Source organism: Diplotaxodon limnothrissa, linkage group LG6 (assembly GCF_057381915.1).
Source record: "Diplotaxodon limnothrissa isolate DT_005_m linkage group LG6, D_limnothrissa_male_GT1.1, whole genome shotgun sequence".
Classification (NCBI taxonomy): Eukaryota; Metazoa; Chordata; class Actinopteri; order Cichliformes; family Cichlidae; genus Diplotaxodon; species Diplotaxodon limnothrissa.
Window position 1 is genome coordinate 6,262,577 of NC_140601.1, and position 141,022 is coordinate 6,403,598.

Below are 141,022 nucleotides of genomic sequence, written 5' to 3' on the forward strand. Positions count from 1 at the left end.
TCAAGTTCTTTGTCCACACCCTGAAATAGTCCTTGGCCAGACAGAGAAAGAATGACACACTCACACACACCTCAGCAATGCAGCGGTGCTTGCATCATGTACAGACCTGTCCTCTCTGCTCGTGTGTGTTGGACAACAGACGCTAGAAACATGACAGGGTTCTTTCTCGCTGCATCTGAGCTGCGGCAGGAATGTCAGGAAGTGTCGGCCATGTTCAGATGCTCTGATCTGACGGTATGTAGTGCCCGGAGTTACATTTCTTTCTCTCTGCCACTTCACCATGCACAACAGCAGCAGTCCTGGTCTGTGTCATAGACCTGCAGTGTGAAAGCAGTCAAATATGTAACAGACTGATATCCCTGCTTGAGATCGGCTGAAGCACTTTCTGATGTCTTTTTAAACTACACTGCTGGCACAGAGAGGATTCCCTGCTGACCTTGCAGCAATAACAACAAAACTAGTTTAATTACTTAAAATTGCACAAATGTCAAACATTTGTTTATGTGCAGAAAAGCCTTCGGTCAGCATAGCAACTGAATTAGTGAGTACTGAGTCTGTGCACCAAGTCTACTCAAGTAACATTTTGACTGCTCAAAAGAATCAGTCACTTACCCATTAATTATATTTTATTGGCATTTCCAAAAGTAATTATGGACTTGCATGGTCGCCATGACATCAACCATTTGTCATGATTTACTCTTTTTAAGCCTTGTGTTATTTGCTTGTTTTATTTGTATGGGTGTATTACACAGACACACACACCTGGCTGTACTGTAGTTTCCTGAATGGACCGTATTGCATAGAGACACAATGTCAGTGCAGCTTCCTTTTCTTTTGTAATTCGGGAAATTAAACAATCGGGGTTTGATCATCCTTATCACCTTTAAAAAAGAACCCAACACCAATCATTAGGGTGTAAGAGCATTTGTGTGCCTATCCATCCACCCCGACCTCCTCCACAGGATTTACTGCCTTTTAACTTGTTCTGTTGCCTCAGCTGGTCCAAACTGTTTGCAGGTAAACAGCAAATTTAAACGTTTCTGTGAAGACATATAAAACATCAATGTTTTTTTTAAGGTATATTGTAAGAAATTTTAGAAAAAAACACCTTAAATTCAAATAATTTTAAAGCAAGCCAAGAAATATTTAGTCATTCCTGCAGAAACCTTTAAGAAACAATGGACCCATTGTATCGGGATAATATCTTGCTTCCAGTGAATGAGGATGTTTTTGGTTCTGTGCATCTTTTCAGTGAGGCTGTGTATATTTCCCCCCATGCATTGTTTGTCTGCTTAGACTGCCTGCAATCATGCATTCACGGCAGATGCAGTGCAAAGCACAGCAATTACAGCAAAATTGCTGAAACAACTTTTTTTGTGTGTATTTAATTAATTAATTAAAGGAAAACCATCCACCTATAAGTCAGAATCCCCAGCTTCCTGTCTGACACTGCGCAGCCGGAGACTGTCCTTCAGCTGCTTGAGGCCTCCACCCTGCTGTAGTGTCCTTGACCAAAATACCGAACCCCTCACAGTTCCTACACCCTGCTGCTGCCGACTCTCTGAGCGAGTAAATACCAAACAACATTATATATGAACTCACCTCTATCAGGGAATCCTACAGCGCAAAATGAAATGAGTCAGACACTCTCGGGGATTCCTTCTGATCATTTCTTTACTGAGTCTGCAGAAAAAAAAAAAGAAATCACTGAGAAAAACACAGCGACACTTAAGTGCTCTCCTGGACAGAGCTTAAGTACCTGAGAGCTCAGCTGTCGCAGGATGTGGGAAACCGCAAGTCTCCCACAGGACCAACCAGACACCCACAGCCAGCAGGTGTTTTGAAGCAGGAAGGCTGTAGTGTTGATGGTAGTCGCTATGTTTGCTCTGCTGCTCTTGAGATCAAGAACGGAATTTTATTTCTTCCTCCACGTTGAGTTTCACACACTTTATGAGGTGCAAGGTCACGACCATCAAAACTGCAAGCAGCACATGTTTTCTTCATTTTTTTCAATTTGCTTTTGTTCAATTTTCATTGAGAAATTTTACAAAGGCATCAAAGTATTAATAGCTTTAATAAATGTTTTATTTTTATTCAACGTTCATGCTGCAGTGTGAGTTTCGTTATTATTAAGACGTGTATAAATAATATGATCATTCATAATTCTGATATGTTTAAGCTGCATTTGGAATTTTTGCCAGTTTGTTGTATCTTAATGTGGCCTTGCACCAGTTTCTGTACCTTTGTTGTGGGTAACAGTGATGGAAATAGGTAACTTTTCTTTTTTTCCCCAGAAATTTTAATTAAAAAAGGTTATTGTCTTTGTACAGAATTATACATAAAGCACATTGCATTTTGGTTAAAAAAAAAATCGGTCTGTCATGTGAAGCTGTTTTAACTCCTTTGACAAGACTGTAGCCTTGGAGCCAGCATTTAAAAGAATCATGTTTGCTATGTTTTAGGGTTTTGACTACCATTTAGTATATGAATGGTAATGATTAATATCATAAAGAACAGGGGCTTACCTCTTAAAATAATTTTACAAAAGTGCTCATTTTTCCTCTTCCTCTGATCCTTTTCCAAAGCTTCTGAAAAATTAAGACCTGTCATTGGCTCTCTTCCTCACGATTACACTCACTGTGAATGAAATCTGACTAACAATGATTTAATTAAACAACAATAATGCCTTCTAATATGAGGCATCACAGCTAAAGAGTACACTAGGCAAATATGCAATAAATGCATGAATTATTCAGACTTCACGTTGGCTCTCCAACAAATACAACCTAACTAAGGGATTGATGTTATTTGAATACTCCCCATGAGCATCATTATTTGTTGAGTAAACATGCGGCTAATTAACCTGTTTGAAAAGGCTCAAAATATAACAGCATATATGATTATAGCCTTTTGCTACGAGATGCACAAATGGTTTAATTTCATAGTGATAGTGGCAAATTAGGGTTAATTACAGTATGTGTCATAGAAAGGTGACTCAGAGTGTATTTTGTGCACATTATGAATTTGAAATGATGAATTTGTTTATGCACACACAAGTCATGCGAGCCGTACTGAAGCAGGGGAAGAAGAGGAGAACCCTGGATGAAGGAGATTCACTGATATAATTAAAGTGCAGACGGGGTGATTTCCACTTGTGGTTTCAGATTAGGCTGTTTGTGGTGAATCCAGCTTCCCTTCCCAAGTTGTACCAAGCTTTGGATATACTAATTATTCCACACAGGCATTTATCTGTGTTACTTTAGTCTTTAATCCCGGATTCACCCTCTTCTGTCAGAGGAGATTTGAATGGAGAATCCACATTAGATATACAGAAACAAACCGAGCTCCACATTCTACTTACCGACTTATTCTCATAAGCAGCAAAGCAGCTACAAAATCTGGGCCTTCTCTCGGCTGTTTTGGGACATGAAACCATAAACACCAGTGATTTGTGGCATGCTCCAGAATGTCTGTTATTATTTGGTGTCCTGGAGCCATTTAGCTTGACACTCATGTATGATTTCATAATTGAGCTATGTGCGTGCTTCCTTTTCTCATCGTGATGAATGTAAGCCTACAATGTGCTGACAGTATGAAAGTATTTAGACATTCATTTGATTATGAGGTAACACTATCTAAAGCTAACACAGCCTAACACAGCATTCATGCAACGATCCCAGCCATCACAAAGGTCAAACTGTCTGATTTTTGGAGGATGTAGTTTGCGGTAACTTGGACTTTATTGCATTCACCCATTAATATGAATTGGGCGCATGAAATAATATGCCTCTGAGCATATATGGAGCGTGTTTATTTAACACAAGAAATGGCTTTGAGCTAAATTTGGTACAACTTATCAGTGGCAACAACCTTTTAATACTTTTAACAATAAAAACACACAAATCAGAAAGCAAGGAATGGCTTATGGTGGCACCAAATGATTTGCATAGTACTCTTTTTTAAGCTGTGCTGCCAGTGTTACTGGTGTGGAGCCAGTTCTGCTTTAGTGTCTTCATTAGAGAGACTAGAGTTTTCAGGCCCCTCTTCGGTGGAACCAGTTTCCAGTTTGGATTTGGGAGACAGACATTATCTCTACTTTTAAGATTAGTCTTAAAACTTTCCTTTTTGCTAAAGCATATAGTTAGGGCTGGACCAGGTGACCCTGAATCCTCCCTTAGTTATGCTTCAATAGGCATAGGCTGCTGGGGGATTCCCAGGAAAGGGAAAAGACTCCCAGTTTTTCCTTTTCAGTCACCTTTCTCACTCACTGTGTATTAACAGACCTCTCTGCATTGAATCATACCTGTTATTAATCTCTGTCTCTCTTCCACAGCATGTCTTTATCCTGTCTTCCTTCTCTCACTCCAACTGGTCACAGCAGATGGCCCCGCCCCTCCCTGAGCCTGGTTGTTCCTGTTAAAAGGGAGTTTTTCCTTCCCACTGTCACCAAGTGCTTGCTCATAGGGGGTCATCTGATTGTTGGGCTTTTCTCTGTATGTATTGTTGTAGGGTCTACCTTACAATAGAGAGCGCCTTGAGGCGACTGTTGTTGTGATTTGGCGCTGTATAAATAAAACTGAATTGAATTGAATCACATCGCTGCAAACGAGGCATGAGTGGACCATTTTAGAACAAAAGAATTCTTCTGGTGTTGATTTACAGAGCCGTAAGCTCCTTCTGTGACCAGTATCTTCAGAGTATAAAACCAGTTATTGGTGTTAATAATAATGTGTTAAACACGTGTTTCCCTCCCGTGTCGGACTCTGTCTACGTGGAAACTTTTTTGCGCACATTGAAAAAACAAAAAAGAGAAAAGAATTATATCATGTCAGTATAAGGCCGTACTTGTATATCCATTGCACCAGCATCTTTCCAGTGTTAACATGTTTCTCCGGATTGGTCAGACATAAATCACTCTCTCTCCTCAGCTTCTCAAACAGGTGGCGCCCTGCAACATCAGCCCTGGACAAACACCGTCTGCTCCGGTTTTAAACCTTCTTAGAGCTGTCTATTCACTGCCTCAATGGTATGAATGAAACCAGAAGTTTGTGGTGCATCCCCCCGCCGCCGCCCCCCAACCAGAACTGAAAGGTCAGTGAGGGGTCACCGTTGTCACCAGTGCAGAGATGGGAAACTATTATTGGAGCTATTGTGGAGTGACTATAATTCATGTGAGAGGAAGTTGTCTTGTTGTGTATAAGTGTACATCTGCATGTTCTAATGACTGCACGTTTACACAAATCTATCTTTAGACCCCACGAGGTTTATGATTCATCATCCTGCAGTGGCACTTTAAAAAGTTCCATGTATCCTCACTGCTGAACGCTGAAATACACAGAATAATGAGCTGAGACACCCAGTGATGATAGATAACTGACATTTCCTTTTCAGGCTATTTTACAAACCTGCTTAATAACATTAGGGGCTTTGGCTCTTTATTATTTAAAGAGATAAATGAGCATTTGACTCAAACACTGTGATGAATATTCATATAGAAAATGTAAAGATTTCCCATGACCGTCTTCATAAGTGTGCACATGTCCTAGCGCTCTGATGTGGCCTTGTGACCTTCCAGGAAGTAAACAGTATTTCAGTGGGATGAATTCAGGCTGTTGCGTTCTGTCCGTGTGGCGTCGCCATCAAAATGACAATCTGTTATTGGGATAGACGGCGTGGCTCCTCCATCACACGCCAACGCTGTAAATAAAATGTTTCCAGAGTCAAGCTTTTGGACCTGAGCGCCGGGGTTTTGGTAAAGAAATGCTTTTCCCAATATTGTTTAGGAACACTGAGCTACGCATTAAAATGCGTAAAGGAATTCTGGGCCATAAACACAAAAACACAAACATAGCGGACATATCAGCGAGCGCTGCACAGAGGATATTCACGATTCCTGTGGTAAGCTGACACCAGCAGGGCATTTTCAAGAAAATACTAGATATCAGATAAAGTCTTCCTCTTTCATCCTCACAACTTGTTTTTCAAGTTTGAAGATTTCCGTTGATCTCACCAAGTCTAACAGCATCACAGATCATACACGGTTCTTCAGTTTCTTACAGCACGTCATTCATATTCACATTCACGGTGTTCATACACTTTTATATTCTCAAATATTCAATCACATTTGATCCTTTTAAAATGAAAAAAAAAAGCAAAAAGAACTGGACAAGTTATGTTAAAGTAGACTAAAAATACAACCAATCCAAAAACTTGCCACTAAATTTTAAAACCAGAAAAACACAGAAACAAAAAAGCTTGCACTGTGACAAATTCACATTCAAAATGACCAAAATGTGATATGTCATCCAAAGAATCAGCTCATGCAAAAAAGGAGACTGAAGATCTTGAAACAAGACCTGAAAGAAAAGACACAAAACTCGATTTGACACATTTGCATTTTGTTTTTTAATCTTGGTGCTTTTTGTAATTTATTTAGTGGCTAAATTTCATCACATTTTATTTTTGTTGTTTCTTTCTTTTCCCATTAGAAAGTATAATAATATATTTTTATTTCTAAAGACTTGTTGAATTGTATTTTTGAAGTGTTGGAGTGGAGGAGAAGAGGACCTATAACACTAACATGAGAAGTAAGATGGTTTTCCTAAGCTGTGCTAATAAAGATAACGACTAGTGGAAATAATGTAATAGTTCATGTCTATAAACATCCTCATTTTCATACTTTTTTTGCTGCAGAATCCTGCTGCACTACAAAGAGGTGGAGATGACTGGTGCTTTTACTGAAGTTTAAAAGCACACACACACACACACACACACACACACACACACACACACACACACACACACACACACTTTATCCATTTCCCATCAGCTGCTATGCAAGGCCTTGCCTCTAAGAAAGTGGCCCTGAAGACCCCAAAATAGGAGCTGACTGTTCCCAGACTTCAGCCATCTTGCAGCTCAGTAACCTTGACAGCAGCCGGCCGGCAAAGCAACAATGAGGCCGTCAGTCAGCCGAGGCCCGACACCGACCGCCGGACAGTTCAGGGATACGCGCCTGCATCTGCATACCAGGACTTTATGTTCAGCGAACAACTGGCATTTTGTTTGGTCGCACACACACAGATAAGATGACTGAACCGTCAGCACTTTGCTGTTGATGTAAAGCTAAAACCACTGAAACCTGCTGCCAGAAAAAGTCTGAGTAAGAGGAGTCTTAACCATGAAGCCAAATGAGGAACTGATGTGGTGAAGCTGTTAAACTCGCAATGTCTTTTTCCTCATTTGTTCCATTCGGTGATGTTTGAGTCTGTAAACATGATAGCTGGATTTTTTTTTTCCTGATAAAACTTTGTAGGGGTGTAGAGTGCAGTCATTGGAGTAATTATCCATTAAAATCTGGCTGACATCCAAGGTCAGCTTCATGATTTATTGGTCAGAAACGGACAAAAAGTTTTATAACTTAAAAACTGCGGTACTTACAAGTGTGGTGTGTATATTATCAACATATAAAAGTACTGTATAAAAATGCAGAATATAAATGTTAAATTATGTCAGAGGTCACATCTGACCTCTGACCTCTCCTTCAACATCAACAGACTGATCTAAAGGTCAAAGTGATAATAATGGTATACAGAGATATTGAAACTGTGTTTCTTATTGCTATTCTTTGTACTGACATTATATAGGGATAAAGGCAATGATTCTAAATATCACATAATTGTAGTATGACTTTGTTACATGCATTACAGAAACAGGTTCTAAATGTTTAAATACAAAACAATTTGAACAAATGATCCAAAAACCTTCATATTTCTTACAAAACATTTAAACAGATTGTTTTTTTAATGGATACTACACATGTGGCCTTTGCACTTAGTTTAACTGCACTACAAATTGATTAAAGTATGTTTAAAAATAAGAAAACAAAATGACTACAGAGGAAAAAATACAACGCTATTGCGTTAAAATTAATAAAGTGGGAGTGCACTGCCTTGACAGAGGTTTGGAGCACTTCTTGTTAAATTACTGTATTTTTCCATTTGTTTGTAACTTTAAAGTTGCAGTGCTAGAAAAATGGAGACGTAGAGAGAGACTCAGGGAAAAAGCAGCAGGTCATCATTTTAGGAAATGAGAATAGGAGAAGGTTCCTCTCTGATAAAAACTAAAAAGAAAGGAAAAACCTACAAAGAAGACATTTCTCTGACCAAAGTGTCCTTGCCTGACTGAAGTTTCAAGCTGTCAGCCAATCACTGAACAAGACCCCCCACCCCCTTTAAAAAAAAAACTTAAGCAGGATCACCCCCTCCTCCATCCACCCAAAAACCCATCTCTGTCTTGTCTCCTCTTCACTATCAGCCTGAAGCCTGATGACAGGACCGGCCTCTAGTCAAACAAACAGCAGACATGCTCCAAGTAAAGGCCGTCAGTCAACAGTCTCCTCCCACTTTGACCCCTGACTTTGTCCACCACCTCCAACACCACCTTCTCCTCCTTCTTCTCCTTGCAGACCCAGGTCCTGTTTGTTGATGTGTACACAGACACGGATCACTTCCTGTCAGAGATCAGCCAGACTCAACACAGACACGAAAGCAGGGAGTGAGTACTGGCCTTGGTGTTCTTGTACTCAGACATACAGTACACACACACACACACACACACACACACACACACACACAGTGTAAATTACTGTGTTGACAAGTTGTTGTGCGCACAAGTTTGACAGAGGAGGAAATGAGACCTATAGTTCACCGACAAACCACACTCCATTAACAGTCAATGGCAAACCACAGACACACAGAAACAGTACAGGAGGTGACGACCAAAGACGCTTCCAGCAACACACGAGGCCCCCGGAGAGGCTGACAGGGTATCCTCAGAAACAGGAGCGGCAATGTTTCCTACACGTGTCAGAAAGGTGCTGTTTGTTGTGCACCTTCAGCAGGACTTGTTGTAGAATTTTCGACACGTTGCTGATGCTTCTGGTTTGTGCTCTTAGTGCAGTGAAGAAATGAAAAAGCTTGCATGAAATTAAGACTGAGAGAAAAGGGATGTGTAATAAAGAGTCTCAGCTGGACAAAGTGAAACTTCTGATTATAACTTGAGTTAAACTAAGGTAAAAGTGAGCTCACATGGGTTTATTTCTGTTTACTGAACTGAACTAAAGTAAACTTAACTGCAAATATGAAGTCGAGTGAATCATTACCTTTTAATTTAATGCAGTGCACTCGATTGCAAACATTTGTTTTTGTCTCATAAAGAAATATTATAACAACATTAAATTAGCTTTATATATTATTTTTATATATTTTACATATTATTAGGTTTATTATGGCAACTTTTTTGAAACTCTGTTAACATAAGTCACAGAAAAGTGCTGCGCAGTACTCATGAGCTTGAACTTTGATTGATGTTTTTTCTGCAAAGCAGACAAAGTGGACCGAGGGTTCTTATAGCTCTTGCACTAAAGCAATAAACAAAAACAAAAAAATGCCAGTTGCAGATTCACTTGTTACAGTTTTTTACAGACGCTAGGACACATTTCTCAATACTTAGGTCACGTTTGCAAAACTCCTCACACAGTGAGCACAACAGAAGTCTATGTGGGCTAAACTGAGGACCAGTTATCATTGTTTTGGCACAAAATGCATTCAATGACTACATCTCTCAAATTTCATGAATTATCTTCTCACTCAGACACAACAACTGCCAAAAATCTTTGTACGGACAGGACATTTTGCATGTGCTTACATACTGTTTTCAAAACTGTTAAACTTATGGCCAAAACAATAACACAATGCAAAACTTGAAAAGACAGCAAAATCCAACAGCAATATTTTATTGAAACATATTTTAAATCTAAAAATGCAGTTTAACCAGCCACAGCTTATTCTCATTGTAGATGAACATCTGCACAGGTGTTACTCCTCCAATTTTTCAACTCCTTCAATTCTGGCAGCCAGAAGATTCTTTCCTAGGTGTGTTGCCCTAGATGACATAAGATGTGATGTGGATGAGAACCTGTGGCCAAATGGAGAAGACCGAGTAGATTAGCATTACTATTGTATGTGTATCAGTGGATGGTGTGTATACAAATTCTTGTATTTTGGGATTACTTAGTGCAAAAAAATAAAAATACATAAACAAATATTAACGAATTCTGCATGATGTCTGATTCATTCCAGTAACATATATTGAAATTATAAACAGAGATGTGTCCTTGTTTTACACAAGAAAACACTGTGTAATGCTACATGTTGTTAGTGTTTTTTAGGTCATTGTTTTGTGGGTGACAAAGTGTGTTTGTCAGCTGTCAACCTTTGCTAGTGTTCTGGAAGAATGAGGTTATTTGAGACCTGAATGAAGTGTTTTGGTAGTTGTAGTGCATTTTGAATGTGAAATGAACTGCTTTGCCAAGCTGACGGTCAGTTAGGAGGATTGTGTGAAGAGTTTTGCAAAAGTGACCTAAGTATTGAGAAATGTGTCCTAGCGTCTGTAAAAAACTGTAAATATCAGTAGGCTCATCTTCAGAGTGATTTCTTTAACAATGCATGGAAAGTCCTGGAAACTCCAGGCAAGGGCTATAGCAAAGGGTGGATTTTGTCTTTAAAACCAGGCCAGCTATTTGCTTTGCTCCCTGTTGCTTCTGATGGCCTTCAAGTACCCGCGGCACAATCTGGCAAACGACATGAGGGAAAGACGACAGAGTGCTAGCAAACACAGTGTGCTCTGAATCCTTTGTGCATCGTTACCTATGGATTCTGCTCACGTAAAGTTCATTAGTTAATCATATACCCACATGTGTAAATGCTTTCCTGTGCATTGTGTGTGTGTGTGTGTGTGTGTGTGTGTGTGTGTGTGTGTGTGTGTGTGTGTGTGTGTGTGTGTGTGTGTGCGTCTTTGTGTCAGAGTTGGGTTGAGTGTGTGTTTCCGAACATGAGCAGGCAGAACTTAACACTAAGCAGCTGTCAGAGAAGCGCTGGCTATCGTCTTCCCCGGGGGGTCGACCTATCAGCTTCTCCCACTGATGGCTCTCCTCTCTCAGCCTCGCCTGGGCTGGCCCGGGGGTGGTGTAGGTGTGTGTGTGTGCAAGTCCTGCTTCTGCTGGGGCCTCAGCAAATCTGATAATTACTAACCTGACAATGATCTACCTCCCACCCACTGTCTCCCTTCTCCCAGACCTCCCTGATGAACAACTCTAAAAAAGTTGTACAGTGGTTGAACACATGAAAGGTTACATTAGAAATCTCTTTAACATTATCACACACACACACACACACACACACACACACACACACACACACACACACACACACACACACACACACACACACACACACAGAGAGAGAGAGAGAGAGAGAGAGAGAGAGAGAAAGAGAGTGGAGGGATTTTCCCCATTCCCCACATGAAACACACATGAATGAGAACATCTGAGGCTGATGGTGTGTGTTGGAGAGCTACAGCCTGACAGTGACTGTACAGGTGCTTTGCCCAGGCTGTTAAATACACACACAGCACAGTCCAGTGCTGTTATGTTGGCCTTGATACGATTTACAGTTTTTTACAGCCGCTAGGACACATTTCCCAATACTTAGGTCACTTTTGCAAAACTCTTCACACAATCCTCCTAACTGACCGTCAGCTTGGCAAAGCAGTTCATTTCACATTCAAAATGCACTACAACTACCAAAACACTTCATTCAGGTCTCAAATAACCTCATTCTTCCAGAACACTAGCAAAGGTTGACAGCTGACAAACACACTTTGTCACCCACAAAACAATGACCTAAAAAACACTAACAACATGTAGCATTACACAGTGTTTTCTTGTGTAAAACAAGGACACATCTCTGTTTATAATTTCAATATATGTTACTGGAATGAATCAGACATCATGCAGAATTTGTTAATATTTGTTTATGTATTTTTATTTTTTTGCACTAAGTAATCCCAAAATACAAGAATTTGTATACACACCATCCACTGATACACATACAATAGTAATGCTAATCTACTCGGTCTTCTCCATTTGGCCACAGGTTCTCATCCACATCACATCTTATGTCATCTAGGGCAACACACCTAGGAAAGAATCTTCTGGCTGCCAGAATTGAAGGAGTTGAAAAATTGAAGGAGTAACACCTGTGTAGATGTTCATCTACAATGAGAATAAGCTGTGGCTGGTTAAACTGCATTTTTAGATTTAAAATATGTTTCAATAAAATATTGCTGTTGGATTTTGCTGTCTTTTCAAGTTTTGCATTGTGTTATTGTTTTGGCCATAAGTTTAACAGTTTTGACAACAGTATGTAAGCACATGCAAAATGTCCTGTCCGTACAAAGATTTTTGGCAGTTGTTGTGTCTGAGTGAGAAGATAATTCATGAAATTTGAGAGATGTAGTCATTGAATGCATTTTGTGCCAAAACAATGATAACTGGTCCTCAGTTTAGCCCACATAGACTTCTGTTGTGCTCACTGTGTGAGGAGTTTTGCAAACGTGACCTAAGTATTGAGAAATGTGTCCTAGCGTCTGTAAAAAACTGTAACAGGTACTGAGTGAGAAAATCCAAATGTAGCAGCTTTTCTGGCTGGGAAAATCACATAATCTAACAGGTCTCGTTTGGCTGAATTTTATTATTACCTTTTCCTGGTTAGTATGGATCTAGGTTTTAAGCTGTTTGCAGTTTTAGAATGTAGTTTTAAAACATGATTTATCATCATCACATATCCACTGTAACAAATATCCGAGCTCCCACCAAAGTAGCTATAAAAACTGCTATTCACACATACACAGTATTTCCAAAAGTATTCAGTCAGCATCCCAAATCATTCAGGTGTTCCAATCACTTCCATGGCGACAGGTGTATAAAATAAAGCGCCAAGGTCAGCAAGCATTTATGAAAGAATTAGTTGAACTCAGGAGATCAGAGAATTCCGGCGTCTTACTGTGATGCCAGCTGTGCAACCATTCCAAACATGAAATTTCCCCGCTACTAAATATTCCACAGTCAGCTGTTAGTGGTATTATAATAAAGTGGAAGCAATTGGGAATGACAGAAACTCAACCGTGAAGTGGTAGGCCACAGAAAATCACAGTGTAGGGTCAGCGGATGCAGAGCAGTGTGCAGAGCCAATAGCTACAGAGCTCCAAACTTCATGTAGCCTTCAGATAATCTTACATGTGTACAATGAGAATTCACAGGATGAGTTTCGATGGCCAAGCAGTATCCACGCCTTATATCACCAAGCACGATACATAGTGTCGGATGCAGTGATGTAAAGCATGCTGTAACTGGACTCCAGAACACACTGGACACAGGAAGCCTGCTCTCTGACAAATATCTGGCAATCTGATGGATGAGTCTGGGTTTGGTGGTTGCCAGGAGAATGGTACTGGTCTGACTGCACTGTGCCAAGTGTAAAGTTTGGTGCAGCAGGAATTATGGTGTGAGGTTGTTACTCAGGAGTTGGGCTCCAGATACACTGGAAGGAACGTTTAAGGCTTCAACATACCAAAACCATTTTGGATGATTTCAGGCTCTCAGCTTTTTGGGAACAGTTTGGAGATGGCCCCTTTTTGTTCCAACATGGTGGGGAACCGGTGCACCAAGCAAGGTCCATAAAGACATGGATGAACGAGTTTGGTGTGGAAGAATTTGATTAGCCTACACAGAGTCCAGACCTCAACCTGACAGAATTCAGACTGTGAGCCAGGTCTTCCTGTCCACCAGCGTCTGACCTCACATATGTGATCCAAAATTCCCATAAACGCTCCAACACTAACCCTAAACCTCGTGCAAAGCTTTCCCAGAAAAGCTGAAGCTGTGGGCTCATCATATTACAGTTTTTTCTGAATGCTTAAACCCTAACTGTGATTCCTGTAGCACAATCTCTAAAACTATTCAGACTTATAGCAAAACCACTCACTGAGTTTGCAAAACTAAAAGCACAAAAACTGCTTTGCACTCAGTTTGCAATTTTGTAACACACACTTTGCAAAACTGTAGGCACAATTCACTGCACAACACTCAATTACCAAATTTCCAACACACTCCTAGCAAAAGCATACACATGTATGGCTATCATTAACACTAATTTGCCAACTGTCTGGCACACTTTCACATGTGAAAACTTCTTTAGATAATTAGTTCACTTTGCAATCAGCCTAAGCACTATAATACAGGTAAGCTGTGTGTGCGGAGTACAATGGAGGGAGCAGAAAGAGTGAGAAGTAGAGGAGGCCGAGGAAGAGGACGTGGAGGTGAAGAAGTAGGATGAAGAGGACGACAAGGACAAGGAGGAGCAAGAGGAAGACGAGGAGGGGGGAGAGGAAGATGAGGAGGGGGGAGAGGAAGGGTAGGAAGAGTAAGAAATAGAATTGCTGATGACATCAGAGCTACAATAGTGGACCATGTAATCAACCGTGGAATGACCCTGAGGGTAGCTGGCCAACGGGTCCAGCCTAACTCGAGCCGCTACACTGTAGCAAGTACCATAAGGACATCTTGAAATGAGAATCGGTTAGTACAGTCACTTCGCACAAAGATTTGTAGCACTGCCATATGCCAATGAGAAACACACCAATACCATTGATGTAAAAATACTGAAATTGTTACTTTACAGAATTGCTAGATGACCAGATGCTGGGGGCAGAGGAAGCATGTTCACTGCAGACCAAGTAACCCATAGAGTCATTATGGTGATTGCAAATAATCCTATACTTGGAAATAAACACTTGTGTTTGTTTTGATGTGTTTGAATAAACACCAGTACTTGAAGTTTGGATCCCTCTATGCTTATGGATCTATGACAGAAGTATGAGCTCAAACTGACATAGCCTACCTTGTGCACAGAGAAAGCAAAGGCCAGATGTGTTTTGTATTCATACCATCAGTGTGCAGTTGGCGCATTGTGTGCTTAGTAGATGATGGCTTGTGTGTACTGTTTGATACGGAAACACCATTTTTACGAAGGTGTGAAGAGTTAATCTAGCTGTGTTTGCTTTTACAAGAGAACTACAATGTTTTGATTATTGGGTGACAGGTTTTCTTATTTGTGTGAAGAGTTTTGCAAAATTAGCCAATAGTTACAAAAAATGTGCTTAAGCAATCAGAAAAAACTGTAATGTGTGTGTGTGTGTGTGTGTGTGTGTGTGTGTGTGTGTGTGTGTGTGTCCAAGCTACCTTGATAAGTGAGTTCTTGTGAGTTTTTCTTTTGTCTTTCCCAGGATGTCCTTGTAAATATAATGATAATGTTCAGTGCAGCTGCCATGTTGTTCTCCTAATGCATGTTTATGGATGCGAGTGCTCTGCCCACAATTAAAATCAGTTCAATGTTAAATCAATGATTTAAAATGATTTAAAAGTGATTTTTCTTGTCATTTCTGAGACACCAGGCCTCCACCCTCTAACTGTTTCTTTCCTCTCATGTAAAAGTAGTACTTGATAGTTAGAGAAATTTGTATTCATTGTTTAATTGATGATAGATAGAAGGATCGCGCAGTTTGACTTAGTTCCAGTAAAGACGATCAAGCTGATCTTACAGAGGGTTTTTTTGCCATTTCAACCCTTATTCAGAGTTGATTGTTTATTTTCATGACATATCTGAAATATATAGTTTTCATTTTCATGACCACAATTCACTAAGCATAAAAAAACTACTCTAGTACTGCTTGGCATTCCCCTTCCCATCAGATTCAATAGTAATTACTTGACGCTCAACTTTCCACACAGGGTCCTCATCGGGTGAAAATGACTAATAAATAAAAATTGCAAGCAAACAACAAAGACCAAATGCTGAGTTGTGAGGGTGTTAGCATGCTGCTAATGTTTCTGTAGCCTGTTTGATTTCAGTGGAATTTAAAATGCTAAACTTTTGCACTTTTTCTTTTACTGAAATAGCATTTTTTATTTTTATTTTGCTGACCAGTTGTTGAAGATTGAAAGGGAAAGATACATCAAAGTTGTAAATTATAAATAGCTATGGGTTGTTAATCAATGTGCAAAATGGTTTTAAATTGACTCTAACAACCAAGTGTGTGTGTACATTTAGCTATTGTGAACCTGCTTCACATTCTGACTTGTCAAATTAAGGTTTCATCCAGTGGGTTGTCCCCTCTGCCTCTCAGTAAGACATCTTACTCTTTCTTTTTTTCCTTCCTTTTTAAACCTACCTAAAAAGCCTCTGTGGGCCCTGCAGCCAAGCAGGAAAGCAGGAGCTGAGGCCACAAAACGTCCATCATGTCGACAAATTGACTCAGTCAGCTTCATCCAGGAGCATTAGCCCCTCGGCCCTTTGAAATTTTACCCCGTTGATGGTTCAGTGGAGTGCTTTATGGAGAAGCAGAGAGAAAAAGAAAAAAATGGAGGAGAGGAGGAGGCCTCATCATGTCTGGTAATGACAGGACGAGAGAGGAGCAGCAGTGTCTGTGTGTGTGTGCATGTGTGTGCAAACATGTGATGTGACCCGATGTCCATCTAAAAGAAAAAGAAAAAAAAAAAGAAAAATCGATTTTAAGTTTTTGACCTGAAAAAGAGAGTTTGTTTCTTAGTTTAGATTTTGCTAAAACTTTAAATTAGAGTTCAATTCTTATCATTATTTGTGTGTGTGTGTGTGTGTGTGTGTGTGTGTGTGTGTGTGTGTGTGTGTGTGTGTGTGTGTGTAAATTCATCAGCAAGTCACACACTTGACTGACACAAAAACATGCTACTTTAGCTGCAGGAGGCCTGCAAGTGGAGGCTATACAGGAGTGAAACCGAGGCTATTCATCAGACACTTCAGACCTAACAGGAGAGACTGAGAGAAGAAACACGAGAGAGTGAAGGGAAGAGGTAGGAAGAAGAGAAAAGAAAAACACACCTGGATGTTTACAAAAAGTTTATGAGGAGAGGCCGTGTCTCTGTGTGTAATGATCTATGCTTTAAGTGTGTTGTGATGGACACTTACTACGCAAGTCGGAAGTAAAAATTTTGAAGTGAGACTTGAACATTTTCAATGCATGATTTTTTTTTAACCTAATACTTTTTATTATAATTTACAAGCAGATGTTACACTTTTTAATGACAGCTAAAGTAACTTGAGACTTCCTATACCTGAAGACACATCAGTGTATGATATTTGAAACAGTGATATAGATTAAACTACACAACAGTATATAAAGGTGGTAAAAGTTGCTCCCACTAGACCATCTCTATCACTCTATAAGAGACTAACAATTATGTTATCAGTTAATTAAAAAGGATATGAATTCATCATTCTAATTATTTATCTAAACAAATTTAAAGAGTGAAAAATAAATTCAAACACTTATCAGTTAAGTTATTCTATATTGATAAGAGTGTAACAAAAACTTAAAAATATTCTGTATATTTTTGCAGGACTACTTGTACTGCTAAATAGTCCAGTACAAACTCCATAAAAGTGAGATGGACAAATTATTTATTTACTTTAAGAAAACTGCCAAAAAGATACTTAATGCTCTATGACGTAAGACAAGTAAAGTGGAAAAATAAATGCAATAAAGGATTTTATTTGCTACCATTAATTAAAATCCTAACTGTTGTAATTTGACAGATTTTACATTTTAATTTGTACTCATTTACTCTTGACAAATGACTGGAGGTTCCCTTAATAATCAAAAAAAGCTACAGACTCAAAAAAGGGGTAAAAAAAGAAGAAGAAGGAAACATGCTTTGGCCAAACCATTCCAGTGTTGTGTGTTGGTATAGTTTTTACTGCTGTGAAATCACAGGTCCAAACTGATGTTTTAGCCCAAGTTTAACTTAAACTACAACAACAATGAGACGCCACTAACTCTGCATATTTCTCTGCAGAGCAACACTGACCCCTTGTGGTAGATTGCAGATCCTACATCAACGCACTATCAGACTTCAATTTCGAAGATGGTTTGATAAGAAAGTCTGATTATCTGAAGCACTTACTCTTATCACGAATTGTTTATGAAAAACATACATGAGTTTATATAGGTTGGATGTAACTACGGAAGAAGAATAGTTATAATATTCTCAATAATGTCATTCACGACAGCTAAAAATGTGCATATAAGGCACACAGCATTGACCCTAAAGATAAGCTAAGTTCATTCTGGTGGTCTGAATTAATGCAGCAAGACTGCACAGCGTCCAGTTGTCGGCAACTATGCGTATGAATTATGTCACATCATTTATCTATTTATAGATTACTTTTAAAATGGGACAAATCCCTGTGGCACGAATATGTCCAGTGAGATGGTCTTATTTAGACTACAAAGACTATAGACTTATTATCACTCGTCACAGGTTTATTATCTTCTTTCTTATGGTATAATTGTAGTTTTTGCTACAAGATATTTCTCCGCTCTCATTGGCTACTTGACAGGCTGCGTCAGTTTTCTGCCCCTTCCTATTGGTAGCTGATCTGATGCCTATTTCTTGCGTCCTGGTCCAGTTTGAGTGAAGGTGAACCTGTGAACCCGGTTAGTCTCTAGAAACACCCATTCCTCATTTGCTCCTCTTGCACAACACCGGGATCATCGTCTATTTCATCCCGAGCCATGTCCCTGTTTAGCGACGTCCCCCAGGCCCCCCCGGTAGCCGTGTTCAAACTGACCGCTGACTTCAGAGAGGACACCCATCCACAGAAGGTGAATCTGGGCGTCGGAGGTAAGAGATGCTAGATGTCAGCTAATGCTAAAGCTAGGTTGGCTTGCTCTCTCTTGTAGTGGCACTGTAAAGCATAAACACATCGCATCAGCTGTGTTTCCTGTCTTTTTGTAGCTTACATTGTTTGGTACATTCGGGCTATGGCGGTGATATCATGTTCGCACACGTAAGCAGCGTTTGATATATGACCTTCGCTGCAAGCTGTTAGCGGCAAAGCTAGCATTAGCTTCTTCTCATGTTGACAAGTAAATTGCTCGGATTTTTTCATTGTTAGTGCAAATGTTACACCTCTCACTGAAAGAATTGACAATTCCAGGAAGTAGGGCTTCATGTCGTACCACAAAACACTTCTCATTTAAAGACTTTAAAATCATGATGTTAAAACGCATAGCATGGCTGTGACTTGTTTTACTTGTCCATCTGTCCTTGAACTCATCAATCTCCACTTACACACTGACATCCTGTCAAAGCAGGAACTTACAGGCTGAAGTTTTCTTACGTAGTACCATCAAAGTAGTTTACTGTTTTTTAATATGTAATCTTACGAGTCGTGTTTGTTGCGACGTTGTCAATCATTATGTGATACATAATTGGTAAGTCCTTGAAACTGTCATTAGTTTGCTTGGTTGGTTAGGAAAGTTTTGTAAGAAAATGTGTTCAGTTTTTAGAATGAATGCTAAAGCCGTGTGTCATTTGGAAGGTTTTGTGCTAGTTTGGTTTGTGTCCCTTACTTAACGTGCACTGTAGAATATCTCTTTAATGTTATTTTATCCTCATTCTGACTATTTATGCTAAACTGTAATAAACCAGCAGGAAATCTTTAGTCATCTGTAATAGGTTAACAGGTTGACACTTGTATCCCAACAGTTTCAACATTAACCCCAATGTGCCAGATGTGTCATCTCGTATGAGCCTAGTCTATCCTCCTCCTAGCCCAATGCTTCTGGCTAAAGTGAACTAATACTTAGTTACTTCAGGTCAGCCAGAATAAGGCAAACCTCTGATGTAGCTGCTGTTAAATCTATTAACATATTCTGCCTTTAGGATGTAATGTAGAGCTAGCAGTTTGTCACCTTTTCATGTGCACAACCTGCATGTACACTTTATGGCAAGAGTCAGAATGCAAAATATGAATAAAAGCTAATGGGCAGAATATGCTTTAACGATCAAAGTGGTCCCTACAGGATTATTAAGATTCACTTTCTCTGATGATTCATCGTGGACTGAGACAGTAGTTGCACTTTTTCCGGTCGTTGCCAAAACAAACCTGAGCGCATAAAACCAGTTTGGCCTGGAGAAACCATTCCAGTAGTTTTATATTAACTCTATAATTTAGTGTCTCTCTCTGTGTGAAAATGGATCAGTTAATAATAATGGATTGGATTTATATAGCGCTTTTCAAGGCACCCAAAGCGCTTTACAATGCCACTATTCATTCACTCTCACATTCACACACTGGTGGAGGCAAGCTACGGTTGTAGCTACAGCTGCCCTGGGGCAGACTGACAGAAGCGAGGCTGCCATATCGCGCCATCGGCCCCTCTGGCCAACACCAGAAGGCGGTAGGGTACAGTGTCTTGCCCAAGGACACAACGACCAGGATCGAACCCTAATATGTTAAATTATGTTGAAAGCGAGTCCACAAAAGCAACAGGAAGAGTTTTCTGGGTTCCAGATTTCTCCAGGCCTGTTTGCCACTTGATCTGCGTCTCAGGTAAAGTGATGTCAGATTGGGCTCTATTCAGATTTTGTACTGGCCACACACAGAATTATTTTGCATACCCCAAAGCCACCATAAGCATGTTTGACCTTTTAAGTGTGCTCGCCTTTGGACCCTGAGTGACTGTGTACCGCCGCTGCCAAACCCTGATATGTGATCCTGCTCTGCTCATGCTCCAGACCAGTATGAGGGAGCACAAGTTCCTAAGGAGTCAGATATGTGCTACACACGTTTGCCGGTGACCTTCAAAGTTTATATGGCATCATATGAAGTTAAATGGCAGTTTATTCTTTCCTGTGCGCATTTTCTTCTATTCACTTTACTATTTGCAGACTGCAGTGCTGTGTTATTACCATTTTTATCTTTGAAGTATTATCTAGAATTTTGTAATACTCGGTGATATGGCGCTATACACAGTGACACAAGCAGCAGAAACAAAGTGTTTGTATTTAGTTATGTAGTATATCAGCTGTAAATATCTATCAACGTCATACTAAGCATAAAAAAGCTTTTTTGTGAAGTGCAGGCACGAGTAATAGTCTACACAACCTGTCCCTAAGAAGCAATACCTGTGCCTTCTGGATTAACATTTGCTTTGCTTTGTGTCCCCTCCAGCTTACCGTACTGATGACTGCCAGCCCTGGGTGCTGCCGGTGGTGAAAAAGGTGGAGCGGCTCATCGTGGAGGACGAGAGCCTGAACCACGAGTACCTGCCCATCCTCGGTCTGCCAGAGTTCCGCTCCGCTGCCTCAAAGGTCGCCCTGGGAGACGATAGCCCTGCCATCAAGGAGAACAGGGTGGGACATGCACATTGACACATGGAGGTTTTTGATCAGTTGGAGCAAATGTAATAAATGTTGTTTATTTTTGCAGTGAAATAAAAAGGAAATAAAAGCACATTTTACATTGATTAAAAGTTCTTTCAATTTTAATCTGTACCTCAGCTTTCCATTGATTAATGGACATAACTGGATGAGTATCAGCTGATCAGGTTTGCCTGCGTCTTTAATCTCTTTTAAACATCCTTAGAAACCCTAATTTAAAGCTCCATGTTTTTATTTCTCAGACTCCAGTAGTGGTGGTGTATTAGTTCTGAATACACTGAACCCCTCAGTTTATCGTCTTTCACACCCAAGCACCTTTATTTCCCCTCCTTTTAAGGCAGATTTCTTCTGATTGGCTGCCCCTTGCAAAGTTTGAACAGTAGGTGGGTGGAGCTGTTGTGCTTACGACCATAGCTGTGTGAAGGAGATGGCCTCTCATCTACATGAGGTCAAGGAAGAGTTGAACAAGCAATCTGAAGCCTGAGATTTTGACTCACAGGGAATTCTTGTGCGCACACGTCCCTGCAACCTCATTATTTAAAACTTAATTTATATTAAATATGAGCATTTACCACTGCAACAGTTTAGGTAGAACAGGGAAAAAAGTGAAAAACAAGACAATAAGGGCAGGAAAACCTGTGAAGGCAAGGTCTGTGTTGGGGGAAAACTCTGTAAAAAACCCAGGAGAAATAAAGACACAATGAGACAAAGTTACTTTCTTTATCAAACGTGTACACGGGTGAGCTGCTAAGAACAACTCACACCATGCACAGTGGCTTGGTAATTTTTATAGGCACAGAGCACAGAGACAGTGAGAACAGGATAACAAATAATAAACAGATAAAATAAAACAACTCCATATATGGTGCTAGTCTCGTCAGCAGAGAGCTAGGGAAGATAAAACAATCTAAAACAATATGTCCCAGAAACAAGATGTGTTTGCTGGGAAAGTCTAAAAAGATAATTCTAAACTAATCTAACCATAGGCAAAGGGCAGACAAAAGGCATCTTTGTACATTTAAAAGAAGGTAAAGAAACATAGAAACATTTTTCCTGTAACATTCCCTCCTGTTTTAACTTATTTTAAATGTATACAACAATTGTCTGTGAAGGTTATTTATTAAGTATCTTAAGCAATTTTTTAATTTTCAAAATGTCAGCATAGCAGAAATGGAAGTCATTTGGTCTAAAGAATAAAACAAAAGAAAATAATAAAAAGAAAAACATAGTAAATGAAAATCATAGTAAATGAAATAACAAGTGGAATAAACAAAAAAATAATAAAACTAAAACTACAAAAAATAAAGGATAAAAACCTTATATTTTAAAACGAAAACTACAAAAAATAAAAGGATGAAAACTAAAATGAAAACTTTGTATTTAAAAATGATGAAAACCTTATATTTAAAATGATGAAAACCTTATATTTAAAACTTTATATGTAAAATGATGAAAACTTCATATTTAAAATGAAAACTTCAAAAAATAAAAGGATGAAAACCTTATATTGTACCTGCATAAACTACTAATGTGTTAATCAGTGCATGATCACTTGAAAAAGGCAGAAGTCATTTTTAATCACCACGTCATTCATTAGCAGTTATTACAAGTTCTCCTCTAACAGAATTGCAACGGGATGCTGTTCTTCTTGAGGCACGGCAACATAAGCAGTCATTGTAGTTGTTATCATCTTTGAAATCATTACTCTTAGACATGGCGGTGTAGCTGCTCCAGATGTGTGGTCAGTGACATATTTTTGCAGAATGGACAAATTCTGCAAAGCTTCATAAATGTCTCCTCCAGCTTTGTATCCATCAGGGATAAAAGTGCAATATGTCTCCCCGATCAGCTTGCAAACTCCTCCTTGTGATGCTGTTAGCAGGTCTAGTGTCAGTGTGTTCTTCAGCACCATCGTTCTGATGGCCTGCTGTTCTCCTGCTAAGGCGGTTCCCAGGGTCTTAGTCAAGTTGATGTGTCGTAGCAGAGCATATCGGTTGATTTCCACATGATCCCGCACCTCGGCAACTCCAATGCCGGGGATCAAGCTCTGTAAGAATTTCACTCCTCCTCAGATGCGAAACTCTGGTTCCTTTACTGCTTGGTGCCGTCCGTGCACATCCTGTCTGGTACTGAGTCTTTGTTTGTAGTATCATTCGGTAGCTGTAGTTGGAGCGACAGTTGAGGCTCATCAGTGTCGTGTTACTGGCACAGGTTTCGTTGAGTGAACAGTCCATACACTTCCTCTCGTTCCTCGGTGGGCAGAAAGTGTATATGTATTTGCATAGCAGTCAGTTTTATTATTCCAGTAAGCTGTAGTGTTCATAAACTGCCACCAGAAATTAGTGGCATAGCCATGGGGAAACTTGGTGTACTTTCCTTTGTCATACAGTGTCTGCCTTTTCTTCATATAGCGTGACTTATTGTCCCTCACGGAAGCAAAGATGAGGAGCCCGGCCATGGTCAGGGCCGCTGCAGTTGTTAAGAGCCACCACCTCATGACGACGGGACACACCCTCCTGTCGCGAGTAGACCCCCCGGCCAGGAAAGCTGACCCCTCCACCGGGCGAGATCACAACAAGTGGGCAAGCCTGCCGTCAGCTGTGTTTAGATGGCTTCACTGACTCGCCTGCAGTGACTCTGATGGATCCAGGATGGCCGTTCCGCTATTTTGCAAGCTCCAGTTTTTCCTTTGGAGCACTTTGATCAGAACCCAGTCACCGGGCTGTGATCTGCAAGACACTTGATAGACATCATTACATTCTTCGTCATTTACAATCATCTCTTTATTTTCCTACAACTTAGACATACATTTTGCTACTGAAATTGTATCTGCCTTTTTCACTGGGTAGATTTCTGGCCACTTTGAGAATACATCTATAACCACTAGGGTGTATTTTTACCCTTGGCATTCATTTAGCTCAATAAGGTCCATATGGATTGTGTGGTCTCAGGTTTCCCTGAGCATTATATTTTTGACACGTCATGCACGTTCTGACAAATTGTTTTGCTGAGGTTTCAAAATTTACAGTGTAGAATTTACAGTGTAGAAATGAGAGTTGACAATACTGGTCAGTCCCCCCGTTGACAAATGCGTACAGCCATGAGTCACTAATGCCGCCATTTTGTGGAGGAATTTTGGCAACACTGGCTTGCCATAACACATCATTAAATCGTTTGTCAGAACTGCACCGTGTTTTAGCCATTTTGCCTGCTCTGCTGTGCTTGCTGCTTTTTGTTCACTTTGCAACACATCCAGTGGAATCTGATGTGTGTTTACTGCCATCAATGTCATGTTTGTCTTTTGTGCCGCCTGTTTTGCTGCTCTGTCAGCAAAATTGTTGCCTGTAGTAATAAAAGAGTCAGTAGGCTTTGTAAGAGGTTGGCATGCTGAACCGGTTTTCCAGTTGGTGTAATCATTCCTCTGTTATGCCAAATTTTTTGCAAAATGATGCACAGCAGAGAAAACATACTGGCTGTCTGTATGTATATTTATTAGTTTGTCTTTGTGTATTTCACTTTCGCGTATCACAGCTATCAGCTCAGCGCTCTGTGCAGAACATGAAGAAGAAAGGGGTTTTGCTTCTATTATTTTACCATCTGTGGTTACTGCGTAACCTACAATCTCGTGTGAAGTGACCTTCCTCTCCACGGTTCTAGCAGGCGTTGTCTCTATGTTATCTGCTGTTTCTGCGTGGCTGTCTGCAGCCTTGGTGTTTGTGACTTTGCTCGCCTCTCTGTTCCTGATAGCCACCTGCGAATTAGTGTTTTAGTCTGTTGTCAACACGTCAGCCTTATTTCTAAGTTACAGAATGCTTCTTCTCCTTTTTTTTTTTTTTTTTGGTTTGGGAGAATAGATGCAACTCTACATTTTCACTTAAGGCATTTTTAGATAATTTCTAGTTCTTCAAACAATTCATGGATCTCACACATTTCAAACTTTCAAGTTAGGGTTGTTTCCCATTTATACAAATATATATATATTTAACTTTGCATTGCTCACAGCTCATAGCTCACAGCTCTAAACCTAGGCATTTTTCAAACATATGCCTAATCACTATGTGTCACTGTGATTCTCAAGTATTGTCACAAGTTCGTTTAAATTCGTTTCCAAAACCAACAAAATAATCAAACAAAAACATAAACGTGTCAGGACACAAAAGAAAAAAGAAAAATGCTGCCACCCGAACAAGGCAGAAGTCTGCATATGTTGGCTTGTAATAGCATGCAGCTTGTAACATGGTAGACTAATGTGCCTGTGTTAATTCAGCTCCATATTATTGTGTGAAGTTGCACTGGGTTGGGAGTGGTTTTGTGTGTGTCACATTTTTGGTGAGCCAATGGCTGGAATGGGGTTGGACTAATTAGAGGCAGGTGTACTTGATTGCACTGATACACTGGTCTACATATAGCCCACACTACAAACACTGCTGTGTTGTTTTGTCTCTCTGTGCAGTCCAGGGCCTATTATATGCCACAGCCTAAAGGCAGCAGAGTTCCAGAGGCTTGAGTGACCACTGACTATATGCTTGCAGGGTGGTGGGTCTCCAAGGACAACTTCTAACCCTGTTAAAGGCAACATGTGGAGTGCAACTTGGCTGTGTGGCATAGCTGGCTCTGGCCTTGGGACTGTGTGTTTTTATACAATTCTTAAGTGGGACACTGGACTGTTTTATCTTTTATCTCTTGATATATTTTTCGTCAATAAATTATCTTTTAGAATTTTATTGACTGTCATCTTTTTGCCCACGACTGAGACGGTTGGTCAGACCTAGAGTCTTTCTTTGGGTGTGTTACAGCAGCTTCTGCTCTAAAAGAAACAAATAAATAAAAAGAAAAGAAAATGTGTAACATGCTCATCAGCTTAGCAGTGTCTACATATTTAATCAGCTTCTCAATCCTGTAGTTTTAGCTGTTGTCTACAGGGTTTTGCTTATTGGTTGTTATTATAGGTGTGCTCTATATCTCAGCAATGTGTCATTCTAGGATGATAAGTTTCAAGCTGGTCAAGTGCCTCTATGCACTTCATTAGTTTAGTTATTCTCTGTATTGTCTTCATCTCACATGTCATTACACTGAGTTTCAGCAAACCTTAAGCTTGATGCAGACTACTGCTTAACAATTATCCACCTTACATCATAACCGATTAAGGTGCCTCTTCATATTAATATTATGTCATTGTTAATATTATCCTCTTTGTCTTATATAACAGCAATATCATATTATAATATTTTATTAGTGTGTAACACTATACTACTACTGAGCCAATTTGTTAGTTAGGATCATCTTATTCAGCAAACAGATAATTTAGAATTCATCCAATCTGTGGTCACATTTGTTCTCTCTGTTGCATGGCGGACCAGGCAGTTCTATTATAATATATTATTTATATTTTATTTTGTATCCATCAAGGGCTTCAGATGACCTGCAGAATCATCCTTTTCCCAAGGTGGAGACAGTTACCTTTTCACACACTGTCCTTGGCTGAACAGTGACACAGCCTTAATATACTTTATTTATGTTATTAAAATATTTTCGTGTGAATTATTTGCTTTATATTCATTTTATACATTGTGGGCATGGTCATCATGCCAACTGTGTTTCATTGATAATATCACTTTACAGGTTGTTATCCTTGCTATTATTAATTTCAAATACTCTAAAGATAATTTCTACTGTAATTTTCCCTTCATCTTTATTTCGTACTTTTTATATTTATATCTACTCAGTGGGGTCTGTTTTCAACCCTTTTAAACTACTACAAAACTACTGTGATCTCTAGTTTTCACTTAATAAGGGATTATTATGTTCTTCCTGATATGGGTGTTGCTGCAGATGCGGCTGCAGGAGTGAGTGATGGTTTACTAAAGAGATTGTGGGGACTGCACAGTGTCTCGTCTTCTGGTTTTACTAAACTGGCAGTTGAGTTCTGTTCTTCTGACTGTTTATATTTTGTTTTCTTAAATCTCTCAGTTTACAGACACTGTTTTTGTCCGGCGTCTGGACTTTTCTTTTCTCACCACTGCTCGTCAGCAGGCGTGAGTTTTAATTTCACTTGCTTGATTACCCATCTTATTTATGTATTTACTTATTTTTGTTTAAGTAATATATACACAATACAGCTGCTATCACCTTCGCTGGTATTAGAGACGAGAGTGGTTGCTCACACGCCCTTCTACTTTCGGACTATTTCCAAAAGCGGTGTGAACTTTACGAGACGGAACTCGACCGTTCTCTCAACTCACCAGCACGTCAGTGAACAGCAGTAAAAGAAAAACACAGTAGGAGCAGCTCAGTCTCTTATTGGACCGTGAAAATTCAGCTTGCTCCGTTAATTAAAACAATACACACACACACATTCACATTCACACCTATTCGCGCGATCGGAACCCTTATCATAAGGGGAGCTGCCAGTCTTTCTGTAGACGAGCTACTTATTCCCTAGACCCTGTCTAGACCCAGCTGGGGGAGCTACCCAGAGCTCCAAACCTAACCCACAGAAGTGGGGAGCTTCCAGTCGACGAGCTCCAAGCTACCAGCCGACGAGCTACTTTAAACCCACAGAGGTGGGGAGCTTCCAGTCGCGACGAGCTACTTTCGCTATTTTAAATTCCCTGAATTTAAAATACGCTTTTACGCAAGATTGTGTCAGTGTGTCTGTATCTACCTGGTCGGTGTCGCCGGGTCTGGTCCACCTCGATCGGGCCCCACCACCGTGGGTCGCTTTCTAGAACGTTGGCCAAGACTCGAATTTAACGCCCTTGGTCTTTGACCACACACCTAGTGGGTGGGCTGTCGACAGACGAACAACGTGGACTGGTCACGGAGATGGGACACGATGGAGGCGATCCGGCTGTCGAAGGACCAAGAAATGTTGGGGGAAAACTCTGTAAAGAACCCAGGAGAAATAAAGACACAATGAGACAAAGTTACTTTCTTTATCAAACGTGTACACGGGTGAGCTGCTAAGAACAACTCACACCATGCACAGTGGCTTGGTAATTTTTATAGGCACAGAGCACAGAGACAGTGAGAACAGGATAACAAATAATAAACAGATAAAATAAAACAACTCCATATATGGTGCTAGTCTCGTCAGCAGAGAGCTAGGGAAGATAAAACAATCTAAAACAATATGTCCCAGAAACAAGATGTGTTTGCTGGGAAAGTCTAAAAAGATAATTCTAAACTAATCTAACCATAGGCAAAGGGCAGACAAAAGGCATCTTTGTACATTTAAAAGAAGGTAAAGAAACATAGAAACATTTTTCCTGTAACAGTCTGAAAGACCAACAAGTCTTGGTGTATTAAGTTGGTGCATATTAACAGCAGTGTTCAGAAGCAGGCATGACCCGCAGCCTTATCACAAAATTCTCTGGCCGAACTGTGAAAAGCAACATGTATTTAATATCATACGTATATTTCTCTGATTGCGTTTCCCACTGCCCGCTTCCTGTCACAGGTTGGAGGAGTCCAGGCTCTGGGTGGGACAGGTGCACTGAGGATTGGGGCAGAGTTCCTGCGGCGGTGGTACAACGGCGTCAACAACGCAGCCACGCCCGTCTACGTCTCGGCACCCACCTGGGGTTAGTGAAAAGTTTTAGGATGCAGGAAATTGTAGTTGAGAAAGTTTGACTGTTTTTCGATAATGAAGTGAACGTCTCAGTGGGTATCAGAGCAGATTTAAGTGGTAAATACCTGCTGAACGTTTCTTCTTCCAGAGAACCACAACGGTGTATTTGCTGATGCTGGCTTCAAAGATATCCGCCCCTACCACTACTGGGATGCTGCCCAGAGGGGCCTGGACCTCACTGGGTTCCTGGATGATTTAGAGGTGAGGATGGAACGATGACTCCTGTTTAGTTACAAGAACCCAACAGACAGTGATATGAAAACAAGAAGACTCTTTGGGAGCATTTTTATTCATTTATTTTGAATATTTTTACTCATTATTTGTCTTCTCTGAGCAGAAAGCTCCAGAGTACTCCATCTTTGTCCTCCATGCCTGCGCACACAACCCCACTGGCACCGACCCGACCCAGGAGGAATGGAAGCAGATTGCAGAAGTGATGAAGGTACAAAGACATTATTTTACCATCATCTGATGGCCTTGGTGGTGTCTAACTCACCATGAATATCTTCTTCTTTTGTAAAATTGCTTTAATGTGTAATTAAAAAAAGAAATGAACTGAATTTTAATGTATGTATTTTGTCTTTTCCTTCTCCAGAGGAGGAAGCTGTATGTGTTCTTTGACTCCGCCTACCAGGGCTTCGCCTCAGGCTCTCTGGAAAAAGACGCCTGGGCCATCCGCTTCTTTGTCTCCGAGGGCTTTGAGCTTTTTATAGCTCAGTCCTTCTCCAAAAACTTTGGCCTGTACAGTGAGTACTCATGGTCCACGTACATTCATGCATACAGTCTTGTGTGTTTTAGCCAAAAATAAGTTTATACTGTTTATACCTCTACTTACCCTCGATTAGTTTTATGTGAAGCCATATTTTGTCTGTCTCTACTTACAGATGAGAGAGTGGGGAACCTGACTGTGGTTTCCAAGGACAACGAGAACCTAACCCGCGTTCTGTCCCAGATGGAGAAGATTGTCAGGACGACCTGGTCCAACCCACCTTCTCAGGGAGCACGCATTGTCAGCAAGACCCTCAACAGCCCTGAGCTGTTTGAAGAATGGTACGCTCCATCAGTCAGCGCTTTAATATTAGCATACTAGCTCCTGCTAACCCTTCATCTTTTACCTGATTATTCAATTAATATTAATAACTTACCTTCCTCGTCGGTGCATGCACATGGATGCTTGTTACCAAATGTGCATGCTAGCATGGTTTTGAAATTTTGGAAACACTTGGCCTTTCTCTCATGTGCTATTACTTTTAGAGGTTCATAGTCTTTGTCAGCTGACTTTTACTCTCATTTCCTGTCTTATGTCCTTTTTTAAATATCCCCACTTGTCTCCATCCCGCCTCCCCACTTTAGGAAGGGTAATGTGAAGACCATGGCAGACAGAGTTCTGTTGATGAGGGATCAGCTGAAGGCCAAGCTGCAAGCTCTGGGCACCCCGGGGACCTGGGACCACATCACTCAGCAGATTGGCATGTTCAGCTTCACCGGCCTAACTCGTGAGTGAAAACACACATACACGCACTAATGTAGAAGCACATCCTGCTTTTAACATACTGGGATTATCAGAGATAAGTGTCACAGTGGTGGAGGGACCTGCAAGATACCCAACACATGCTTAAAGGAGACGTATTAAACTTGATATTTCTGTTCTTGGACTCTGCTCTTCACAGTTAAAGTATCTTTATATGTCTTATACTTGGCTTCTGTGCAGCCCCTCAGTTCATATTCTGTTTGAAACAAGCGGTCTTGGCTTACTTTATCTTCACATCATTTATGAAGTTCACTCACTCTGTTGCAATTTGTGCTACAGCCAAACAGGTGGAGTACATGATCAAAGAGAAGCACGTGTACCTGATGGCTAGCGGCCGCATCAACATGTGCGGCCTGACCAGCAAGAATATCGACTACGTCGCTCAGTCCATCCACGAGGCCGTCACCAAAGTCCAGTAAAGGCCATTTGTGCTCGTCCACTTCCTGCCTCCTGTACGCCACAGGACGTTTCATCGAGTCTGTGCCCCTCTCTTTGCTTATCCTCTCCTCCTATTGGTCAAACTGCGTCCTCACAATTTGCAGTTGAACCAACGGGAGGAAGGATGTGTTTTTGTTCTCACATGACGGCGTCATTTTATGGGAGGTACAGTGGTTTTTGGAAGAGCCAGGTATGATCGAACACGCAGACGTGACAACCCCATCATATGTTTGAATTGTTGCCGCAAGCTTCTGTGCAGTCCAAATCATTCCACTCAAACTGGACACCAGAATGTGGACTGGGAAGATTTGCGATGAAATTATGCTTCCTACACAACAGTAGTACTGAACAAACTGCAGCACAGGAAAAGTCGTGTAAATAGATGTAATTACTGTTAGTCCTGCCATTTCATTTATAAGCACTGAGACCACAACAAATCACTTTCCTGTTTTTAGCCATTAGAATATAAAAGCTGGTACTGTAATCTTGATTTTATTTTGTTGTGTTAAAGTTCAACGGTCATCATCATCTATTCCTCTGTGGGGCAACCTGCATATGGCCAATAAAGCATTCATTCATTCATTCATTCATTCAAAGGTAAAGCACATGCCTGATGCTGTGTTGCCTTGCTTTAGACATACGGCAGAAGATCATTTGTTTAGCCACTAAGTCAACAAAATCGCCTTCTGTGCCATCATTGAACAAAAGTCACCTTTTTCCTCTCTCTGTTACTTTGTTTCCACCCTGCAGTGCCCTTATGTTGTTACACAAAGCCGCTGTAAGAAGCCACTGATCACACCTCAGAACCTGTTCTATGCCGCAATCACATGTTAACTGGTGTTTGTAATGGCGTTCACACTAAATTAAATTATGAACTCTGTGTATGTGTTTTGTTTTTTCCCATATCTATCATCTTGTGAGACAGTGGATTTAAAATATCTTCATATTTAAAGGCAAAAACAGACATCCAGATATGATATAATCAGCAGTTTAACACCGTACATTGTGTAGAAAGTGTGGAGATGTTGGCGGTAGTGATGTGCGATACCAAGGGTGGTGTCAACGATATTGATCTGATACCGATACAAAAACTTAATGTTTCATTGTATTTCATAATACAATATATAATTGCATTATGTAATTGTAACTGTAATAATAATATAGCTTCATAATAATAATAATAATAATAATAATGCACCAACGACACTTGTCAATAAGATCATGTTGGTTGGTTTGGTCTTGTGGGAAATGTTTAAAGCAAGAAAAATAAACCATAATATATCATCACCAGATTTGTCTTTAATATAAAATAAACACATCAGACTGTTAAAATTCAGTATTTTGTGGAACTGTGTATTTTTGTATATTCTGATACAAAAAACATCACATAGTTGCTTTTCTATTTTACAAGTACTAAACTCTCATATTTCCAAGGAAATGCTGTCTGTACATGTCTGCAGCTCGGCTCCTTCTGTTAGAAAGTACAGTGAAAACAGCTGAAAACAAATTTGCACTCATCAGCTGACATTACCTTGTCTCATAGCAGAAATAGTGAATATACAGAACTGATCTCAGACATGTTATGAGCGCATCCTGATCTCCGAAGCTCAAATAGATGTACAGCAGGAAGCATGAACCGACCTAACAAATCAACAACGTCCTGCAGCAGAATCTGTTATTGTCTGGATTTGACCTCAAAGGATGCTGCTGATTGGCTGAGGCTGGTGCCCCAATGCAGCAAAATGATTCAGCAGGTTTCATGTATTGTACTCAGGAGGGATGTTTCTCTCTGCCTGGCCTCCTGTTACATTAACCAATGAGCAGAGTTGAAAAGCACCCCTCCCACTAGTTCCTAAATATGTGTTTGTATTGCTGGGCGAGGCTGTTTGATGCTAATGCTTCTCACTAATTTGTTGACTGTCTTTCAAAATTCACTTTAAACAAATCAAGGTCTTTAATCCTCCCCTCCAACCAATTATGCAAGTAGAGTTTTTAAGTGCAGATGACGCAGCACGATAACATTTTACAAAGTAATGCAGCAAAGTGGCTTCAGTCAGGAAACAAAACTGTATCGGCGAGTCAAATTTTAGGCCTTTAAGTGCATTTTCCTTCTTTTCACATTTCTTCCTCCTCCTTCTGCTCCTCCTCCTGCTCCAGGTCTATGCTGCAGTGGCACAAATCTGATCCTGAACCTCAGTGACAGTGCCACACCCTCCCATCCCATCCCTGCTGTACCATGCAGACAAACAGAAAGCGCAGGTTCAGAGGCAGCTCTTCACAGATCACCAAAAACCTGAATGATTTGGGCCTTCAGACATTATTACGGAATCTTTTTCCTACACAATAAGAGTGGCAGGATATTATACTTCACAAAAGTGATCAAAAAAGCGACATGTCTCAACAATCAAAACCGAGAAGGAGCATGATTTCAAGCGATGATGTCATCCACAAACTGGCACTGGGAGTTTTCAGCACTGCTGTCGTATGAACTGTAGGTGGATACATGAAGGAAAAAGAAAAACAAACAGAGCCTTTTAAAGACCGCACCACCACCTCCGCTAACAACGTTTAAGGAGAGTTATATAATCATTACATCCTCTTTGGCTCTGTGGCTCAGCAGCCACAGTTTCTCATACACTCAGCACTGCCTGCAGCACATGTAGCAAATATCAGAGCAGAACAATATTTCAATGCTGGATTATTTCCAAAATAACACTTTCCTGATGTTCTGAGCCATGAGTTTAAAACATGGCATCCATGAAACCCGCATAACCCCCAACAATGAGACTTCTCTAACAAATAGATGACATCATGGTGGCCATTTTTTGGCCGTAGTGTCTACCAACTAAATGCTCACTAGCCCTTTGCTAACACCTCTGCATGGGATGTTTTATTGTTACCACAACAAAACGCTGATTTTAGCCGCTTAAAGCAAATTGCGCCAGACTCCAGGATTTAGGCCAAGCTAAGCTAATCGCTTTCAGCAAGACAGGGAATGACTTTGTGTTCGACATTCAACAGGAGATTTGTCTCCAGCCCACGTTTTACAGACACTTAAATGATTCTCAGACTCAGTGATGAATAAAATGAACAGGAGGTTTAGAGCTCCAATCGTAATACCCACATGCAGTTGAAAAATATATTATCATAACCATATATTTGTCTTCATCTACTGAATCGATTCACCGCATGGGTAGAAACACGTGGGCACATCGAAAGGTTTACATTATATTCGTACATGGCATTCATCCCTATGGATGTGAATTCACTGCTGTAATAGCCTACACCACACAAGCATCAGCAATGCTGGGCACTGATGTTTTCATTTCTTTCTTTCTTTCTTTCTGTTGGCACTTCTAGGCCTCCATACCATCAGGAATCGCTGTATGCTATTTCACTATTTCTCAGTGTGACCACATTTTGTGAGCAACTGGTGGAAAATGCGTGCATATTTCATATGCAGTATATAAAATGCAGGTGTTAACAAATAGAATGCAAATAGATAGTATTTCTGCACTGTAGGCTGAAACTCTAATTATTATTTAAAGGGTGCTAATCAGGCTGCCTCTAAAAGAACCTTTACTATAATTTCACTTGTGCATTTGGAGCAGTACGTACAAAACAGCAACATCTTTGGTGTCTTCCCTCTGTTTCCCGAGCAACATCAGTGTCTTTAGCTCCATTGAAGAAGTGGTCTTACGTGAGTAAAAAAAAACCCTATTTTTCTATAAATCTTTTACATTCACAGTCTTTTCTTTACACATGTGCATCCACACAAGAACCTGGAGATGAGAAGCCATGGCATAGAGCTGAAGCTTGTGTTCTTTGATACAGTGAATCAAAGAGCGAAGGGTTTGGTGCATGTTGCTAAAGCTGCACCCCCGCTTTTTGTTAGGATGGTGTCTTCCACCCACAGGTTCTGTGCATTCTTGGAAACTGGCCCACTTTACGGTCTCCAACAGTGCGGGCTTTTGGAGTGTGTTTTCAGATAAAACTCTGAGAGCTGTAATTCAGCAGCCACATTTGTCTTTACAAACAGCTTAAAGAACCATCACATGATGGAGTGTATTCTGGGCTGTTTCACACACACTCTGCTAGGTTTTCACCAGCGGCTGCTCTGAAATGTCCTCTGGTGTTTTTTCCCCTTCACGAGATTTTTTCCTCTTCTTGTGGCCTGAGGAAACAAAACACATTAACAGTTAAATGCAGAAGGACCGGTGTACCTGTCATACACCTACTAGAAACTACCATACTGTTGTTAGATTTAAATTTATAGACAGCATTTATTTTGGCTTCTAACTAAGGTCACATATTATTGCCAGTTACTAGCATTGTAAGGCTTTGGATCTTAATTTAATGTGTAATTTTTACTAGAAACACATTGAAATGTTTCTGTTTATCAATCGCCTGTCTATGTCCAGACTTTCTGATAAATCAACATGGCTGAGGCTTTTGTTGTTGTTGTTTAAAATAAAATTCTTTTCTTTTCTTTTGGGTTTTTAAAATTGTTTTTAGTTTCTCGTAAAAAGATAAAAACACATCATTGCGCTTGAGGATGAAGTATCATAAAGTAACAGGTTTCTATGAACCAAAAAGTAATTTTCTCAACAAAAAGAAGGAAACACTTTGATCTAAACAATCAGTGGAAACCAAAAGCATCAATTCTTTGCAAACTGGAATAAAAATCAGTCAAATTTGTTTTATACACCAGATGGAGATTGTAGTTTTCACTCATATTAAGCATACATATGTGGAGCATTACATTTAGTTCTATTTTACTCAATCAATCAATCTTTCAGTTTCACTCAGTTTCACTTTAAACGTCCTTTACAGGCTTCTGTAAGCATTTGTTAAGCTGTATCCACACAGGCAGCAATCTGCTCATGGTGTATTGCTTTGAATGGTGAGTTCCAGGCTCCAGTTACTTAGGTAACAATCTAATGTATTTACTGCCCTGTGTCATGTCAATTACCCGTATCCTGTGATCTCATTGGAAATCGCCTCAATCGGTTGCCTTGAAGTTGAGAAAGGTTTATCTCAGGACTGATTCACTTCTCATTAACAGTGATTTTTCACCTGTATTCACTTTAAATATTCACCTAAAGTTGTTGATTATCTTTGACTTTCTATTGTCTCAAATTTCTGCAACGCTTTTAATCCTGCGTGCACAAAGCTTTATTTCTTTGAGGTTTTCATTTCAGTTTGAAATGAAGAGAAGTAAACGATTTGCATAGAAATACCCAAATCAACAAAACTCAAATGTCATATGTCGTTGTTTGTGTATAGTTTTACTTTCATGAAGATTTGTTTTTCAAATTCAGCAGCAGCAGCAGCAGCCTCCTACACATCGATCTGACACAAAGCGCTGGAATCATCGTCCAGAAACAGCACGAGAATACAGAGCAGGCAAGTCCAAAACACTAATGTATGTTTAAGTGTGTGTGTGTGTGTGTGTGTGTGTGTGTGTGTGTGTGTGTGTGTGTGTGTGTGTGTGAGCGCGCGCGTGTGTGTGTGTGTTTGAGTTTGCATGTGAATCAAATCCAAGTAGGAAGTGAGTGAAATGAATAGAAAGGGTTGGTGAATAGGTGGCTTGTGTGTGACTGACTTAGTTTGAGCAGCAGTTTCTTGCCCAGTGTGTCCTCTGAACCACTCAGCGACAGGCTGCTGATGAAAGGGGATGTGTCCGTTTCTATGGGAACAGAGGCCATGTCTGAGAGGGAGAGACAGAGAGAAAGAGAGAGAGAGAGATTATGACCTGTCAGTGATAAATAGCTTTGGTCTCTGCTAGAGGACAGACTAAAGTCCTGTGTGACTCTGTGCTAAGTTTGAGAGCCATGTGCTAAAACTATCTGTTATATTATGTTTGTGTTTGGAGATTTCAAGCTTTTTTCAAGGATTCAAGCTGGTGGTAAACCTGCCTTACATGCATTAATGCAGAAAAAGATTTTCCGTGATGATGTGTAGTGTGACGAGTGTGTTCTTTTGGAATATTTTAGTGTTGTATAGGTTTCATGTCTGCTGTCACCGTTAAAGACATGGACGTGACTTCCTCTCTGTACCCGTGTCTATATTTTGTGTGGAAGCGTTTATTTTTTAACATAAACCGTTAGACTAACCAGGCTCACATCTGTCCTCTCTGATGTAGGGGATCTCATCCATCCTCAGAAACACCGAATCACTCGGACTCTTCTGGCCATCAGACTTGCTACCTGCAGCAGACACATCCACAGAAACATGTACATCAAAAAACACATGATGTAGTTTGTTTTACTGGATTTACTGGACATTTAAAAGATGTGAAATCTTTTACTGATTAGTGAATAAAACTGTTTTTAGCAGAAATAGCATGTTTTTCTTGGTTTTGGGTTTTGAAATGTTTGAATCCCATGTTAGACTCTGAGGAAATCACATTTTTAAAAAACTGGATAACTTTACAGAGTAGATAATTTAATATACCAAATGTTGAACAATAAACTATACAACATAATTGTTTAGTATAATAATTATGAATGAAAATAAAATAGCAACCACTCACTGAAACTCTAGATTAGATAGTAGGTGACAATGGCTCTAACCTTTCAGTTTCCTGGTACAAAGTCTCTCCAATTTCCTGTTTGCTATATGCTAGTAGAGTTGATAAAGGTCACCAGTTAGCAAGTGAGTGAATCCTACAGACTTTAGGATTCACTGATCCTAAAGCTTTTTGAAGTATTTGAAGTAGTTTCCAGGGAAATACTTCAGCCAAACTGAATATTTCCAGCAATGACAGCAGGTCTGCAGTGGGTTAACTTTGTCCTACATGTGGAACAATGTCCTGACCCTCCAATGGACTCCATTGACTAGAGTCCATTGGCGGCTCTATCACTACAGGTAGGTACCATCTACTCCTTGGGCAAGATACTAACACCATGTCTCTGATGCATCCATCGGACTATGAGTGTATGTGAAAGCACTTATGTAGAAAAGGCAGAGAAAAAGCACGTGTATGAATGGGTGAACGAGCCAAGATGTATAAAGTGCTTTGAGTGCTCAGGTAAAGTAGAAAAGCACTATATATTACCAATTCTAAAAAAAGCTTATGTTAACTATCCTAATATTGGTTTTAACATGACTTCTTAATGGCTCAGTCACACTAGAGGAAAAAAATCAGTGGCTGATGTTTGCATTGAATGTTTTCACATTTGGAGCAAATTTAAAGTAGATGCAGTCACAACTTCAGTGCCCAGAAGTTCAGCGTGCAACGCCACAAACTGCTGTGGTCTGAGCTGCACTGACAGCAATCGGCCTCAGGCAATTTGGCAAAGGTAGGCTAATTTATAAATGCAGACAGATTTCCAACAGGCTTCAATCTGTCTAAGTCAGCATGCACCAAGGCATCTGTTTGCAGTAGGACACTCAACTCAGTTGGTTGTGATGTGGTTATATTCCTGTAAACCGCTGCAGAGCACCTGTGTCATTTTGCAGTTAAATTGTTGTCTTGCAGCAACAGAATTTCTGTTGCTGACCTACCAGGTGGGTAGCCTCTGAACGTAAGTAGTTAGTTTAATGTTCAAGTCGTTTAATATGAATTTCTGTGATTGAAGAATGCAGCACATCGGTACTTTTCACCAATTTATCTCAGTTATACTATCACTATACTAGCTTGCATGTAACTGTCAACCCATTCAATCTCAAACTGATAGCAGACTGATGACGTCCTATTGTTGTTTTATTGCTGTCTCGATGCACTAAAATCACTTTGAAGATGGCAACTGACTGTGAGTGACTGCAGATCTGGTCCCAGCCTTCAAACTGACCATTTCAAAGGCAGAAAGTTCATTTTGGTCGAGCTGCAGTCTTCAACCAAGACTGTAGAGACTCTGTGTCAAAAGCATTTGTCGCGACATGTCAACATACATTAAATAATAAGTCAAAAGAAGCGTTTACTTGAATAATAATGACATTAAAAATTAGAAATGGAATAGTAAATGTGGTCAGTACATGTTTACCTTAATGTTTTACCTCATCTAACCAGAAATCCTTTAAACTTTGATTTGCCATCTAATGTTTAATTTTAATCCAAAAACCAGAAATTAATTACTTAAGGAAATTAATACTTACACAGCTCTCAGGGCCGACCCTACACTTAAACTTTTTCTCAAGTAGAAAAAACGAAGAAACCCACACAGCTCATGTCATTAATATTGTCTCTATCATTTCACTCTGTGGTTTTATCTCTCACTCACTCGTTTTTAAACATGCTGTTTTAGGGAGCTCAGGGTATTCAATTCCAGTCATACTGAATATTACACCCTTATCGATTTAGGAAAAAACTCATTTGCAGGAGTGGCATGGCTTTCTACCTCTGATGGCTCAAATAATCTCTTACTGACATCACTGTGACATGAAACCTGCTTCAAGTCATCCCTGTTGTCACGGTATGACTCCATGTCTCTGGAGTCGAGGATACTTACGGACAATGCGGTTCTTCTCATTCAGCAGGGAGGTGCTGTGCGGCACACTGGACTGCTGTCCCCGGGTTCGGGCTGAACTGGGCCGACTTGGCTCCCTGGGTGGGGGCATAAGGGTGGCAGTAGTGTGGTCTGGGGGCATCAGTGTGGTGGTGGTGGGCTCTGGTGCTGGAGGCCCGGGGGTCGGGGAGTTGCTTTCTGTCAGACGGGTGTCAGCATCAGGGGTCTGAGGGGAGCTGTCCATCCGGGTAGCTGTTACTGCATTCTGGTAGTGACTCCGGGTGATCTGATACATAGAAGCAGAGGATTATGGGTATTATTAAGAGTTGAACGTGAACCTATTCTTTTCTAAAAGTTTTTGTGTAATTCGATTTTATTACACCCTGTTATATCTAATAATTAATAGTGTAAAAATCTCTTATTTTTGTCCATTTTTGACTAAATGTTTTTTCCTTATTCAGTGTGATGTAACGCCCATCATATCAGACTTGTCTTTACTTGTCATGGTCAACTTTCTTTTTGTCTTTTGCTACAAGTGAGATGAAATCAAGGACAATGTTAATGAGGACGGTAACGTGTGCTGCTTAGTTCGAGAGATCTCATTAAATATTCATTGTCTCAAGATCATTTGTGTCATCGTTAACGATCCTCAGGCCTTTTGTGTTGCACCATTGTCACAGTATAGCTTTCTTTCAACACTGCGAGAAGTCGTCTGAGAAAACTGAATTTCATCACTAGTACCTCGTCCACTCAGACACCGATGCCCTCTAACCACTGCCAGGAAAGGCAATCATTAAGTTACTGTTTAAAAAAACTGAAGCTTTAAGGACAAGCTCGCTTTAGCACTCAGTGGTGATGTTAAATTTAGGAGTAAGTGATTTGGTTATACAATAATGTCAGTGAATGTTCTGCATCTGATATTTGATATCCAAACAAATATGGCTGTGAGTGCGTGTGTACACTGTAATAGCACTGTACTGCCAAGGTTGAAGGCGACTGGATGATTGTGATGATTGAGATATGTAAAGAACAAAAAGATGGAAATGAAGAGAATTCTCCCGTCATTAGTTACACTGTGACTGTGCATGGTCCTCTGAAGGACTGATCCTAATATTTTTCCTGAAACTTAGTTTCTTCATATTGATCAGAACTGAGTTTGTAGTTTACCATAACAGGGATTTTAATATATCTGAGTCTATCCCAGTAACATTTGTTGTATACTGTGGGGGTGGATTTAATTTTGGGTTTTTTTTTCAATTCAATTCAATTTTATTTATAAAGCGCCAAATCACAAAAACAGACGCCTCAAGGCGCTTTATATTGTAAGGTAGACCCTACAATAATAACACAAGATTGTGGGCAATCTTGTGTTACACTTTCCCCCGTCTGTCTTTTATCTGATTTCATTTTGTTCTGATAGCTGACGCCTAAGTGACCAGAGTTTTTTCAGTCCGAATTTCAGTCAGGGAAATATTTCTTCCAAGGATCTATGAGCAAAAGATTTTGGGAATGTCAGACTTCCTCCAAACATGCTCTTCATTAATACAGTTCTTCAGCAAACTCAGAGCAGTCACATAAGCCTAAGAACAAACCAGAAAACTAAATATTTGTTCCTTGACCAATGTGATGTAAGAGCCCATCATACCAGAATGTATTAATCTAATGTTATATTATGAATGAGATGGAACACAGATGCTGGCAGCACAGTTTTTATTTACTTATGTATTATGGTAGATCTACAATAAGCGTTCAGACATTTCAGTAATTCTGTAATTTTATAAAATAATCCCGTTATGAAGTTCAGTCTCTGGTTTGGTGCCGATAATGGTCCTTCAACGAAATCCCCAAATTAAATGAAGTAAGAAAATTCCAACATGTAGCCTCATATTTAGTCTCAGCAAAAAGTTAATAAATGTAATGAACTTTTTTCAGTCATGGTTATACCGTCTCCCTCTCCATTCAAGTCAGAGTACATGTGCATTGTAAAGCATGTCGTCTTTCCAAATGAAAAGAACGCTTTCAGACACCATGTGAGTTTCAGGTTTTACCTTGATGAGCTGAAGGTGAGTGAGCTGCCTTACAGAGTAGTCTGGCAGGTAGACATTCCCCCCTCCATTCAGCTGGCTCATACTTCCCCCATAGAGCATCGACTCAGAGCGGTCCAAACCGCTGCTACGAGAGGGCGATCTGTGGACTGCAAAGGAGGATATGATATCAAACATGTATCTTTTAACAAGGACAGAAAAATGGTAGAGGAGTGTCAGTCAAATCACGAAAGATCTCAGGGATGTCGCTGCAGCTGCATGGCAGTTAAAAGACTCAGAAGTGTTCACATTACGCCCTGTTATATCTAATATTTAATACTGTTAGACTCCTTACCACACAAATCTTACAATAATATTTAAATATTTAAATGCTGCCACTCAGAGCATTTAAATGCTACAACTGAAGATTTTTGAAGAGTTTCAGAGCATTTTCACAAATACACTATGTGTTTGCACAATTTCACTCAAGCAGTATATTATGCATGTTTAGGGAACTAGTGTTCATTCACTACACAGTGTTTGCTTCATGGTGGAGTCACTAAGGGACACATGCAAATGGCAGATCTCACATTTTACATTTAACCTAATATTTAAATACACCGCGTTCCAAATTATTATGCAAATTATATCTTTCTCTAATTTTTCTAAATAGTTGGTCAAGTGACAGTCAGCATAATTTTCGAGTCATCAACCATTAGAGTATAATTCAAATGTTACTCAACAAAACTGCCAATAAAAACAGTATGTTTTTCAAAAATAAAAAAGTTAAAATGCACTGTTCCAAATTATTACGCACACAGAGTTTCAAAACATTTTATAGGTTGTAGAGAAGTGAAAATGGTCATTTGTTGAATTTGCAGCATTAGTAGATCAATTTTACTGAAATCAAAAGCTATTTCAATCAAAAACATCAGGTCAAGTTACATATTAACATTGGAGCCCTTATTTGATAGCAGTTTTACAATTCTTGCATCCATGGAACTTGTGAATTTTCAGAAAGTTTCTACTTTGTCTTTGCAGGATGTCAGAATAGCCTCGCAGAGCTGCTGTTTGGATCTGAACTGCCTTCCACCCTCATATTTTTTTTTGCTTGAGGATGCTTCAAAGGTTCTCAGTAGGATTGAGGTCAGGGGAGGATGGAGGTCACACCATGAGTTTCTCTCCTTTTATGCCGATAGCAGCCAATGATGCCGAGGTATTCCTTGCAGGAGATGGTTCATTGTCTTGCATGAAGATGGTTTTGTTGCAGAAGGCACAGTTCTTCTCTTTTTACCATGGAAGGAAGTGGTCAGTCAGAAACTCCACATACTTTGCAGGGATCATTTTCACACCTTCAAGGACTCTAAAGAGGCCAACCAGCTCTCTCCCCGTGATTCCGGCTCAAAACATGACTCCACCACCTTCTTGCTGACGTTGCAGCCTTGTTGAGACATGGTGGCTGTCCACCAACCATCCACCACTGCATCCATCTGGACCATCCAGGGTTGCAATGCACTCATCAGGGAACATGACTATTTGAAAATTAGTCTTCTTGTAGTTCTGGGCCCACTGCAGGCATTTCTGCTTGTCAGAATTGGTTAGGGGTGGCCGAATAGAAAGTTTATGCACAACTGCGAGTCTCTGGAGGATCCTACACCTTGATGTTCGCAGGGCTCCAGAGGCACCAGCACCGTTTGCTGCTTTGCTTTGGCCTTTTAGCAGCTGCTCACTTAATCTCATGTATTTGTCTGGCAGAAACCTTCATCATTGTGCCTTTATCTGCACGAACCTGTGTGTGCTGTGAGTCAGCCATACATCTCTTAAAATTATGGTGATCACACTTAAGTTTTCGTGAAATATCAAAGGTTTTCATTACATGTCCAAGGCATTCAACTATTGCACACGTTTCAGCAGCAGAGAGATCATTTTTCCTTCCTATATTGCTTGAAAATGATGGTCTGCTTAATAATGTGGAACATCCTTCTTTAGTAGTTTTTCCTTTAATTGGGCTCACCTGGCAAACTAATGATCACAGGTGTCCGAGACTGATTTCAGTCATCCAAAGAGCCCTGAGACACAATTCCATCCATGGGTTTAATTGAAAAACAACTTATTTAATCTTTATGACACAATTTGCATAATAATTTGGAACACGGTGTATGTTTTTATTCAATTACAATGAAACAAAAATCTGTGCCTTTAACTTTATGTGCCTAACAAGCATATATAACTGCACAACTGAAAGCATTCTATCATAATCTTTAATGAATAAACTGTGAATTATCACTATACTCTTCAAAGCAGACAAATACAATAAAATACAAATTTTCTTATTATCAGTCTTCTTGTTGCTTTAAAAAAACATTCATCAGCAAACTACTTAAAAACATGCCGAGATTTTTAGAGTTTCAACTAGAACTAAATCTTTCAAATTTGCTTTGATTTTAAAATCCTCTCACTGATCAAGGAAAGGTTTGATATCTGGCGACTCATTTGTTTATATCTGATAGAAAGTGCGTTACAGTCTAGGGTGGAGGTTTTACATCTTCTGTATACTCTTTTTTGGTGTGTCATGATGAATTTGCAGTATTTATATTTATAAATGGTGAAGCTGTTTCAGAGTATGTGGAGTTCTGGCTTCATGCTCGTTGGTTTATAAACTCATTTTTAGTTTTTCTGTGAATTTGTGTTGATTTTTGCTTCTATCATTTTGACAGCAGATACTAAAGGTTAATAATCAGGCCACACACAGTGCTTAACAAGTTTATTAAATCACCTGTGATACAAAAAACAAACCAAACAAGACAAATGTTTTAGAAACTTAAAAATGAAAAATGATTAAATTGATTTGACTGAATTCATATTTTATACCCACGATTTTATGTTATTATGAGGGTAAGTAAGTCCAATTTGGCATGATAATAAAAAAGTGCTTTACTATTTTATTTCTGCTTTTTCTAAAATAGTAAGTTTAATAGACAATAACTATGTTTTAGCATTAAAGAGCGTGGGCATACTAGCGTATTAACCATTATAGAAACATAAAAAAACGATGTTGCAAATTAACAATAATGTTAATCTAAGACTGCTGTGGTATAAACCTTACATTCGGTGGTGGTCTAATATATTTGTAAGTTCAATGATGTTTGGGAAAGTCTTTTGTACCTGCTGGCATGATGGCCGGGACCCCGAAATAAGAGAACGCTCCATTCTCGAACTTCAGTGCCTCCTTACCAAACTCTACTTCAACTTGACCCTGCAAAATAATATTGGAGAAATATAACGTGATCTGACTGACTGGCACACAGGATATCATAGCCATAGCTAATTACTGCCATGGCGGAAGGTCAAATTCTTACAGGTACCTGTAGCACTAGGATGAAATAGTCCACTGGTTTGTTGCGCTGGAACAGGAAATGCTGAGAGGCTCGTTTGTTCTTCTCATCAAACTTGAGTTCTTGAACCACACTGGGGTGTTTGATGAGCCTCAATAAGATCTTCTCTGAGATGTGTGTTGGTTTGAAGGGCTCCACTTCTGAAAAAAAGCAAAAAGATACAGGATTGGGTGAAGACAAACGCTGCAAATATTCTTGTTACAGTTGCTAAAACACTGATGTTCTTGTTGCATATTATGCAGAAATGTAAGCGCTCTGACAGACAGAGAGGCGATTTGATTGGCTGCTACCTGTGGAGAGGAAACGATGTGTTGCCAGGAGAAGCTGGGGGGAAATCTTCACTTTCATCTCATTTTCTGACAGTTTGAAGATGGAGAAGTCCTGCTGCTTTCGCTCATGATGAGAAACACGACGCTTTGTGCGATTATCAGCTTAGACACATAAAAACAGCCTGATTAACTCTTACATTTCCATGTATTTTGACCACGTACGTACATTTGAGCTTATGCACGTGTGTTTGCACACATACTGTAGAGATCTGTCTCATCCAAGATCTCTGACTTGATGATTTCCTCAATGACATCCTCCAGGGTCACGATGCCCATCACCTCGTAGAAAGGGTCACCCTCACCCTCGTTGTTAACACGCTGCACGATGGCGAGGTGGGACTTCCCTGCATGCACAGTGAGTCTCGAATCAGTGTCACTTTTCACTCAAAGCCATTTGCAGTATGTATAAATACAAGGAAATCCATTCAGATTACCCAGCTGTAAATATAACCTTTTTTAATATTTAAAACAATATGCAATATGGTCCTGTTTAACTTTTACACAGCTTCACAAATATCACTAATGGAAAAGAAATTTCAACAGCAGCGTGCAAAGTCATTACCTTTGACTGAACTATTATTTAACAACCTTGTATGAAGATGAGTATCAGAGTGATAGTAGCTTCTATCCCGAGTGTTTCATTTTTTATATGGATGTTCTCCAGTAAGATCCATGACTGGTTGTCACAGTAAACTGTGTGGAGTGTGATGATTGTTAGTGGACCCACATGCAGAACACAGGTGGAATTTAACATATGCATTTAATGCTGGAGCAGTCAAAAAAAGCACAGTCTAAAAACAAAAAATAAAATCCAAGAGTTATGAGGAATTACTACACTGGGGTACACACAGCAATGTGGGACAACTCGACAAAGGCAAGGGGAGACTGAGACAATAAATACCAAAGGTACTGAGGCTTGAAAAAGCAGGTGGGAAACACAGCAGAAACAAATCATGAACAACAAGACAAGGGAAGTAGAACTCAATGTAAAGCACCGGTGACAAAAGACTACCAAAGTAAAAGAGGAAATACACAATCAGTTGACAACAGACTCAAACATATAAACTTTACACAGCAGGGCACAAGGGAAAGAAAATAACAATAGAATATAACAAAATAAACCTAAGGCAGAAAGTTCATGAAAATAACTAGAAAAAAAGGGAAACACAGAACTAGAAGTCAGTGAAGTCAAATGTGACAAACAAGAATACACAATAATGAACAAACAGAGAACCAACAGAACATTAAAGAGCACTTCCCCCTCAAGGGCAACAACTTACAACTTTGCTTTGTTTTTATTACATTTTCTTTTTATTGCAACATGCTGACGTCAGTCTTTTTAAAAAATTACGATACGATGATGTCACAAACAAACAAACACAACTTCGTAATATGGTCATCTCATTCACACTTCTCTGGCTCTAAGCACAGAAGCCTCGCCCACCTGCCGATTAACTCTGTAATGTTTACGAGGAACAGGCAATCAGAACAAAGTAAAGTCAGAAGGAGAGGGGAAGCTCCTAAAAACCCACAGTGAAGGGAATTATGGGCTGCACAAAGACTCAGTATAAGATAAACAAGGATTATTTTGAAGTATAAGTCATGCAAAGCTACCCTAGTACAGACCCTTAAAATTGAGGCAATCGATTGCTGGAAACAATTTTATAAAATGATGATTGAATTTGTTTAACTTGACTTACTAACAGTAGACCTTTTGATTCTTGAGATGTGAGACGTGGAATACAGTTATCCTGTAAAGTGTTGGTGTGTCAAATAAGATGATTAGATTTCATATTTAGCCTCTGGATTAGATTTAAGTAATGCTCCTTCCCTTTCCACTGCACAGTATGAGGCATAATGACTGAGTGGAGCTGTGCTGTCTGATGTTCAGTAAGTGGAGCGCCAGTGGGAGCTGAATGGAGTGGGTGTAACAGCAGATGGGATTTAATACAAAGGGCACTCTGGATGCAAAAACACAATCCATCATATGAAAGTCTGCATGCTCCTGCTGTGTTTACTTCCAGGTTGATGAGTGTGCGCTTTTGGAGGTAGCATCTTGTGGCGTTCCCAAAGATAAATGGCATAATTAATAATCCATGCACTGCTGGATGAAAATCTTGTTTGGGAGCATATTTTACAAAGGAGAAAAACAAAACAAAATGATGAAGTGCTTAGTCAGGCTGACAGGATTGTCTTTTGATCTTATTTTGTTTGAGATGTGTAGGAAACATAATGGAAGAGCGAGTTCACCGAGTAAAGAGTGAGCCCTTGTTTGTAGCCCCTCCTATTCTCAGCAGCCTGGCTTCAAATGAACTTCCTCGCTCTCTGCTCTTACACTCTTTGCCTGCCAAATACTACCTCGCACACACTGATGCACAAACACAGACTAACACAAATGCACACGATTCTGGATTCTGGCAGTGTTTCTTGTAGATAAATAGGTCAGGCGTACATCCAAAGTGGACTGAGAGAGGCTCATGTGCAGTGCGTTCTCTCACAGTATTCTGTTTTTTAAAGACGGCAACTATGTCTCAGTGTCTTTCCTTGCACAATTACATCTTTCATTTATTCAAAGCAAGTGTTTTGGAATTTAACATTTTTATTCTTGACTTTTAACAGCTATATTGTAAAGGCATCAATCATATCATTAAAAACGAGCAAAGTGTTATTTCAGGCCAGCCTCAAAACAAAGCTCAACTGCCATCCTGGTGAATAAAAAAAAGAACGAAAGAAAATGGCTGCCTTCATTTCACTTGGGGAGATGGCGTTGGGTTAGCTTCCTCCGTAAGGTCTCAGGGCAAACTAAAGTAGCTTTAACTGGTCTACATAAGTCAAAATATAGACATATAAAGCATCTTTATACCATATAAAGCATCATAAAAGATAAAACAATAATTTATTGACAATAGAACAGAAACACAGTTGACCTGCGATTATTGTGTTCTTCTTTTGTCTTTCCTTTTCTTCCTCCTATTATTATTGTTATTGTTATTATTATTATTAGTTGTTGGGTTTTAGTTGTAATAGTAGTGGTAGAAGTGTATGTGATAATTAAGTACATTTTAAACAAAACATTTTTTAAACATACTTTACTAATTTATTTATTATTTATTTATTTATTTATTTATTGTCTATAGCCTTGCAACTTTTTTTAGACAAACTAATCTTATCAAAAGTTTAGGATTCCTTTAAACCTTCAACTCCTGGAAACAATGTCTCCTTGCACCAGCTGTTTTAAACTATGTCTTCTTATGGCAGCTGACATGTCTGAACTGAGCTCATCCTACAGGTTTCATTCCTGTAAAGAGGGACTGACTACAGCAAAACCAAGACACAAGAAACGATGCATAGCATTCATAAGGTTCAATTCTTCAGATCTGAAGAAGCCTCATGGATGACAGGTGAAATGTCCTCATGTAACTTGCCTTTCTTCCCAAGCCACTTATGGGGAAGTTCAACATAAGGTCAAAATTACAAGTTTTACATCTGGCTCCTAGCGTTATTTATGTTAGATTTCCCCCGTTTGGAGATATTGGCTGTAGAGATGTCTGCCTAACAAAAAGGCACTCCCCTTGAGAGGATCAAATTGCCAAAAATATGCATTTATTAAACATCTAAGGCTCTTTCCTGAAACCATTACTCTGTTATTTTTTTTAAATCCACAAATGTGGCTGAACAGATTTATGTAGGCACTATTTTCTTTCTGTTTAACTACATTTTCAATCCAAAAAAACAAAACAGAAACCCTGTGCTGCTAGCTAATGTTACAGTTCAGCCATATCAATAACATGAGCCTCTCTTCACAGAAAGATGTACTCGTCTCTCTGCACAGTTTATGGTTGGAGCATTACAGCGCTGTGAATAAATATTTATCCTCTTCCTGATTTTGTAGCTGTTTTTGGATCTTTGTCACCATCAAATCTTTCAAATCACCAAAGAAATGTCCAGTTTTATTATGCTGTTTTTAAATATAGCTTACTTTAAAAAAACAAAGCAAAAAGCAGAGAAAGGAAAGAATTATATAGCTGGACCTTGCTATTGTGTTTCACATGATCGTCCTGCCACATAACTCAAGACCTCTTGAGCTTCAACTCACTAACTGATGTCCGGACATTTTCCATTAGGACAGCAGAATTCATGATTCCATCAATTACAGCAAGTCATCCAGCAACAAAGTCCCAGGCTACCTACCACCGCCATGCTTGACCTTTGGTATGAAGTTCTTTTTATGAAGCACTGAACTAGTTTTATAATCGATGTAACAGGATGTAAGCCTTTCACCAAGTTCTGCTTTTGTCTCGTCAGTCCATAAAATATTCTCCCAAAAGACTTGGAGGGCGTCAAGATGTTTTTTTAGCCAATCTAAGATGAGCCTCTGTTTTCTCTTGGTCGACAGTGGTTTTCTCTCCCACGGATGCCATTTTTGTTCACTCACGTTCTCACTGTTGAATCGTAAGCACTGATCTTAACTGAGGCGAGTGTTCTTTTGAGTTCTCTGAGTTCTCGATGTGCTCTTAGAGTAGTGTTGGTAGGCCAGCCACTGTTCCAGATTTTCTCCATTTATGCATAGTTCACTGTAGTCCCACAGCTTTAGAAACTTCTCTGTAACCCTTTCCAGATACAGTTGGCAATTACTTTTCACATAGGGCCAGGTAGCTTTGAATAACTTCTTCCCTTGATATATGAAATGATAATTTAAAAATGACATTTTGTATTTACTAAAATATTACAATTTGTTTGATGATCTGAAAACAGGCAAGTATGACAAATATGCAAAACTAAGAAATCATATAAAGAAAATAGTTCCTATTTGAAAATGCGTCATTCTAAAATGTCTCTTAAACAGATTATGGACTGAAATGTAAGAAGTGGACATGAGAAAGAACAGATGGCGGAGAGACAAACTAGAAATACAGCACACTGAATATTTTATACTCTCCCTCCTTGGAGACTGCATACTGAGGGGAACTGAGAGAAGGGAGAGGATTCAGAAAAAGAAAAAATAGTGTAAAGGGATGAAGAATTTACACTAGAAGGACAGCATAACTTGATGCCTGTCATTAGATAAAGCTGACCTAAACTAACATTCACTTCTTCTTTTTTTTCACTGCATGTCCATCAGTGAAAACTCATACTGTAGTGTTTTTGGTGGTAGTAATGAAATCTGACTTTCACTGACAAAACTCCTTTCCTAGTTTCAGTTCTCTGTTAAACCCACTTTGATCAAGCTTTCTGTTCAGGGCTCTTATTCAGCTTCCCACCTGTTTAAAGAACCCTATGCCTGGCAAACTAAAGGTCTCCTGTACTGGTGCTGCCGTTGTACACAACAGGAAATGTGTTACTTGGCTGCTTTCATTTGTGCCAGACACACTGCTTAGCATTCCGGCCAAAGAATCCCTGTGCAGTCTCACCAGACCAGCAGACTCTCTGCTGCAGCTCTGACCTGCCTTCAGATGCAGTCACATCAATGTTTTACTTACTTTCAATCAATTATCACCTCTGCTAACCAGCCCTCCTGTTACTCTGTTCTGCACTGCAGCTAATGTGCTGCAGTTCTGCACTGCAGCTAATGCGCTCTCTCTCATTAAACACTGGTTAACTATTTTCCCTGTTATAGTCAGAATTTAGGTCTGAAGTGTAATTTTAGCAATAATTACAATGTTTTAAATGCACTCGAAAGAAAAGGTTGGATGTAAACTGACCTTTCAGCCAGAGCTGAGGTTTAATGTCAACATCTTTTGCGACCAGGCTCTAGCTCCGCTCATATTCATCTTTGGTAACTTCAGTACTTCTACTACTCCTCACAACTGAAAACACAAAAGTAACCGTGAGTGTGTATCTAGAGCTTTACGAGGGATGGCATCTCCTGCTAAAACATTAGAATTACCCAATGATATAATGTATATACCTCTGAAAATGGTCACTGCAAGCATATTAGATACTTTAAGTATATTTTGGTACTAAAACTACTAAAACTGTGCCTTTTACTTCTTTTTTAAAAGAATACATAATACTCAAAAAAGCCAACATAAATCTGGCTCTTATGAAATCCTGCTCTACATATGATACCATCTGCATGACGACAAGGCGGCACATAAGCAAGAAAATTGTACAAAAGGTTTTCTACACCAGATTTCAACACTGTCCTTATTGCTTTGTGCTTATTGCTGAACAAATATGCCTGTGGCCTGCAGACTGCTCTGTTTAATCATCTAAATGCTATGCAAATAAATATGGTATGATCATGCTTTAAGGCTAAAGTGCAAAACTGTGTTTGCATAAAAGATAATCAGCCCTTTATTTGTAGTTATTCCTCAGAATTTCATTTCTTTAGTTTTATGTTCCTTTTTCTTGATGATTGAAAGAGCTCTGGCTCAAATCAGCCCACAAAGCCAGCAGGCATATGTCGAGCAACCACTGATGCATTATACAGTACTGTGCAAAAAGACTTGAGGCACTGCTTATTTCTTAGTATTTTGCTTCCAAGCAGTCAGACTTTCTTGTCATTTTTAAAGCGATAATTCTTCAGGCTTTCTAAAAGATCTTTTAAAGTTTTTATTTGGGATTTTTTCCACTCATTTCCAGTTCAGTCTTTGTACCTAACCGTTTTCAGAGGGATGTTTTTGTTTTTTCCAAGGATGAACCAGGGTGGTGTCTACACAGAACAAATCAATTAATAAAGAACCAGTTTTGAGTTGTACCTTTAGACACTTTGTTACTACCAACCTGCCACAAAAACACATCATTTTCATGTTTTAATGGGATCAATAAAAATGCCAAAAATAGCACAGTTTAACAGGCATAAAATAGTATATTTAAATCAACAAGTTGATTCCCAAAGAGTTATTAGCCAAACACGTCATATCTCATCTCCTCACATATTGTGCAGTGTGTCCTTAAAGAATCCGAGGAAACCTACAAAAGAAGAAGAAGGCCTAGAAATCTATCGACAGTTGATGAACAGTATATGAGAGTCATGTCTATAAGAATTTTTTTTTGGAAAGATTTAACAGGAGAGATCTAACAAATCACACGAGAACTGAAAATGAGCAGAAATCTGGTCTTCTGGAGTGATGAATCCAAATGTGAACCATCATCAATATGCAAGAAGGAAGACAGGAGAGAGGTGCAACAATGCGTGTCTACAGCCATCGGTAAAACATGTTTTGCAGTTGCTTTTCAGCCAGTGGTGTTTGCAATTCACAACTGATGGAATTATGAATAAAGACAAAGCACATGATGATTTTGACCCGCTGTGAAATACCATCTGGAAAGTGTCTGAATCCCAACAGCTTCGTATTTCAGCACAAAAATGATCCCAAACACACCGCCAATGCAGTATAAGCATGCCTGGATACTAAAACCTCAATATTATTGAAGCAGTTTGGGATCATTTTAACAGAGGACAGAGCAAAAGGCAGACCCTGAAGACTACTTAAAGAAATGAGAAGAACATCTGCCTAAGAGAGTTCAGGCTGTGTTAAAGAATAAAGGTGATCATTGACTATTGCTTTTATTACTATTATTTGTTCCCATTTCCTAGAAAGTTTTAAAGAAATGAAGGGTGCCTTAAGACTTTTACACGGTGCCATAGATCACCCTGCAGCTGTGTGTTTCCTGCAGCTCTCTTTGTGAGCACCAGCTACTGCAGGAGTCTCACTGAAATGAATAAAAGGGCCTGAGTTTTTCTGCTGCAGTGCCTACACAGAGACAAGGAGGCACAGGGAGACACACACACACACACACACACACACACACACACCAAGGACAGACCTTGTTTATAATCCTCTGACTGTGTAGATTATCTCATCCAGATCCCTTTGTTGCAGAGCGACACAAGAACTATATTTGTGTTCATCCTGCAGCTCTGATGGCATCTGGCTTCATACAGTACAAGCTACTACATAATCCAAATATATGCAGCTCATTTTAAATCCACACACAGGTCTTGCTTGTCTGTTACAGGATGTGTAAGACAAGACAAACTTTTTGTGCTTAAAGCTAAAGAGTCAAACAGCTTACATTTCTGGAAAATTCTACCATTACCAAGTTTATAAAATGTTTCCAAAAGCATTTCACTACAACACGCTTAAAAAGATGTTCAGAATAAATAGAAACCCCTCTGTGACATTTGGCAGTGAAAGCTTTTCGCTGTTTTGTGCCAAAACAGACAGAAATACAAACGTCTCCCGCAAACAGAGTCTGCCTGGGCCAAGGTGTCTTCTATTTATCTTCCTCTCCTCACCACAAACACAGCAGAAAAAAGTGCTGACTTTGCAGGGTCCCTGAGAATGCAGGAAGGCGGTGATAAGCAGCAAGGTCTGTGATTGGCCAATTCGAACCCCACCCATTTAAAACTAGAGTAAGATGGAACAGCCTGCTGCCTGCATGCAGGGTGGAAGACTGCTTCGAATCTGCAGGGGAAGCTGTGCACACTGCAAAAACACAAAAAGGGGGAAAAGAACAGCTCCTTTTCAGCTTCAGATTGCAACAGTGCATATTTGCATTCCATCTGGAGATGAAAGAGGGTTAAGCACTGCTGCTAAAAGATAGGTCAGCTGTCTCAGCTGCAACTTCCAGGGCCCATATCATTCTCGAATTTAAAGGTGGCAGAAAACAAATTATGTGTCAGTACACAAGTTGCCGTCTCAAGTTCATACATTAAATACTAGTTTATTAGAGGGTTTGATTTCCCTGTGTGAATGCCACAAGTGCTGCAGTGAGACATTGAGTCCTTCCTGCTCCCTTTCTCAACTGTAGCACTTCAAAGCGCTGGAAAACATCTGCAAAGCATCACAAGTATGATGAACTGCAGAAAAAACTTTCTTGTTAAAAACAGGACTCATGAGTGCAAAGATAAATCAAGTTCAAGTACACAACAGGAATGTTTCGGGGTTGTTGGGGTTTTTTTGTTGTTTGTTTGTTTTTTTGTTTGTTTGTTTGTTTGTTTGTTTGTTTGTTTTTGCCACCTCTCACCTGCTTTTCTCACCCAGGTTACTTACAGAGTCTGTTACAGCTTAAGTTATAAACTTGAAGCACCAGCAACCTGCTAACATGCCACACCCACTCCCTTCTAACACCCTTCTCACCTTTCTTGAACTCCTCCAGCATGGCGTCCAGTTTAGTGTCGTTAAAGACGCAGTGCAACGGGTGTTTGTAGAACTGGGTGATGGTCTTCAGGGGGGTGCAGTCGTCTGGGTCCACAAACGCCAGGTCCTTCACAAACAGAATGTCCACGATATTGGATCTCTCGTTCTCAAATACCGGAATCCTCGTGTATCCGCTCTGCATGATCTCGGACATGGTGTTGAAGTCCAGCACCGCGTCCGAGGCCAGCATGTAGCAGTCGGTCAGCGGAGTCAGGACGTCCTCAACAGTTTTGGTGCGCAGTTCTAGTGCTCCCTGTATGATGTTGAGCTCTTCTTTTACCAAGTCGTGGTACGGGTCGGTGACTCGCAACATTTCCAAGAGTTTCTCTCTGGTGTAGAAGTTGGAGATCTCCTGGTTTAAGATGAGGTCCAGCAGCTTGCTGATGGGGTATGAGATGGGGAAGGAGAGAACCATGAGCAGCCGTGTCACCCAGATGGTTTTGGATGCGATGGCCAGGCCGTGGCGCGATGCGACCGAGTGTGGAAGAATCTCCCCGATGAAGAAGATCCCGAAGGCGCAAATGACCGTGGAGAGCCAGGTCATGCCCAGGATCTGGCACATCCACACGGCGAGCGAGGCGTTGATGATCGCGTTCCCCAGCAGTAGAGTGCACAGGACGTAGTTACCATGCCGACGCACAGACTCGATTTTCCGCGCGTAGTTCTGTTCCGTGTCGGTGCCGCTGTTCTGGAGGACCTGTAGCTCCACTGGATCGAGCGCCAGGAGGCTCAAGTTCAGCCCGCTGAACAGAGCTGACAGCCCGAGCAGGAGGACGGAGACCAGCACTTGCAGCCAGAGCTCCGGCACTGCTGAGCGCTCCTTCACGGCCACCCAAAAATCTTTAGTCCGGTAGTGTTCCCATTTGGATCCGTCAAAGGCGCACATGGAATAATATTTAATCTTCTCCCCTCTCCGCAGGTCTTTGGCCAGCAGCTCCACCAGCACCGAGTTCTGACTGGAAGCAGACTTGAAAGAGCCCAAAACCTCGATGTCGGAGGTGCTGGCGTTCTTGTCCATGCACATGTTTCGCTTCGGGTGAACTTGCCCCTCTCTACCGGGAGTTGGCTCTTCGATGAAGGCGATCCAGGGCGCGGCATTGTTGGCACGAGCACGATTGAGCTTCTGCGAGGAGGTGGAATAGTAGACCCGAAGTATGAAGCGAGTCCCCTCGGTGGCTTTCAGCACCCCGTCCTCCACGGACAGCTCCGCCCCGGTCTCCTCTGGTCGAAAGCCGAGCAACCCGAGCGCCGGGGCTGGCAGCAGCGAGCAGGCGCAGAGGAGCAGAAGCAGCCGGCTCAGGGAGAGCGGAGCCCCGTAGCAGAGCAGGGAGACGGCTCGGTATCGCGCGGCCGCATTGGATGCAGCCATGATGCGGTGTGAGAAGCTCTCTCAGTCCACGGTCTCCGGGTCACGTGCCGCGCGGTTCCGGTCCATGTGGAAGAAGGAGGGACCACCAGCGCTCCGCTGACTGCGGTGCTGACAATGATGTTCGCCAGCACACACACACATACAGAGGGGCGGGGGGGAGGGCTCGCCACCTTGCCCTGACGCAACTTTCTAATAATAGCCTCGTGGATTTCACTGTGGAGTTTACATTACATATGTTGCGCTCAGCAAGTCCAAGCATCCTTTTCAACCTTCATCGAGGTTTAAATAATGACTTTATCCTCAGCAACATCACTGGGTATAAAACGAGCATCTCAGACAGGAAGAGTTTCTCAGAAGTCAAAATGGGTCGAGATTCACCAATAAGTAAAAGAACAACAAAAAAGAAGAAGGAAAAAACACATTAACAAATCGAGGAACAATTCAAAAACAATATTCATGTAAAAATGTGTAAAACTGCAAACACTTTGAATATCTCATATTACCAGAAGATTCAGAGAAATCTCAAGAGATCTCTGTGCAAAGGAAAAGACTGAAAATCAGTATTAATTGGCTGTGATCTCCAGGTCATAAGACAGCACTGCTTTAAAAATGGACATGGTTCTGTCATGGAAGTCAGGAAAATATCCAGAAATGACTCTCTGTGGACACAGTTCGTTGTGCTATTCACAAATGCCACCCAAAGCTCCAAGAAGCCAGAAACCCAGTGATTCCAAAAAGACTGAGCTAAATTGTAAAACTGTTCTGTGGTCTGACACATTGAAATTTAAAATTCCTTTTGTTTGGAAAACATGGATACTCTGCAAGCAGAGAGGGACCATCTCTGATACTATGGGAATGCATTCATGTCTGGAAATGACTGGAATTCACAGCATACACACCTGGAGATGAATGCTAAAAGACTTAAACAAGTTGTAGAGCAAGATTTTCTCCAATCCGGATGATGTCATTTGCAGGTGAGGCCTTACATATTTCAGCAAGACAATATTGAACCTTCTGTAATGAAATGAAAAATATAAAGAATACTCAGGACTGTTGAGCAAGCAGAAGCCCATATCATGCACCTTGACTCTGTGTTAGCTAGTTCCCTGATTCCTGAAATAATAACGATTACTCCCTAAACTGCTGCCTTAAAACAAGCCCATTGTCTGCACTATCACTATGTGCTTTTCAGTGAAAATAATGGGATCAAACAGCAAAACAGAACATCACAGCAAAAGAACAACAACACACCCAAGTTTCAGTGTTTAGTCTATTACAAAACAAACAACCTTTTTAGTTTGTTTGTTTTGGGTGAGCGTTAGAGTAATGATCAGCAGTGATGATGACAGACCTCACGGGCTAAAAGGTGCTAACAAAAGTTGGTTCAACAGCTTTCAGCGTGGGCCGATTTTGAAACACTGCTATTATTGCTTATTATTTTATTAATTGTAGTTTCTACATGGAAATAAAAACAACAATGGATGACAAAAAATACCAAAAGTAATCAGACTTTATCAGTCTGTCACATTACTGTGGGGGAATTAAGGCCCCTCGAGGTTTGGACTTTGACTCGTCCATTGCAACAGCTTTATTCGTTCCTTTTTTTGCCTGTTCTGTTGATTTGCTGCTGTGCTTGAGATCATTGTCCTGTTGTAGACTGGGCCTTAGCTTTTGGTGTCATGTTGAGCTGTGTGGCAGGCAGGGGTTGGATCCAAACACAGGACTCCAAGACAAAAACTTGACTGAAAGCAGCAGCTTTTTTTGGAAAAACAAACTAACAACGAAGTACACAAACATAAGAAGAAACAAACAAAAGAACAAACAGACGAAGACTGAAGACTTAAATACACAAGCAGGACAAGCAGGGGATGGGAAACAGGCGGGGACTAATTAGACATAACAAGACAGTGAGGATGCAAAACTGAATACCCTGAATACAGGACAAATGACTATCAAAATAAAACAGGAAACAAGAGACATGACAGGGAAACAGATGAAAGGACACGTGAGGTTGAAGGCAAACAGAAACACACTAAACATGATGAAAGAATGACTAAGAAGCTAACAGAAAACTAAATGATCAAACGAGAACACAAAAGTACAAGAAAATCAAACATAAACCACTCAGAGAGTATAACCCAACTTAGAATATAATCCCACCTGATAAAAACAGTCCATAACATAAACCCTGAGTCAGTTGGACAGATGGCCTCACATATGACTCTAGAATACTTTGACACAAGTTCATAGTCAACTCAGTGACTGCAAGGTCCCCACGTCCTGTGGCTTCAAAACAAGCCAAATCATCAACCTTCCTCCATTGTGCTTGACTGTAGATGTGTTGTGTGTTTGTGCCTTACAATGAAAAATCTCTATTTTAGTCTCAGTGGTCCAAAAGGACATTGTTCCACTAGTCTAGTGGTTTGTTCAAACCTAAACTGAGTGATTTTCTATTTAGAGAGACGAGACCTCTCTTTCAAACAAGCCAAACTAATTCAGTCTCTTTACCTGTAATGTCATGAACTTTAATATTAAACATGATAACTGAGAAATACAGAGTAAATAATGCAGCTATTTTGTTGTTGTTGTAATTTCTCTGACCACTGCATGGTCTGACACTGGGGCCAGTTTGCAGGCACATCCCATCCTGTTTTTAGTGTTTGAATAACCTCTCTCACTAGAATGATGGACTTCAAATTGGTTGGATGACCTTCTGAGATTGAATGGCGGCAACAACTGGTTGTCTAATCATTGCTAATGTCTTTCCTCCCAGACATCATGTTAACACATAGCTGAATGAACCTTCTGCACCTGGCTGATACTTATTGTCCTTCTTTCCATGGAAGCAGTAAGGGCAGACACAGATTTTCTCACACTGTGTCTGCATTTTGGCTTCATTTTTTTTTCTTTTTCATTTTAAAGGGGGTCTTTTTTGTCCACTCCAAGATTCACTCTGTAGTTTCAGTTAACTGGGAGCATCTAGACAGCATGTTTATACCATCTGGTATAAATCAAAGGTAATTAATGGAAAGAACCGCAGAGAATGTTATGATTTGGTCAATTTTGTAAATTGAACGTAATAAGTTGTTTTTTCCACAAGGTGGCAGAAGTGTAAAGGCTATCAGAATCTGGGGGTATTCGTCACATCCACCAGCACAGACAGTAACGTGTCGGATCTGCGTCGCTCAAAGCTGAATCAGATCACTTTGAGTGGCATCTCATATAAGCTTTGCTATAGCGATTAATATACAGTCCATAAAAATGCCCCAATGGTTCCTCTTGTTACTTTTTATTTGTCTGTTGTGTGACGTTTGCTGACTGGAAATGTTCAACAATAGAAGAGCGAATGTCAGGATCAGTCTTATTACAGTTTTGTATTTTCCGCTTCTCTTTATTATTTCATTTCGACTTTTTGTTTTTAATTCTGTTTAGTTTCAGTTAGTTTCCAGAGTGGATTTTCCTTTATGTTTTCACGTGTTTCATTTTCATTTTAGTTCGTTTTTTTTTATTACATACATCGGTGGCAATAATTGTGAAAATCAGTACAGGTATTACAATAAAAACAAATAACTTTCTGAAGGCAGCTGACTCACAGAGTCTCGTAGAAACTCAATAAGCACGTCCACCAAAGCGTATTGAGGCAAGTTCTAATTAAAATAAACCAAATATAACTGTATTTTGATTTTATTTTAGTTAGTTTTCCTTTCAATTGTTTTTAGGAGTTTTTTTTAAATGATTTTTTTTATTGTAATTAACTAACGTGTTTTTTTCCACTTCCAGTTTTAGTTTTGAATTTAGTTTTAGTGAACTATAATGACCTCTGTTGAGATGTGCTTATTTTTATGATTGCTTAATTAATACATCAAGCAGTGATTTTGGAGAGAGGAGAAACTGGATTTGAGTCTATTGTGCTTTTTTTTGTTCATTTATGGTTATTAAACGATTGTCAGTTTTAACCAGTTAATGTTTGACAAAAACATCTAAATCCCAGTTTCAGTAAAAGTATCAAATAAGCATCTTTCTGTAAGCATGTTTATGTTTCCCCTCTTATGCATCATACTAAAGGGATTACACAGGCCACAACTGTCAGCCTTCCACAAGAAATATTGAAATAAAAGTTTAAAAGACTATTATTTTTTTCTTTTTTTTTTTTAATTTACTTTAATTTATTTGTTTATTTATTTTCTTGGCCACAACATGATCGGTCGTAATTACCCTTTTGCGTTTATTTCAAAACTTGCTTGTGGTTGATGATCCCTTATTGATCCTGGGCTGAGCTGTGGATCAGTGGCTGTGTATTGAACTTCCGCGAGAGTCCATGTAAATCGTGTTACCGTTCTTTTAAAACTGATTCTAAAGTAGTTAATGGTTTCAGTCATGTGGACGTTGTTGTAAAATTATCACAAAACCGTTTTACGCAATTTAGGTGTCCCACTGTTGTGAGATAGAGGTGTTTAGGGTTGAGATTGGGGATTTAGAAATTACTTATTTGTGGTCAATATTTGAAGAAGCAGGTTAGTGATTAACTGTTCTCGGTTGCAGCAGCTGCACAGAGTCCCAGCACACCGCCAGCGAGCACCCCAGTCACTCTGTGTCCGAATTACAAATGCAGTGCGTCCGGGCTTGGAGAAGTCTGAACTACCTGTGCAGGGTAGCTCACCACAGAGCATGGAAACGAACCCAGAGCCACACAACAGCTGCCAGGCTGGACCTCAGCGGGATTTATCCGCCTATTGCCACCCCGTTCACCGCCAAGGAGGATGTAGACTATCAGAAACTGGAGGAAAACCTGCAGAAATACGCCAAGATCCCATTTAAAGGTCAGGCCCGAGGCACGCAAAAGTCAAAGTTATCAAAAACAGTTGTGTGAATAACAAAGAGGTCATTGATGCGCATAAGGTCGATTTTATTTACACAGCTCAGAACATTATGAAGCCATAGTTGAGCTTGGAGCGTAAAACACCAGCTGCATACTGTTTGCACTGCTGCATGCGCCGCAGTCTGACATCCATGGATAATGTCTGTATTTGCTTAGGGACGAGACACACAGGACAAAGTTCAGCACTGAGGCAAAAACGTAAAGGGCCTGATTTGGATTTGTCGCCCCCTGGTGCTCGTTACCTGCTCCTGAGTTTTACTTTCCGTCCACAGCAGGAAATATTTGCACTTCTGCTTCCACAACATGTTACTGTTGTTCACTAAATGATCGTTCTACATGATTATTCTTCATTGACCAGAACATTTATTTTATCAATAATTAAATGATAATTAATTATAATGAAATTGGCAAATAGCAAACCTACACATAATACTGATATTATGTTTTTTATATAATATTATATATATAATACTGATATTATGTTTTTTATATAATATTATATAATATATAATATAATACTGATATTATGTTTTTTATATAATATAATATATAATATAATACTGATATTATGTCTGACAGACAGAAGCCGAGAGCTTCTCTATCTGCCCTACATGTCAGTTATTACTTGGGCAATAAGACAAGAGGCTGCTCGCTCTAATGTTGGCACAGAGGAAAGAGAGGATACAACCCCAATTCCAGAAAAAAGTTGGATTAGTTTGTAAAATGTAAATAATAGCTGGATGATTTTCTTAATAAAATAAATAAACGTATATTTTATTCACATACAACACAGAAAACAAAGTGTTTAAACTGAGAAAATATACCAGTTTAAGAAAAATATGAACTCATCTTGAATTTGATGGCTGCAACACATCTAAAAAAAAGTGGGCACGTGGCCCTGTTTACCGCTGCGTAGCATCCACTCTGCTTTTAACTACCGTCTGTAGATGTCGGCCAGCTGAGGAGAGCAGCTGCTCAAATTTTGCAGGCGAATGTTGTCACATTCTTGGCTGATAGAAGATTCTGGCAGAACCACAATCTGGGGTCTTCTTTGTCATATTTTTCATTTCATGCCAAATGTTTTCAATCGGTGGAAAGTGTGGACTGCAGGCAGGGCACGTCAGCACCCAGCCGTGCTGTGGTGCTGCAGTATGCTGTTTAGCATTGTATTGCTGAAATATGCAAGGCCTTCTTCATGTGGATGGGAGCATGTGTTGCTCTAAAACCTGTACATGATGATGCAATGATCGGGGACCATTCTTAATTTCGTTGTTCTCATGACAATGACAATAAAGTTTCTGATTCTGATTCTGACATGCCTTTCAGCAGGGATGGCGTCTTTTCAGAAGTGCAAGCTGTGAATTCCATAAGCGCTGATGCATTCCCAAACCTTCAGAGATTCAGGCTTTTGAACTGAGCACAGATAATAAGCCTCATGGTCCCGCTCTTCTTTAGTGCAGAGGATGTGGCATCCGTGTTTTCCAAAAAGAATTTTGATTCGTGTGACCACCGAATACTTTGTTGTTTTAACCTTGCCTCAGTCCTTTTTAAATTAGCTCTGACTCAGAGAGAATACGGCTGTGTTTCTGGATCATGCTCACATGTGGGTTCTTCTTTGCATGATTGAGCTTTAATCTCCATTTGTGGATGGAACAGCAAACTGTGCACGCGTGATTTCTGGAAGTGTTCCTGGGCCCGTGCAGTGACTTCCATGACAGAATGTTTTTAATGAGGCCCCAGAGATCACGGGGTCGAGTATTCATTTTCAGTGTTGTCCCAGACATTTCTCAACATTCCCGAAGTGTTTTTATAATAATATGTTTGGAGATGACGAGGTACTCAAAATTGTCCCAGTTTTACATCAGGGAACATAATTCTGAAACTGTTTTATAGACACAGTTCTGTGTGGATTAGTGAACTTAGGAGAAAAGAGGAACTTTTCTGTTATTTAAAGGAATATTAACAACAGTTTATTTTTTTACTTTGTTGAAGTATGCAGGATTTCAAATGTCTTTGTAAATGAGAAGGGTGTAAAGTCTGACAAACACAGTTAAAAGTCTGACATTTTTAGGGTTTTTTAGGGAGCTGTGGGTCATCTAGAAATGGCTGATACATTTTGAGATCATATAAGCTTCTTTACAGAGCTAACCCCTTCCCCCAAAAAACACCTCAAGTATAAAAAATCATGTGTTTTCTTGTTACAGGCCTGGTGGTTCAGGGCTCCAATGGTGAGTATCCTTATCTGACGGTGGAGGAGCGGGTGGAGGTGGTGAGGACGGTCAAACAATCACTGCCGGCGGGAAGGCTGCTGATAGCCGGATCAGGCTGTGAATGTAAGTCTCTCAGCTTCTTTGAGCTCAGGCTTTAACTTTACAGTGGAGGGTTCAGTGATAAACAATATTAAGTAAACACAATAATTAGCCAGCTTCATGTTTTGTTAAAATAATTCACAATTCAGTTAAAAGAAGTTTCATTTTTAGAAAACAATTAGTGACACTGAACTGAAGCTCATTACAGAGAATGATCGCACTGTGTGGTTATCTTCTCCAAACTTTGCTTATACAGTGAACAAAGCCCCTCAAATGCATCGCGACCACTGAAATGGAAAATTGTAGCATTTATAATGGAAAACATTAAAAAAATTGTTAAACTAGTTAAACTCTGACCTCTTCTAAGTGAATAGAGTTAATTATTTTTGCAGAAAACGCTCTTTGTGAAAGGCACAAAATGATAAAAAAAACATGTAGAAATTTTTTTTTGTTAATCGAGTGTAATTTCATTCTGATCTGCGCACGTTCAGGGAGAAGAAACGGTACAAGTGAAATATTTTGTGAATAATACAGAGTTTTGTACGACGAGTGCTAAAAGTTTAAATTGACTCATTATGTTTTCCATTCTGGATTTTAATGACTGCGATTCGAAGCTTATTATAGAGGCAGCAGTGTCACCGGTCTTGATGGACTGATAATTGGAGTCAAATGGAGTCTGTAAGAGTTTGATAGGCTGTTCATTCTGTAACGTATAATAAACACTCAGAGAGACGAGAGTCTGCATTAACTTCTACTTCCATAGCCTTCCTACGTTCCTTGTGTAAAAACTTCCTGGTTTCTTTTTTCCATCACTTACTTCACATATGATCAGCCACAACATTAAACAATGTAACATACAAACATAACAACATTAAAGCTGGGGTTACTGTACGATGGGCTGGGACAGTTTGCTCAGGAGTGACTCAAGGAACCCTGCAACCCACAGGACCCAAAGCATGCGCAGGATCCAAGTGCCTCAGGACATCCTCAGAGATCTCACGTTCATACCTTCACTGGTTTGGTGCCAAGAGGGGTAAACTAAACGATATTTGGCAGGTGGTTTGTCAGCTGTGGCTAATCAGTGTTTACATCAGATGTTACAGTTACACTCTGCAGGCACATTTACTACGTGAACTGTCCCAGTCAAGCTTCTATAAAATACTGCAAGCAAAGACAAAACGGGTTATTCCAGTGCTCCCCGAGCTTTTTGTGTCATGGACCAGTTTCGTGCCAGACAATTATTCTGTGGACTGAGGGGTGGGGTAATATAATGTAAATGTAACTATTGCAGAGCACAGAGGAGGTTCATGAATCTAGCGATTCTGCTTGATTAAATTAGTCAAAAGTGAAAGTCTGTGTTGAAGTTGTTTCCTTTCCTCCTTTTCCTGTTCAGCCACCAGAGCCACGATCCAGCTCACGCAGAAGATGGCAGCAGCCGGAGCCGACGCTGTGCTTGTGGTAACACCCTGCTTCTACAAGGGGAAGATGGACAGCCGGGCACTGATCCATCACTTCACAAAGGTCAGCGCAAACACACGAAAACAGAGTGCCACGCAAATTTGGGGTTAGGCCTTGATTTGGTGTTTTAAAAAAAAAAGGATGAACAATCAGTGCTTCCCAAAGCGAGGTGCCGCAGCACTCTCAGAGGAGGGTAAAAGATGCAACAGAGATGAATACAAAAACAAAAATTCATTATATTTCCATGTGATCATGTGTGTCAAAACAACTATATAAATGTGTGTGCTTATTAATTCTGAAAATTATGCAGATTTCAGAGTTACTCTAAGAATTCTCTATGAGGAGCTTCTGTGTTTAAAAAAATCTATTAGAATAATATTTCTCCACTTCTCAAGTAAAGCGTGTCTGTTTATTACAACAAAGCAGTACGGCCCTTTGGGTTAAAATATTGCATTATATATATATATATTATCTACGCTTTGCTGAGCTCGACGTCAGTTAGATTTACGAGTACAAAAAGTGTTTTTAGAAGATAATGAAAGAAGAAGATTAAATGAGCACCACGTGGGAGGAAGTTTTAGTGTGAGTGTTCTTTCATTTTGCTGCTAGTCCAACCGGAGTTTGATAACAAGGAATAAAGTGTCTTTGTTTTTCACCCTCAGACTTGTGATCGGACCTGTGCTGATTATCACAGAATAATTAGAGCCAGCTGTTTTCATTTTCAGGAATCTTTCCATGCATGCAAACATGGCAGAAGCTGTATCAACACTGCACTCTAGACAATGTTTAATTGATTATGTGTGGTGGTCTGCAGTTCTGACTGCAGTACCTGCTCACTGTTGCTTCCACGATTCGCGATCATTATTTGCCCATCGCAGTTTTAATAGTTGCACATAGTTGAATGTCAGCCAGCCAGGCCACCAGGATTTGTCTTCTTATAGTCTGAGCCTGATCCGAGTCACTGTAAATGAAGAAAAGACAGGGAAAGTTTGGGAACCTTCAACAGGTGTTTTATTTGAGGTCTCACCTCTGTTTTTTCTCTATTGCAGCTGGCGGACAGCAGCCCGGTGCCGGTGGTTCTCTACAGCGTGCCGGCAAACACGGGGCTGGAGCTGCCACTGGATGCTGTGGTGGAGCTTTCTCAGCACCCAAACATCCTAGGTGTTAAAGACAGTGGGGGAGATGTAAGAAACACTTAAACTTAAGCTTTTCTTCTTTTTTTCTCTCAATGTAGTCTGTGAGTCATGAAGAAATCGATCAGCGCAATGCAAGTGAAACAGTATCTCTGCGTATGTCAAGCAGCCACTCCAACGCTGCTTGATCTAGCAGAGCCACAGATCTCCATGTAATTTGATTTGAATTCCTTTTACAAGATTATACTTGATAATAAACTGACGGAACCAGACAACATCTCATGAGATGAGACTCTGAAAAGTCGGGAATAAAATTGATTTAGCCAGGCCACGTTTTACCTGGCCAGGAAAGTGAGTGAAACTGGCGAGGAGAAAAGCTTCTTTCAAGAACTAGTGTCGTGATTTCCAGTCGAAAAGGATGTAAGCCACACCACCTAAACCCCAGTGACCTCACCAGCACTAATCTGACTTTTGTTTTTCTTTTCCATCCTCTGCATTTTATCTGGACAGAAAAATCAAACAAAGTGGAAAAAAGTTTGCATTTTGTGCAACTATGCAATCAGACAGCGCACGGTGTTCCTGTTGTTTTTCAGTAATCTAACTGCTGCAAAGAGAAGAGAAAAGAGTGGAGACTCCTGAAGAACCTAAAACTAAAGCGTGTGTAGTTTTATCCCGCAGGGTTGATTGCAGGGTTACGCGTCTGGGAAAAAAAAGGACAGTTTGCTCTTGTCGAGCTCTTAATACCGTTTTGTCTGTGTGGGAAGTGTTTGCAAGAAGTTGCAAATGGATTTCTGATTTGGGAAATAACATGTTTGTCCACTCGCTGGGAGACTGGAGTGTGGGTGTAGTTCAAGTACAGAGCAGCCCTGCTCAGTTGTAGGCGTGATGAGGACAAACACAGAAAACAAGGGGTGATGGGTCAGATTCAGGGAAGCAGACAAGTTGGAGAAAGATTTTTTAGAACTTGAGAGACAAACACATTTGCTGAGCATGCATGAGCCAGCTCTTGTTATTTGGCACAGATTGTTTCAGCTCATTAAACCTCTGTATTTTGTGTTCAAAGAGAATTTGACCAGGGTTTACAGGGAGGGGACAGTTTCTCCCAACCCCCCCCCCCCCCCCCCCCCCCCAAAGGTGTGTCCACTTGACTGATGTGGAGGGATTTATAATGGAAATTTGAGTCACTGCACAATCATCTCTGATGGGTCTAAAATTGTAATCGAGACGAGAAGCTATAAACTCATGTATTAATGTTTCAAGGTTGAGTTTGGCTAGAAGAGACTTGACCTTTGACAGTTGCCTCAGTTGGAAAAAGCAGGATTTTAACACTGCATTCACATGAGGATTGAGAAGTAATAAATGCATGAACTAGTTTTTCAGTGTCACTCTGAGACAGGATAGACAGAATTTCAGAGATATTGCACAAATGGAAGAAAGCAGTCCTGTATATTTGTTATAACAATAGTGTATGCTAGTGTAAGTAGCAGAAACTCGAAACTATGTAAACTAATAAATAAAGCACAAGTATCCAAGATTTCTACATAAACATACTGGCAGTAAGTGTTTCGTAACACAAACAAACCTTTAGAGTGAAGTATTACTTCAAAGGCGCTCTTAGACTTGGCCTGGAGATGTCATTAGTGAATAAAATCATTGCTCTTTAATTACTTTCTTTCAGTTCTATTTTAGAAGCAGCTTGATTGCAGCAATTGCATTTTCAAGCAGATGTAGTGATGCTGATGACTGACAGCAGATCTGAGAAGGATGGAAGAAAATAAATACAATATGTTGAAGGTAAAACCCGAGGTTTCAGTACATCTAGTAGTTTAGTAGCTTGTTTGTTCAGTCACAGATGCCCAATTCAATCCTGCTTAAGACATTTCACAGTCTTTCCTGATTGCCAATCTGAAATCTGATTTAAATGTTTGAAAAGGCACTCGACTCTTTCGAAGAGTTTCTGTTATTCTTGTCATGTACTTAAGTTATTGACTGCTTTCACATATCCCCTCACTGGCATTATTAAGGTTTCATTTCATCTTACTTCATCTTCTTTAATCTGATTCCTTCTGCCTACACAGTGGGTGTTTTACTAAGAGTCTGTGTGTCTCCTGTGTACGCAAAATGTGTGAATCTACTGAGCAGTATGATGTCATTGCTATCTTGGCACGACAAACCTGTCTGCGCAGTCCAAACAATTATCTCCTCTAAGTGGAGTAATTAAAACAACAATATTATTATTTATCCCAGTAAGAGAGAGTTGGAGGCAATTAAAGTCACGTCTTAAGAAGCCATGGACACTCAAATAAGACATAATGAGACGTAACAAATCTTTTCATCTGTAGTTATAAAAACGTTTAATGGATTGAAATGGAATCTTGCCATGCTGTCACTGAAATTCAAACTATGTACTGTCAGAAAAGTAACAACTGGATGTGATGAGGGTTTAATGGTTTTTTTTAATACATTTAAGATAGAACTGTCAACAGCTTTAACTTTAAAGCTGATGATAGTCACAAAGTTTCTACATTAAAATTCAATCAAAGTTGCTTGAGTCCTTGTGACCATGTGATTGCTGATAAATCAAAGGGGGTGCACTTCGGGATAGGAAGTAGCTTCTTAGCTTGAGATGAATCTGATACCGTTAAAGAAAGAAAAAAAGAGTAAAAATTTAAATTTTAAAAAAAGCTCTTCTTTGTTTAAATGTATATAACTGACGCAGATAAGCGATAACTTCAACTTGACATGAATTGTGCTTTAGTGGCAAATCTACGTTGTAACGATGGACACAGAACACACAGCTATGTTTACCACCTATAGGTATTATTAAAATTCAATCTTTCGATGCCTTAATCTTTCTGTACATATTACGTTCTTACAGTCCTTATTTTACAAAGATGGGGTTTGAAAGAAGTACAGTGGAACCCCATTTAACGAAAAATTCAAGTTACGAAGGGACTTAACGGCAATATTTCTGCCCGTGTTACGGCAAAATGCCCGTGTAACAAAATCCTCTGGCTCTGATTGGCTGAGCCCAGAATGCCTACAATGCCCAGAATGCCTTCCGAATCATGTGACAACCCCCTTGGCTTTCGTACTTGCGCTTCGCTGTTCCACTTGAACGACGTATTGTTGTTGCAGTTAGAAATTAGCCTATAGCCTATCGTTCACTCAAAAGGCACGATGGGTGCTTCAGCTTACGAAAATTTTCAACTTACGAATTAATTTCGTAAGTCGGGGTTCTACTGTATCCATGATTGTGTTCTCCGTTTACATGAGTATTTTCAGTATTTTCTATTCGTTCTACATCCTTCTTGCTGCACATGGGCGCATCACTTGGTGTGCTTAACTTTTATACTCTTCTTTTTCTTTTGGAAACAAAATTTAGACATCAGTATTTGATTGTGGCTGTTTCTTCTTTAGTTTGTTAGACCACAAATTATTTTCAGGCTTTGACAAGTACCTATCAATAGTTAGCAACATGGCTAATGCTAGCAGTATTTTCTCTCACCCCAACTGGTCCCAGCAGATGGCCCCGCCCCTCCCTGAGCCTGGTTCTGCCTGAGGTTTCTTCCTGTTAAAAGGGAGTTTTTCCTTCCCACTGTCGCCAAAGTGCTTGCTCATAGGGGGTCATTTGATTGTTGGGTTTCTCCCTGTATGTATTATTGTAGGGTCTACCTTACGATATAAAGTGCCTTGAGGTGACTGTTGTTGTGATTTGGTGCTGTATAAAAAAAAAAAGAAGATAGAATTGAATTGAATTTCTATTTTATAAGCCAATGCAAAATTGAAAGAACCTCAGAGATGTATTCCTGTGGTATGCTGTGGCTGTATGATGATGCTAAGTTGGTTAACAAGCAGATAAGTCTTACTGATGGAGTAAACATAAAGCTAGCTTTCTGTTATGAAGCCCCTTTAAGCCTAAAGATCTCTTCACTGAGTATTTCATAGGTGTCAAACTCTGGCCCGCAGCCTAATTACATTTGGTCCGCGAAGCCATACCAAATTACTATTAGAGCTGGCCTACTGGTATTATACAGCTAATATATATATATTTTTAGTATTAAGCTTTGCTTGTTCCATATTCAGTTTTTCAGCAAAACATGTTTAAGTCCATAAGAAAAGATTCATTCTGATATCTAGAGAAATAAATATATTTCAATAAATATTAACGTTAGCCCGCGACTTTGTTCCAGTTTTGGATTTTGGCCCACTGTGTATTTGAGTTTGACACCCCTGGAGTATGTACTTGTACCAGATTAACCCTTGATCTGTCCTAACTCCTATTACTCTCTTTTCTTTCTTTTTCTCTTTCCTCTGATAAAGCGGCTTTTTGCATCTGCCATGCCAGGTAATCAAAGATATCAATCAGGGTCTCTGACATTAAAACTACACATATATATAGGCTATATCTATACATAGTTTTTTTACACCCATTATAAAGAAGAAACATAATTAATTTCATAATAAAAGGTTAAATCAAAAAATGCTATAAAATGAGCTGTAAAGTAGTCCAATGTTTGCAATATATATATATCAAAATAAATTGAAAACATTTTTATACATAAAGTACATAAGTACATCCTAGTACATTAGTTTATTTGATTTTTTTACATAACTGACCAAGAACATATCAGAATCAGAATCAGAATCAGAATGGGTTTATTGCCAGATGTTGAGGTTTACAACATTAGGAATTTGCTGCGGTGCTATGTAGAAAGAAAGATATGTGTATGAGATATACATGAGATATATACATGAGAATGAGAATTAAGAGTGCTACGTAGAAGGATATATACATGAGTGCAGGTGGTGATCAGTGCCAGACATGAAATGATGCAGTGACACAGCGTAGGGTCATGTGTGAGTGGCGGGGACAGTCATGTGGTTATTGTTCATGTGTCCAACAGCAGAGGGGAAGAAACTGTTCTTGTGGCGAGAGGTTCTGGTGCGAATGGACCGGAGCCTCCTGCCTGAGGGGAGCAGGTCAAACAGACTGTGTCCAGGGTGAGAAGGGTCAGCTGAGATCCGGGCTGCACGCCGCAGTGTCCTGGAGGTGTACAGGTCCTGCAGAGATGGGAGTCTGCAGCCAATCACCTTCTCAGCAGAGCGCACAACACGCTGCAGTCTCTGTTTGTCCCTGATAGTGGCTCCAGCGTACCACACGGTGATGGAGGAGGTGAGGATGGACTCGATGATTGCAGTGTAGAATTGCATCATCGTCCGTGTTGGCAGGTTGAATTTCTTCAGCTGCCTCAGGAAGTACATCCTCTGCTGGGCTTTCTTGATGACGGAGGTGATGGTGGGCTCCCACTTCAGGTCCTGGGTGATGGTGGTACCCAGGAAGCGGAATGAGTCCACAGAGGTGATGGGGGTGTCAGTCAGGATGATGGGGGGGAGTGGGGCTGTGTGCTTCCTGAAGTCCACAATAATCTCCACTGTCTTCTGGGCATTCAGCACCAGGTTGTTGTGGCTGCACCAGGACACCAGACGTTCAACCTCCCTCCTGTAGGCAGACTCATCCCCGTCAGAGATGAGCCCAATGACGGTGGTGTCATCTGCGAACTTGATTAGCTTGACAGACTGGTGGGTGGAGGTGCAGCAGTTGGTGTACAGGGAGAAGAGCAGAGGAGAAAGAACACAGCCCTGAGGGGAGCCGGTGCTGATGGTCCGGGAGTCCGAGACATTCTTCCCCAGCCTCACGTGCTGCTTCCTGTCCGTCAGGAAGTCAGTGATCCACCGGCAGATGGGATCAGGCACATTCATCTGGGAAAGCTTGCCTCGGAGATGGTCTGGAAGGATGGTGTTGAAGGCAGAGCTGAAGTCCACAAACAGGATCCTGGCGTAGGTTCCTGGGGAGTCCAGATGCTGCAGGATGAAGTGTAGGGCCATGTTGATGGCGTCGTCTACAGACCTGTTGGCTCTATATGCAAACTGCAGGGGGTCCAGGAGGGGGGCCGTGAGGGTCTTGAGATGGGAGAGAACTAGGCGCTCAAATGACTTCATGACCACAGATGTCAGAGCCACGGGTCTGTAGTCATTTAGTCCAGTGATCCTAGGTTTCTTGGGGACAGGGATTATGGTAGAGGACTTGAAGCAGGCAGGCACATGACATGCCTGCAGTGAGGAGTTGAAGATGCCAGAAAACACTGGGGCCAGCTCGTTTGCACAGTGTCTGAGGGTGGCAGGAGACACACCGTCTGGGCCGGGAGCTTTCCGAGCATTCAGATTCTTAAACTGCTTCCTCACATCTGCTTCATGAATATGAAGAGTTGTGGTCGGAGGAGGTGGTGTGAAATCCTCTTTTGTGTGGGGTGAGGAGGGGGGTGTTGTAGGTGAACAGTTTGAAGGTGGTGATGGCTCTATGGAGGGGGGAGAGGTGGGGGAATGAGTGTCCAAAGTGCCTCTATTGTTGGGGTCGTTGGAGGTGTGAAGGCTGCCTGATGGCTCGTCAAAACGACAGTAGAAGTCGTTGAGGGTGTTGGCCAAGAGCAAGTCGTCAGTGGAGTGGGGGGTTTTAGGCTTGTAGTTTGTAATATTCCTAAAACCTTTCCACACAGAGGCCGAGTCATTCTCTGAGATCTGCTGCTGCATCTTCTCAGAGTGCTGATGTTTGGCAATGTCCACTTCCTTAGTGAACTTGTACTTGGCCTCTCTGTAGCAGTCCCTGTCTCCGCTTCTGAACGCCTTACTCTTTTCCAGCCACAGCTTTTTGAGTTTAGGGGTAAACCAGGGTTTGTCATTGTTATAACTCACCCTGGTGCGTGATGGCACAATGCTGTCCTCACAGAAGTGGATATAGGAGGTGACAGTGTCCGTAAACTCGTCCAAGCTGTTAGAAGCAGCCTTCAATGTGTCCCAGTCTGTGGTCTCCAAACACGTGCGAAGCTCCTCCACAGCCTCGTTGCTCCACAGTTTTTTGGTCCTCACGACAGGTTTGGAGAGCTTCATCCTCTGTCTGTACGCGGGGATTAGGTGGATCATGACGTGATCAGAAAGTCCGAGTGAAGCGCGCGGCACCGCGCGATAGGCCCCGCTGATCGTGCTGTAGCAGTGGTCCAATGTCCTCTCCTCTCTGGTCGGGCATTTAATATACTGCTTGTATTTCGGAAGCTCATGGCTCAGATTGGCTTTGTTAAAGTCCCCAAGAGCAATGATGAGAGAGTCCGGGTATGTCCGCTCCGTGTGGAGAATCTGCTCTGCGAGTGCGCACTGAGCTGCTCGCGCATCCGCGTCTGGCGGGATGTAAACAGCGGCCAGGATGAATGAAGCAAACTCCCGCGGAGAATAAAACGGTTTGCAGTGAATAAAAAGATATTCCAGAGAGGGAGAGCAGTGCTGAGCAATCACTGTTACATCTGTGCACCAGCCACTATTGATGTAGAAGCAGACACCTCCACCTTTGGTTTTACCGGAGAGAGCGGCCTGCCGGTCCGCGCGCAGCAGATGAAAGCCCTCCAGCTTGAGCGCGCAGTCCGGGATGTCCTCGCTGAGCCACGACTCCGTAAAACATAAGACACAGGAGGAGGCAAAGTCTCTGTTCATGCTTCTCATCAGGGCCAGTTCGTCTATCTTATTCCAGAGTGAGCGTACATTAGAAAGGAAGATCCCAGGAAGGGCCGTTCTCAGTCCGCGTTTCCTCAAACGCACGAGTACGCCGGCTCGCTTACCTCTCTTTCGACGTCTCACTTTCCTGATCAGGGTCAGCAGTAAATCTGCCGCAGATGCGACAAATATTGGAAATAAATCCACAGGCGTTGTAGTCCTGCAGTTAAGGAGCTCTTCTCTGGTGTAAGAATATCCAGAGGAGTACCCAGACACAGAAGAAATGCACAAAAACAAGACAAAAGTAACGCACTGAAGCACCAGGGCATCCATACGCGGCGCCATCTTGGATTGATATATTTGATTGTGTTTAAAAAAAAATGTCTTCATATAAAGCTGATATACAATATATGACCTCATATTTCATAGTCATTTCCATGTTGATAAAAAAACAGAAAAAGGGCGCTTTTATAACACCTGTAAATCCATTCAGTGAGAATCACAGGTACGAGATTAAGAGCCAAGTGTTAATCGGCACAGGGTATGGGGTGAGCTGCTTCATTCAAAGATCTGACATGTATGATCTTGACTTTGTTATTGAAAGCTGTTCTGTCATCATGTTCAGATCTTATGAGAGCTCGAAGGCCTTCAGAATAAAAGGCTATGGATATTTTTTAGTCTGACCCAGGTTTAAAAGATTTCTGAATGATCTGAAATAAAGCATAAAATTATCTACAATTGACATAATTTTCAGATGAAATTAGCGGCAAAGTCAGCCCAAGAGTAGAGTGTTTGATGCAAAAAAAAAAAAAAATCTCCAGAAACCTTCAAATTGTGTTAAGGCGTCTGCAGGCAACGACTGGAAGAGATGTCAAAGTTCATATATCTGCAATCAGAAAGAGACTGCACAAGTTTGACCTGCGTGTGAAGCATACCAGAAAAAGTCTTTGCTATCCAAAAAGAACATCAGAGCAAAGCTCTGCTAGTCTGAGGCTTTTTCAAGCAATATGCTTTGAATGGACTGTTAAAGATAGAACTGTTTAATCGACAGGAACAGATTTTATGAGGATGAGAAGAAACTCATGCCAGCTTGTAGCCACTGATTTAAGCATATATTATGCATTCTGTCAAAGACGCTTACTAAAATGTGAAGTTATCTGTGTGAAAGTTGAAGTCGAACCAGAAGTCACTCTTTCAACCACATAACGATCCTGAGCACAATAGAAACACCACCAAGGAATGGCTCAAAGCAAGTAAATTGAGGGTTATGGAATGGCTGATTCGAAGCCCAGATTCAAAGCAGATTGAAACATTGAAGAAAGCAGTGTGTGCATGAAAACTCTCAAACATTTTGCAAGTGAAAGTATTTGCCCTTTTGAACAGCTAAAAGAAGCCATCTATGCTGTCGGCATGACTAATAGCTTGTGAACACAGTTTTTTTTTCTTTTTCCTCAGAAGAACGTCTGAAAATCTCTACATGTTGATATTTCTATCAAATAAAATATAGAAAAAGCATGACTATTTTGACTATATTAAAGAGACTTTTTTCTGTTATTTTCAATCAGATTCATGGATATGAACCCAAACAACATTGAGCTCTGCACCACATTTAATAAGTTCCCCAGCAAAATGAGCTGAATAAACAATGAGCAGTTGTTAAGCTAGGGGAAAACAAACAAAGTGACAGGCATAGAGATTTCTGACATTAATAAGGTAAGACCTGAACCTTTAACAAAAGCTCCAGCAGATCAGCCACCTGTACAGCTCATACTGCAGAGGGTTAAATCTCCCCATGCCCTCGTGTTAGATCATAGGCTAATGACAATAATAAGAAGGGTTAAAAGAAAAGAAAAGAAAATGACTGTGTTTTAGGGCAGACTGCAGCCTTGCAGCAATTTTGCTTTTCCATTGAGGACCTGCCTCTAAATAGCCAGAGTGCCCGAGCCTTCAGGAGGCCAGCAGGGGCTCCTGCAGCCTGCCTGACTGACTGATCAACTGCAGTCCTCTTGTTTGAAATTAATAATATGGAGAAACTGATTGGCAGTCTCTGGTTAAAAATAGAAGCTCCTTGGTAACACGGATGGAGGGTGTGGGTTTTCCCTGTGGAGCGTTCAGCTTCATGCACAGAGCAACCACAGAGTTGTCTAATGCTCCCTTTGAACACTTCAGGTTATTTGGATTCTGCACTTCATATCTGGATTGACAAAAGAGAATTAAAAGAGGCGAAACAAAATGGGGAGCTCATCAGTTATTCATGAGCTTCTCCCATCCTCCGCCTCCTTCTGCTTCCCATCTTTTGAAGTTCATTCCTCTTTTTTAATTCTCACTTGGGACTTGTCTGTTTCCCTCTCTCTCCTTCTCCTCCCCCTTCTGTTTTGGATCTTCAGCGATCCCCTCCTCTAAAAACCTCGACCATGTGTAGAGACTGTGCTTCTCTCAATTCAAGCGATTTGTTTACCCCTGTGAGATGTTGGGTTTGTCGTCTCTTGTGACAGCCTCCCCTGGGATTAAGAAACTATAACCGATATTAGTCCTGCTGCAAAAAGAGGAGTGATAACAATGAAACCATTCTGATTTTTACTTCCTCTTCCCCTTCTGTTTATTTATTTTTTAACTTGTTCTGCAGATCACACGGATCGGCCTGATTGTCCATAAAACCAAGGCGCAGGATTTCCAGGTTTTAGCGGGCTCGGCTGGGTTTTTAATGGCAGCCTATTGTGTGGGTAAGAAATCTAATACAAGGACTGCTGTTCCTCACAGAGATGCACTGGCACCATTTACTTGTTAAAGTGAAAATATAGGAAAAAAGTGGATTTTAGGTTCCTTTTTCCACAAGAACAAGTGTAAAAACACTAATAATAATAATCATTTATGAATATTTGTTTCTGATAAAAGATCATCTCTGCTTTCTGGCAGGATTTGACTACATCTCAGGCCACTTAGACTTACTCTATATGTGTTTTTTTCTTTTTAGGACTGTTGCTATATCAGATTATTGGTATGTCGGTAAAAGTATCCATTTCTGAGATTTTGTTACAGCATATGAAATAATATTGTGTTACATAGGATGGTAGCATGTGTTAAGAAAGTGGTAGGAAAGATTTTTAGAAAATGAATTAAAAATGATTGAAGAGATGTGCGAAAAAGAACATTTCTCATCGTTTTCTGTGTTTTTAACACATTTCATGTTTTTTTTTAAACCAGAATTATCTTCTCTACGACATCGTGACTCTTCTGTGGATGAAATTTGCCCATTGTGTTTTTCAGGGAAGAAAGTCATTTATATTTGTGAGAGACATATAAACCTGTCTCAGTCAGAGTTTTCTAGGTTTGTAGAGGCGTAACCTCAAAAACACCGATAGATAGAACTTTATTAATCCCACAAGGGAAATTGTGCAGCAATTAGACCACACGCTAATACAACAGGAGACAAATACAAAACAGTTAACCTATCCTTTTTAATAAGAATGAGCCAACACAAACAGACACTGAAAATACACAGAAGCTGCAACAATACAAAATCACTTGTGCATATTTTAGCTAGTACTTCAGTATTTAGCAGTAGCTCTGTTTCCTTTTGTCTCTCGCATCCATCTTCCCTTTGACCGTGCATTACTCCAGGGACTTGTCTAACATATTGTGCAGAGAGGCAGGTAAGTACTGGATGCCTTGCAGAGTGAGCGGGAGAGAGGGCTATCAGCAGCATGCTGTACAAGTGTCTTTGAGGTGTACACTCACCCGCTACAGATAAGAGCATGAAGTCTACTGCATCATCAGATTAATGACTGATGTGTGGATCCTCAGAGGTCCTTCCACTCATTCCTGCTTTTTAGAAATATGCTGCTCAAATTCAAGACAGATCAAAGGGAGCTCGCCCTGTCTCCCTGATTGTCCTGGAATTACAGTGCTGACGCCATACGTCCTAAACATGCTCATACAATAAATTCCTAAATCACACAGTAATGGCTTAAAATGGGATGTCCTTGTTATTTGTCCTTATTTAACACTTGTTATTGATTTCTAATTGATTTATTCTACTTTCCAGCTAGTACAGCTGCACTTTTCTGCCCTCCCTCAGCATACAGCTGCACAGCCACATAGAATTTGAATAGTTTGTGTCGATTACAACACAGGAAGACGTTTAAAACTGTTGTAAAGGACCATAAATAAGTGGTCAATAATGATTACGGAAAATCACAAAAATAAGATGAGATGCCATATGTGGAGCAACTTCCTGATAAGCAGGTCTGAGGCACACAAGCTCCTTACTACCACAGACCTGGAAAGAGGACGGGCAAACACAAATACACAACCATTCAAGCCCACAGAGAAAAGGAGGCTATCGCACAAAGGAAAGGGAGAGGAATGAGAGGCGAAGCTAGGTCTCTTAGAGCATCTGGATGCAACACATCTGACAGGCAGGGGAGAAAGGCTGCATGATTCATTATACGTGGCTTGCAAAAGTATTCGCCCCCCTTGAATTTTCCCACATTTTGTCACATTACAGCCACAAACATGAATCAATTTTATTGGAATTCCACGTGAAAGACCAACACAAAGTGGTGCACATGTGAGAAGTGGAACGAACATCAAACATGATTCCAAACATTTTTTACAAATAAATAACTGCAAAGTGGGGTGTGCGTAATTATTCAGCCCCCTGAGTCAATACTTTGTAGAACCACCTTTTGCTGCAATTACAGCTGCCAGTCTTTTAGGGTCTGTCTCTACCAGCTTTGCACATCTAGAGACTAAAATCTTTGCCCATTCTTCTTTGCAAAACAGCTCCAGCTCAGTCAGATTAGATGGACAGCGTTTGTGAACAGCAGTTTTCAGATCTTGCCACAGATTCTCGATTGGATTTAGATCTGGACTTTGACTGGGCGATTCTAACACATGGATATGTTTTGTTTTAAACCACTCCATTGTTGCCCTGGCTTTATGTTCAGGGTCGTTGTCCTGCTGGAGAGAAGCACCCCCAGAGCACGATGCTGCCACCACCACTTTTTCAAATCACTTTCAAATCACTTTTTTTTTTTTATTGTCACATCACATGTGCAGGCACACTGGCACAGCACATGCGAGTGAAATTCTTGTGTGCGAGCCCCACAAGCAACAGAGATGTGCAAACACAACAACACAAACGAGCAAAATACAAGAATGGCCAACCTGAAACTAATAAATATATGTACAATATATAATAGTGTATGCATTTCTGGATGTGTATACTAAATATTTTCCTACGTGTGTGTGTGTGTGTGTGTGTGTGTGTGTGTATACACATTTTTACAAATTAAATAGTAAAAAAATAAATAAATAAATAAAAAATATATATAATAATAATAATAATAATAATAATAATAATAATAAAATATATAAAATATACAGATATACAGAATACACCATATTTGACAGTGGGGATGGTGTGTTCAGAGTGATGTGCAGTGTTAGTTTTCCGCCACACATAGCGTTTTGCATTTTGGCCAAAAAGTTCCATGTTGGTCTCATCTGACCAGAGCACCTTCTTCCACATGTTTGCTGTGTCCCCCACATGGCTTGTGGCAAACTGCAAACGGGACTTCTTATGGTTTTCTGTTAACAATGGCTTTCTTCTTGCCATTCTTCCATAAAGGCCAACGTTGTGCAGTGCACGACTAATAGTTGTCCTATGGACAGATTCCCCCACCTGAGCTGTAGATCTCTGCAGCTCGTCCAGAGTCACCATGGGCCTCTTGGCTGCATTTCTGATCTGCACTCTCCTTGTTCGGCCTGTGAGTTTAGGTGGACGGCCTTGTCTTGGTAGGTTTACAGTTGTGCCATACTCCTTCCATTTCTGAATGATCGCTTGAACAGTGCTCCGTGGGATGTTCAAGGCTTGGGAAATCTTTGTGTAGCCTAAGCCTACTTTAAATGTCTCAATAACTTTATCCCTTCATGGTGTTGTTGCTCCTAATATTCTCTTAGACAACCTTTGAGGCTGTCACAGAGCAGCTGTATTTGTACTGACATTAGATTACACACAAGTGCACTCTATTTAGTCATTAGCACTCATCAGGCAATGTCTATGGGCAACTGACTGCACTCAGACCAAAGGGGGCTGAATAATTATGCACACCCCACTTTGCAGTTATTTATTTGTAAAAAAATATTTGGAATCATGTAGGATTTTTGTTCCACTTCTCACGTGTACACCACTTTGTATTAAGATAAGATAAGATAACTCTTTATTGTCATTGCACAGTCATACATAGTACAATAGTACAATGAGATTGAAAAACTGTCCTACGTCGGCACTACATATAACACAACACGACACGATATGACACATCACAACGCAACACAAACAACACAACACAGTATATTAACTTAGTAATAAAAAAAGAAGAAGTGTATGTGTATTGCACACTGTTATTATTGCACATTATTGGTCTTTAACGTGGAATTCCAATAAAATTGATTAATGTTTGTGGCTGTAATGTGACAAAATGTGGGAAAGTTCAAGGGGGCTGAATACTTTTGCAAGCCACTGTATATGTAACAGTTAACCCAGCTGCAAATTACAGATAGTTAATATAATCAATAATATTGTATTGTAACACTTTGGCTTAAAGCAGATGGTAGCAATGAACTAAAACACTGAATTCATACAGAAACACAAAACAACTGTGAGAAATGTTGCTTGTCAGTGTTGCTTTTCTAACCGATCTCACCAAATGATGGATGTAACAGCTGCTTTGTGTGTAGTACGTACACAGTAAAATGCCCACCATTTTATTGTGTGTCCAGATTCTAAGTGTTCCAAATCTACTTTCACAAACATTCGACAATGTGCCCCAGAGGCATTTGCTACCTTCTGCTTAATAGCCCACAGTATGCTTTAGAGCTGTGAAAATTACAGTTGTTTCACTAATAACACAAAATGACAAATTGCCCCTAGAAAACAGTAAAAGGCACAGGCTTGTGTATTTGACTCGTAAGCTGCGTTTCACATGAACCAACCAATCAGGACTCGAGTAACTGTGCCATTGTTAGCAAGAGTAGGAACAAATCAGCTGGAATCTGATTGGATCATCAGAGGCAGAAGGCAGAAAAGATTTCAGATATTTAAAAACTGAAATAATTGAAATTGAAAATGTCCTATTGTTACACTGTCCAGTAGGGGACACAGTGTTTCTATGTAAAGCCACATTGAGATGAGTTTTTATTTTATGCTTCAGCTTTCACGTTAAACTTTATATCTGACTTTCATGACTCTCACCTTTCCCTCCGTGTAAGGTTGCTCAAAGCCAGTTTCTGAAAAATAACCCTGGACAGCACAGCAAGCAAACACAGGAAACTCAAGGAACCATGCAATCATGTCTATATTTTTCACAAGTTGTTGAGCCTAAATCCATATTTCTTCAGGATCAAAGAGCCTGGAAGCACAGAAGGGTTATCTGCATCCAACATTCAAGACACCAGCCCTGTGGTATCTTCTTATTTATATCTTAGCTGTGTGCAAAACACCTACAAACAACAACAACGTTACTAGTTACTCTCTGCCCCATCAGTTTTTTGACACAACTATTTAAAATAAATCAATTTGGTGTTTTCTCACCCAGTGGAGAGGCACATAAGCTTCACTAAATTGTAAAGCAGCAGCAATATCAAGTAAAGTACCTTCTACCTTTTTCATATGCTGGCCACGTACAGTGTACTGTAAACTCGGATTAGATGACACACCTGGGAATGGACATCAGTATGATGCTCAAGATGCTCAAGAACCTAATGAGTCATGTTCTCCCACCACCAGCCCCGTCAAACACACTAATACACAGACACACACACTCCCTCTCTCCGACGGTTCTCTGATCTTTGGTCCTTGACATGTTGTCATATATACAGAATTTGTCTTGTGAGTAAACGTGTGCGTGAAAGTGATGAAGGCAACACAGAACGAGTTATATGAGAAAGTCTCCGCACAATTTATTTTTTTTGTCCAAATGAATTCTGTCAGTAACCCTAACAAAGAAGCATGTCGGTCCGTTTTAAACTTTAAAGAGACAGGACTGCTCACATCTAAATCCTCCATGCATGGGTTGCATGCAAACATATTATATGCTCTGCTGGCCATAGTTTCTAATTCTGCTGACTTTTAGCTATAGAGACATAAAGTGAAACCATTACATTGTTCAACTGAGTTTGAATCCTCATTAAAAATATTACCTTAGCACAAGTAATAAAAAAAAGGATCCAGCTCCAATTGTGAAGATTTAACCTTCTTTTTTAGCTTCAGCAAACACTTTTCCCACCATCTAGCCTTGATTGCTGAACCCTCTCTAGCTTGATAGAGCGCCGCGCTAAAGAATGGAGAGCACTAAGGTGGAAGAGTTTAGATTTACAGGTCAAAAATCATTAAAGGATAATCTGCATGAATAAGAAAAACACTACTTACAATTTTTAATTGAACATTAATAAAGTCACCATTAATTGAAATGGTGACTTTATTATAGTAAATTTTAATTAGTGTGAAACGCACATTTCATTGTGGATCGTTTTCACTGTGACTTAGTCTGCATCAGTTTAGCCTTCAGTCCTTCGGTGGAGAAGCTTCCCCTCGCAGGCCTGCTTGTCTGTCTGTCAGCAGCCAACAGCAACACTAGACACACAGTTGTTGCCTGGGTTATCTATGTGGAAAAAAAAAAAACAACTAATGAAAACAGAAAAGTCAGACAACCATCTCTAAAGTGATCATTGCCTTGTACTGACATACAATTGGAATGGAAAATCAGGACAGCTATACAATCAGGACAGTGATATATTAAAGTTGATATACTGAATGTTGGGTTTGTTCATTTCCATTTCTTTGAACACTAAATTCTACCCACAGATGCTATATTTAATATTTAAAACCCTCTGAAGGGGAAACAGAAAGAGACACGCGGCGATGTGGTGATGGAGAACACTGGCTCACAACTGATTGGGTGCTAAATATTTATTAGAGCTTTACCTTCACAGTCAGAGCCCAGACTGTCCACTAGCCATCAATCTTCAACCGTCAGCAACACGGAGACGAGCAAATTGCTTTATATGCGGACTAAACGCTGCACCGAGTGACTCCACACACAAAACGTGTCAAACCTCTGCCTTAAACATAGTTTAACAACAAGCTGTCAGCATACCATCTCACTCCTACATCAGGTTAGTTTGCAGAAATCTGAAGTGCCTATTGTTGACAACCTTTAAGGATTATGCTTGCAGCTAAAGACATCATTATGGCCTTAGTGTTTTCTGAGGTCTGAACTAGCGCCCCCCAAAAAGAAGGTTGCTTCTAGACTATTAATGAAAAATGGTTGCAGTGAAAGTATCAAGTAGTCAAAGAGAAAAAGAGAGAAATATCTAAAAAATATCAATTTCGTGTTGGAGATTATTTTTTCTCCCTTCTAATAATCCTGTCACACTTCAGACTTTACTCTGTAACTACTGCAAAAAAAAAAAAGGTCTGATATGATAAAACTTGTGGAAGTTGGCAGATCTGCTTTTCTTTGATTTTTGTCATAATTGCAAACAGGAAGTTATATCTGGCAAAAACTATTCTGGTTTCTTCCCTCTTTATAGATGAGGATTTTACAAACTATATATATATATATATATATATATATATATATATATATATATATATATATATATATATATATATATATATTAGGGGTGCAACGATACACAAAATTCACGGTTCGGTTCGGTTCGATACTTTGGTGTCACGGTTCGATATTTTTTCGATACAAAAAAAATGTTCATGCATTTTTAATTTGTCATTTATTAAAATTATAAATATATATTTTAACTCAAAAGTACAGTTTTTAAATTTAACCCTCACCCTTGTGCATGTTTTTTATTTTGACAGCGAATGCGCACCTGCGGACCACTTATGTGCAGCCCTGGTTATTTAGCTCGTCATATCGCAGCCACAGAAATTCTTTTGTCCATGAAACCATAAAGCTGCACTTTCTTTTTGCCTTATAGTCTGATTTGTCATAACTTCTCCGTTTTGTGGTAAGCTTTTCTTTGGCTGTCACTTCTTCACCCTGACCTGTCTTATTTGGCTCAGCAGAACTGAAATGCTTTTACACGCTCACTCACATAAGCTCAGCGATTCTCTGCGCGATCAACCTCTCACATGTTTAAGCTGCGGGAGATTTCACTTGTCATGTTTGCATAGTAAGCTAACGATTAATAAGACGATGTCAGAGGAATTGGTGCGCAAATTATCATCACTCACAGATCAGTGCTGTCGCTCTCTATACACAGTTCGCGCGATTGCAAAGTGAAAGCAAAAAAACAAGCGCAAATTCAAACACGATTTCAATATGTCACATATTGACAGTGGCTCACCCAATGACATAATTACCCAGCTACATTTCTGAAAGAATGCAAAAGCATTGACATATATTTTTCCTTCCTACAATAGCCCGACAGGCAGGGCAGAGATAGCCCCGGGACATCGGGCTAGCGATATTGCGAGCCCTGTATCTGATTGAGGAATCACTCATCTTTGGAAAAGAGAGTTTATTACAGAGAAATGTCTCTTTCCAAAATAAAAGCTATACTATCCGCTTCTTCTGGGCTATATTCTCAGCAGCATATTAAACATATCAGGTCTCCATAAGGAGAATCCTGTGCTAACAGCTGTCTAAATGACTCGGCTAAAGTTTGTAGCATGCATGCTTGTTGTTTTTGTCTTTGCACTAGGATGATGTCGGTGTAAATGTGCAGTCATATTCGTTGTGTTCCCACTAGTGCTTTCAGGTTAATCTCGTTGAAATAACCTTAACGCCACAACACGGCAAATCTCCGTTAAAGAGCTACCCTATACAGAGGGGCTAGACGGCCAACACGTTAACGAGCTAACTGCGCTAACACACTAGCTCCCACCCATGTAATTGAGCATTGCATGGCACATCCAACATACTGTTTTACTTTAGTCCATGACTCGCTTACCTTCAGGGTCATACGTCACATGAAAACCAAAATAATTCCAAACGCCAGATCTGAATGAGGGTGGGGAGGTCCACTTCTGTCTCGCTAGCTTGCCCTGCGCTCTTCCTTCTGACCATGCTGTCTGTGTTGAGTGCTCAGTGAATCTGCGTTCGACTACTCCGCCTAGGCTGCACTCTCGAGCCTAGGCGGAGTAGTCAAATGCAGATTCACTGAGCGCTCAACACAGACAGCATCGTCAGAAGGAAAGTTGATAAAATAAATTACAAATTTTGTATTGTTCTTTTTTTTTTCTCCCCTTTGGTTTTCTTTCTTTCTCTCCCCCTCTTTCTTTCATTCTTTCCCCCTGTCCTATCCCACAGTCATGTCTGTCCCGTTTGCAACTGAAAATAAAATAAATTCATAATTATAATAAAGGTCAATCAAATGGACCAATATGATGATCCACTTAAAATAAATCCTCTTGGCATCTTTCTTGGCCTCAAGACAACAATTCTGATGGCTATAGATCCAAACGGGACACAAAAAAAACAAAAAAAAAATTGAAAAAAATTGTATTGTTCGATACATATGCGTACCGAACCGAAAGCACTGTATCGAACGGTTCAATATCGATACGAATATCGTTGCACCCCTAATATATATATATATATATATATATATATATATATATATATATATATATTATGCCTTTACCAGTGAAACTTGAACTCTCATCGGTCTTTGATTTGTGTCTCTAGGTGCTATCGGTGGAGTGTGTGCGCTGGCTAATGTGCTGGGCCAGGAGCTATGTGAGTTGGAGCGTCTGTGTGTGTCCGGGCGTTGGGAGGAAGCCAGAGTCCTGCAGCAGCGCCTTATCGAGCCCAATGCCGCTGTGAGTACCATCTGCTGCTCATTGCACGCTTTTATCCACCACAGACATGAACTCCCACAAATGGTGCCAGACTGGAGGTTTAGTCACATTTCTTAAAGGTAAAACTGTTCTGCCTGAAATACTCTTACTGATTGCACTCTGGGCCAAGAAGACAAACCTGATTTTTTTTTCTCTGCTGTATTTATAGATAATCTGATGTTAAACTCAAAACAAATGTTACTTCCTCTATGAACTATTCATGCAAAGTCCAGTGCACTCAGAAAAAAGCCCGCTCATTCTCAGACACAAATGATTCTTTTGTTTTTTTTAGGTTTTTTTTATAAACAACAGACACTGACGGCATAAGCTGCTTAAAGTTAACCTTAGCCTTACCTTTGGTTCGTCTTACGCCTGTTAGCACACAGGGCAGCTTATGATCGCCAACAAATACGGTCATTCAAAGCCAGCTGATGCCAACAATGTTCAGATCGTCAGTGAACATCCACCTCAAATGAGCTTTTGGTTGGCCTTTCTTATGTCTACCCATTTATGGAGTCCAGGTCATGGTGGTCTTTGCAAATTGTTCAGGAGATGCAGTGGCTTGGAAAAGTATTCGGCCCCCTTGAACTTTCCCACATTTTGTCACATTACAGACACTTCACCCGTTGCCTACTGGTGGTGGTCAGAGGGCCTGGTGGCGCCAGTGTTCGGCAGCCTCGCCTCTGTCAGTGCGCCCCAGGGCAGGTGTGGCTACAATGTAGCTTGCCATCACCAGTGTGTGAATGTGTGTGTGTGAATGGGTGGAAGACTGGATGTGTAAAGCGCTATACAAATACAGGCCATTTACCATTTTACCATTACAAACATGAATCAATGTTATTGGAATTCCACGTGAAAGACCAACACAACGTGGTGTACACGTGAGAAGTGGAACGAAAATCATACATGATTCCAAACATTTTTTACAAATAAATAACTGCAAAGTGGGGTGTGCGTAATTATTCAGCCCCCTGAGTCAATACTTTGTAGAACCACCTTTTGCTGCAATTACAGCTGCCAGTCTTTTAGGGTTTGTCTCTACCAGCTTTGCACATCTAGAGACTAAAATCTTTGCCCATTCTTCTTTGCAAAACAGCTCCAGCTCAGTCAGATTAGATGGAGAGTGTTTGTGAACAGCAGTTTTCAGGTCTTGCCACAGATTCTCCATTGGATTTAGATCTGGACTTTGGGCCATTCTAACACATGGATATGTTTTGTTTTAAACCACTCCATTGTTGCCCTGGCTTTATGTTCAGGGTCGTTGTCCTGCTGGAAGGTGAACCTCTGCTCCAGTCTCAAGTCTTTTGCAGACTCCAAGAAGTTTTCTTCCAAGATTGTCCTGTATTTGGCTCCATCCATCTTCCCATCAACTCTGACCAGCTTCCCTGTCCTTGCTGAAGAGGAGCACCCCCAGAGCATGATGCTGCCACCACCATATTTGACAGTGGGGATGGTGTGTTCAGAGTGATGTGCAGTGTTAGTTTTCCGCCACACATAGCGTTTTGCATTTTGGCCAAAAAGTTCCATGTTGGTCTCATCTGACCAGAGCACCTTTTTCCACATGTTTGCTGTGTCCCCCACATGGCTTGTGGCAAACTGCAAACAGCACTTCTTATGGTTTTCTGTTAACAATGGCTTTCTTCTTGCCAGTCTTCCATAAAGGCCAACGTTGTGCAGTGCACGACTAATAGTTGTCCTATGGACAGATTCCCCCACCTGAGCTGTAGATCTCTGCAGCTCGTCCAGAGTCACCATGGGCCTCTTGGCTGCATTTCTGATCAGCGCTGTCCTTGTTCGGCCTGTGAGTTTAGGTGGACGGCCTTGTCTTGGTAGGTTTACAGTTGTGCCATACTCCTTCCATTTCTGAATGATCGCTTGAACAGTGCTCCGTGGGATGTTCAAGGCTTGGGAAATCTTTGTGTAGCCTAAGCCTACTTTAAATTTCTCAGTAACTTTATCCCTGACCTGTCTGGTTTGTTCTTTGGACTTCATGGTGTTGTTGCTCCCAATATTCTCTTAGACAACCTCTGAGGCCGTCACAGAGTAGCTGTATTTGTACTGACATTAGATTACACACAAGTGCACTCTATTTAGTCATTAGCACTCATCAGGCAATGTCTATGGGCAACTGACTGCACTCAGACCAAAGGGGGCTGAATAATTATGCACACCCCACTTTGTAGTTATTTATTTGTAAAAAAATATTTGGAATCATGTAGGATTTTTGTTCCACTTCTCACGTGTACACCACTTTGTGTTGGTCTTTCACGTGGAATTCCAATAAAATTGATTCATGTTTGTGGCTGTAATGTGACAAAATATGGGAAGATTCAAGGGGGGCGAATACTTTTGCAAGCCACTGTAGGTGAAGGATGTGTCCTTCTAATTGAAATCACTAAGTAATGGTGTCAGTGTGGTAACTCAGTCCGAGTAAGAGATCTTAAAAATCCTTTGCAGGCTGTGTTGTTGCAGTTTGTTGAGGTTTTGGGAAATGTTTTCCATTGCTCTCCATGTTTCTCATGCATACAGGACAGTGGGCACAGCTACTGAATTGATAAGACATATTTTTGTAGCTGAGTTTAGAGAGGCAGATGCACAGATCAGTTCCAGTCATTATAGTATACTTAAGGCTTTGTCCACTTAGCCGATGACAGTCCAGTCAACCATACTATCAGCAGTGAATAGATTCCAGAGTACTAGAACTTGTTCACCTCTTCTACCTGCCTTTGGTTGATATGAATGAGAATCTGTATATGCACTACCCAGTCTGTAGTCCTCTGATCTGGTTGAGGTCTACAACATGTTTAGCTTCTCTACAAAGCAATCCAACAGTTGACTCACCTCCTTATAACAAAATCAGTAGTGAAGAGGAATAGAAAAGGTGAGAAACACAACCCTGTGGTATTCCAGTTTCAATCTTGTGGAAATCTGTTGTGGCATTTTCCGTGCAGATGCAGCAGCAAGAGCAATGGTAAAGACAGCCTTGTGCTCTTGTAATTCAAGGTTTTATTTGATGATCATTCGCAGGGTAAAGATCTGTTTAGTGCATTAACTGCTTCTGCGAAAGCCAGCTTGTACCTCTTGTAATCGCTGTTATAACTGGACATGATGGAGTAAAAAAATGCTGAGGATTTTTCCAGGGACACAAATGGTACAGCTAACTTAACTAGCTGGCTAACCTTAGCTTGCTACTCTTCTTGCCAGAAAAATGATATCTGAACAGAAACACTGGCTGGCTTACATAAGTCATGAAAGTATCTCAGTCAGTAAAGTAGCAAATGATTTTGTGCAAGAATAAGTGATGTAATTGCCACAAAACACAGGAATGATTAACCATCGTGTTTTGTAATAATCTGCTAGCTGTGACTCCAGGCAGGTACGTTTAGCTTTAACTTGGCTTTGCGCCATGTATATTTATATACATATACAGTGGGGCAAAAAAGTATTTAGTCAGCCACCGATTGTGCAAGTTCCCCCACCTAAAATGATGACAGAGGTCAGTAATTTGCACCAGAGGTACACTTCAACTGTGAGAGACAGAATGTGAAAAAAAAATCCATGAATCCACATGGTAGGATTTGTAAAGAATTTATTCGTAAATCAGGGTGGAAAATAAGTATTTGGTCAATAACAAAAATACAACTCAATACTTTGTAACATAACCTTTGTTGGCAATAACAGAGGTCAAACGTTTACTATAGGTCTTTACCAGGTTTGCACACACAGTAGCTGGTATTTTGGCCCATTCCTCCATGCAGATCTTCTCGAGAGCAGTGATGTTTTGGAGCTGTCGCCGAGCAACATGGACTTTCAACTCCCGCCACAGATTTTCTATGGGGTTGAGCTCTGGAGACTGGCTAGGCCTCTCCAGGACTTTCAAATGCTTCTTACGGAGCCACTCCTTTGTTGCCCGGGCGGTGTGTTTTGGATCATTGTCATGTTGGAAGACCCAGCCTCGTCTCATCTTCAAAGTTCTCACTGATGGAAGGAGGTTTTGGCTCAAAATCTCACGATACATGGCCCCATTCATTCTGTCCTTAACACGGATCAGTCGTCCTGTCCCCTTGGCAGAAAAACAGCCCCATAGCATGAGGCTCTCTTCCCAGTCTGGTGCAGGTCTACAATACTTTTCCTGGTGTCCTTCGAAAGCTCTTTGGTCTTGGCCATGGCGGAGTTTGGAGTCTGACTGTTTGAGGCTGTGGACAGGTGTCTTTTACAGAGGTGTGGACTCGAGTCACATGACTTGGACTCGAGTCAGACTCGAGTCATTAATTTTATGACTTTAGACTTGACTTGAAAAAATGTTCTAAGACTTGTGACTTGACTTGGACTTTTACACCAATGACTTGGGACTTGAATTGGACTTGAACCGGTTTACTTGAAAAGACTTGATATTTTACCCCAAATATAAAATTTAACATGCATATTATATAGAGATTGAAAATGTGACGTCATTCACGGGTAGAACCGCAAAGGATTCTGGGAACTCGTGGCAAGCGGTACTAGCGCACGCAGGCTTTCAATTAAAATCAGTTATACAGCGATAAAAAGAAACACAAAAATGTCAAGAAGCCGTTGTATTATTAACTGCAATAGCCGGTCGCATGACAGCCACGGGAAGCCGACGGGTAAAGAGATCGGTTGTTATCGGATTACGTCGTTGAAGAGAAATTGTTCGAGCCATGTTTCCGAAGTAACAAAGATGCGACGGATGGCCTGGATTGCAGCCATTCAAAGATCAAATATAACGTCCCAGAACCCTCCAGCTCACAGGTTAGTCTGCTCCAAGCATTTACACGAAGGTCAGTGTTTTTTAGTAGTTAATACGTCATTTTCATAACATAATTAGTGACATAGGTTACAAGCAAGTCTGGCGCTGAACAGAAATTGTCGCGCTATGCTCCTTTATTTATTGTGCATAAATAGTGAATTGTCCTGACACAATATTGCGTTTCGCTTCTGTTATTATGGTACATTGACAAAAACATATACTTTTATTCACAGGATAAAACAGGTTTTTTGTATCACTAATTGCCCAGTACGATTACAGCATACAATATTGTTGTCACTGCTACATTTCTGTGATGCTACCAGAAATTATTTCCACTACTAATTAATTACCGTTGAGCTCAAAGGTCCTATTAATAAACGGTTAAGGAATGTGTATTTATGACGACGATTTGTGAGACTGGTAAACTTATGATACGTACGATGGTCTTTCGTTCTACACGGTGCATTTCAAGGTCCTGTACCCATCCGTCGGTAAACTGTACCTGGGCTTGTTGCAGTGACCTGAAGTTACTAAACTTCATGAGTGTATGCACTCACTCCAAGAACCGTATGATTATAAATATGCATATAAATATGCTAAGATGAGATAGCTGACTTCATCTAACTAGCAAATGTTGTCCAGGCTACGTTGGTGATACAGTTTTTTTTAATGTGTATGATATTTTTGTCATGCGATTTTAAAGCTGGTCCTACAACCGCATCCAAGAATAACATGCAGCTTATCTCAGAACCGTTGGTGAAAATTATTCTTGGAGCTAGGTTTAATTGAGCTGCATTTTAAAGAGGTGCAATTTCACAATTTGTGTATATTTTCCAAGTTCACTATTTTGTCATGTGTTGAGAAAAACACAGATTTTAAAATTACATGGTCTAATATTTACATTTAGCATATAACTGCAACATTATTTTTTCGTTGTTTTTTTTTAAAGACTCGAAAGGACTTGAAATTCAAAGTTTCAGACTTGTGACTTGACTCGGACTTTTACACCAGTGACTTGAGACTCGACTCTGACTTGCCTGACATTACTTGAGACTTGACTTGAGACTTGAGGATAAAGACTTGAGACTTACTTGAGACTTGCAAAACAATGACTTGGTCCCACCTCTGGTCTTTTATACAGATGATGAGTTCAAACAGGTGCCATTCATACAGGTAACGAGTGGGGGACAGAAAAGCTTCTTACAGAAGACGTTACAGGTCTGTGAGAGCCAGAGATTTTCCTTGTTTGAGGTGACCAAATACTTATTTTCCACCCTAATTTACGAATAAATTCTTTACAAATCCTACCATGTGAATTCATGGATTTTTTTTTCACATTCTGTCTCTCACAGTTGAAGTGTACCTCTGGTGCAAGTTACTGACCTCTGTCATCATTTTAAGTGGGGGAACTTGCACAATCGGTGGCTGACTAAATACTTTTTTGCCCCACTGTATATCTTTGTAGCATCAGGTTAAATGTCAGTTTTGCACTGTATGTCACTCTGATTTGTTCTGAATTGAAGGCAGGTGCTGTTGAGCATGTCTCAGGCTCTGTAAGTGTGCATTAAGGTAAATGTGGTGGTAAATGTCACTGCTCTACAGTCTAAATCATAAAATCATCTTCACTACAGTATGAAGTGGCATGTGGTACAGGTGGATTTCAGCCGTCAAATATAAATCACGAATAGGGAAAATGTCTAAGTTTAAAGCTTTGCAAAGCACAACATCATCCATATGGGATATGCAGTCAGGTCCATACATATTGGGACATCAACACAATTCTAACATTTTTGGCTCCATACACCACCACAATGGATTCCAAATGAAACGAACGAGATGTGCTTTAACTGCAGACTGTCATCTTTTATTTGAGGGTATTTACATCCAAATCAGGTGAACGGTGTAGGAGTTACAACAGTTTGCATATGTGCCTCCCATTTCTTAAGGGACCAAAAGTAATGGGACAGAATAAGAACCATAAATCAAACTTTCATTTTTTAATACTTGGTTGCAAATCCTTTGCAGTCAATCACAGCCTGAAGTCTGGAACACATAGACATCACCAGATGCTGGGTTTCATCCCTGGTGATACTCTGCCAGACCTCTACTGCAACTGTCTCCAGTTCCTTCTTATTCTTGGGGCATTTTCCCTTCAGTTTTGTCTTCAGCAAGTGAAATGCTTGCTCAATCGGATTCAGATCAGGTGATTGACTTGGCCATTGCAAAACAGTCCACTTCTTTCCCTTCAAAAACTCTTTGGTTGCTTTTGCAGTATGCTTTGGGTAGTTGTCCATCTGCACTGTGAAGCGGCGTCCAATGAGTTTTGAAGCATTTGGCTGAATATGAGCAGATAATATTGCCCGAAACACTTCAGAATTCGTCGTACTGCTTTTGTCAGCAGTCACATCATCAGTAAATACAAGAGAACCAGTTCCACTGGCAGCCATACGTGCCCACGCCATGACACTTCCAGCATGGCGCTGGAAGTGTCATGGCGGTTCACTGATGAGGTGGTATGCTTAGGATCATGAGCACTTCCTTTCCTTCTCCATACTCTTCTCTTCCCATCACTCTGGTACGTTGATCTTGGTCTCGTCTGTCCATAGGATGTTGTTCCAGAACTGTGACGGCTTTTTTAGATGTCGTTTGGCAAACTCTAATCTGGCCTTCCTTGTGGTGAACCCTCTGTATTCACACTGGTGGAGTCTTCTCTTGATTGTTGACTTTGACACACATACACCAACCTCCTGGAGAGTGTTCTTGATCTGGCCAACTATTGTGAAGGGTGTTTTCTTCACCAGGGAAAGGATTCTTCGTTCATCCACCACAGTTGTTTTCCATGGTCTTCTGGGTCTTTTGGTGTTGCTGAGCTCACCGGTACGTTCTTTCTTTTTGAAAATGTTCCAAACAGTTGTTTTGGCCACGCCTAATGTTTTTGCTATCTCTCTGATGGGTTTGTTTTGTTTTCTCAGCCTAATGATGGCTTGCTTCACTGATACTGACAGCTCTTTGGATTTCATCTTAGCAGTAGACGGCAACAGGTTCCAAATGCAAACAGCACACTTGAAATTAACTCTGGACCTTTTTTCTGCTCATTGTAATTGGGGTAATGAGGGAATAACACACACCTGGCCATGGAACAGCTGAGAAGCCAATTGTCCCATTACTTTTGGTCCCTTAAGAAGTGGGAGGCGCATTTGCAAACTGTTGTAATTGTCACTGTCCACCGTTCACCTGATTTGGATGTAAATACCCTCAAATAAAAGCTGACAGTCTACAGTTAAAGCAAATCTCGTTCGTTTCATTTGGAATCCATTGTGGTGGTGTATAGAGCCAAAAATGTTAGAATTGTGTCAATGTCCCAATATTTAGGGACCTGACTGTATATGAAGACTGATTAAAGCTCTGTGTTGCTAGGTGACTAGGAAGCTGGGAGTTCCCGCTCTGAAGCAGGCGATGGAGTGGTTTGGTTTCCACGGTGGCTCCTGTCGATCACCTCTTCAGCCGCTCACAGAGGCCGAGAGTCAGCAACTGAGGCGGGACTTCTCCTCCAATGGGTGGCTGTAAAGGGACCTAGGCGGAGCGAGAGTGCATGTGTGAGCGAGGTCACTATGTGTGGACCTATTAGCTGTTGGTGTAATTATATCATAAAGGGAAAACACAGCTGCCCATGAAAATAAATAAATAAATAAATAAATATTCAGTTCTGTCCACTGTTGATATTTATTGAGCCAAATCCAAAAACCTGCAAAAAACTCCCTTACATTAAAATAAATGTATAAATCAATTAATCCAACTTCAAAGTTCTATTTGGTTTTTGTTCTTCTTTTTCTTTGACCTGGACTGACAGAAATTTTCTTGGCCAATTCCAATTTTTCTCCAAGTGCTCTGCGACCAGTACTGCGACTGATTAACTGAAAACGAGTTGCTGTACACCCGCGTGTCCCTGATATATTTTAACTTTCCACGTAATAGCAGGTGCAGAATATATTGTATAACAAAACAATTTTTCAATTATTTTGACTATTTTGAGCCATTACTAATACCGAGGCTGCTAGCTTCTGGCTGATACTGAGCTTTGTTAGCTTCTGTAAAAAGTTCAACTGGCTGAGGTTGATTTAAGTGTCTGCTTAGGTTTGTTGTAACAAACATTGTCGTGGTGGTCCCCCCGTGGTTTACTTTACCAGACTTTGTGTACATATATATGTACACAATGTTATATAGTCTATAAAATCTACACCATAAAACATGTAGCAGCTGACATTACAGGTAATGGATCAAGCCAGCAGAAGCCAAGCAGACTCAGGAAGAAAAGTGCCTCTGGCAGTGCAAGCCACCACTTTAAGGTGTTTATACATTAAAACACTACAAGTATGACAATGTACACAAACCAGAATAAGAAGCCAGTGACAGGCAATTAGCTGCTGATCTTTCCTGTTGTTTTTATCATGTGATCAGTTATTTATTTTCATATTTTGCTCCACTAAAGCAAGAGGACAAGTGGACGTAATAAGAGATTCCAAACTAAACCTCAGCCTTACACAGGGAAAAATAATACCCTCATATTTTAGCCTGTAACTGTTATTTTTCTTCTTTCAAGGAGGTTTTGTGATTACTCTGTCTGATTTGTTTTTTTGTCCATTTGTTAGAGTTGTTGCACAAAAATTATTTCCATGAAAATCCTGCCAGGGGTCGCTCGATGCAACTTATGGATCCCTTCAAATCTTTACGTATTAAATTGAAATAGGAAATATGTCAGCCATTGTCTTAATGTTCCCAAGATACCAATAACTAACCTGGATTGGTTCATAGCGAGGAGTGGCTTTTCAGCCTAGTGTAAAAAGTAGATGTATAATTGTGTATAATTGGCGTGTAATGCATTTGGCAGATCATGACCTGTTTGACTTAAGCTTTGAAATGTGGGACTTGGACCTGGAACTCTTTAGTCAAGACTCATGTGTAACTTAGGAAACAATTACTTTGTCTAATCGTTAGTGGATGCGTAAAAATACAGAATTTGTAGTCTCACAGCAGTAGACAGTAAATGGAAATCACCTGACAGTGGAGTAAATATGAGTTATTTAATCACAGTATTGTCTGTTTTGTCATTAGAAATACGGTGGTCTCACAGGGCATGCATTTTATACTTTGGACATTTGCACCTACTGCAATGGCAGAAAGTCATTTGTATGCATCAGCCTCATTAGTTTAAGATGCCCTGTAACCTAAAGGTAATTGTCATGTAATTACAGCACAGCTTTGGCATGCTTTGACCTCAGGAGATGTCTTATTATTCAGAATACCTCTGTAGAGCTATTGTATGGAAACTAAAAGTACAGCCAGGCCACTTGTAACCTCAGGCTGAATAACACTGAAGCCTCCCAAGGTCTTTGAAAAATAAAAAATTTGGAACAGAAAAACTATCACATCATTTGCTCTTATTTAAATCAGTCATGTATGTTCAGTGTGTTTGTGTGTGTGTGTATAAAATATCTCACTGGGGAATGATGCCCATACTGTTTTTTCACTCATTTCCTGTGCTGATATTTATCTAATATTAGAAAAACAAACAGGCGTTCTAGAGCAAATGTGCCCCGTGCCCTTCCTTGGCCAGACAGCACTGAATGATGTGTTCATGCATGTCTGAGATTAGGTCTGGCCACCAAAAAGCCAAAGAAAAGTTCCTCATCTCAAATATAGATTTGATAAATGTTTTCAGAAAGACCTGAGATCAGCTAGAGTTCAGTGGGAGGCAGAGCTGCAGGTCATGGTCACAGTTTGCTGCAGAATACCAGAGCGCTCTTTGATGTGAAAAAGTTAAAAACCATAATTACTGTAATTAAAGCCGTGTAGCAGGTAGCCATGGCAATGAGAGCCTTTGGCTTTGTCACATAGCACTTTTTTGCTTTTATCGTACCATGAGTCCAATTAGCACCTTTCTTAGCAGGAGATATTTTCAGAAATACTTACAGGACCATAAAAAAAGGAGGAGATGTTGTGTTTTCTTCTGTTCCTGTGCGACAAGGACACAGTACAGATGGAAAGCTCTGAGTATAAACAGTTTTGATTAAATCACCTGCCACTCAGTTTTAAGGACATCTGTCTTACAAGCACAGTTGTAGTTTATAAGTAATGTTTAACCCTTGGTCTGAAATTTTTCACTGTTTGAGAAACTTTGAAAATTTTTTTTGAAAATACACTGCTTCACTGTGACAGACCTTTGTTACTGTGATTATTTGGCTTTGTCAAATATTGGAAGCATTCAGAGCTATTGAAGACACCGTGTCCTTTATTTGGGAGAATGTCTCCGCATAATGACATGTGACATTTTTTTGTGTAATACGAGAATGTTCAGTGACTACGTGTGCCTTGTCTGTAAGACTGCAGAAAGTAATTTCCTTTAGAGTACATGGCCTTATAACAAATTCTTTCTTCGTGGCAGGAGTGAAAGATAACAATCCAGATTTTGTGAATAAAAGTGTACTTTAGTGTCACCTTGGTTTTCAGGGGCCTGCTTTCTTTGCTGCAATACACACTTTTTTGTGTCAATTTTACATTCAATTATAAGACCTTTAGTCACTGTTAAACAAAGTATTCAAGGACTGGTGTAAAAAGTGAGTTACTGAGCACCGCGTCTCTAAAAAGTCACTGTGACTTGAAGCTGTGAGGGATAGTTGGCCTCTGCCTAAACTTTTCCTCACCTGCTTGTTTGATCCGGAGGATGAAGGAGAAATATAATATAAGCCAGTGCAACTACATACTTTTGGAGACAAAGCTTCTGCAATCTGATACCCAGACATGCATCCCCCACCCTTGATATTGCTCTGCTAGGTACCAAGATAAGTGCAGTTTTATATGAGGTCACATTTCCTTGAAAAACAAGTTTATAAGTTTATCTTCGGTACCGAAGACAGAAGAGGAGTTTGATATATAATACAAAGAACCCCAAGTTTCTCCCAATGACAAGCCAGCACCTTGCCATACATATGAGGGTGTATGAGTTTTTGTGAGTCAGTGGGTGAATAACAAATACATTATAAAACTCTTTAAGAACTGCCAAAGTTTAAAGAAATGATTTCCTCTGTAAGTGCACATCATTTCCCCTTCACCAGAGACAGCGCTGCAATCAAAGCCCAGCATTATCACAGTAGCAGGAAATAAGTTATCCTTTTAAAAGTGTCATGATAACGATAACTGATATTTTGAAATGAATAAAGATGAAGCAAAGCTACAGCGTCAGCAGCGATAATATTATGCAACCGTTCTTTTTTGTGTGCTTCTTTTTGCAGCCATGGTTACCTCCAGGTTCTTGTATTTTGACTCTAATTACCCAAAACCAAGACACACACACAATTATGAATTTGACTGATACTGTCATTGCTTTTATTTTTCTCTCATTTTCTTTTTGCGAAGTAAAAATCAGATGTTATATCACGTGAATACTAATTAATTAGCACTCATATCCAGAAACTGCTTAAATGATTAATAACCATAATAGATGGTATTAGAGAAAATAACATGGGAATACACTGTTAGTGCAAGTTTTACAAATGTGCTGTCAACATGTTGCGCTGTGCCAATTACTAAGTGTTTCCTTATTAGTTTATCGCAGCTTTTAAGCTGAACTCTGCTGCCCAGTGCTGCAGTCAAAGTTGACGAGAGCACAGCGAAGCCTGAACCGCGCTCCACAGAAACAACAGTGTGAGCTAAAAGAGGCAAAAACGTCAGCAGAGCTACAGAGTTGATAATAATCTTTTGTTTTTGCTACTATGAGTGACCTCTTTTCATCCAGCTAATGGAACCAGCCTGAAACACAAAAATTGCAGTAATAATAATAATAATAATAATAATAATATAGTAGTTAGTGGGGCTTTTACATGGTAAGTTAATAGTGGCCTTCTATAAAATAAGGTCTATTCAAAACACAAGTCAACAGTTTTTTTGTGTGTATTTTTAAGTTCATGAAAGCGATTTAAGGCTCTGATCCTGCAGAGTTTGAAAAACATTCAACTAATGAGTTCATATTAATAAACCTGCTCAAGGATTTCTGATAATATGAGGTTTCTTCTTTTTATTTCATCTGTGTTTAACCTCTTTCCAAGGGCGGTCTTGTTACTAAAGATTTTTGCCAAAGAACTAAATAACGGAAAATCTTCAATAGGATCCTTAAATACTTATTCCTGTATGTCTCTTGTTGCTGTGGTACCTTTCAGTCCTTTCAGACACCAGAGGAAAAGTGTCCTAATGTTTGATCAGCTGTGTTCTTAACTGTTGACCCCTGAGGTCTGAAGCCTCGGTATAATTTAAGCATTCACGCTAAGTGTCATCATAACATTTTGAAGTGTTGTCTTCACTTATTTCAAAAACCTTTTGGTAATTGGTTTCCTTTATCATTCTGTGAGGTGCAGTGGCTCTAAGTGACCACATGGAGGCGACACACCCCACCGCTGCTTCTGCACTGTCAAGGGCATCCCTTTGATATGGTTCGGTTGATGTCTGTGCTCCCAGTGGGCAAACAGTAGGAGGGGGGACTGGCCTCTATCTCACTCCTGCTCCTGGGGTGAGCAAGTGGCGAGTCAGCAAAAGAGGCACAGCATCACCCGGAGGAGCGTGACGATGACACGGCGAGGTCATTGCAATGAAATCTCCCAACAAATACGCTCTCTCTCCCCCCGCTGCCTTCTCTGCACATCATCATCCCTCCACACCTGACGATCTGTCATCTGTCTCCCCCTCCTTTCCTCTCTCGACCCTGCCCTCACTTTTCTTTCTCTTCCCTCTCTCCTCTCTGCATCCCAGTCCCCCCCCCCAGGCAGTGTGGTGACCTCTCTGCGTAGTGTTGCATGTACAGCCCAATCCCTCTCTCCTTCTGTGCTCCTTTCCTTCTCCATTATCCCCCATCCTGGTCATGCCACAGATTAAAACCAAACTTAAAAGATTCCCCGATCCCTCCCATCCCCTTTTTTTTCCTTTCCCATCTTTCTCTCCTCCCCCATCCTCTCTTCTTCCTTCCCCTGTGATTAGCTACTGCCTGACTCACGCAGCTCTCCCTCCTTCTCCCTCTTCCCGAGAGCGTGGCACAGTTAAGATGGCTAAATATGAAATATCTTTTGCTCTTAATTTTGGCCTTCCACACCGTTTTGTGAGCTTCGTTGTGTAAGAGGAAAGACTCAGTTACAGCCTACCACCATGGTTAATTACAGTGGCTTGCAAAAGTATTCAACCCCCTTGAACTTTTCCACATTTTGTCACATTACAGCCACAAACATGAATCAATTTTATTGGAATTCCACGTGAAAGACCAACACAAAGTGGTGTACACGTGAGAAGTGGAACGAAAATCATACATGATTCCAAACATTTTTTACAAATAAATAACTGCAAAGTGGGGTGTGCGTAATTATTCAGCCCCCTTTGGTCTGAGTGCAGTCAGTTGCCCATAGACATTGCCTGATGAGTGCCAATGACTAAATAGAGAGCACCTGTGTGTAATCTAATGTCAGTACAAATACAGCTGCTCTGTGACGGCCTCAGAGGTTGTCTAAGAGAGTATTGGGAGCAACAACACCATGAAGTCAAAGGACACACCAGAGAGGTCAGGGATAATATGGCTGGGTATCGTCACTGATTTCTAGAATCGATTCGATTCCGATTCACAAGGTCCCGAATCGATTTGATCCACGATTTGATTCAATTCGATTCAATTCGATTTGAATCTGGGAAATTTTGCCTCAGACAGTCAGAAATATTATAATTCAGATAATTTACATATTTTTGTATCTATAAAAAGTAAGCTGACACTCGCAAGTCTTTATCAAAGGTGTGAGCATCACAGAAGATGCCTTTGTGTCAAAGTAGCTGAAGATAAAACACAGAAAAACATGAAGGTGATTTTCCTGGCCTGGGATTTTATAAAAATATTCTGCAGTACATCAAAAACGAAAGAAAACCATTAATCAACTTTAGCACATTACCTCTGAAGTTACAACGGTTTTATTAGAGACACGGCTGCATTTTGCACAATTTTAAAAAGTTTAAATTTGTTCAGTAGCCTATTGAACAGCAGAAATTAGGTTTTCTTTTCGGAAGTAAGTAAAAGGAAAAAAAAACAGCGGCCAACGGCGCTGTAAACAACGGTAGACTTGTGCATAACAAGCAAGCGAATAATGTAGAAAACAGATTTTTAGATGGGAAAACTGGTGTTGAAGTACAGAGAGAGAGAGAGAGAGAGAGAGAGAGCTGTGCATGAAGTGTGATTTCATCGTGTTGGAAGCAAAACAGAGTGAATTCATGACGATGTTTCTGTGAAGCTTAGTTTGGATCTTCTTTTGCTGCTGGTTCGGTCAATATTGTTTGGAGAGAGATAAAACTAACAGCTTTAGAATCAGCGCAAAAAGGGCGTAAACACAAAGCGCGGAGCCCCCGAAACATCGGAATCAGGAGCCCCGACCGTGTAGGGTGAGAAAGGCGACATCTCACTCATTCTGATCCGTCGGCAGGTCCGAGCTTTGTTTTTACGTCTTTGTGCAGAATCCGTGTTACTGCTCTCATTTACTGTTTTAGCTGTTTGGTGGTTGTTGAAATTTTGTGAGGTTTAACCTGAGATTCTGGCGTTTTGGGCAAAATACATTTATATTAAAAAATCGATTCATGATTTTAATGAATCCATATCACGTTATACAAGCCAGAATCGATTTTAATCGATAAATCGCTTATCAAAACCCACCCCTAAGGGAAAAGGTTATTGAGAAATTTAAAGCAGGTTTAGGCTACAAAAAGATTTCCCAAGCCTTGAACATCCCACGGAGCACTGTTCAAGCGATCATTCAGAAATGGTGAATGAAGCTGGTCAGAGTTGATGGGACGATGGATGGAGCCAAATACAGGGCAATCTTGGAAGAAAACCTCTTGGAGTCTGCAAAAGACTTGAGACTGGGGCGGAGGTTCACCTTCCAGCAGGACAACGACCCTGAACATAAAGCCAGGGCAACAATGGAATGGTTTAAAACAAAACATATCCACGTGTTAGAATGGCCCAGTCAAAGTCCAGATCTAAATCCAATGGAGAATCTGTGGCAAGATCTGAAAACTGCTGTTCACAAATGCTGTCCATCTAATCTGACTGAGCTGGAGCTGTTTTGCAAAGAAGAATGGGCAAGGATTTTAGTCTCTAGATGTGCAAAGCTGGTAGAGACAAACCCTAAAAGACTGGCAGCTGTAATTGCAGCAAAAGGTGGTTATTTATTTATAAAATATGTTTGGAATCCTGTATGGTTTTCATTCCACTTCTCACGTGTACACCACTTTGTGTTGGTGTTTCACATGGAATTCCAATAAAATTGATTCATGTTTGTGGCTGTAATGTGACAAAATGTGGGACAGTTCAAGGGGGCCGAATATTTGTGCAAGCCACTGTATATCAGCGCACAATATGTAGGCAAAGCAGCTCAACATGTATTTGTCTGGTTAACAAGTAGCGTTTATGTAGTCACAGTTTTTCTGCCCCATGAAATTTCTGATCTTACTATTGTTCATACTCTCTGGATAACCACAGAGCTTCATTCATGTACAGAGGCTTTTAAAAAACACCAGTGAGCCGGTTTCTTCACTGTAGTAGTTGATTTTCATTCATGCAGCATTCTGCAACTGTAATATTCTTGACAGGGCCCAGTGCTGATTGATCCTGCCACTAAATCCCATCCCCAACAATTGCTTTATTTGATCCTGTTTGAATCATTTTTGTCAGCTCATCGAGGAATATAAAGAACTTTTGTATTTTATCTTCATTTTGAAGAGTCTCACAGAGCAGGTAGCATTAAAAGAATAATGAATTTTTACTTTTGAAGAGAGCTTTTTGACAAATAAAGAACGGCTGTTTAAACCAGCAGAGACTCTGCAGGGTGGCATTACAGTGTGCCTCGCTTCTAACCAGAATAAAAATAAAACGCTGGTCTGTCGTGAACTTTGCAGGAATTATCAATTAAATGTGTGAGACATTAATTGCTACATGCAATGTTCTATCATTTGTGTCTAAATTGGACAAAAGTAAACGTGGCTCTTCTTGTGTTACTTAAGATTAAGAAGTGACTTTGTATTAATTGTAGTCTACCTTACTAATTATAAGGTGTCTGACATCAATGTGAGAGTTTTAGATCAAACCAAAGTTACAAATGGGGCCCCTAGAGCTCATTTAAGGGTTTTTTTATGCTCAGTATCTTTTAGAATTGGAACATGAAGCACACAGTCAGGAATTATCTAAAGACTAAGTTGAAGTATAAATCTCTGAACATTTTTATAATGAGGTCCCAGCTCACCACTCTTTGACTCCCTGTTTCTGAGCCACATCACTACTACACAAAAAAAGGACGAAAGGAAGGGCAACATGAGGGGGAAGATGAGAGAAAGAGACAGAGAAGTGGGGGGGAATTTGTGAACCAGATGGATGGAGCTCAAAGATTACGAGCATGTGAAAGTCCAGACAAAAGGTACAGAGTGGAATAAATGGAAAGGTAATGGTTGACATGCCTGGTAATAAGTAGAAATAGTATTTAAAGTCACAAAGATTTAAAAACAAAAAAATAAGTTTGATTAGTCTGACAAAGATATACATAGCTGGTTTCACAGTGAGATTTCAGTCCTAATTGGGATTGGCAGCTGGAGGTTGGTACAATAAGGGAGCTTCAGAGAGTGACAAAGGTAGCGACAACCTGATTAATAACTAGTTAAACTGGGCGTTGTAGATCTAAAATTAAGCATAATTGAGCAGCTGCATGACCTATTTCTTTGCCTCAAATGGAGACCGTCCTCAGCAGAGGAACAAAAAAGCAGCACTGATTGCTCGAAAGCTTTGAACAGCCAGCATTTTTGTGGCAAGATTATGAATTAACCTCATTAAAAAGCAAAACTGGAACTTTTTTTTGATGTGCTATAAAAAAATAAAATAAAAGTTAAAACTTCTGCTTACCTGTAAACTTAACTAATGAAGTTTTATTTTATGGACAATGTTGTACAGCTTTGATTCACACATACATTCATGCATACATTTTGGAACAAAATGTGATGAACACTGTTATCTGTACAGTGGGCTCTAGAAGCCTGATCTATGCTGCCTGCTCTCCAGCAGGCTTTGTAAACACGGTGGAAGTAACTGTTTGGCAAGTACAGGGGCAATATTCCTTCAGGAGTTAGTACAGACCATAAACTCTATATAAAAGTAAGACTGTCCTTAGTTTCTAGGCTATCGTACTACCATTTGGTTTTGGGGGCTTTCTGGATTACCGGGCACGAGCTATCGGCTAACGCTTGCCTGGCTTGCTAGCTTCATTACCAACTAACATCCGCAATTCACTGCTATATAAAATGGGATGCTAACATTTCCAGTGAAAATCAGGCTTCAAAGAAAATGTACTCACTGGAACAGTCTCTTTAAGCCCCCCAGTCACAAAACCATAGAGATGGTTGGCAACCATGTTGTAACCACCAGTCACTATGGCTACGTTCACACTGCAGGTCTTAATGCTCAATTCGGATTTTTTGATCAAATCCAATTTTTTTGTCTGTTCGCTCACACTACAAATAAAATGCAACAGCAAACGCGCTCTAGTGTGAACCCTCAAAGTGGCCTGTATGCGCAAAAGAAGACGTCACACACAACGTGCTCTGTTTAGACACAGACCGAACAGTATTGTTCGACTGAACAGTATTGTTTCCCAATTTTTGCTTTAAGTTATTTTGATATCTACATAATAATGTAGATAACCTAATAATGATCCTTATTGCTGTTTTAGAGGAGCGGTGCTTCAAAGGATAGCTGCAGATTTCTGTCAGAATCTGCAGATTATGCAGTACAAATAAAATGTTAACGTTTCTCCAACGTTGTCTTCCCAGCAGTTTCACCGGATGGCCAGGAAGCGTTTGCGATGTCTTATCGGGTGCTTCTCCAGTGCTGAAATTGGCGACTGTCTTGTGTCAGTGACATAAAAGACGGATTTAATGCGACTTGACCATTCACACAGCAGTCGCTTTCTGAAACATCGGATATGTATCGGATTCAGTACCACATACGAAAGTGACCTAGATCGGATTTGAAAATATCGGATTTGTGCCGTTCACACTGTCATACCATGATCGGATATGGGTCGCATAGGGTCAAAAAAATCGGATTTGATGCGCTTTCGCCTGCAGTGTGAACGTAGCCTTTGTCAAAATGAATATTCCCCAACCAGCTGGCGAGGTTGGTTGCTGGAGGTTGCTGGCAGAGACTGTGGAATAAATTGCTAATGACCCATTCACTTAGGCTTAAAGACTGGTCAGTGACCTCCTGGCAACCATCGGTCGCTGACAGTCGGTCCTGGCTTTAGTCACTATCAGGATTCTGTGAGCAGTAGTTTGCATGGAACCTGTTGATTTGTTTGCAAACAAACTACTCTCTAAGCAATAGTGTGAAAAACTGCGAAAAGGGTACCACATCTGCCTTCGAACTAAAAGTGATGCCTTTTGAAGCATGTTGGTTTCACAGGTAATGGTACAACTTCGACTTAGATGAGCATTCTCTGTTTCCTGCTTCTATCGCACTTTTTCGAGCTTCACAAACCCCTGGGTGGTTGGTCAGTGTTTCCAGACAAGTTGGTGTCTTTCATGCAGATTACTAGAGACTGTAGCAATCTGCTCATAACCAAAGCAATCACAAGGAGGTTTCTGGTGCAGCCAGCAATATCCATCAATCACATGCCAGCCAGTCAGTGAATGCACATTTTTCCAAACTCATTTGAACTTGCCAGGAGATTGCCAGCAGGTCTGTAATGATGTGTAACTGGGTTCTTAGTCCAATCAAAAAGGGAAAAGGATAAATCAGCACCTTCTTGTCTATTTGACCATGTCCTTAACATTGCTTTAAGCTTTGAAACAGTATAAACCAGTAGGTTAATTGATTTAAATGAGCACTGACCAAATCACAATTCTGTTTGTCCCCAGCTAAGAGGATGCCACTTGGTAGAGATGGAAAACAAGCAAGTGGACAGTATATTTGCTGGGCTGACATTTACCAGGTAGTCTTAAATCCAACTTTTTAAATATACATAAATTAATAATCCATCCGTCCTCCTCATCCGCTTTATCCGAGGCCGGGTCGCGGGGGCAGCAGCCTAAGCAAAGAGGCCCAGACCTCCCTCTCCCCAGCCACCTCCTCCAGCTTATCCGGGGGAACACCAAGGCGTTCCCAGGCCAGCCGAGAGATATAATCTCTCCAGGAGGCCCTCACCCGATGAAGCCAACAGAACCACATCATCTGCAAAAATCAGAGATGAGATTCTGAGGCCACCAAAGCGAAAGCCCTTCGCCACTTGGCCTGAAATCCTGTCCATAAAAATTATGAACAGAACCGGAGACAAAGGGCAGCCCTGGCGGAACCCATCATCCACCGGTAACGAGTCCGACTTATTGCCGGCAATGCGAACCAAGCTCTTGCAACGGTTGTATAGGGATCGAATGGCCCGTAGCAACGGGCCAGACACCCCATACTCCCGCAACACCTCCCACAGGACACCCCGAGGGACACGGTCGAATGCCTTCTCCAAGTCCACAAAACACATGTAGACTGGTTGGGCAAACTCCCATGCACCCTCAAGTATCCTTGAGAGGATAAAGAGCTGGTTCAGTGTTCCACGACCAGGACAAAAGCCGCATTGTTCCTCCTGTATCCGAGGTTCGACTAGCGGACGAACTCTCCTTTCCAGCACCCTGGCATAGACTTTCCCAGGGAAGCTGAGGAGTGTGATCCCCCTGTAGTTGGAACACACCCTCCGGTCCCCCTTCTTAAAGATGGGAACCACCACCCCGTTCTGCAGTCCATGGGTACTGCCCCTGATCTCCACGCAGCATTGCAGAGGCGTGTCAACCAGGACAGCCCTACAACGTCCAGAGCCTTCAGGAACTCGGGGCGGACCTCATCAACACCAGGGGCTCTGCCACCAAGGAGTTGTTTAACTGCCTCAGTGACCTCGCCCCCGGAAATTGGCGGGTCATTCCCCTCATCCCCAGACTCTGCTTCCTCCTCGGAAGACGTGTCAATGGGATTAAGGAGGTCCTCGAAGTATTCCTTCCACCGCCTGACAATTTTCTCAGTCGACGTCAGCAGCGCTCCGCCAGCACTATACACAGTGCAGGTAGAGCACCGCTTTCCCCTCCTGAGACGCCTGACGGTTTGCCAGAATCTCTTTGAGGCAGTCCGAAAGTCTTTTTCCATGGCCTCTCCGAACTCCTCCCACACCCGAGTTTTTGCTTCAGCCACTGCCCGAGCCGCATTCCGCTTGGCCTGTCGATACCTGTCGGCTGCCTCTGGAGTCCCACAGGCTAACCAAGCCCAATAGGACTCCTTCTTCAGCCTGGTGGCTCCCTTCACCTCTGGTGTCCACCATTTGGTTCGGGGATTACCACCACGGCAGGCACCAACCACCTTGCGGCTGCAGCTCAATGCAGCAGCTTCGGCAATGGATAATGGATAAATTGAATAATCAATTTATATTATGTAAAAAAAGATTGTTTGATCATAAGAGCTCTGGCCCTCCCTATTATTGAATTTGATACATATTGTAGGCTACCGGAACTATATGAACAGTTGGTTCATATTAGCAATTAACATTGTGTTGCAATTGTTTGATTAGAAAGCAACTTCTTTAAGTGAATATGCAACCTGATCATTACCAGAATTAATGTGCATTGATGTGATTTCAGCCTGACTCGGTAACTTTTACTAGGCAACAGTGGTGATAACAACATGATCCTAGTTTTATCTTAAAGTATGCTTTTACTGTTGGTTTGAATGAGGAACCTCTAGCAGCAGAAATCTTATTCTGCACAGTTCGTTTTTAAGTGCGGAGTCAAAAATGACTTCACCAGGACATTCTACTATTGAACCATGTTTTTATATTGATTTATGCTGCTTTAAGACTTAACCTACTTCAGTGATTATATTCATGTGAAATGCATATTTCAGCATTTGTGGAGTTTAAAACAAGCTTTAAGTTAACCATTGGCGGCTAAAAATAGCATGTAATCTGTAGAAAGTAGATTGGAGTGGGACCAGTGGCATACAGGATAGCATCATGAGCGTAAAAACAGAAATTCCAGAAATCAGAATTCAAAGCAGCAATAGTGTGTGTTGGAATTTTAATTCATTGGAACAGCACTCACCTTCTGGAGAGGATAGGCTCTGCTGTCTCTCCCTATCAATCTCCACCTACACTGTGCATTTAGTCTGAATGTCCAAGTTCAAGCACCTTCTTCAGGACTGAAAAAAACAAAAACAAAAAAAAGGCTATTTGTCGCAGATTACTGCTAGAACCTACTAGAGATGGATTACATCTATCTGACCATCAGTGTATGGATTTTTTTCCTTGATGGATGTTGAATATGTATATCATGTCTTCATTTCCCTTGGTACTCCCACCCCCTACATCCTCTCCTCTCCTCTGGTGTTTTAGCTAAGCCCAAGTGTTATTCCTCCTCTCCAGCATTTACACATGCAACTCCATCCCTCTCACCCTACTGCAATCTGCTCCACTCCGGTTTTTCTTGTTTCTTGTGCCTGAAGCACCTGCAGGGAGAAGGCGGCGGCATGTTGAATGTGAAAATATCACCATAAAATTAATGTGTCCTGGTCTTAAAATCAAGACGTGCTGTGATGACTAGCCTGAGGAGGAACTGTAATAAAGACTTGATTTCATCATGTAGAGAATGAAATGAATATGAGGCTCTGACTCTTTGAATTTGGGGGAATTTTAATGTATAGTACTTGTAGAATACTTCTGCACAAAAGCCCAGTATGTGTGTTTCTTTGCACATTTTGTAATGTTAATGTCAAAAATCTTACAACATCTTGTTGCCCTTTGCATAAAGTATGCTCATCATCAGCGTTAAGGCACGTACTACTTTTTACACCATACTGGAAAATAAAAATACAGAAGGTCCATTTGTTGTCAGTAGACATCTATGCAACACTCACAGACTGTATATAAAACATCAGCATAGCTTCTGGATGTGAAAAAGGAAGCCAAGGCTTATACTACAGTCAGACCAGGGAAAGCAGTTGGTAGAAACTGCAGAACGAATAAAAGTCTTGCAACCACCTGCAATGAAGTTGTGATCTTGTTGCCTTTCAAATGGTTATTTCAAAGACCCGTACCAGGTTTGCAAACACTTTTCCATCTTCAAAGTGACCTTGTTGTGTCAACACAGTGATAAAACTGAATGACGAAGACATTTTGCCATTAGTTTGTGATTGAATGGGTCCAACTGGGTTTCTAGTTACAAGTTGTCTTATTTTTCCTTCTGTGTCATTGACCCACAAAATCATGCATTTTTTCTACTGCACAGTAGAGCAGGGGTCTCAAACTCAAATGAGCTGCAGGCCACTTCTGGCACCGTCATCTCATTGGAGACCACTTTAGTGTCCAAGTAGTACAAAAAAACAAACACGAAAACACCCACTAATATTTCCTAAAATGTAGTGTTTTGTTTGTTTTATTTAATTCCAAATATTGTGTAACAAGACAAAATTGCAAACATGAACGGAATTTTTTTCTCACTCTCAGCTATCTGAAGCCTTTCAGTTTCAGTTTCATTTGTCAACATTACAATGAAATGTATTTGATGAGCAGAAAAAAACAGTATAGTACAGTAGTTTCATTCAACTACCAAATAAACAGCTCTTTCTGGCCAGACACGTGGCAGCACTTTTGCTACAATTTTGTTTGTATTTAACAAAATAAAAATGCAGGCATAAGCGTACACTTTAGCTTTTGACTGTAAGTGAAAACTGTTTTCTTTCCAAATAAATCTCTCACTGAACTAACACAGCCAATCCCTCAACATGTTTGCATTCTCTTGTTACCTCGGGCAGGTCCGCGGCTCCGAACCGTGGTAAGGAGACCTCTGGCTAATACTTTGGGTTCCGTGTCGGGCTCGTAGCCGGGAACTAGCTTTACTGTCTGGGTCAACTTTGCTAGCGACAGACAGAAAGAGGCATTGAAAGGCTGCTCCAGCAGATCTTTGTTTCGGAGGAAAACACGAACACAGTGTACAGTCGAATCTTAATTTCTTTTTAATTTCTACTCAGTAGCACCTCGTACTTTTCTCCTTTTTCTCCCTCCCTCACGCTCACACACACACAGCAGGAGGGTTGGTCCCACATGTTCTCCCTGCAGCAAGGACTACACCGCCCATGAGGCTACAGTCTTAAAGGGCCATGCCTGTAACACTCTGCCGTCGTATTAAATCATTTTTCATATAATAATAATTAAAAAAATATTTCTTCACATCAATATGCGGGCCGCAAGTAGAGGTGACATGGGCCGCAAATGGCCCGCGGGCCGTGAGTTTGAGACCCCTGCAGTAGAGGGTGACTCTTGCATCTAATTGTATAGTTTGATAAAAATGACTTGTTGGTTCACCTGATCTGTGACTTCACAACCCTTTTCTGAAGAGTTCATGATCTGTGTCCCTAGTTTGAAATCTTACTGAGTAAAACACGACGCTGGTTTTGTAGGTTATGGTTGCTGTTAAGGTGAAAAAGGAGGCTAAACCAGGAGATGCTACCATGCGGCTGACAAGTCATTAGCCTGTGAGCATACAGCATTACCACTCACAACAGGACAGTAATAGCAAAGATGATAAGCCCGAGGCTTCACAGTGGGTTTTCCGGTGGCTTGGTCCATCGTTTATATACAGGCTATAGCAACACTATGAACGTTAATAGACTCAAACTGATTCTCACAGACTCTAAGTGTATTTGAAAAGCATGGGCATGCAGGTTGATGCGGTGACTTTTAATAAAAGCTCCTGGAACCAACATTCTCGCAGTCAGTGACTTAATTTACCATGTGTGGTAAAGCAAAGTATCCAGAGAATAAAGTGATATTTTGAATATTATTCAACTTTTTTTTTGTTTTTTGGGATTAAACATAGTCGAGTTGAATGATTACGGGGTTTTGTGTTTTTCGCAAGGAAGTTTTATTTTGACATCAAATGCTGTTCGTGAACGTGATGACAAATGGGAAACAGCCCCAGAGGCCCCCCTGATAAATATATACCCTCAGTGTATTTAAGAGTTTCCTGCCCTATCTATTTCATTTGAATACCCTGCGGTTGCTTTTGCAATGACAAGATCACACTGGACTCTCTCCTGGTAAAGCTCTAATGTAAGCCTTCCCCCAACAATACATTTAGTATCTTCAGGTTTCATCATTTAATTCCAAAAATGGACAAATGTCTGTGTGAATTCGGTTCCTCTCAGACTCGTGTTTTCTCTCCTGGCTGGCAGGTCTTAGAATCAGCTGATTTGAATAAGAAGCAGCCAGTATCGGGGTGATGTTTATGTCTAACCTTTCTGCCTATATCGTCTCATCCTTGAGCTGCAGCTTATAGCGGAAGAGTGATGGCTGCTGAAATTTTTATTTAGCAGATGAATATACCTATTATATAACTCCCCCAGCGCACTCAGGCATCCATGCATTGACTCAAACACACATACACAAACTCCCAAAAGTGCCATTGTAGAGCAATTAAAACAGGCAAAATCCACGCTTTGTGTATCTGTGCCCCCCTCTTTCTTCATACACCATTTTTTTTTTAATTTCTCACAGCTATACGTGCAGTGACAGGCCTCTCTTATCAGTATGCTGCGTGCACTTCCTCTCTAAACATGGCCAAAGCTTTTGGGAGCCGTGAAGCTTCACTGATAAGATAAGAGACAAAGCCCCCTCTCTTTAAGGAAAGCATGAAATAGAAAACAGGAGATCCCTCCCTGTGGAATTAGAGGGATAGAATGGAAGAAGAGAAGCGATGATGTTTGGAAAATGAAATTTAAAAACCACGTCAGATGTGATCCACGAGGTTGGGGGGGGGGGGGGTCACTTTTAGGAACAAAAGAAATGCACACAAACACGCATGTACATCTTCCACTGGTGGTGTGTTACATGAATATGATCTGCAGAGCATATTTAAATACTTTGCCATGGAAACAGGCTCCATGATTAGGGGCAAATAGGCAAAACTGCTGCAGCACTTGGGATTGAGATGATACAAATTAAGGGAACTCTGGACGGTTGCCAAGGAGACGAAACAGGCGGAGGGGTTAAAGTCCAACCTAAACACACCTTAAAGCTATTTTAGTGACAGCAGAGCAGAGAGTGGGTGGGGGGAGGGGAGGATGAAGCAGGGGGAGGGGTGGTGGAGGTGGGCTTCTGACAGCCGAGCTCCACGAATAATCGTTAAACCTGCTGAGATGTGTGATCAGAGTTCAGAATCCTTCCATATGTCTCCGCATGTGTATGCGTGTTGACTTGTGGTTGTGTGCACCTTTCGTTGTGCCGTTCCAGTGTTTCATGTCTCCCGGGGGCCCTCGCACCACAAACACAAAAGGCTCACAATCTGGTTCGGTTTCATGCATTTTCTTTATTGTTTTGTCTGTGGATTCACTTCCATCTAAAATACCAAACACTATTCATCTTTTGTTTCCATGACATCATCATCTTAACAACAAATTCATCAGAAACAACAACACAATGTGACTTTATGGCTTCGTGACATCAGCGAGTCTCAGTTTCCAAATGTTTTTGCAGTGTTTAAAGGTGCTAAAACGGGGACGTGGCCCCACGTGAGACGACATAAAACATGCATCTGTGAAACTTCTGAAAAAGAAAAAAAAGCCCAGTTACTGAGTTTTTATTTACAGAGATAAGTTTTGGTTATCAGTTGTTAAATTTGTCTGCAAGTTTATTTTTAGTCAACAATAGCTTTTGTTTATTTTTCATCAAAATTAATATTTGAGCTCACGACTGAACTTGGACAAATGATTAAATGCCTAAAACGTTAAATTTTTCTCCTTCAGTTTTCATAAAAGACTGAAATGCTGCTCATGTGTAGCATGTGTAAATGTGTACAGTATGGCACCTGAAAAGAGACATGATTAAAGCCTCTGAGAAGCCACAAGTTGACCTTTGATCTGTTTTGAAAACGTAGTTTCACAACAAAAAACGCTCTGTAATAGGAAAACTAAATTCAGTTATGATACAAGAAAAATAAATGCATTATGCAGACTTGTATCTCCTGATAAAGATCACGGGGAGTGTTTACAATTAGAAAAACCATTGAATGGACCTAAAAGGGGACCAATTTTAACCTCTGCATTGTGATTGGACTCTGGATTATTAGCCTGAGCTTTTGGCTCACAAGAATTTTGTGCACAGACTTAATAAAGTGAAACTTTAAACAGCATAATAGTTGACGGGGATACATGGGGAACAACATGCTAGGTCACCTTAGAGATTGTATTTTTGCTTAGAAAGGAAAGGAACCCTGACTATGAAAACATGTATAGATTAAACACTGCAGATTAGTCTGACTTTCAGTTTTACTTCCAGAAAATACTTCAATTAGTCATATTGGTCAGAGACCAATGTGCAAGGTTTACTGGCACCTTCAGTCATCCTTTAATAACCAGTAATATTTCTGAACACTTTTTGCTTCAAGTGCAAAAAGAGATGGGTTCCTATAACCTAATTGCAGGTCTTTTGCAGAGTGTCTTTTTCCTACCACCTTCCTCCTCTCCAACAGGAAAGCTGTTTTTTTTTTTAACTGGAAATTGCAAACAAAAGCAGCACACTGTGACAATTTTTAAACCTCTGGTTTGTTAGAAATTTGGACCGACTCAGTTTTTAAATCAATAAAAGCAAACTATGTGTTTTGACAGCGTGCTTTAGAAACAGCAGCCACAAGCTGAACTAGTCAGGGTTCTTTTTAACAAGGCTGGTAATCATATTTTAGTGCAACTATTTTCAGTTGACAAATAACTTTTTTTTTTTACCTTAAACAGTAAATGTCATTTACTTTGTGTTGATTGGCTTCTTTGACCAAACAGTCCTGAAAAAACTCTAATCTGCCTCTAATCTGTGGAGCTTTCCTTTGGCTAAATTAGCAGAAGTGCTCTCATCAGGCTGTCAGCACACAGAACTGAGAGACGTTCAGTCTTTTTAATGGCTCAACAATTATTCCCTCTAAAGGGGTACTGCAGCAATTTCATATTCCACTTAAATGGGTGAAATTCAGTCAGCAGAGGCTGACATATCCTAACTTTAAACTATGTCAACACAGGAGGCATAACATAAGCAGCACAATAGCTGCTCTAGGATTCTCTGTTTCTACACAGTATGGAGGTGCTGGCTTCACCTCATTCACAATGATTTTATTTATGTGCGTGAAATGGAAGAAAATACACTCAAAGTACAAACACACCTTTCTGGCCACCAAATGTGCAATACAAATGAAACACAAACTGCCTTCTAAGCAGAAAGCTGAACTGATTAAAACAGAAGCATATCTGTTCCATCGGAGATCAGATAGACGACTGAAAACCATGCATGAAATATTTCTCTGCAGAACAGCCATGCATCCCTAGTCTGGATCATGCCCCAGTGCCGAATCCTAAATTTCCCATTATGCAGCTTGATAGGCTTTTCTATAACGTAAAGCAAGTTCTGCTTATTTCAAACAAAGTTGCCAGAGAGCCCCTTAAAGACACCAGTTTTACTCCAACAAAAGCTATTGTTGTATATTTTCATGGCGTATTTCAGGATAAAATCTCGACAGCAAGATAATGTAAGACCTGAGCCATTTTTTCCCTTTGTTGCTGAAAACTTTAAAAAAAAGTCCAAAAAATCTCTAAAATCCAGATATTTGGAAAAACCTTGTGTAATGTTTCAGTTTCCATCTCTCAGGTATTTAAAATACCCAAAACAAATATGAAGGCATACTGTGAGTGAAGGCAGTGAGTTGGTTGTTACTCATCAGGCAATCATCTCACCAGTGTGATAAACTGGTAAACTGCTGCCCTTCAACCCCACACTCATGTTTTCCCTTTATTAAGCACAAACACAAAAACACACAAAAAGACAAAAAGATTTAAGACAAAGTAATAAGAGTAAGTAAAACAGTCAGCCGGTACTCAAAGCACAGTAGAAGAAGGTTTTTGTTCAGGCACTCGATTAAGTAACTGTGTCTCATTTTTCATAAGCAGTGTTGATTCTCTCACTTGTTGAACAACTGTTAAAGAGCCCTGGATTGCTCTCGCCCTATTTTCTCATTACAGTGGTGATTATGGTAATGGGCTTGTTTTTGTTTGTGCCGTACATAAGGACAGTCTAAGCACAAGTGTGTGCGTGTTTGTGTGAAAGAGTGTGAGAAGTAAATACTGTGGAACTAATGAAATTATAGACACTGATTATGTCTCCATTCCTCACACATGTGTGTGAATTAAGTGTCCGTTTCTCTCTATACAGACTCAGGCAATGCCTCTTGAAAGAGAGAGAAAATATTAAAATGTACATGCAGCTCAAGACACCAAGAATAACAACAACAATGGATTCCTGGTGTAAATGAAACAGTCAGAGAGCCTCAGTAAAAAAGAAAGAAAGAAAACTGTCCTCAAAAATGGCATTTCACTGTTAAAATAACCCATTTAAAAGGCATCGAGTCCTCAGACTGTTAGAAATCCCACCTAAAACGGTATTCACTTTATTTCATTCCATCCTTTTGCATAAAAAATTAACTGTTCTTTGTCTTTATGTTTACATTTTGATGAATGATCCTTTTAAGAATATAATAAACCACAGCACTCCCAATTTATAGCTACCACTTGAAGTGAGACTCATGGTGGATTGATGTATGTGACGTAACTACTAATAGATTATAATTAAAGGTTAATCATAGGCTATTAATTTTAATATTCAGTAATTATTTTATTTAATTGATCATAATTTGGGGTTTAATAAGAGAAAGTGCTGCTGAAGCTGTGGAAGGAAAAGAATTAACCATTAAAGACACAATAGTCTCTAGTAAGGACTAATCAGACACAATGTGCTGTTTACACTGCTGACAAAAATAACTGAAGAAAATGAATAAATGTGACTTTGGACATTTTGATATGGATCCTGCTGCTCTTTGATGCTGCTGTGTTTGCAAACAAGCCTAAAGGAAAGACTTCTTAAACAGCTGGAAGCAACTTATATATCAGCTGCAGTTCAAGGTGACTCTTGTTCATTTAACCTGTTACAGTGTTTTTTAAATGCAGTCAGTTTTCAGTTTCTACCTAATAATTTTAAGATTAATCAATGCGGAAAAGCCTAACATGCAAGAAAAAAAAGGAGAACCTTGTTTGAAATGATGCTGAAATGTGCAGAAAGTCATATTTCTAGCCTCTCTCCTGTGTACAGAATGTGTGCACAAAATATTTATTTTTAGGGTTTGAATTATTTCAATCACTATTTTAAACTGAAGAAGAGTCAAATTTGATTAGTAAGACTAATTTCCTAGTGTTAGCGTATCTTTGCACAAAGTTGGGGAATAACATGAAAGAGCAGAATAGCTTTGTCTATAAAATATCACACTTTCAGTTAAATAAAATTTATACGGTAATCATAAAGAATTATATGAGAACTTAAGAATCACTCACTGCCCACTGCCTAGGAGAAGACTGAACAATGTTAAGTCAATTAAGCTACTTAGCTTAATCTGGCTTTAGCATCATACTTGGCACAGATGTGGACATGGCACCAAAACGTAAAACTATTTCTTAGCGTATTATTATTTATTTTAGTGATCTTAGATAATCTAGTGAGAATTAAGAGTTGAAATGCTTTGTTTTTAAATCAAACAAATAAAAAAAACCCCAAAGAAAACAGTTCAATGTTCCTGTGACTATCAATTTTAATTCAAGACCTCACATTCTCCTTTTATAATGTTCCAACCAGCTCTAAAAGCTATGGCAGATAGCATGTAACCTAATTCTCTCTTTAAGTCCATAAACTGTCTCAAAGCTACATTCTTAGAGATCGTTTGACTTTTTCTGAAATATGTGAATTCTGTTTTAGGGTGGATTTAGATTGCACCCTCATTAATAATTAATACTCATCACAGTGAACCAATGATTTCAGTCATACCCACATTAGAAAGCATAACTTTGCTAATGCTGAGAGACAGTCATCCGTGTTAATATCACATGGCAACTTTTAAAGTTGAGGTTTTAAGGTGCATTTTAAAGGGTTTCATTATCCTCTTTGTTTTCTAAGACTGTGAAGGAACATGGGATCATTCAGTTAAATACAATACAGGACAAAGTTAAAAGATTCTCTATGAACATAGTCACAACATTTTTGTCTGAAATAATACAGTGAATAAGACTAAAGATTATTCCAGTGGAAACCCAGCCCACGTCATCCCCTAATAACCGCATATGTTTGACAGTTTCTGTTTGGATCCCAAAGCCAATTAAAAGGTGTAAGATGCCTCCATCACTTCAGCTCTTTTAGATGTCGCTGTCAAACTGGTCAGCAGGGAAGACATCGGCCCCCAAACCACATCCCAAATTAATTGCACACTGGAACATTCACGTAACTGACACTTAACTCCATTACACGTTGAATACCCCAACCCCCACCCACAACAGTACGACTACATTCACACACACATATATATATAGCACATCTACACGACCAGTCTCATTACATAGATGGCCACTGATTCCCAGCAGGTATGATACACATAAAGTATGTGCTACTTACTTTTTTCGTTTGTTTGGGGGGGGGGGGGTAGGATACACAAACTGTAAACATCAGATGAGACTCCAAAGTGACATAATTAAGGGTTGTGAAGAGTAAAAAAGAAAAGTGCATAGAGCACATTACAATATGTTTTACCTTGCTGGAAAACCTTGGCCTATGTGAAGATTTGCACTGCAAAAATACACAATGTTTTTGGTTCATGGATTTTGACATAAATTGAGGTTACATTTTGACATTTAAAAAAAGAGGCATAATCTTAATGCTGTTTCTTAGAAAATGGCTCAAATTTCACGCAGAAAAAGGTGCACATAGTTCTCCCACGAAACCCTTCAAGTCATTTGAGCCTCTCCTTCATCAGATGGCCCTCCCTTTCACCTACAAAGCCTTTCTTTCCTGACAGAGCAGGAAGCTCCTCAACTGCCGGTGGAAGGAAAATCTTGCTTTCAAACATAAATTGCATGCTATTATCAAATTGCACCTCCAAAACAGAAATTGTACTCATTATTGCAGCCTGTGACAATGCAGGCACTCCCATTCTCCTCACTATTAATCCCCATCCTCCCCCCTCCCAGCTTCCTCTCTGATAATAAGCCACTGATTCGGGATCAGCTGCAGCCGCTTGGCACTGTGTGTTTGGCACTGAGGAAGATGTTCCTGCTGTTCTGTAATCAGACTGAGCTGTAACGGCACTGAGTGAAAAGGACCACCAAACGCTGCTCACATCGTCTCTAACCAAGGCCCTCCTGACATCTCTCTGACTCAAACTGAACAATCTGTATTCTCCTTAGAGCACCAATAAGAGGTCAGAAAAAAAACACGCATTTTAAAGGGAAGGTAGGAAACCCAGAAAGTACTGATCTGGTGAGCTGATGTTCAAAACAAGTGCTGATATGAAAATAAACATTCCTTTCATTGATTTATTTCAGATTTAGTGGTAAGTAAGAATGAAGCCTGTTGACACCTTTTTGAATAGTTTTCCCTTATATTTAATTTGACTAAAAACAGGCAATCCATTGTTGTGTAAGTTTCCTTAGAGCTGACCTATGTGGACAGTTCTCAAGCAGTAACTCATTTCTCTTTGTAATTGTAAATTTCATTTATACAAACAGTACCTGAAACTGTAAGCTTTGTTTATATATTTGCAGTGTCAGCTGACTTCTGCTACACTGTCTCAAGCAATGAAGTAAATAACAGCGTTCCACTTATTCATGGTCTGTATTTTGACTCTAATTAGAATCACATGGCAGAATTCTTTGAAATCGCTCATTAAAATCTGAGACCTATAAAATAAAGTTTTTAGACATTTTGTTCTAAACGTATATGAATGACTTCATTTCCATGTGAAAGCATGTCAGTGCTGCTGAAACACTAATTCAAGTGACTAGAATTGAGTACTGAATCTACTGTTGCTTTTGTTCCTAAATGAATAATCTCTTATTAAATCAAATACGTTTGTATTTTTTATGTTAGTAATGAAAATGTGCCTGTCCCCTGTTTGTTGGTTGTCTGCTGTGTAATGCAATAAAGTTACTTTTTACCACATTTACGTCCTTTGTTATAGCCATGGTCTGTAGCGCTCTGCTGAATATTTGAAGACAAAACAGCTCTAACACAAGTTTTACATCAATAAATTTGAATAAAACTGTGATTAAAAATTAAAAATGTAATCTTTGGTTTTAAACCAGTTATGACTTTTATATTTGTTAGGCTTGAGAATTCACCAGTAAAAATAAACATTAAATCAAATCAGAATAATTTGTTTTACTTTTGTTTATCTACCATTTGTTAATAGTTAATTTATTCAGAAATATAAAGTCTCACTATTTTTTTGTGCACTTTCACTTTGAAACATAAATATTGTCTTCTTTTTTAAAATAAATTTAGGTCACTTTAAACTCACATGTCAGATATTCTTTTGACATGAAACTCACCAAATCAGTGTTTACTGGAAAACGTCCACATGCACTTCTGTGTTTTGTCAGATTACCTGACCCTGAAACAGATTTAGCACCAGTGTGTGAACTGAACATTAAATCTGCGTTTGGCTCAGCAGATCCTGATTCAGTGGCTGTGTTGACAAAACTTAAGGGAGCCATTCATTTCTTCTCTGCGCATACTGCATGTTACATGAATGAGAGATAGAACAGACGTATAAGAATAAGATCCTAAAAACTAACTTACCAGTCCAACAAAAAGTGGATGAGAAGGAACCAAAGAGTAATAAAATTAAAGGAAAAATTAAACACCTCAAACCAAGGGGGTAGTGTTGGGAGGATGATTCTGGTACTGGGGCACTGTGGGTGATGTAGTCCACGTCACATGGCCAGAGCTCGGGCCTTGGCAGCTGCCGCCTGCGCCCGCTGCACAGCTCCCTGGCTGTTCTCTCTCTTCATCAGCTGGCTGGTCTCAAACAGACCCTCGTGGGTGCCTCCTCCGGGGCCTCCGTCCACAAACGCCAGCACTCCTGCACCACACAAAATTCTCATCATGCATTTTATCAAAGCAAACAGGTACGGAGGAAACTGACTAACAGCCATACTCGAGACACAACTCACTTCATCAAACAAGTGACACATGGCCAGAAGTGTCAGATCTGGCTGCCTTTATGGACTGTTTTGAATTTTCTGTCTCTGAAAATAACTGTCTGCTTTAGCAGGAAATGTAATTGCTGCCTGGATTAATGTTCACTGGCAGTGTGTCATGTTCTTATGCTTCACAGAAGTCAGAAGGAGGGGGTTCAAAGGGTGGATGGTCCATGTACACAGCACAGACTTTGACTCTGAAGGCTGCTTTCGCATCTTTGGGACAAGTTGCCTGGCAACTACTGGGGAGTCCAGCAGGTTATTTGTAGCCTGTCACATAACAGCCCCTAAAATGACAGACTGTCATCTTTACTCTTGAGCTTTGTACAGATGTAACAAACAAGAAACAAAGTGTTAGCTTTGGCTTGAAATAATGTGGTAGAAAGTTGTTTTTTGCTACCTTTGCACGAGGCCAGGAGAGCAGTGTTTATGCTAAGCTAAGCTAACCAACTACTGGCTTCATCCAACAAGCAAGAGATTAAATCAGTTTAGTTCCCAACATGTTAAAATATTGCCTCAGTGTTTAGGAGATCACATGACAAAAACAACGAAAGTGGATACAATACCAAAAAATTGCTAACAAAATTTAAAGCAGCAAAGAAAACGTATTAAAAGCCTTCATCAAATGAATTTATACAAGAAATGTCCGCTTTCCCTCCTTCTTCATATTTTAAATGTTCTTCCCTACATTACTTGTGCCTGACTAAAATAAAACAATCACACCGACACAATAATTCTGAACAAAAAAATGAAAACTTGTATATCATTTGTATTGTAGTTCATTCATTCAAAAGTCTTTAAATTTGCTTAGTAAGCATGTTCATTTAACTGTTATACAACCTTACGTCTGTTCAGCTTCTCGTTAACGCAAACATCTAATCAGCCTATCACTGAGCATCAGACACCGAGCGACAGAATGGGGAAGAAATGTGATTAAAGTGACTTTGAATGTGGCACAGTTGTTGATGACACAAAGAATTAAAGGAGTTCTGAAGGCAAAAAGGGTTCCAATTGGCAAGGTGTACCTAATAACATATCCATTGAATGTATATCATGTAGTCAAAATATCTCAACTTTATTCTCAACCCCTTTTTTTGCCAGTGTTGGGGGGGTGGGGGGTGTTCAGGGTAGCTGAACACCTTTTGTATTGTGGCAGAGCACCCCACCCAAGTATCTGATGTATCATGTTAAGCTGTTAGAACTCAGCAGTGTAGCCAGGAGTTTGAGCAGTCACATGACCTTTGCTCTTTGAATTGGTTCAAGGCTGGTTAGGAACAGGAAAATATGTGACACTGATGTTTGGTGTGCTACTTACACCAAACACAGTATAGAACTGCTACTCAGACTCACAACAACTAAATTCTGGTCCTAAATGTGGCTATAAGAAACCATGGCAATAACTTCAAGTTAATTTTACATTAACTTTTAAATTTTAAGTTAATTTCTTCATTTGAAATACATCATCACCTCAGCTGAGAGTTGGGAACTCGGGATAATAACAATCAACAAAAAATTACATTTAAACCACCGCTCGAACCAGCTCTGATTTCTGGTCTTCAACTGTCAGGAAACTGGAGGAATCTTTATGTTCCATCTCTTTTTTTTACAAGCACAAACAAATCACCACTTGTCACACTGACACACTGATCCGCCCTCTCCACACAACAGCCTTCAAATAAAAAATGTGTTGATTACCTACAGAGACTCTGTGCCCAGACACACGGTAGCTTCAGACCAGACAATTAGCACCTTTCACTGTTTAATATAATTAAAAACACTTAAAGTAGTTGGAACCACAGACAGATAAACCACTGAGACTGGAGGGTTAGTTGAAAACATACATCTGAATTACTACCTTAATTTAATAACTTAAACAATCAAAAAAAAGCATAAACATTAAAGTCCAGCAAGCAACACAAGCCAGAGGTTTCCAAATTTAGATACTTTTAAGCTTTTCAAAATGTTTTTTCATAGACAGCATTGCAATAAAGCAGGCTTCCCTTTTAACTCACATAATACTGAAGAATTCCTCCAAATGAAATCCAAATTACCTGATACATCATATTTAAAGGTAGTAATAGAGTATGCAAAAACTAAGATGCTAGCAATGTCAATCTCATCCAAAATCTCTAAATAATCTAATAGTGAGTATCAGAATATAAGGTCTTACCATAGCCATCCACACAGCCACTTTTAAATTCGCCCTCAAACTTCATGCCATCAAAGCGAGTGAAGACGCCGACACCTTGAAACTTCCCCTGCACAAATTCTCCTTCATACCTAAAAAACATTCACATAAAAATGCATTTACATGAAAGACAGGGGCAAATTCCAGGACTGCAGAAGAGAAAAGGAACAAGTAGGTGAGTAAAGAAGGACATTTTTTTTAAAGTATGATTTTAAACTTACAAAAAATACAAAAGCTTTATTGACTCACTAATTCTGTCCTTGAGCATTTAAATTATGAGCGGTACAGAAGCACAAAAAGCTTTTGGACTAAAATGTAAAGCTGCACTAAAGTACCAAAGCTTTCCGTAAGCGTGTCATCTAAAGTTCATAGAGGCAGTGGAAAAATGTAGTTTTTCAGGGTTTCTTTTAAGAATTTAAAATATGAAATGGTTTTTTTTTGTGGTTTTTAAAAAGCCAAATGTTGGAATCTCAACATTTCTTCCTATGGCAAAAAGAATGTTTTGATTAGAAATTACAACCAAAATAACTCCAGAGAAAAGAAATATGTGAAGGAACACAACAAAATCATGTAGGAAGCAATATGGATCTGTCACTATTGCCTGATGGTGTTGGGCGTAAGGCATTGGAAAGTGATTAGGGATAAGGAGACAGCATTAAATACTTTTTAAAAAATAAAAAACTATAATATGTAACATAAAGGATTAGTTTTACATTTCAGGTAATCAGTTATTCATGCAGTAACCTTTTTCCAATAGGCAGCTTGTTACTTCATTTCTCTTTGCCATTTGCTGTTATGAAAAAATAAATAAATAAATACAAAGATAAATCAAGACTTTTGCTTTTGTCTCTGTTTATCTCCTTGTTACACAGCTAGCTAGCAAGAGCAGAAAGTACAGCTAAAAAGAAAGCTAGTTTATTTTTCCCTATAGATTGAAGTAAATTCAATAATGTACAGTAATCTACACACTCATTTCTCTCTATGGGAAATAGAACTAACACGAACAAGCCAAATGCAGTTGCTACATAATGTAATCTGAAGACATGTGAAAGACTTCAAAATTAATGGTTGAATATACGACACCCCGAGGCAGCTGCTGTTGTCATTTGGCGCTATATAAATAGAAATGAACTGATTTCAATGACAAATTATACCATAACACAGACACAACCACCAAAATGTGAAAATATATATATTAGTGCTGTCGAAATTAACGCGTTAACGCAAATTAATCCGACATCAAGGTCAGCACAATTAAAATTTTTAATACAATTAACGCATCTGGAGTGTAGAATGACTCAGAATCCCCGAAAAGTTTCTGTCAACGCATTTCGGGCAGTTTGTCCAAGTAAAGTTGCCTTCGCACATGTGCAAATGGGCAGTTGATCTGGTAGTGACCAGAACCAATGAACCAATATGGAAGATGATAAAGGCACATTTGCCCTCTCGATGGGAAATTTGAGTATTAAAAAAGTAACAAGATGGAACAGTCGACCCACATAAAGTATTACGCACATTGTGCAAGAAGGAATTTTGTTTTCCCTGAGGCACTTCCAGGTTAAAATATCACATTGACACAAAGCTTACGTTAGTCGCGAATGCTGCTAGGACTTTGGCTAATACGTCGCCCAGCTTGCGACAAACCACTCACGGAGCATCGGGGACTCAATAAATTAAGTTTTTTGTTTTTTAGCCTCATAAACAGACCATGCGAAGTGTGATGTGGAGGACCCAAATGAGACAGATTAATCTTAATAAAAGGTGATTCATTTATTGAGCTAATAATCCACCACCATAAAAGCTAAACATGAAAAAAAAAAAAAACTAAAAACATCGAATTACATGAACTAATCCTGGAATGACAATAGGAGGTACAAGAAACTGGGAAATACACACAGAAAGGTGATGAGGGAGTGGAAACAGCTGGGAAACACAGCAGGGAAAAATCAGGCATAACAGGACAGGGAAGGCAATGCTGAACATGAAGCACAGGAGACACGGGATTATCAAAGGAAACGAGGAAGCACAAACACTGAGAGACTAAGCCACATGAGCTTGACACAGACAAAACATAAACTAAAATGGAGACACGACAGACTTGACATGGAAGATACTAAAAGACAAAATAGTAAGTAGACAGGAGGGGGACGATAAAGGGAACTAATAACCTTGAAAACAATATAGTTTTTATGTTAGATGTCAGATATTTTTCATCTTTTTTTAAAAACTGATTGCAAACCTTTTTACGACATATAGTCTATTACTACTAACCCACCCTGTTTAACTAAACCAGACAGTATTTCAGTGAAGGAGCCAGAATCAGATCCATGGCGTATTGTAGTCACTGCTGTACAATAAGCTTAGCATGAATCTAAGTGTAGAGTGTCAGCCTTTTTAACACACAGCATGAACACAATTACTTCAGTGTCAAACAGGCACAAATTAACAAAAGGCTGAACTGCAAGAGAGCAAAGTAGGGTTAAAAAAATCAACAGGATAAGAGGGATGACAATAAAAAGCTGCATGTGAAATCCGTCTCTAACAGTCTCTTGAGCGTTTTTCCTCTGCATTGTTTCTTTAAAGTAATTGCAACGTAGTGCGCAAAACACCGGCAGTGCAACAGGAGATTTGCTCCTTTTTCAAACAACACTGGGCTTCTAATTAAACTTATTGTAACTTCTGTGAATTCAAGCTGAGTACAAAGTTCATCTAAACTAAAAGGCTTCTCAGAACTCGACAGGCAGTAACTGAAAAGATATATGTTCTCTTTATTATTCATGTAACCTTTAAATATTATTCACTTAGCCTGAAATACATGTTTTAGTGTTTCCAAAGAACTTTGAAGGATTAATCAGTTGTTTTTTGTGCAAACAAAAATACAACAGATGGCATTGAACAGGCAATACGTTGCTTCTTTATCCTATGCCGTGCTCTACTTGAACACTTCACCTTCTCTTGAATTAACTGAATCTTTATTGGGCTGACATCTTTTTTTATAAATATCTTGGGTGACAAAGCCAACAGAGAGATACAGATAAAATTCATGTATGAGGAATAAATAAAAGGAAGCAGCCAACAATAAAATACTCAACATATTGAGGCCATGAAAGCACTCAAAGTATTCTGAGGTTAAAAACTTTTTTCTTTCTGGTTTTTCTTTTTCAACTGCACAGGTCATTGTGCTACAATCTGCTTTGTATTTTTTTTCTCTGCTTATTTCTCTTTTTTTCGAGACTGGGAAACTAAATATTCAAATTGTGCATTGACTTATTCATTGTATGTAAGGACACAAAAAAGACTGACCCCTTCAGCCACCTTCCTGCCGTTAATTTTAGAGTCTGAATTTTACAATTTGTGTTGGTGATAAAAGGTATGTGAAGGATAATTTGCAAACAGTCAACAGATCCTTATTAATAAAAAAACACCTCCTTACATACTCTAATTTTAGATGAATTGTTATTCAATCTGCAATAATTTATATTATTCAGTGTTGCTCTATTTGGACCTCTCCATGGAAATTCTAAGAGGCAACACGAATAACATGACATAACATATATATATATATATATATATATATATATATATATATATATATATATATATATATATATATTATACATATATCTGCAGACAGTTGCTGACGCACACAACCCGCCGCCACCCCAGCTCCTCTATGTCATGTTATTCGTGTTGCCTCTTAGAATTTCCATGGAGAGGTAACATAGTACAGAGTAGGTCTGCACTAGAATATCTTCTCATTGATTTTTCACCTCAGCTTTTGTGTGTGACAGTCCTTTCCTCACAGCAGTGCTCATCATGCTTCATTTAGCTGCATTGTTCTCGATGTCTTTATGATTGGATATTTTTAATCAACAGAAGCAGAGAAAGAAACAAAATCTATCCTTCTTTCAGCTCTGTGCAGAAGCTTTTTCAGTCACATGTACCACCAAAGTTAGACTGTTGAGATACTGTTGTACTCTTCTACTGTTGTATAAATTTCTCACATTGATTATTTCGTATGGAAATAAAGCTGAAAACCAGCACAAGCATTATGTACATTATTTACATGACAGAAGTAATGAAGGAACAAATCAGACAGGTTTCATTCAGGAGGAGGCTGGGGTTGTATCTTCTGTACGACATACTTATTTGCAGGTTTTAAATTTTCAGGTGCAGAGTTTCAAGGTTTAACAACCAGAGTGTGCAAAAAGTGACTGACAAACCTGGAGCCGTCAGGAAAGACCAGCACCCCACAACCATTGAAGAGGCCATTTTCAAACTGTCCAGTGTAGCACGTCCCATCGCTGAAGGTCAACTGACCCAGGCCATGACGAAGACCTGCAAGAGGATAAAAATCACCTCACCAATCACTTCCAGCAAAATAAAAATCTAAGACACGAGCAGAGAGGGGTTTTTTTGTTTTTTTTTTACAAAATCACATAAACCACACAAAAAAACCCCAAACAAAAAAACCCCAAAAAACAGCTAGAAGTATTTGAAATGCCCACTGATTACTACACACTTTTGCACACATTTCGCCCCTTACATCTCCTACTTGAAGTTAAATATACTAATAAGACTCTCTCGGGATTAACTCTTTGCACCACCAGGAGGCTCATGGTCATGAGCTATGGTATTAGCTTTGTTAAAAAAGAACCAAACAGGGCTCATGGATGCCCTCTTCCAACCTCACAACTAAAATGCATTTAGGAAGGCTTAACTAAGCGTCTATGAATTAAAACAGAATGGAAAACTGAAAGCTTTTTCATAAATGAGTGAGTTTGTTGGTCTTCTAAGAGCTTCCAATTTGTTTATGAATGAATGCTACAATGTATGAAATGGCACACAAACCTTCAGGCCATGCTTCCTTCCTCAAGGATAGAAAACAAAATCAGTGTGAAAGGATGTTACTAAGAGGTCACAGACACAGATATTGAAAGGTCCTTTTATCCCTGAAAACAGGACAATTAAGGGCTCATACCACCTACATGAGATGATTGTATCGCGTATGTTTATATCATCCTGTATTCTCTCTTATAAATGAGAGAAGATGACATTTCTTTAACTAAAGAAATGAATAAGTGGAACCATGACAGACAGGATTAAAGGAAAAGCATGACCATGAACTTCCACCGTGGAACAAAAACAGCATAGTTTCACTCATATCTTCACAGTTCTGGCTGTTAAACATAGTGGCCTTAACAGGATATTGGTTCATTTGTAAAACACTGGTTTGACTTCTGCACATGAAGACCCAGGTCAAGACGAATGTTTTGTTTCCTCTAAAGAAAGACCTAAATTAAATTTCATATTTTCAAATGAGTAGACATAGATATTTAACATTTTCTATCACACATTCCACAATAATCTCTTCTTGAATGAAAATAAGCGGTGATGGGAAATGGGGGACCTCATGACCTGGCACATGGATGCTGTTCTGATACCTGTAGCTAGAATTTCTCAGTGTTGTGTTTGTCTGTTCAAATATTGTTCAAATATTGTTGCAAAAAATCCATATCAAACTTCAAAAGTTGCTGCCCTAATGTAATATGGTTTTATGCATATCCTTATGTATCAATTTTAAATATAAGATTTATATAAGATTTTTACATTTACACCTGCTTCAAATTTCTTTAATAAAATGCAAAAACATTTTGTGGTGATCGTGGCTCAAGAGTTGGGAGTTCGTCTTGGAATCGGAAGGTTGCCGGTTCGAGCCCCGGCTCCGACAGTCTCGGTCGTTGTGTCCTTGGGCAAGACACTTTACCCGTTGCCTACGGGTGGTGGTCAGAGGGCCCGGTGGCGCCAGTGTTCAGCAGCCTCGCCTCTGTCAGTGCGCCCCAGGGTGGCTGTGGCTACAATGTAGCTTGCCATCACCAATGGGTGGATGACTGGATGTGTAAAGCACTTTGGGGTTCTTAGGGACTAGTAAAGCGCTATACAAATACAGGCCATTTACCATTTACTGATTTTCTCTGCTGTGTGTAAAAAGAGGAAGATTTTGGAAGGTTAAACATCATTGCCTTGTTGCACATAGTTAATCTCATCCAAATATGGTCACTTCTCAAAGAAAAAAAAGAAAAAAAATGCCCGGAATGCACTGAACCTTGAAAAGAGAGTGCAGAAACCAAATGGTAATCTCATAGTGGCTGTGCCCATCTTTTAGATCTATGGCATTTACTTTAAATCCAAAAGTTAATGAAAGAAATTAGATTGATAGAACTGTCATGTCTATACACTAATCAAAACACTATGTATCCAATTTGTTTAAATAAATGCAACAACAAAAATGTAGTTCATTTTTTTTCCTAAATTAAAATGCTGAGGCAGCATCTCAGCAAATAGTACTGCATTTGTTCACAACTACTGTTTTAAAACTGTTTATAGAACAACATGAAACTCCTCTGATTTTTTGGCACAGTCGCTGCTTTATATTCACTGTTTTCTTTAAGTATTTATGCACTTGGTCTGAATTATCTTGCACAAAACAAAAATATGTATTAAAAGCATTCAGACCCTTTGCACTATGCAACACTGAGGACTCAAAACCTGACTGGTACCTGTATAGTTTTCAGTAGAAGTCACTGAGTGAAGAAAAGAGAGAGAGCGCGAGAGAGATGGCAGATGTGTTATTATACTTTAATTAGATTTTGGAGTTAGCAGATTGGGAGATTCATAATTGGTGCGAGCAGACAAAAAGGTGAGCTGCTAGCTTTCATTTTTCACCTCTTAAAATGTTCCCTGAGAGGTGAGACCCAATTTTCCCTCTAATTCTCAGACTAATTTCCAGCATCAGGAGGATGGCAGTCGATGAAGAAATGGAGGGAAAAGGAGTGAGCATTTCTCCCTGCCAACCTCTATTAGCAAGCACAGCGGGAATTAGCAGAATAACTGGATGCGAGGCACAGTTGGACACGGGCAGAGGAGGTCCCGGTATGCTCATGGCAGAGGAAGAGGATTTAATGGGAGCTCAAGTGGTAAGAAACTGGTGGAGTGGAGAGAAGAGTGGAAGATTGGGGGCTTCATATATTGAAGGGGAAACGAACTGTTGGCAGGGGTGGGGCTAGTGAGTGTTGTCCCTTATTCACAGCTCATGGGTAAATTGGGCAGTCCATCTGTCAGGCCTGCTTAAAGTGCTGCTCTCTGCCTAATCTTAGCAGGGTTTTCATGGGAGATTTGGATGAAACTAAATCTGGAGCTCTGCATTCGATTTTCAAAAACATCCAGAAAGATCCAGAATCCATATATATATGTTGGTGTGTGTGTGCGTGTATTAGCTGGAGATCATAAAGCAAACAGTATGAATACAGAAGACGGCCAGCAGTAGTTTAAATCCAACTCTTCAGCCTCCATGAACCTTGACAAGCGAGTGAGACCCTGAGGCAGAAATTTCACAGACTAGCCGCTGAAATATAACAATCTGTTAGGTGTCAAAGAGGCTGCGGTGTGCCAACAGCAGCATCTCCCACCAAGAATTTCAACAGCTGTGTTATAGAATGAAATTGAGTGGTAGCAGTGTCAGTGTTTTGCTGACCACTATGAAGGTTTCTTTTCTTTCTTTCTTTTTAAATGAAGGTACAGATTATCAGCTGCGGCAAGGGACAGTAATTTCCTCTGTCTCCTCCAATTTGATCCCTCCAGACTCTAATCTGCTGTTCAGCTTCTTTGTAACGCCTTTCTCCAATCTTATGTTGGGTCATGGTCTCCAGCTAATTACGGTTTAGCTGAATTTGTCCGGCTTTTATGTCAATCAATAGCGGTAATGCATAGATGTTAAATGACCACATGGTCAAAGTACAGTAGTAAATGGCTTCTGGCTGTGCCTTGGCTGTTGTGTTGTGGATGCACCCAACCTACTTCCTGTAACCTGATAGCTCCCGGGCCTATGTTCAACCAGCGCACCGCTGAATTATTCATGTGACACCGTAGACCTCTGTCTGACACACGCCTACATGTTTGTGTGCAAACAGTGACTTTGCATGCATGGACGCAGAGACAGGATGCGCAACGTGCATCAGTCTGTGTTTATGACAACACGGCGATCAAAACCCAATTGCATCCTATTGCATCAATTCAGCAGGGTTAATAGAAATTTTCGAGTTAAAATAAATAGAATGCGCAAAGTGTATATGAAGTCTGTTTATGTAACATTGGTAAAGGTACTATCTTCATCTGGCTTATGCTGAAGATAAGAACGAGATGCTTTGGGTATAGTAGAAATATCAATAAAAACAAGGTGCAAGGTAATATTTTACTACAGATAAGGGGTCGAAAGGTCAAGGGTGACCATTCCTCTTATATTTTGCAATATGTTTTTGAATCTGAAGCTAAAAAAGAATGTGGACCTTGTGACCATGACTACATGATTTTCATCACAATCTGTGTTGTAAATATTAACTTTAATATTAACTATATTTTTAAAAGTGACCAGAAACTGAAGTGATTTAACACTCGAGAAGTTCTAAGAAGAACAAACTAGCTTGGGCAAAAATTTAATATTTTTTCAATTCTTGCCTTCCAGTAGAGTAGATTTTCAGGATTTACAGCTCAGATAATCCTTATTTATCCTATACTGGGCCTTGGTGCAGCCCTACATTTCATTCACTGTCTATTTATCTAAACTGTTTTAGCTCCTCCCATTTAGACAACTTTATTCGCATTGGCTGGCACTCACAGATAGAAAGTTTCAACAGCAGCTAGATGGCCCTCCTGTGCTTACAGTTTTAGCTGAGTTGACCATATTAGGAATATCCTCTCTGTGACATCATATATATTAAATAGTAGAAAAAAAATGTCTGAAATTGTAGTGTTTTGAGTTGTCTGGAGCCTGAGCTTTGGGCTCACACATTAATTATGGATGCAACTTTCTATAATGCAGTAATGTAACATATTGCTATACTAAATTCAGTAATTACATTACTACTTGCATTATAATGGTTCTTCAATTATCTGCACATTAGGCAAATAGAAAAAAAGTCATAACACATGCCTTTTTTTTCCTGCATGCTGGCGCTACAATCAACTAAATTTAGTTTCTGCGGTGGAAGAAGGAAAATTCATCTACAATGTATATAATCTCAAAAATGGACACCTGAATTTGTGTTACATGAAAAGACAAATGAAATGTGATAATAAACAGCAAACTGCGCCCAGGACAGCTGCTAATAACAGGTCAGTTGCATAGACTGTGTGCCAAACCAGTGATTTTAAAGCTGAGTGGATGCTGACACCGGCCAAGGAGCCAGAGCCTGATTTTCAACAGGTAACCAAAGCAGAGCTGGCTTGTAGAATTGTAATCCTACAAACCTGTTTCCACAGTAGAAACAGCGATCTCTATGCTGATCGCTGCGGAGTGCTCTTTTGGGCTGGTTTTCAGCTTTGCTTTCAACTTTGTGTTTGTACTTAAACATTAAAAGGAAGATCTCATTGATGTGTTATTCACTAGGATAGGGACATTTCTTCAAAGAAAGGAAAAATAATGTGTAATACATTAACTTATTTTGGTAACAAACCCCAAACCGTATATAACACATACGAGGTCCCTGCTCCAAAGGAGTAGAACTTTTTTGGTTTTTTTTACAGAATCAGCTGCTGCTGCCCTCTTTTTGAAGATTCATATTGAATATATACTTAGATATACATGTAAATAAAATGTCTGGAAGAAATCCGAGCAGTTCTTGCCAACGCAGCACTCCGTCTATTAGTGAACTAATTTTTTCTCACTTTGAAATGTCTGAGCTAAAAAAAAATTTTTAATTCACCCCTGCTGTTTACTAAAACCCGAGCATATCAGTGCATCACAGCCAAAACCAGTTTAACAGTTTATTGCTAATCATACGGAGAACATATGTTTCCTCCCGCAGCCTCATGCACACTTCAGTGCCAAACTTTTGTTCTTTGTTTAACCTTGCCCTAAAGGTTGTCTGACTGTTTTTGTTATAGTACAAGTGCTGGTTTAGGTAGTGTGATATCCTGTCTCTGCAGGCTCACTGGCACCAGATGGTCCATATGTGCATATGTGTGTAGATTACTTACTGACTTTAGCTTGACACCTTTTTCTGTGTTTTTCCCCTATTAGATACAATCTGTTTGGGTGAGAGTGCAGGTTCATTTCAAAAGTACTTTTGCTGTTGTGACTCACTTACAGTACACCCACTTCTTTCCAGACTCTCCATTCTGACATGAAATCCCACATTAATTAAAAGCTGCTGGAGTTAACTTTCTTTTATCATATTTTACTGACATCCCTATTATCCATTTAAGCTAATAGGTATTCTCAGGGGGGGATTCAAACTGAAAACAACAATGCATTAGAACAGCACATGGGGCTGTGGTGGTGGCGGTGGGGTGTTGTTTAAGAAGCCAGTGAGACGATAAAATGCAATGCAGGAAATCCAGAAGGAGTATAGGAGATTAATGCATTTATGAGCTTATTGAACACCCAAACTCAATGAACACCTGCTCTGTAGCTACACGTTTCATTTGTTCATCCATTACTGTAATGACTGTAAGGTAGTAGTACCCATTCTAGCGGGGCGATCGTGGCTCAAGAGTTAGCAGCTCATCTTGTAATCGGAAGGTTGCCGATTCGAGCCCCGGCTCCAACAGTCTTGGTCGTTGTGTCCTTGGGCAAGACACTTCACCCGTTGCCTACTGGTGGTGGTCAGAGGGCCCGGTGGCGCCGGTAATCGGCTCTGTCAGTGCGCCTCAGGGCAGCTGTGGCTACAACGTAGCTTGCTGTCACCAGTGTGTGAATGGGTGGATGACTGAATGTAGTGTAAAGTGCTTTGGGGTCCTTAGGGACTAAGTAAATACAAATACAGGCCATTTACCATTCTGTTTTTATGTCACACTGGGAACTTTTTAGATGGACAGCTAGGGTGGTAGCCCAGATCAGCGACAAGCAGAGTCTTATTTAGGATACAAGCCTGGAAAGGGAGTTTTTCTTTAAATAAGATACTCATGGGGCCTAGGTATGACTAAACTCAAATATGTGAGGAAAGGCATAAACAATTATGACACCTGAACTTGAAGCAGTTTCAGAACAATCGGGGGTTGGATATTGTCTACTTTGTTCTTTTTCCCATATAGCACACAGCATGAGATGGTTCACTTCCCCAAAAGGAACCGGCCCAATGAGCTGAATGACTTCCGACCGGTGGCACTGACGTCACATTTTATGAAGACTCTTCCTCAACCTCCTCCGACCACAGGTACAACATGCCCAGGACCCACTACAGTTCGCATACAAGGCGGATGTCGGAGTGGAGGATGCCATCCTGTACCTCCTACACAGAGCCCACTCACACCTGGATGGGGGAAAAGGCACGGTCAGGATCCTGTTTCTTGACTTTCCAGTGCCTTTAATACCATCCGGCCCTGTCTGCTTCAGGAAAAACTGAACAGGATGGAGGTGGACCCCTGCCTGGTCGCTTGGATCTCCGACTACCTCACCGACAGGCCACAGTACGTCAGGCTGAAGGACATCACGTCTGACACTGTGGTCAGCAGCACAGGAGCACCACAGGGAACTGTGCTGTCCCCTCTTCTCTTCACCCTGTACACCTCTGACTTCTGCTACAACTCTGAATTATTCCACATTCAGAAGTTTGCAGATGACACAGCCATCATGGGGTATATCTGGGATGATCAGGAAGAGGAGTACAGAAGTCTGGTGAGGAACTTTGTCGCATGGAGTCACACAAACCACCTGCAACTCAACACCTCAAAGACTAAGGAACTGGTTGGGGTCCAGAGAAGGTCCACTGCCGGTTCAGATAGAGGGGGAGGAGGTGGAGGTGGTCAACAAGTACAAGTACCTTGGGCTGTGGGTGGACAATAAACTGGACTGGTCATGCAACACAGAGCACCTGTATAAAAAAGCCCAAAGCTGACTGTACTTCCTCAGGAGGCTGAGGTCTTTTAACATCTGCAGGAAGCTCCTGAGGATGTTTTACCAGTCAGTGGTTGCTGGAGTACTTTTCTATGCTGTGGTGTGCTGGGGGAGCAGCACAGCAAAGAAGGACTCATGCAGGCTGGAAAAACTGATCAGGAAGGCTGGCTCTGTGGTCGGCATGAAGCTGGACACTCTGGTGACAGTGGCAGAGAAAAGGACACTAAAGAAACTGCTGGACATTATGGACAATGCTGGGCATCCTCTGCACACGGTCGTAAACAACCAGAAGAGTCTGTTCAGTGACAGGTTGTTTCTCCCAAAGACAAGAACTAACAGACTTAAAAACTCCTTTGTCCCACACGCCATCAGACTGTTTAACTCCTCTCTGGAGGGGAGAGGGAGGGGAAACAGGAGGACAAAGGAGGGGGGAACAACTAAGCTGTAGTGCCTCTTCAACTCACTGTGCAATACCTTTTGTGCAATACTTTTGTTAATAGTCAACGGTGCAATAGACTTCCATACTTGAAATGTGCAATTTCACTTGTATTTTTATTTTTATTTTTATTCCTATTTATTCTATTTATCCCCTTTGTATATTTTATTTATATATGTCTCTGTATTTATATATGTGTGTATATATATATATAATATTCTGTAACTCTGTAACTTCTGTCGGTGCTGTGCTTTTTTGGAAACCGAATTTCCCAGAGGAACCCACCCGAGGGATTAATAAAGTTTTATCTTATCTTATCTTACGTCAATCGTGTTCTTGCTACTGAAAATACTGTTTTGACCAGGGGCGTGCGAGAGGCCTGACATGTGATGCCCACTCAGAGGCTAAGAATTTACCTGAAAGCTATCTGGGCTTACTGTCACATGGCTATAAATCATGTGGACTTTGTATTTGGAGCATTCCAGGTACAAGTTTTGGGCTGCAGTTCATATGTAAACACACTTATACAGTACTGTAACTACGAAGGTAACACTATAAGGTTCAAAGTGCTGTAAGATTTTTAAACAAAAATTCAAAACTGAATATTTGGTGTGATTTAATTTACCTTTAACATAACAACACTAACTATAGATAAAACTTTGCACAGTTTATAATGTAAGTTGTTTAAAGCATCTTTTAAAAACTTGCCACATTTGTAGATGCTGAAATATCACTGCAGATACTTAGCATGCTTGTAAACCATCAAAGTTGTGTTAACAGCATAATGCATTTCTTTCAGTTCTGGGTGCAGTTTTCACTTTACCATCAAGCTCTCGTACTTTTGTGCAATAAAAATAAAAAATTATGTTCATATAGGTGGTGTAGACTGCAACACCTTTTTCCTCCTCTGGCACACGAACTAAAATCAGCTAATTGTAGAGCAAGTGCAAGTGGAACCGATAAACGAGATCGATAGGCAAGCAGACCAACAATTCCAAAGGAACTGAACTGGTTCTTTACAAGAACCAGTACTCATTCCCCATTCCTACCAGCATGGTGGTGGAGAGATGATGATTTGAGTTTGTTTTGCAGCTACACGACTTTTCAGTCATTGACTCAAAATCCACACAATGATGTGACAGCCTCATAAAGTTATACAGAAAATGATTACCTCAAGTTATTGGAGGTAAGGGGAGTTCTATAAGCTACTGAATCATGGAGCGTACCTAAGGTTTCCATACACTGCTTCTGCATTGTGGCTTAGTTTTTTACAGAAATGGTGTCACAGTAAAATATGGTATGTTTTGTAGTTCATTCACTGAAGAACCAGATGACTTTCATTATGTCCTGATATGTAAAATCTTAGAAATGAAAGAGGGTGTACTTTCTTTTTACCATGACTATAAATATCTAAAGAGGCTTAAACCTTTGTGCAGCACTGTGCCTCCACAGGACATCACTTAGACAGTAAAATGCTTCACAGTGGTAAGGCACAGGGGTTGGAAAGTTACCCTGAACTGCTGAAGGCTCTGGTTATTGTTGGGTTGTCATGGTTTCTTTGATGGTGCAGTGCTTTACAGTTTAAAAAGTGAACTGGAGGGAGTGCTCGATTATGTCACACTGTTCAGCCTTTCTACAAGCACATGAATGCTGGAGTGGAGGCTCCAACTGATTATCAAACTAGAGACACATTTTCTTTCTTTCTTTCTGTTTTTTCTGTTTCCTTACCACCACAAGATTTTCACTTTTAAGTCGTGTGCTACTTTTTTTCAACATGCTAGTTCTATAATTTACTTTTTTTTCTTGAATTACTATATTTTGAATTCTGTTCTTGTATTCTAATTAGATTAGATTAGATAGAACTTTATTAATCCCTCGGGTGGGTTCCTCTGGGAAATTCGATTTCCAAAAAAGCACAGCACCGACAGAAGTTACAGAGTTACAGAATATTATATATATATATATATATATATATATATATATATATATATATATATATATATATATATATATATATATATATATATATATACACACACACACACACACACACACACACACACACACACACACACACACACACACACACACACACACATATATAAATACAGAGACAATATAAATAAAATATACGAAGGGGATAAATAGAATAAATAGGAATAAAAATAAAAATACAAGTGAATTGCACATTTCAAGTATTGAGTCTATTGCACCGTTGACTATTTACAAAAGTATTGCACAAAAGGTATTGCACAGTGAGGTGAAGAGGCACTACAGCTTAGTTGTTTCCCTCCTTTGCTGTGCTGCTCCCCCAGCACACCACAGCATAGAAAAGTACTCCAGCAACCACTGACTGGTAAAACATCCTCAGGAGCTTCCTGCAGATGTTAAAAGACCTCAGCCTCCTGAGGAAGTACAGTCGGCTTTGGGCTTTTTTATACAGGTGCTCTGTGTTGCATGACCAGTCCAGTTTATTGTCCACCCACAGCCCGAGGTACTTGTACTTGTTGACCACCTCCACCTCCTCCCCCTCTATCTGAACCGGCAGTGGACCTGCTCTAGACCTCCCGAAGTCCACAACCAGTTTCTTAGTCTTTGAGGTGTTGAGTTGCAGGTGGTTTGTGTGACTCCATGCGACAAAGTTCCTCACCAGACTTCTGTACTCCTCTTCCTGATCATCCCAGATACACCCCATGATGGCTGTGTCGTCTGCAAACTTCTGAATGTGGAATAATTCAGAGTTGTAGCAGAAGTCAGAGGTGTACAGGGTGAAGAGAAGAGGGGACAGCACAGTTCCCTGTGGTGCTCCTGTGCTGCTGACCACTGTGTCAGACGTGATGTCCTTCAGCCTGACGTACTGTGGTCTGTCGGTGAGGTAGTCGGAGATCCAAGCCACCAGGCAGGGGTCCACCTCCATCCTGTTCAGTTTTTCTTGAAGCATACAGGGCCGGATGGTATTAAAGGCACTGGAAAAGTCAAGAAACAGGATCCTGACTGTGCCTTTTCCCCCATCCAGGTGTGAGTGGGCTCTGTGTAGGAGGTATTTTGTTTTTTCTACCAACAAAATAAAGTTTCTATACATCCCACGGAAGTACTTTTGATGCTATTGTATATAAATATAATGTGATTTAACAAATAACACATGCATTTTAAGTTATTACCATAATTTTGATTTAGAAAATAGCATATCATTCACATTAAAAAAATAATTACATTCATACCTTTATCATTCATTGAGATGCATAACATTTGCATCAGGCAATGCTAACAACCTCCTTAGGGACAGACAAGTGAAACCTGTGTAATTTAAACTTCTTGCATCTTCAGCCTGCTGTTCCTTTGACATTCAGAAAAAGGGTGTGAATGCATTTTTTTAAAAACTGCTCTAAATTAAATAAATTCCGCTGTAAGAAAAATATGCTGTGGATCCTATCGAAATGGTGTGTGTGTGTGTGTGTGTGTGTGTGTGGGGGGGGGGGGGGGGGGGGGGGGGGGGTGAAACAGGCAGTGCATGCAATAAAAGCCTCAAGCATCTTCCAACTGAAGGAATTTTACGCTGAGGAATGGTCAAATATTTCAGCAAGCTGATGTCAGAGACTGATGTACTATTATGCAAAACGCCTACAAGAAGTTATTTCTGCTAAAGGGAGCCAGATAAGCTTCTGAGGCTAAAGGTGTACTTACTTTCCCCACGGAAGCATGTATCATCTGTTAATATTTTTATTGATTAAATGATTGAAAAAGGTAATGTTCCTCCTTTACCTGACAGCAGTGTTTCACTTAGAAACAAAAGCTAGCAATTTCCAAGGGATGTTTTCAAGATATCCACACGTGGGAAAATTGGTCCCCTTGATTTTGGACTCTCTTAAAATTGATGGTAGCGATATCACTGTACAACTGTACAGTGTGTAGAATCAAGAAATGTCCCTGTGCTGGTAAGATGTCAGAATAGATGTCTGTTATTCTGAATAGGGCATAAGTCAAGCACGCCACATATGTTACTGCAGATTATGCATATAATTATTACGAGCATTATCATATTATTATTTGGTTCTTCCCCTGCCTGAGCATCAGTCTTAATCACATTATAACAACACTTGTGCTGTTCATGAAATGTAGTCAGTGGTGGAGGATGGGTGGGTGACTGAGCAGGTGGGTCCTTGCCTTCTTTCCATTCCCCGTGGTACTCCTCGCCGTTGGAGTAAGTAAAGGATCCTCGTGTCAGGGTCATGGGTCCTGCTGCCACACATGACACAAGGAAACATTATCAGGAGCTTTGCAACTGTAGTTTTGGCATTCTGATACACACTGAGCTGGGAGTTTATTAAATAATACTACCACCTCTCAGTCTACCATGGGTTAATTGCTAGCATTTGAATACTGCAGCCAGCCTGCAGGGTAATCAAACTCAGATTATGCAGGCAGGAAAACTACACATGCACAACTGCCCCCACTATTAGAAACCTGCTCAATGCTCAATCACTGCTGGCTAAAAATCTGTGGAAACCTTAACTTTACACTCTTATGTAAATAATGAACATCTGATTTCACACCCCCCCCCCCCCCCCCCCCCCCTCCCGTATTAATCTGCTACCATAAGAGCCTTCGTTATTCTGGCATCATGTTTTCCATCAGACTTTGGAATTTGATTACAGGATTTACAGAAGTTAATTAGTTTTACTAAAATCTCACATTCTTTGAATGTCACGTATATCTCATATAGTTTCTAAAGTTGAGGCTGGGGTAAACCAGACCATCTTTTCTACACCATGTTTCTCTTTTTGGGACACACAGCTGTTTGAAAGCAGACAGTTTCTGCATGTTTTTCTTCAATCTATAACAACAAAAAATCTTTATTGCACTTACCTGCCTTAAGGTTTTATAAGAAACAATGGTTGCAACTGGTTTCACAAGATCATACATGCCACAAGTGTTTTTCTCTCTATACATTCTAAATACTTGGGGGTCAGGTGGTCACCATGTGGAAAGAGGTGTCCACTGTCTTCATCTCAAACAACTTGGTACAGGATGTTTCCTTAAATATGAGATTTCCATGCGAGATGACAAAAGTGTTATTTTTGCTAAACATGTTTGATACATTAACTCACACTGCACATTTTGTGGCTTCTCTGCTTACACTGTGTGGGTTAACTGATGGTTACCGCTTAGAGATCTAAAGTAAATGTAAGTTCCGAAATCCTGAACAAGACTATAGTTGTACAATAGGCTAATTTGCTGTTAAAAGTGACCGGTTATATCAGCTGTTATACTCTGTTACCTGTTATATACCTGTTATATTTTTGGATTTCTTTGCTGTGATAAGAGGTATTATTTGTCTACTGGTAGTGTTTAATGTAGCTATATTATTATAACTCTAATTTTACTCAAACACTACTACACGGCTGTGTTTATTGTGGTTCTCAGTGGCATGCTATTTTCTTTTTGCTGCTTCAAAATGAGTATGTAGACAAACGGCCGCTGAAAGGAGCATCAAAGAAACATTTGGGCGACTCCATAAAAGAGAAAACACCCAAGGTCCGTTTATTAAGCAAAACAGGCTAATTGTTCAATGCCAACAGGCAGCTGTCAGCAGGCGGGAGGAGGTGTGCGTATCCCTCCATCTAATGTTGCCACAGTAACGGCGCCCTAATCCCTTTCATCCTGCCGGCATGACGCTGTCAGCCTCCAAAACACACACGCATTCACACGGGGAGCGGGCCTGGAGACAAAAAAAATAAAATTTTTACCTGTTTTATTTAAGAGTAGCTCAGCCTCTTTTCTCTACATCGCTGAAAACAAGAGAGCAGTAGGAGGATAGCGACTATTTAGCCTTTTTTTCGTAGCTGTTTGTTTCCTGGTAGAGCTGCCTCAGCGTCGCTCTAAAGCACCGCTATACGATTGGCTACCTTTGTGTCACCTCGACTCAACGTGTCCTTTTATTGGTTGCTCTTCTGCTCCGGCCAGCCCTCAGCAGGAGACATCTTTGTCGAGGGCAACGGGTTCAACGACTTAATTAGCCGGAGTGCTGCTCCGTTAAAGCATTTGCCCTTGTCGGTTTTTTATGTGCTGCCCGGCGTCTCTGTAGGATTATAAAACGGCAGCGGGGTTCTCCTTAATGATACCCTGTCATTTCATGTTTCAATTTGGTTATTAGACCCGCGTTTTGGCAAGTTTTATGGGACTTGATTTATTGTTTTCTTTATGCCTTAAAACAGCTGCGCTAGGTGACGAGGGTTTGCTAAATGAGGTGATGTAGATTCAAAGCTAATAATAAGAAGAAAAGAAAAACAATCAAGGTGACCCAAATGAAGCAAAACTCCGCTAACCTCATTTTCGATTCCCTGAGGGGAAACCGGGGCTAGGATTAACCCGCTATTGAATATTAATTAGTCATGGCCAACAATGAAGCACGTGTGATTAGAAACTGATTATCATTTATCAATATTAGCCTAATAGAATAAAGAATACAATTATCAAGCCTTCAAACTCTAGACAAATAATGTAGAGCCAAACATGTGTTTTGGGTATATGAAGCTGTTATGGCTATAGAAGGGAAATGGAAGAGCCCAATTTATATTCTGCACAAAGTGTGAGATGAAATTTGTTCTGAAATTTTGGTCAATTTCTGCACAATTTAGACAAGTTAGAGAGACAGGGCAATAGACTTGCCTTAATCTCAGAAGCATGAAGTACACAGTGCCTGTTAAGATACAGACTAATTCAAACTGTGCATAAACAAGGTGCACACGTATATCTTATTTGCATTAATAGGATACCGTGTATTTAATGTAGTAAACCTGACTGTGAATTTTTTTAATTCCCTTCACTGACCACTTACTGGTTTTCTGACATTATAAATTAATACATTACATTCTTTTTTTCTTCAGAGTGACACAAAAAGTGGTGGACAAGATTTTTGAATCTTCTGCTATTTCTATCAGCTTTTGTTTTGGAGATGAAGACAGGCGTTAAGTGTCTAAGTTAGAGAAATAAATGATGTGAGTGAAAAATGAATGCATTTGTCATAAGGACAACAAGATAGAAAGCGTAATGAGCCTGTGGAAAATTACATAAATGCTTGAATCAAATTGTGCCTTGAAAAAAAAGATCATATTAACTTTGGATCATTGACTCAGCTCTTACAAATTCAGCAAGAAAGACTGAGCATGGCCAAGTGTTTGGCAGTATGTGTATGGTTTGTATTTTGTGTGGTTTTTTCCCCTGTCATACAGCATCGGTCCAAAATGCAGCTAACAAAGCGATATTTTGACTCATTTTTGCCTCTGAGCTCGGGTGTTTTGGTGGGAAATAAGCTTTCATTTAAATGAGATTAGTCAGATTTTCAAAATAGTACTGATATCAACATTTTAATACATGTAACTTTCTAATATCCCACAGTTCTTTGCATAATTTACTGCAGTCTGGTAGTTGTCAATTAATTAATTAATTAATTAATATTTATATCTTGAAACAATTATGATACATTTTTTGGGGCCCAGGGAACTTTTAGACTCATTAGTAGATCTGAAGTCTTTGCTCCATCTTACAGAGAACATGAAAAATGCGCTCAAGTTGCAGTAGATGGGTAGGAATAGGCTAATGGTTGAGCCTTTATTAATTTAAGACCACTTAGTAGACTAACAAAAGGCAATACTATCCTTTAAAAGAGAAGTTATAGTAATGAATTAATTAGCTGTATCCTATGAACGTTTAATGTGTAACCTCAATGTTTGACTTGGCGCTGGATGGCCTGAAAGTTCCTTACAGGCACCTTACGGTCTCGTCCCACCAATGCGCTTATAGATGCCTTCAAAAAATAATACTGTATAAGTTTGTTTTTTCCTAAATAACTTCTCTTCTTACCCGTGATAA

At 40.2% G+C, this 141,022-nt stretch overlaps 4 protein-coding genes across 4 annotated transcripts; 2 read left to right on the plus strand and 2 right to left on the minus strand.

Moving 5' to 3' along the window:
* The first annotated feature begins 18,401 nt into the window (after positions 1-18,401).
* Positions 18,402-32,078, plus strand: LOC146630019 (aspartate aminotransferase, cytoplasmic-like). The gene is made up of 9 exons (XM_085356748.1): positions 18,402-18,619; positions 20,955-21,136; positions 28,623-28,746; positions 28,882-28,994; positions 29,131-29,235; positions 29,389-29,539; positions 29,678-29,843; positions 30,147-30,289; positions 30,604-32,078. The coding sequence occupies exons 1-9, from the start codon at positions 18,511-18,513 to the stop codon at positions 30,741-30,743; spliced, it is 1,233 nt and encodes a 410-aa protein (XP_085212874.1). The 5' UTR covers positions 18,402-18,510; the 3' UTR covers positions 30,744-32,078.
* Positions 32,079-34,856: 2,778 nt separating this feature from the next.
* Positions 34,857-55,478, minus strand: LOC146630020 (metal transporter CNNM1-like). The gene is made up of 10 exons (XM_085355542.1): positions 54,050-55,478; positions 45,161-45,304; positions 44,922-45,062; positions 44,602-44,771; positions 44,402-44,492; positions 41,261-41,406; positions 39,216-39,498; positions 36,879-36,971; positions 36,368-36,472; positions 34,857-34,936 (listed from the first exon to the last, which is right to left on the minus strand). The coding sequence occupies exons 1-10, from the start codon at positions 55,476-55,478 to the stop codon at positions 34,857-34,859; spliced, it is 2,682 nt and encodes an 893-aa protein (XP_085211668.1).
* Positions 55,479-59,756: 4,278 nt separating this feature from the next.
* Positions 59,757-95,545, plus strand: hoga1 (4-hydroxy-2-oxoglutarate aldolase 1). Its single transcript, XM_085356750.1, has 8 exons — positions 59,757-59,798; positions 60,021-60,298; positions 62,562-62,690; positions 64,060-64,187; positions 65,174-65,308; positions 75,426-75,522; positions 84,517-84,650; positions 92,857-95,545. The coding sequence occupies exons 2-8, from the start codon at positions 60,085-60,087 to the stop codon at positions 93,004-93,006; spliced, it is 987 nt and encodes a 328-aa protein (XP_085212876.1). The 5' UTR covers positions 59,757-59,798; positions 60,021-60,084; the 3' UTR covers positions 93,007-95,545.
* A 22,821-nt stretch (positions 95,546-118,366) lies between these two features.
* LOC146630022 (MORN repeat-containing protein 4-like) lies at positions 118,367-138,981 on the minus strand. The gene is made up of 5 exons (XM_085355544.1): positions 138,898-138,981; positions 137,315-137,389; positions 125,045-125,159; positions 120,804-120,913; positions 118,367-118,515 (listed from the first exon to the last, which is right to left on the minus strand). The coding sequence occupies exons 2-5, from the start codon at positions 137,379-137,381 to the stop codon at positions 118,367-118,369; spliced, it is 441 nt and encodes a 146-aa protein (XP_085211670.1). The 5' UTR covers positions 137,382-137,389; positions 138,898-138,981.
* Positions 138,982-141,022: the final 2,041 nt, after the last annotated feature.

Coding starts and splice junctions, on each gene's coding strand:
- LOC146630019 (XM_085356748.1), top strand. CDS start 18,511: ATGTCCCTGTTTAGCGACGTCCCCCAGGCCCCCCCGGTAGCCGTGTTC. Junction 28,995..29,130: donor GGTTCCTGGATGATTTAGAG/GTGAGGATGGAA, acceptor TTCTCTGAGCAG/AAAGCTCCAGAGTACTCCAT. Junction 29,844..30,146: donor CCTGAGCTGTTTGAAGAATG/GTACGCTCCATC, acceptor TCCCCACTTTAG/GAAGGGTAATGTGAAGACCA.
- LOC146630020 (XM_085355542.1), bottom strand. CDS start 55,478: ATGGCTGCATCCAATGCGGCCGCGCGATACCGAGCCGTCTCCCTGCTC. Junction 45,063..45,160: donor GGATGAGACAGATCTCTACA/GTATGTGTGCAA, acceptor TATGTGTCTAAG/CTGATAATCGCACAAAGCGT. Junction 36,473..36,878: donor AGAGGACAGATGTGAGCCTG/GTTAGTCTAACG, acceptor TCTCCCTCTCAG/ACATGGCCTCTGTTCCCATA.
- hoga1 (XM_085356750.1), top strand. CDS start 60,085: ATGCAGTGCGTCCGGGCTTGGAGAAGTCTGAACTACCTGTGCAGGGTA. Junction 60,299..62,561: donor CGCCAAGATCCCATTTAAAG/GTCAGGCCCGAG, acceptor TTCTTGTTACAG/GCCTGGTGGTTCAGGGCTCC. Junction 62,691..64,059: donor AGCCGGATCAGGCTGTGAAT/GTAAGTCTCTCA, acceptor TTTCCTGTTCAG/CCACCAGAGCCACGATCCAG.
- LOC146630022 (XM_085355544.1), bottom strand. CDS start 137,381: ATGACCCTGACACGAGGATCCTTTACTTACTCCAACGGCGAGGAGTAC. Junction 120,914..125,044: donor GTCTTTCCTGACGGCTCCAG/GTTTGTCAGTCA, acceptor AATGTTTTTTAG/GTATGAAGGAGAATTTGTGC. Junction 118,516..120,803: donor TGGCTGTGTGGATGGCTATG/GTAAGACCTTAT, acceptor TGTGTGGTGCAG/GAGTGCTGGCGTTTGTGGAC.